This window comes from Strix uralensis, chromosome 21 (assembly GCF_047716275.1).
Source record: "Strix uralensis isolate ZFMK-TIS-50842 chromosome 21, bStrUra1, whole genome shotgun sequence".
Taxonomy (NCBI): domain Eukaryota; kingdom Metazoa; phylum Chordata; class Aves; order Strigiformes; family Strigidae; genus Strix; species Strix uralensis.
The window spans coordinates 6,187,072-6,308,149 of NC_133992.1; the positions used below are offsets into that span (position 1 = coordinate 6,187,072).

Sequence of the window (121,078 nt, forward strand, 5' to 3'; positions counted from 1 at the left end):
CAGGGGCAGAGGCCTGCCATCCCCTCAGCCCCACACACTCTGGTGCCAGCTCAGGGCTGCTCGGCCTGAGGAGGGGCTCTGGGACATCCTGGGGGAGCGGGAAGGCCCGAGGGACCACCCTCCCCGGCAGCCACACGGCTGGCCGGGCAGCCACGCTGGGCCGCGCTCCCGCCGCCCTCCCCGCGGAGGTGACACCGGGGCCGCCGCAGAGCCCCCAGTTTCCCGCCCACACCCTCAGCCAGGAGGGGCGGGCCTTGCTTAAACCGACAGCCTCCGTCTCCAATCTCCACGCTTTCTTCCCCGCCCCGTGCCGAAGAAACCAATCAAAGTCTCGCTGCGCTAAGCCCGCCCCCTTGCTACTTGCCCAATCGGGCGGCGCCGCTCTCGTGCTCCCCTCCCCCTCTCCGGGGAGGCGGGCGGGGGGTTACGTAGTGTCGGGTCGGTATTCCCGAAGCGCCGTGGTGGGGTTGCTCTGCCTTGTGGCTGCCTGCGGCGTTGGCGTAGCGGCCGCAGTTGGCGTAGCGCTAGCAGAGGCGGCTGTGGCGGGGAGCAGCGGTGGCTGTGGCGGCCGTGCGAGGAGAGGGCAGGAGGTGCGAGCAGGGCCGGGCAGGGACCGGGCCGAGACCGGGTCGCAGGTCGGTGCAGAGGGCCGGGAAGCGGGCTGAGACCTCCCGTAGGTCAACTCGTGATTGAGGGGCCGGGAGGGGGGCTGAGACCTGGCTGCAGCTCGGTGCACGGCCTGGGAGAGGGGCTGAGACTTGGCTGCAGCTCGGAGCGCGGTTCGTGGGGCCAGAGCCGGGCTGTGGCCCGGCCACGGTCCAGTGCGTGACCCTTGGGGCTGGGAGAGGGGCTGAGACCTGGCTGCAGTCCACTCCGTGGTTCACAGGGCCGGGAGGCAGGCTGAGACCTGGCCACTGCTCAGTGCATGGCTTAGAGAGCTGAGACCTGACCACAGCTCAGTGCATGGCCCAGGGCTGCGACCTCGCTGCAGCCTGGTGTGTGGTCCACGGGGCCCAGAGGTGGGCTGAGACCTGTCTGCATCTTGGTGCACAGTCCGGGGGGCCAGAAGGCAGGCTGAGACCTAGCGACAGCTCAGCGCAGGGGCAGAGGGGGCTGGTGGTGCGGAGCAGTCACCAATCTGCCCCCTCGCTCTGCTCCTGGCCACCGCAGGAGAGCTGTGCCTCTGCAGAGGTGCCCGGGCCCAGGCACAGCGGACAGAGCCGCCTGGATTTGCCCGCGTTGGTTTGCAGTCATTAATTCTGAGTATTGGTGAGGATTGTTTACTGCCCGGTGTTCATAACCTCGTCCCTTTTAGATGCTAATCAGCTCTTGCCTCCCTGGCTTAGTTGTTGCTTAAACGTATAATGAAATTACTGACTTCAGCCCCAAAACTGAATTGTGTGGGGCACGGCTCGGTGTGGGCCTGGTGCTGGGGGAAGGCAGAATACTCGGTGGGCCTCGCTATTGGACAGCCAGATGACCTGATTCGGTTGTTACGCTGTGTAATCTGGAGCAGACTGCTTTTTTTCTCTCCTCAGTGCTGCTTTCTCCATTTATAAGATACAGGTGCTAACACTTAGGGCTGGTCGGAAATACAGAAAAGAAACAGATTTTTGCATTTCTTGAGGCAGCTTTTGCTTACTCTTGTTAGACTACATGTTAGACTGATCTTGCTCTGTAAACTGCTTCTGAAGATGATGGCTGAAAATAGAGCAGATTTTTATTAGCTGCTTTGCAAAACAAATTACAAGGGGGATGACAACAGTGAAGGTTGCTCTAGGCAAAAAGGGGAAAGAGGATGTTGGGGCCAGGCTAATTGGGGCCATACCTCTTAAGACTGGTATGAGTCTGGGCTGAATATTACCCATCCAAACAGGTTTTAGAGGAGGAGGAGGAGCCCAAGACTGGCTGGGACTAATTTACTCATTTCCCTCCCAAAGGCTGACCCGAAGACCTGTATCAAGGAGTTGCACAAGAGGAGGAGATAGAAACTGGAAGCTCTCTGAATGTGCTGCCTGCAGACTTGAGGCTTCTTCAGAGACTCAAGATGACTTCCCACAAGAGATGCTTTCTGGAGGGGTTGTGCTGAAGGCGAAGCACTGCAGCCTCTAACTGGGACAGCTCCTGCTGGTCTGGAGCTGAGAACAACTTCTCTCCTTCCCTTTTCCCTTGGAGATGTTGCAGAGATTTGATCTGACATCTTCCTCCTCACCTGAAGTCTGCCGTGGCAATGATCCCACAGCCAGATCCGACCACCAAAGAGAAGAGAATTGTGCGTTTGAAGCTGGGCCGTCGTTGTAACTGAACTGGAATTTACTCCCTGCTTGCGCTTCTGGAACGAGTGCCGTTCCTCTGCTTGTCTGTGTGTGTTTTGAGCCGCTCCTCCCTGGTCTTGTTTGGAAGTCCTGGGCTTTCCACGCTGAATTTGCCCATGGCTTTCTTGATGAAGAAGAAGAAATTCAAGTTTCAGACAAGTTTCACTCTAGAAGAGCTGACTGCAGTCCCCTTTGTGAATGGGGTTCTATTCTGCAAAATCAGGCTGCTAGATGGAGGAGACTTTGCTAGCTTATCTACCAGGTAAGAAGCTGCTTGCGGACTTACTTCCTGGCTGTGCTTTTTTCCCTGGTTATTCTTCACTTGAGCAGTTTAGCATATGGCTACCACTTGCCTACCCCTTGATGGGATTTTAATAGTTCTGTTGTTGGGCCCCACATGCCACATCATTCTCTGGAGCGGAGGAAGAACATAGCTGGAGAGCTCTGAACCTGGGTGGTGGTGGCTGATCAGAGCTGGGTTGCGTTTTTCAGAGATGTGGGGAAGGAGCAGGAGATCACTCCCTTGCAAGGGGCTGGGGTTTGTGGATTAAATCCTCTTTTTTTTTTTTTTCCCCCCCCGCCTCTCCTTGCCCAAGTTCTCACACACTATTTCAGACCCTATGCTATATTGCTTTCATGCCTGAATTGAAACTCAACCCTGTAGAAAACTGTATATAAGCAAATCAACCCTTCCCAACTTTGCTCTCCCCTTTTGCTTCTGAATTACTGTTCTTGGTAAGAGTGGAAGTAGCTTGCTTTGCATTGCAAATTGCTGTGCAAGGGAAAACTGCTGCCTGGAGTCAAAGTTGTCAGTGTTAAAGACACAGTTTACCTCCTTGAACTGATGCCATTGTGTGTCCAAGTTTATAGCTGCAGTATTTTCTTTTTATGTGATCTGTCATATTGGGATCATTCTGCTGCACATCTTACAAGGTTGTTCTGCCATCGTGTATGGGCATTTCTCTGACTCCTTCAGGCGGGTCTGTCCCTACTCCTGCTACTAATTGCTACTAAAAACTTGCTTTGCTTTGTTTCCAACTATGCACATAGATTATCACCAGCAGTATGCAAACGTGAATTCCATAACAGCCCGGACTTGCTTTCTTTCTGCCTCAAGATGTGAAGGAAGCCTTCAGTGGCTTTCAAAACTTGTTTTTTTGCTTTCCTGAGTGACTGCTCAGTTTTAAAGGTACAGGATTAGTTTGTGCTAGCTGTTAACTGCTTTATCCCAGAGCTAAAGCCTGGTTTGGTCTGGTTTTCCTCTTTGTGGTGCTGTGCACTGAGCTTTCTCATTTCAGGAGAGATTTTATTGGGCAAGTGTAAAACATTTCTGTCTTGCAAATAGAAGTGGTGGGGCATTGCTCAAAGCTTGGCTTTTCTTCCAGAGGCATGGTACAACTTCATCTGAAGCCCATAGAAGGCGTGGCACACCTCCAAAAATGGACTTTGAATTAATTTCTCTTTTGAAGAAAATCTATCAAAAGAGCTTTTCCTTACAGTGTTCTCCCCTGAGGCTAGATCCTTGGGTTTGGTGGAAGCAGCTTATCTAAGGAATTCAAACAGTATGTGAACTTGGAAAGAAATTAACCCCTCTGCTTCCTGGAGTCATAATGAGTTGAACTGGAGGGCGTCTCAGGAAAAGCCTGTGCTGAGAAATGTCGTTCTCCCTCTCCTTGTCATCCCTGAAAGCAGCTTCTAGGAGCCGTCGCTGGGGTTTGCTGATGCTGCCAGCCGTTTGGGTTGCATTGGGTTATTTTCTGAGCTGGCTGGGGTTCAGCAGTTCGCTCAGCACGGTGCGCTGCAGATGTGTTCCAGCAGCGAAATCATCTGTAATTTAAACCAAACGCATACGTTACTCTCAACCGGCTTGATTGCTTATAAATGAGCAAAGGGGAAGTAGGCTGTTGGGTTTGCCGCCTTTCCCCTAACCTGTCTGTGCTCTAACTGAAAGCACATGGAAACCTGTTCCTGCTTGAAAAGTTATGGGTCTTGGTGGTATTGAGTCATTTGACCTTTTCCAAATATTTTCCCCTGTTGCAGTTAGAGAAACTTCAGGAGGGATGAATTTCCAGGAACATTAAGGGAGAAGAGTTACCATGTGGAGAAGCTCCCAGATCATGCCTTGGCTCTGCTTTGCACTCCTCTAGTCATTTCCATGACCTTTTTGACACTCTTTGGATCTGGGGAAGGATTAAAGGGAAGGAGATGCTGTGTCCATGTGTTAGAAGTGTGTTCATTATTTAGGATCTGTGATTGTTTCTCCGAAATCAACCACTTCCAAAAACGATCACGTTTGAGGTTGTAATGTCTGTCAGGTCATCTTATGGGAGCTGCTTATGTAAAAAAGTCTGGTGTTTGCTCTGCAATCGATTTGGGCTGCTTCTGCGGTCTGTGGCAACAGGAGGTACACAGCTATGATCAAGCAGACCAGTGGCTCTTTCTGCCAGTGAGTTTTCAGGGAACTGATCTGAACAAGGTGTCTCATGTCGTTCAGAGTCTGTAAACAGGGAGGAGAAGTAGGTATAGGAACTCATCATAGGACATGCTAAATCAGTTTCCTTTTTTCTCGATTAAGTGACCTATGATGTGGAAAGAAGAGTGTTGTCTGAGAATATAACAATCTCCAGAGAAGGATTTCTCAGGTTATTTATAATAGACTTACTTGGCAGCTTTTGCAGGTCTGTGGCTAGTGGTAGGGATATGATATATTCAATGAGTTGCTAGGTGGCACTGGGTTAATTTGACCTGTGAGCAGAGCAGAAGTGGGAGGCTGGACTGCCAGCTCTGGTCAGCCTGTCCTGGTCCCAAGTCCACTTCAGCCTGGGTGGCACGTACCTGCTGCAGCCTGGTGCTGTGGGGCTGGTGGGGCACACCCCAGGCCCGGACCCCCCTCCAGGGCTGTGAGCTGCCGGTACCTCCTCTGCCCAGGCTGGGACAAAGCAGCCGGGCTGGAGGGGAACCTGTCTGAAATGCATTAAGACTTAACACTCTTAGGAATTCAAGGCACTCTGGAAAAAGTCCAGGTCCTGTCAGCACATTCAGCTTTGGGGATCTGCCTCTCTTGGGTTTTCTGGTTCGTTTTTTTCCTTTTTTTCTTGCAGGCAGGTACCGTTTTTCCACGCTTGCTGTGCTCAGGCCTTGCATTAAACCATGGGTATTTTAGTGACTGAAGTTGCAGCTGTAAATACCGTTTTGCTTGTCCTTTCCTTTTTAAAGTCTCCTGACGCGCTGGCAGGGCTTCTGAAAATAAGACTCGCCCGTTTCAGTTTACAATGCTCTGCGTGAAAAGCCTCTATTGTCTGTGGGTTTATCGCCGTGCTATTGGATTACAGAAGCTGGTCTTCTGAACATGCATCTGAACCAGGTGTAGGCCAGGCAGGTGCTGTATTTCCCCCCAGAGAAGTACCGATATATTCCTTGAATAGTATTAATCCAGATACTTAAATAGCACAACCACCAGTGAATTCAGTTGCCTCCCAAGTATCTTTAAAAATAGCAGGCACAGAGCAGTAGGGATGTATTCATGGCAACCAGTTTTGTGAAGCAGATGGGCTGCTGCGTTTTGTACCAGTTTGAAGCTTTTTTGGGGGGGTGTGCATCTTTGTTCCTAGAGAGATGATACGATAAGCTCATCAGGAGGTTTTGGATCTGTGGATCGGCGCAGGCAGGAGCCTGGATGTCCAAAGGAGTGCCTAAAGCTACATGTACATCTTTGGGTATCATAGAAGAGGAAGACTTGATTAAATTTCCCCCCCTCTCTGCTTACAGTGTCAGTTAATGTTGAGTGACAGCCAGATGCTCTTTACCTCGGTGCTGATTGATTTCTGGCTGCGTGTTGGCAGCAAGAGTTGCTGGTGCATGATGTGAAGGAAGTGGAAAGCCAGGTGTTATCCACAGACTCCTGACACTTCATCCTACGTTGTTCTGTTAGTGTGCCAACAGTTTCACTCTGGTATTTCTGGATTTGAAGGAGAGGATTGTACTCTGAAAGCCCCTGGCTGACTCTACAGGAAAGACTGCATGAGTGGAGCAACCCTGAGGGCATTTCCCACCTTCCTCATTGTCTTCTGAAGGCACCTCAGACTCTATTTCCTTTGGGACTATGCTTTTCCAAGCACATGCAGCATTTCAGCTTGGTTTTCTGATCCTTGCCCTCCTGCGCCAGTTTGAACCAAAGAACACAGTTTGTCTCCTGCAGCCCAGCAGCTGTTTGCATGCAGGCTTGATCTGGGAAGAGCTGACCCTGTTAGGGTGGTCTGGCCTCAAAGTATTTTGGTGCTGTAAGCCTGAACCGAGAATGTTCTTAGCCTTGCAATTTTTAATTGAGTAAGAGTGAAAGGCCACTTCCTGCACTGCATGCTTTTTTTTTCTCTGTGTGTGCGTAAAGCTGCATCCAAAAAGCCAAAGGAAGTGCTGATATTTGGGGAGGCACCTCATACCGATAGCTCCCGGTGGACTGAGGTCGGCTTTTGTGTAAGCGTGGCTTTGTCATCCTTACGTAGGTACAGACCTGAAGCTACTTGCTTTCCTCAGCTGGTGGGATGCAAAACATCACTATGTCTTAGTGGTATATACCACTTTTTCATTTCTGTAGGCCATAAATAAAAGGGGAGAAGCATTGCCCTGCTAACACACAGCTGGTGATTCAGAAACCTTTGTGAAGGGAGGTGCAAGTCCTACTGCCTCTGAAATGCAGCCGTGTCTCAGTGATGAGAGTTGGAAATCAACTAATTCACTGTCTTCACATAAATAGTCACTGTGCCTGCTGTTATACAGGATCCTTCGGGTAACCAAGTTCACCATGTTTGGCTCGTTCATACTGGAAAATTGTTAACTGTTTGGTTAATCAGAGACTAAAGGACTGATTCAGCCCAGCTGAGATCTAAATCTTCACCACCGTCTGCATCAAAACAAAGGTTAGGTAACCAAATAGTTTCTCCTAGAGTCAGAAAACTAGCTGTAGTGAAAGGAGAGCATCGCTGGCTGAGTTCTGCCTCTTGATTTGAGTGGGATTGCCAGGCTGTAGTAGAGGAAGGAACTTGGTTGTGGCTCTAAACTGTTCTGCCGCTTCCATATTTTAGGACGACATGTGCTTGGCTCTGTCCTCGGCTAGAGCACGTGGTGGTGATAACATATATTAAAAGTGCTTTTGTTGCAAACATGTCTGAAAATGTAGACCTTCCCTATGTATAAATATATTCCTAATACACAGATCAAGAGAGAGACTTTTAATGCTCCAGAGCAGCTTCACATGCTAACATCCTTCTTTCCTGGCTGCAGCCTCAGGAGTGGGCTGTGGGGGTGTCAATGGAGGAGGCGTTTGAATATGGCCTCGAGAAATGATTTGCAATAAAACATAACCTAGTTCAAGATAATACTAAGGCACAGTAACTGCACTGCCTACATTCTGAAACAAATACAGAAAAACTAGACAGCAAAGATGAGGAAAAGGGGTTTCATTCCAGCAGCGTAGCTAAATGTAGGTGAAAGGCGTGAAAGCAGAAGCAGTGGATGAGGTTTAACCTCTGGCGATTGAGGGTGTTGGAAAAAGTGCAGAAGTGATACAGCACCGCAAGGTCCCTGGCACAAACGATCTTAGGCTGCACTTTGAGTTTGCAGAGCATTTCTATCACCTTGTCTGGGCTCTGGCTGCTACACCTGCGGGGTCCGACTGCAGAGGCTTTGGGGTCGGTTGATTTGCTTTGTGCTGGACTTGCCTCTTCCTGTCACCAGTCACCACCTTGGAGCCTGTCACAAGACAGGCAGAATTATGTGAAAACTTTCCTGCCACGGGGGCTGTATCCTCCTGAGTAAGGAACAGTCTCTGTTAATGCTGTGACTCCTGTTCTGCCTGCTGTTGCTCAGGCAGGGGCTGCTTTGTTGACCAGAAGCTGTAATCTAAAGCCCTGTAACTGATAGGCTGTGTGTTCAGCATCAGTAAATATGTTCGGATACAGCTGGCTTTCAAACTTCCCCCTCATCGCCAATACTGAACTGGCGTTTCTTTGACAGCTGACTCTTAGCAACAGCCTTATCTGTGTGATTTAAGCAGCCCTTGGCTCAAAAAACTGCTCACTGGAAATTAATGTTCTACTCTGAGACTGGGGCCCTGTGGCCCACTTGATTTGCAGGGTGGCAATACCATCAGGTCTGGCCAAGGACGAGGGAAGGTAGGAGGTATTTCTGAAACACAGGGGAAAACCTAAATGGCTTTCAGACTGCTTATTCTTTGTGCTCTTGAGCTGCCATCGGTGTTGACTCTACCTTTGTAGCTGTATTTCTGAGGAATTCAGGCATGCCTTTGGGAGCCTCTGGTCTCACTGCCAGTGGTTGGTATTTTAATAGGCCATAAGTTGCCAATGGCAAGTTGTTCTGGTACCAGTTTCTCGATAAATGAGGTAGGTACAGATTTATTTCTTATTATTATTTTATTGCAGGAAGCTACAACTGGTAGAGTTTCAGGAAAGAACCCAGCGTCTCCCTCAGATCAGAAACCTCCCTCACTTCAGGGCAAGTCTGTATGCTCGCGAGCCTGCCGGAGCAGGATGGGGAGCTCTTGCAGCATCCACCTGCGCTCGGCTCTGTACGGTCTCATCCGTGCAAGGACAGACGGATGTCACTCTGCACATGGCCTCCCTTTTTCAAACAGGATGTGTTCTGCATCCTCTGTGGGCTGCTGGCTCTGCACTGGGCTTACAGCCTGCTCTGAAATGGGTTGGGAATTATTTTGTAGCTGTGGATTATTCTGTAGTAAAACAGGAGCCTTTAGGAGTGCCCTGGATCAACATTTGGATCTGCTTGTTTCTTCTGTCATGGCCTGTGACCTCGTATCAGTGATCAGTGCTGTAAAGGTGATTATTTCAGGTGTTATTTCAGGTGGCTGGATGTGTCACCCCACCCCAGTACCAGCTTGCTTACCCTGCGGGATGAGAGGCTGCTTTTTTTTCTTGCAGTTTATTCATATTATGCCTTTGTGCACATGCTGGGAGACACGATGCACATCACTATCGTCACTCTGGACTCGGCATCACGATCTCTCTGGTACCATACAGTGAAACTCAGCATCTCATTTTAGTGCTTGGATTTGAAAGGCACTTCCCACTAGACAAACAGTTGTGCCTGTGTTCACTGGATGAACAGCCCTCTTGTTTGGTGTATTTTTAATCTGATGAGCAAGAAAGGGAATTGTTCTGCAGGATTCAAAATTGCTGATCTTCATGGATGTCATTTTCACGTGCTTCTCGTGGGTCTCCCGTGTAGCTCAATTGATAAGGCTGAGATGAGGAAATGGATGGGGTTATGGGGTTGAGGAAGAAAACAAAGAGGAAGCACATGGAGATGAGGGGATTGGGAGGAGGCAAGTGTGGAAGAGACAGGATGTTCTAGATAAGCAATAGCATATACAGTCTGTATAACGGATGCTTTCCCTGTGGATAGAAAGTAGCTGAGCTGGCAAGATGGCAGGATTATGCCCTTCCTTTGGCTGAATTTATCATACTTCATTGGTGAGATGAGACCTTGAAGGAGGTTCTGTGTTGTAGTAGTAGATGGGACTGAAGCTAAAAATACTTTTACTGCTGTATGCTACATTCTAAATAAGAAATGAACCCTGTCTGTTCAGCCTGAAAGCACCAAGGGTGGAAGGGAAAGCACATGGGAGGAAGGAAGAGAGTACATGGATTTACTGTCCTGGAAGGGCTAGAAAGCTGCAGCACTAATTAGCAGTGCAGCTTTAGAGACCTACAGAGACCATCACCTCTGCGTGTGGTTGGTAACGAGCCTGAAATGTGCTCTCTGAAATAAACTAAAGCTAGAAAACTTTCTTTTGGGATTGCAGTTTCCTAGAACTGCATGTTTGCTTCAATGAGGCAAGTCCCTTCTCTTGCCATTCAGTGTACCAAATATAGAAAACAAAATTTAAGGTTTGTTTAGTGCCTTTCAGAAATTACCAAACATTATGCTCCAGTCTGGCTTTGCAATGGAAAAGCAGATCAAAGAACCTGTAATGGGAAACCTCGTCAAAGGGATGTGGCTCAGGGTTTCAGTTTGGGGGAGTCGCATACTTCCATTTTGCTTCCAGAATAAAACTTTGTATGAAATGACTGCAGCAGGATGTTTCACTAATGGATATTGGGTTAATGATCAACTCCCTCAGCCAGCTGCCACAGGAGACTGGTCAGCACATGCCTACCTGTGCTCCTGCCTGCTGCTGGAGTTTCCATTTCTCCTGCAATGCAAGTTGTGAGTGTGAGGAGTACAAAATGGGGAGGCCAGAGTGAACCCTACCAAAGGTTTCTGATTGCCTTGTTCTCTGTCCAGTCAGTTCTGTTTCCAGTCCTTATGGGATAATATTGCTCATCAAAATAAAAATGCAAATGGTCAGGAGAGGGGGGAAAGAAAGGCTTGTCTGGAAAAACTCCGGCTTAGAATTATTTTTCCCTGGCCATGCATCAGATTCTTTCAGTCTTTATCCATGGTTGAAACAGCAAATGTGATGTTGGGTGGGGTGTCATGGTTTTCAGTGGATTTTTGTTCATGTGTGTATAGGTTGGGGAGAGAGTGGCCAGCTTGGCTGTGTTTTCATCGTGCTTTCTCTGTTTCTCTTGATAGTTCCTGTTCTTCCCATCATCACCTAGGCTGTGCCTGCGTGTCGCAGAATATGAGGGAGGAATCTAGGATATTTATAATTCAGCAATTTTTCCAAATCTTTTAATGTTCCATTGCCCTGGAACGGAGCAAGAGCATTCACACTTTGACGAAGACCTACTGTACCAGGTCAGCCCCAGCTAGTGCAGTGTCCTGTTTCCAGACTAAGCAATAAGGGCTGTTCAGAGGTAGTCTGCTTGCCTCTGTTATAGATTATTTATGCAGTAACCCCTCTGTAGGAAAGCTCTTCTCCTGGCTTCTGTCAGTGGCCTGTTACGGTTTATCTCATACTTCAGTAGCACCAGGCAATTGCATCTGCATAAATGTTGAATTCCTTTCAAGTGCAGTGCTGCTCATCTTATGCCTTCAGTAGCCTGCAGTGCTCCTTGCCGCAAGGGAAACTGTGTTGTGGAGGAGTGTATTTCCTATAACTGTTTCTTACATTTGCTGCCTTTCTGCTTTGTTGAATATTCTTTTTTCTGCTGTACAGGGAGTAGCTGATCATACTCTGGCCACTGTTCTCTTCAAGGTCCGTTTCTGACGTAGGTTTATAGCAATGGCTTTTTCTGCTTTCCATGCAAGTATGTCTGTTCGTTCAAAACAAATCTGCGTGTTGTGTATGCATCAGTTCTGGAGGGAAGACATCTCCAGGGTCATTTGCTCTCAGTAGGGGACAATCAAGGGAATGTGTCTAAATACAGCTGGTAGTGACAGCCACAGAGGAGGTAAAAACTCTCTGATCCTCAGAAACCCTCTCCTGGCAGCGGAGCAGTGGGAGCCTCTGCTAACATCTCCCAGGGGCTTAACCAGCACTGGCTGCTGTCGCAAAATGCAGAGCTCTCCCGTATTCTGCTTTTAACCAAGATGTAATTTATGAAATTACCTTTTGCTGATTAGGACAAGTTACATCATGAGATACTGGTCTTAGAGAATTGCATTTATCTGGAGCTGTGGCTCCAGAGGAGCCAAAGCAGCTCTAACTGCTCTGTCTCAGACCCCTTTCTCTCCTCTCCTCTCTTGCTGACTCTGGCGCTCTGGTATAACCCTGGCCCTGACATGCTCCGGAGTCGGGGCAGAAGGGAAGGGAGAGTTGGGACCGGCAGGGTCTGGAAATCCCAGCCCATCACCACCAGTATGGTGACGAGTCAGGGGGCTGCAGGCTTTACTCAGCAGCCTCTTCTAATTTGCAAACCTTTTCTGCTGAGTAGCCTTTTTGCTGATAAACCGTAACAGTGATAGATATTGACAGAGGGGATGGAGGTTCAGGGACAATGTGTTTGTACCTTGTCCTTAAAACCAGTGACCTGGTTTGTACAGCTGAATGGTGCCTTTATACAGGAACCATCATAAAGCACCTGTATTCATCGTGGAATGAAAAAGCTGCTATTAGCATATAAAGGGCTTTCTCCTGGACTATTGTATTGGTTTTGACTAAATACATACCGTATAGAAGTGACTCATAGGGGAACATGTCTGAGCATGGTAGGGTGTTACCTCTTGGGTAACTAAAACTACCTTTAGCACTGGGGTTGACTTCAGGCAGCTTATTTACTGAAGGGCTCTTCAGCGTACTCGAGCCAAATTGCAATGATGTTACATCACATGGTATTAATGAAATTATTCCAGAAATGAACTTGGCTTCATGTGCAGGTTAATTTGCACTATAAAGACTTCTCTGGTACAGCTATATTGGCAAACGCTCCAGGTTGAAACAGGGTTGATATTGGCAAAAAAATGGCACTTAACTATTCTGGCATCTGTATGTCTTCATGTGCCATAAATCTGCCTTAGAGGCAAAAAGATTTGTCTCTGTGTACATCACTTGTGTTAGGGAAGTTACTCCTAGTTGTGTTGATTCTCTTCAGGGTTTTCATTTTCCGGATTTACTATCCTAGCAAAGCCCTGGAGTGTTGAATTGACCCATGTCTTGATTTTTCTCATCTTGGGGGGCATGTGTGGATTTTTTTTTGTTTTGAAAGGTAGCTTTCTTTTTTCTTTATAAGAGCATTTTGTTTACAAACACAGCTTTCTTGCATCATGGAGTTGTAGCTGTGTCTTGTACCCTGTGTGGTAGGGGTATTATCAGAGTTCTCCTTGCTGGAGTTTACATTGCTGTCTTTCTTCTCTAGGAGTTTAAATTTAGTCAGCAAAAGGCAAATCTGGAATCTCTCAGAATGACAGCTAACACTTACAGGATGAAGAAAGTTTATAAATATATCAGCAACAGATAATCAGTGAATCTTCATTTTACATCTGTGATCTGCCAGAAGTGAAAAGGCTTTCTAAGCAACAGTGTGATACAGAAATGTGTATTGACTCTGAAATATGGTGGGTTAATCTACCTTAATCTTGTAAGCATCTGTACAGAACAAACCTTAGATTTTTCTGAAGCATTTGGGACCTTCTGAAGCTTTAGCTCCTCTATCTGTTAGAGCTCCAGGGGAAATCTGAATTGTGACTTGTCCGAAGGGCAAAAGGGCCCTGAGAGAGTCAGGATTTTATTTTCCTCTCAACTTTTGTGGTTTTTACTGTGCAGTTGACTTACTAATGAGCCTGAACACCCCCTCCCTCTGTGCCTTCCATCCCCCAGTAACATGGGGGGCTCTCAGTTTGTTTGCTCATCCCCTGTAACTCCAGCTGACTTGGCTGGAGGCGTAGGTAAGAGTTCAGGAGCCCTTCTTAGTTAAGTTACGCCCATGCCTGTTTTATGCATAGAGCACATTTGATTGTTCAGTGGTCATCGTTGTGGAAAATCAGATCTGAAAGGTATTTATGCCCAGAGTTAGGCAAGTTCTTCAGAGTGTGCTGGGTGTGAACTGCAAGGTAGCCCAGTCTTCTGCAGCACAGAGCAACCATGGGAGCAAGAGGCTGGAGAATGCAGCACCATTGTACAGCAACCTGAGTGTAGTAGCTGGTGGCTAACCTGGGCAGACTTAAGTGAAATCTGCACTCCAGACCTGTTTTTGTTTGTTCTGTAACTGAAATACTTGTGAATTTGCTTGTAAGAGCACTGGTGGTGGGCTTGGCAGCCTGGCACATGGTTTGTTCTTGGCTAATCGCGCTCCAACGTAGTCTATCAGAACAATAGAGGTAGGAGTTGGTGTGGTGACTCAGTGCATGATCAGAGTTCAAAAAAAGCAAATGCGTCTTTCAGTGTTCAATACGCACATTATTGCAGACTTGTGTTTTAGTAACTGAGTCATCTATCCAGTTAGTCCTTTCTTTACACTTAAGAGTTTGGTGGTTCTTTGCTTGTGATGTTTTTGCTCCTGGCACACATCCCTGGCCTCTGACCAAAAAGAGCTTGTGCTCTGTAGATGTGGCAAGAAGTCCTTGGATATGAGCTACTTCGGGTTGGTCTGTCTTCAGTACAGTGTGTAACAGTAGATGTATTGCACAGCATTTACTGTTACAGTCCCTTCTTGTCCTTGTTTTCTGATGTCTGGTTTTCTTCTCTGCTTCGAGATGACAGAATGTAAATTATAAATCCCTCAAAGCAGACTGGCTCTGCTGAGCATGTCCTGTCTGTAAAGTGCCATGTACATGTCCCTTGTTGCTTTGCAGCTGAGCCTCTTAGAATTATTTCCCCTTGCCTTCTCCCTGCTCCACCCTTACTTACCCTTCCAAAACTCATCTGACTTGTTCTATAGCTTAAGTTTTTAAAGGGTCATTATTCTGCGACTTTCTTTCTCCATTTAGCACAATTTTTATTTTGTTATGCAACTTCTGCTGTAGCACTCGGTCACTTTTTTGCTATTTTTAAATAAATTTCCATTGTTTCACATAGTATTTTTAACATAGTTCATGTTAGGAGGAGCTTAAAGGTTTTAAGATTTAGCTATAAGGAATGGTTGGAAATATTTTTTTTTTCTAAAATAAGCCCCAATGCTAAGTTTTAGAAACCTTGGATGTAGTGGAGAATGTGGCTACCCAGGGCAGTGATCTGGAGTGCATGAGATGGACTGCACTGGAAGACTCTTGTCTGTGGGACAGTCTGCATGAGGTGCAGGATTTCATGTCTGTCGCTTAGACAAGACACATGTCTGGATGCACAGGACCGGAGTCCAGACATAACTGAATTACTGCCTTTCAAAGAAGCTGTTAACACACAACTAGGAATGCTGATGCTGGAGGGTTTTCTACTGGTGATTGATTGCCACCCCCATTCTCCAGTAGGTATTATCACTCCCTGGCTTGTACTGGTGGACCTTTATCAAGATTGATCACTGCCTTGGAGGGCACTGTAATACGCAGTTCAAAAGCTGTGCTTCTACGGAAATAGGCTTCTTCTGGAAATAAGGTTAAAAACCATAAAAAGTCAATCACTTGCCTGCTAGATACCAGCTTATTCCTAAGGAGGACTTCTAAATCATTCTTTGTATCCTGTTTTTATTTCATGCTTGCCTTGTTGGGTTTGCTCCAGTTCTTTCCTCGCCTGCCTTTCACATACTTGGTGCTGTCGTCGTCCCCTGTCCCCCAGTGAAACGGTCTTGACTGTTCCTTACCTTGGTTTCTCAGCTGCAGCTGAAGTTTCTTCCATTAGCTTTTTTCTTTCCTCTACAGTTGCTGTTAATTCTTTTTCCTGTATTTGTCCCTTTTCCAGTCAAATAGGCATTATGCAGGCTGTGCTGTTAGCTGCGTAAGTGGAATCTAGTCTCCTGAGCTGACTTTTCCCTACTCTTCCTTCCCCGTTCACTCTTTCCCCACCTCTCCAAGTGCCAGCGATCAGCAGGAGTGGATGTATGTCCATGTCCTGGTGTGAGGCAGAACTGAGCAAGTATGGTGAAGCTCTCTACAAGTGTTGGAGCTCGCCTGTTCCCCCCAAAAAATGCTGGGTTGCATGAACACTTCATTCTAAAAGCATTGGTTTTCAAATTTGGCATTTAGAGAGCCCACACGTATCTTCCCCTCTGGTGTGAATGAAGAACTAAATCACTAGGTGTAAGCTGATGCCAAGAGGGAGGGGTGGGTAGGTGTCCTTCTCCACCATGGGCCATTGGAATGGGTTTGCTGGGAATTCAGAAGTTAATTTTGCGAGTAGTCGGTAGATGTGATGACCTTACTGCTGAACTCTTGTTTAAAACACTTTCAGTGAAACATCCAAGTAAGACTTGTTTGAAATGACAAAGGCTTGCTTAGTTCTCTTAGTGACACAGTCTGCATCATCTGTCTCCGAGCCATTTTTCCATCATAACTGCTAATGTCTACTACACAACAACCAACACTTGTCAGCTGGAGAATACAGGGTTGTTTGCAGTGGGGGAGATGTCCAGCTCTTTGGGTTGGCAGTTGTTCTGGTCAGTGATGTAAGCCCAGTTAAAACAGAGTAACTTTATTGTTGAGAGCTACTTGCAGCCCTTTCTGTTCCTTCTGCTCAGGGAAGGCAAAACCCCGCCGTGTAAATAACTTGCTGTAAAGCACTTGCATGCATCCAGGTTAAACTGACTTGGATTTCCATGCAAGTTCATGTATCCAGGTGTGTGTTTATTATCCTGTATGGTGTTCCCCAAGGAATATGGTGTGTCACCTTTCGTTCTTGGGACACATTTCCACTGAGTTTCCCAGCATCTGTTGCTGCATCGTGTTTGCTTCTGCTTTCTACCTGCATTTGGCCTGCATGAGCTTGACAAGATAAAAAGGATGGCAGCCCTAAGCTTTTACTAATGCGATACATTCCCATGCTGTTGTTTGCCAGTGGTGCATCTTGTTCACTGTTAGTTTCTCTCCTTTTCCTTGCCAGGCATCTGGATGGCAAAGCCTCGGAGCTGCAGTTTTCTTTAATAATACGTGTGCTGCAGTGAAGTGCCCTGTCCTAAGCCCATTATTTGGGGATACCTACAGGTTCTGGGTCATATATCTAAACCAGCTAATGGCTACATGAAGGCTCACTTTCTATTTTATATACATATGTTCACCCACCTTTGTATTTTCTATGCTTTATAGGCAGTGATTAGGCCCTCTGTAGCAGGACCTGCTGTGTCTGTAGGATGGTATAAATTTTGGTGTGCTGTGAGCACAGTGCTTGAGTATTGGTTACTGACCTGGGCATCTTAGAAAGTCAGTTTTGAAACAGGTTTTTCAGGAACTTTTTTGTTGCCTTTACCAAAGGTCTCTCCTACAGCTTTGCACTAGATAACCTAGTTAAAATAGTAACTATCTTCTCTGGAACATAATGAAGGATTGTTCCAGACTTTGCCAAGCTAAGGGAGTGTCAGTGATCCTGCTCTAATTCAGCCTTTGGAAGTGCTGGGGAATAGATGAGGCTGTCTTTAATGGTCAGTCTCTGCAGCTGAAAGCAGAGCTGTGTAAAGAAGTGCTATAGAAGATGCCTTTCAGTTGCAATCTGCTGAAATAACTTGATTTTTTTTTTTTTCTTTTCCTCCCTCTGACTGAGGGGATTGTACCTGCATCGCTGAGGTTGTGTTACCTTCCTCCCCAAAAGACCCACTGTTGCAGTGTGTCGGGGCCCCTTCAAGGGCTGCTTTTCAATCCATTGCACTTAAATGAATCTGAGCCAGGACTTGGCTCCTTGGCCTCTTTAAAATGGTGTTACCTTTCTTGTGCCTTACCAGATTGAGATGCTGCTTCAGTGATGTTGTGCTCCTGCGTGCAGCGGCGAACCAGTGAGGAGGATGGAGAGTACAGTCTGCTGCGAGCAGGCAGGAGGATTAGTTCTGCTTGAAGGGTCTGACACAGATCCACATCTCCGAGAGGGGGGACAGTGAGCATGTGGATTGGGCATCAGAAATAGGGAAGCTTGCCCTCCCCCTTTGTGTAGATGAGGAGGAGGAAATCTGAATAAGAAGCTCTTTGTGTGTGCTTATCTATATACTGTCTCATTTAGCCTGAGGTTTTCCCACATCTGCTACCGTGCATGAAACATCAGACTGAGACACACTGCTGTACTGAAATGTGTGGCGTTAGAAAGCTATTTTTTGTTGTCATTGCCCTCCCAATAAGCCTGTGGCCTTTTTATGATGTTTCGTACTTTTAATTGTCTTACATGTGACTACTGCCATAAAGTAAGAGTGAAACATCTGCTCTTCTAAATGTTTCAGTAAGGCAAAACTGTTTCAGCACGTTGTGTGTTTGAAGCATGATACCCAGTTGGGCATAACTCAGCTTTGAGTCCATAAATAGAAGTTTTAATCTCTGTTCTGGTGTTTCATTAGCTAGGTTTTCATGTGGGAGAGAGGCCCACAGTAGCCCGAGATAGCATTGGTCGTATACATGGCCTTTTTGTAGAAGTGTTTGCTTTAGCTAACTTGCATTCAGAGTGAGCTTTGTGGCTGTCTGTAACAGTGCTACTCTGTCCGTGGCACTAAACTCACAGTTGGTAAACATCTCTTCTCTAAAATCTGTTTGTTGCGTGTTCCTCTGCCTGTCTCCAGAGCTGCAGTAAGGCTCTGCGTGAGATCTGAACCCGAAGAGGCTTAGTGGCTTCACCAAACACGCTGCTGCTTCTGTAAAAGTAGGTAAACTAGTGGGCTGCTGCTGAGCATCGTTTCCCTTACTTGGATTCATACCACGCTATGGTGAAACATCTTCTAATTGCTCTTTTTCTGGTAAATCTTATCTCAAAGGGTAGGATGGTGGCTGGGGGATGCAGTAAACTGTCTCTTCTGGCTGGTCAAGGAGCTGGAGGTAGATGAACAGCTCCAGGGTTGAAAGACCCCCAAGAAGCTCTTTCTGGAACTCCACTTTTCACAAAAGCTGCTGCAGGGTTGCGTCAATTTATTCCGAGGAGGTATATTTAGGTCTGGAAGAGTAATTACACAGCTTTGAATAAATCTCGAGTCAGAAGAGGGCAAAGCTTAGCTTGGCAGGGATTCAACCTTCTGGGAGTCTTTCTACAAAATGGTACAGGCGGCTTTTTTTAAAATAAAACTTCTGAAGACCCATTGAATTGGCACCTCGTACCAGGCATTGGTCTGATCTATTTCTGGCTCTCCAAATACAGAGTAAAACTTAAAATTAGACACTTCTAGTTCTAAGCTGTTAGTTTCTGCTTTGCTTTTAGATGCCCTGTGATTAGGATGGAAGGAAACGCCTCTCTTGGTGCAGCCCTCACCATGCTTCTTGTGTGGTTTTGGTTTCTGTGTGATGGTTCCTAATTGTACATCAGAGAATATTCTAGAGCTAAATACAAAACTGCTCCTCATCTGAGTCCACTTTTTTTCCTATTTTAGTGTTCTCTAATTACCAGCCTAACGATAGCTTGGTGTGAGGTGGATAGACAAAGCCCATTGCTTCCCCACATGCCATCTTCTGGAAATGTGGAACTAATTTTTTAGTTTAGCTTGAAACAATAGTGCTGTTGCTTGTTTAAGGATACAGACCCAGCCCCCACCCTTAAAAGCCACTCTTTAAGGTAAAAAAGAAAGTTGAAAGTCATTGTTGAATGATTGTGAAACTTGTGACTGGAAAGCAGCTCTGAATTTTATCTTGTAACCTCCTTTCCGCCCTGTGCAGACTATTCTGAAGATATAAAAAGCCCAAGCTATGCGTGCACCTGCAGCTCGGGTTCGTGTTCGCAGTGCTGTGGGTAACATAACCCCCCCAAATCCTGTTCCTAATTCCTTGTGCCGTATGGTATCTACAGCAGTTTTGGAAAGCTTAATAAGAAGCAGAATGTCTGTTAGCTGTGAAGGAGCTCTTTATTACTAATCAGTAGTTTTTGCCACGTTTTGAAGTAATTAGCCTTCATTGGACTTAGCAGTATCTAACAGATGCTTAATCATAACTGCATTGTAATATGAGCAAGAACTCATGAGTAAGGAAACTCGCATGCTAGAGCAGTTCTTGCCCATCCTACTGACGAAGCAGCTGCGGGGAGCCAGGCGCGTGCAATGGGCATTCAGGAGCTGGAGCTTGGTCACTTAAATATTCGCTTGTGACAGGAGTTGGAGCTCTGAGGGGCATTTGTGAACGAGGTTTGCAGCAGTGTGCTGTTGTACCTGTCTCATCTGAAGATCATTCACTTGTAGCTGCCTTCCAGGATTCAGCTTGAAGCTCTGCTGTTGTTGGCAGAATTAGCTTTGCCTCGCTCTCTAGAAAATAGCGGTTCCTTTTTAAAGACAGCTAATGCTGCTAAAATATTTGATGTTTTGTGCATCCCATGTACCTTCCTTGCATTTCTGAAGCACATATGTTTACAAGCATTTTTCTGTACTGTTGGATTCTTTTTTTCATCTGTATCTGAGTGTTCCTTCCTTTAGGCCATTTGAGATACCCACTATCAAGTTTAAGACACCTCACATCTGAAATTTAACATGCCTAATTTAGCTGGCTTGGTGAATATTTTATTATATAGGCAAAGCCTTTTTAATCCCTCTGGAAGTGTTTCTTCTCCTGTCTGAAGGAGCTGGAGTGAGTTGAGTGGAGCAATGAGAACCAGATCTCATCTTGAATTAATCCCAGATTCAAAGGTACTTTCGGCACTTAGATGTCTCACTTTTCAATGACTTCAATAGCTAGCTTTAGTTCTGTCTGGAAGGAGTTTAAGTTCACTGCCTTGAAGGAATTGCTGCCTTCTGTTTTCCCACATTTTAAACAGAGATGATCAGCCCTTATGTGCATTACAGAGGATTACAGGTCTCAGTTACTTGTCAGCTTCTCCTTTTCTGTTCTCTGTGTTTGCCTTGGCCAGCACATTCAGGTCCCACAGAGTAGCTCAGAGGACTGCAGGGACCTCCTGGGTCAGGATCCAGTCCCTGGTATCTGTCCTGCTGGGCTCACCTCACGGTTGCAGAAGGGCTGCGATGGCTTTTGCCTCTTCTTTCCCAGGAGGAGAGTTGAGGCAATACCAAGACTGATCGTTCTCCCCTTTGCCACCAACCTCTTTGGCTCACGCTGTGCCCGGGTCAGAGGGTGGGAAGCCTCCCTTTCCCTGCTAAAGCAAACACTTTATTGGGTGCCCTTGCCCCTTTGTCCTGTGCTCAGAGGAGAGATAAGACCAAGATGCAAACTTGCTAGCTCATAGCTGTCAAAAGTGCCTTCCCGTCCCTCTGCCCTGCCCTCATTACTTTGGGAACTTAATTGGCTGAGGGCCAAGCTCTGAGCCATAAACAGATCAGGTCCTGCAGGGGATCAGTGGGGAACCAGAGCCCCGTGGAAGGACCCACACACCTCGTTTCCAGGCTCCTTTGAACTGGCCTCCTTTGAAGGGTGAACTCCAGCTTCCCCTGAGGGCTCTGCAGAAGCCAGAGCTGTCCCTGAAGCGATTCCTGTGCTGGGGAAGGCTGCTTCTCTTCCTGCTGCAGCTCAGGCTATGCTGGAGCCATGCACTTTTCCACTTACCCTGGAGATCAGGAGAGGCTGGTGAGAGACTGTGCAAGGAAAACCACCTCCTCCCTGGCTGGGACTGCTTTACTGTCTGAAACCCCCGCATGGTTTGAAGCACAGTATTTGCTTGGCATGGTCCTGTCTGTGTGCACCCAGGAGCACTTCCACGTGCATTTTTGTCCTCCTTCGAGCTGGCTGTCCTAACTGGCTTAGTGCCAGTATAAGAGGCAGGATGGCTGCCTGGGAAGGACAAGCCGTCCAGGACACACAGCACGTTTGCTGTACAGAGGCCGTCCAGAACAGGCACATCGTAGGAAGATAAGTTTGTTGAACCTTCAGCCCAATTCGAAGGTTGGCTCTGTCCAGGCCGGACAATGAACGAGCTAAACCAGCTAAGCAAGAAATGTCAGAGGGCTTGTGAGAGTTTTAAAGGCAAATTCTGTTGATGAGATGATTAGTCTTCCCTGTAACCTAGGTGGCTTTTTCCTGTATTGGCTGGTGAAAAGCTTAATGCTAACATAACACTTTTGTGTGGTGCAGTTTCAGGTGTTGCAGACCAGGCTGTGTTGTAGAGGATCTTTACAGGCCAGGCTGCCAGTTATTAAAAAAGATGCTTAATATTCAGGATTGGTTTGGCTTTGTACCTTTATTTGAAGACTTTTTTTTTTTTGCATTCTTAGAGAGGAAGTTCAGGAAAACTGTGTCCGCTGGAAAAAGAAGTTCACTTTTGTGTGCAAAATGAGTGCCAACCCAGCCACAGGACTCCTGGACCCCTGCATCTGCCGAGTATCTGTCCGTAAGGTGAGCATCTAGCTTCTACCACCAGTGTACTGGTGTTGGTTACTAGCTGCCTTTTTTTGGCAGCAGGAAGAATTGCATGGGCAGTGGTGGGAAGGAAGGATTGTTTGGACCAGGATGTAACTCAAACGGAGCCTCTCTCTCCAGCAAGGGTGCTTGATGGAGGGTGGGAGCAACCAGGGTGGTGGTAACCCTTGAGAGACAGAGGTCTGTGAAATCCTGAGAGCAAATTCCAGGACTGAGTAATGTCTTTCCCCCTGTTTCCCCAGCACATATAATAGCTGCTTTTCCTGTTTGTTTTGTCTCCTGTTATAGGAGCTGAAGGGCGGAAAAACATACTCAAAGGTAAGAGCACAGAAAAGGCAAATGTGGCAGAGTGATGGTGGTCATGTCTTCTGTTAGTGCTTTACACCCACTAGAAACCAGTGACTGCTCTGTGAAGCAATCTGGAGGGACGGTCATTAGTTCTTAGTTTAAGCCTGAGTTAAGTAATTTCCCGAAAAAATCAACTTGCTGGGACAGGATCCAGGCTGCACTGGATGTGGAATTGAGAAGGGGGTTGGGAAGATGATCTGCATGTCCTCAAACTTTGGGGAAGTTCTGAGTCAGATGGGAACTCTCTGGCTTCTGGCAACATCTCACTAATAAAGAAACACAGGCTCCAGTTCTGTTCTCCAGAGTGCAGCAGCCAGCTGTGGCTGGGGTAGGCACCTCACTGCCTCGCGAGCGCAGGGAAAAACCTACAGCAGAAATCTCTGCCTTCCAAAGCACAAGAGGCGTTGAGGCAGAAAACAAACTGATCAGCAGGGATGTTAGTTTTGGTTTGTTCCCCCCTGCTTTCTTGCCTGTGCTATGGGAGAGACAATGGGCCACCCCCTTCTCTTTGTGCTGGATCAAGAGACAATGTTGGCTTGGAAGTTGAGCTCGCGCAGAGCCTGAAACCATGTTTGTTTGAAAATGAGTCACTGCTGCTGGTTTCTAATAAACAGATGTTCAGGTCACACACAACCTTGTAAGAATTCTTTCTAATCAATATCCTTCCTGAGACCATGGAGACAACTGGCTTTGAAGGGTGAACTGCGCTCGCTCCTATGTACTGTTGTGCTACGTGATAGAGGAGGGCAACAGTCCACACCGTTCCTTTTTTGTTGCTAATTAGGACCTGGTCTCTAGGGCCATCAGTTTCTCTTTCACTAAATTCACACTCTGGGGAGGTTATTCCTCTGTTCTGCAGAGCTGCCTGTCCAGGAAGAGCAGCACAGCTGGAGGAAGAAACATGCCTCTGAGACAAAGTAAATGCATCAGCCTGTCCTCCCTCAGTGTCCATCCTCAAGCTTCCCACAGTATTTGGAAATGCAGAATTAAAGGAAGCCTGAAGGCATGTCTCTATGGTGGAGTTAACCTCGACTCTTATTCAGGCCGTGTTCTAACCTACTTCCCTCTTTTTCAGTCTCCAGTTGTGTTTAGTGACATTTTGAAAGAGACCTAGTTGCTCTAGCCCAGAATTGGAGGCCAAAGCTGAAGTACTTACCATCTCTAGGGCTGGTATCTTGCTTAGTCTTCTGTGAAGAAGACACATTCTCCTAGAATTCAACAAAAAATGACCCGAGCATTTTGGCAGCTCAGAAACAAGGGATGTCACAGCAGACAGGGTGAGTAAGCCTTGCAGTCTTTCCCTGTGGACCAGGCTTGTTCCAGTCAGGTCCTCGTGGCAGAACTGGCTGACTTGGCATTTCTAACATTTCTAGCAGAACTCTGCAGTGTATGTCCATGCAACTCTTCCCGTTCTAAACAACAAGTCCTATACTCATTCAGCTGAAAACCCCTCCAATCATGGCAGCAGATGTAGAGGAAGATGCAACTTGTGAATGCCCTTTTTACCTGATCCCCCTTCAGCAGGGACTGAGGGTGATGGAGCTGTTTGTGCTCGACACAGAGTTTCCACCGACTCGCGCACCTTTTGGTTTGACGTTAATGTCACTTCAGTGTCAGGGGTTAGAGAGCGGAAGCCAACAGGAAGGACTGATAAAGCGGAAACTCTTTCACCAAGCTGGAAGAAACACACCATCAGCTGGCTGGAAAACTGAGGAAACTATTCTGAAAGGTTACATCTGAAAACATCCTTTTGTTAAGGGATCCTTCCTCTATATACTGGGAGTCTGCTTCCTGAGAAGAGCTTCTGACCTCAGCACGCCATATGAGTTCTCCCACACTGTCCTCCAGTGCTGGTCTTCTCAGGGAAGTTAGTGCTGTGGTGGAGGAAGAGGGATTTGGGTCTGGGCCACTCTTGTGCCATGTTGGTTCTGTTGCTGTGGTCATGCTGTGTCTCTGTCCTCCAGTTTTGTCACAGTGATGGATTGCAGCTCCCTCTGTGACTTTCTCCTGTCCTGTTTATCTCTGAGAGATAAAAATTCACTGTTTTTTCCTTATCAGTGAATACTCACCAAGCAGCATAGCCCTTGGCTGGAAGAGACAAAGGACCATCTACAGCAAGGGCTGGAGAAACACTTGCATTAAGGAAATTCTTAAGAAGGAAGAAAAGAGGGAGGAAAGTTAGGTTGTTTTTTTCCTTCCTTTTTTTTCTGAAGAAAGGTTCCTGCTCTATCCCACGCTTTTTTTCTCCTTTGCCATCAGCTCTTGTTCCCCTTTGAGAATGGGATGGAGGAAGCAGCTATGCTAATCTTGCTGCTGTCTTCCCCTGAATCATATATCTTGCGCAGACTGTGGTTTAGACTTTTGATTTGGAACAGTGGGAGCCGGGGTTCGTACAGCAGTGACTGTGGCTTGTGCTGTGACTCCCTATCAGCTTCCACAGTTGACAGAGCATCACGTTTCCTTAGGATGGTGCTACTGTTTGGGGCTCCCTGTTCAGTTGTATCATCCAGCTGTCAACACCAGGGCAGGAGAAATGTACTGCAGCGCACAGAGTAACAGCTAGGTCTGAGCTGCTGCTTCTCCACCTTCTCTCCGTGTTCTTGTGGAAGCTGTATGTCGAAGTGACGCAAACTTTCCATGCTTGGATGGTTTGGCCAAATACGGGGTACAGCATCTCTTCCTGATCAGATTAGATGAGAGACAACTGATTTTTTTTTTTTAGGGCTAAAGCTCTGCATAAAAGAAGCTGTAACTTTTTCTTTGAAATACTGTATTAATACACCAGGAATTAGAGCAGAAAAACAAAAGTACTCTTCGTTGTGTTTGTCTTTACTCTAGAGGCATCGGTACCCCTTTGGATTTGCCTGTGAATTTCAACTTTCTGTCACCTTCCCTATTTGATTCTCCTTTGTTAGAGAAGGTTTGGAGAGCTCACAGCTAAATCTCTCCAAATATTTCTCTTCCCTTCTGCCTGTCAAACATACCACTTGCTAGTTAAATCTTAGCAGTGTTGAGGCAACTTTGCTCCAGGAGTTGCCCAGCAGCTGCATCTGTGGGGGTGAGGCACATGCACTGCTGCATGGCTCTGGACTTGCAGCTTACTGTGCTGAAAGTCTCAGCTTTGTTTTTCAGGATGGTGTCACTTTCCTCTGTAACAATATCCTTTCATCTCCTGGTTCACATGCTCCACTGCATTCTGGGATGGCCCAATACAAAGAGTGCCTTATTATGTTTGTGTATGTGTGATTCTGTTTTTTCCACATCGTTGACCTAGTGCCTTCCATGTCCTTGGTTATGCAACGGCTGCAGGCTGGTTAACACTGTCCTGGCCAGCACCACTACTGTATGTCCTTCCTCCACACAGGGCTGGCTTCCTGAAGGCCTCCGAGTGTCCACCTGGCTTGGGATTAGGACTGTGACCCTGCCCATCCTCAAGAGTAGGGGGTCTTCACAGCCACGATCATTTCTGCCCTTGCTCACAGATATGCTCTCTTCCTTTGGTCTGTGTCACACCACGTATCCCTTTATTGAGTAACTTTTTTTCTCTCCCCTTCCCCTCCATTGTTTTCTTGGCCACAGCTGGGCTTTGCTGATCTAAATCTGGCAGAATTTGCAGGCTCTGGATCCACTGTCCGTTGCTGCTTGCTGGAAGGATATGATACCAAGAACACCCGACAGGACAACTCCATCCTAAAGGTACAGCAGCTAGTATTGCCACAGTGGAAATCCTGCTGTTGAATTCGGAAAGATCACAGCCAGGGTGCAGTTCCAGGCCTGAGAGAAGGTCCTGTTATGTACAGAGTCGAGATTTACTTCTGTGCTGCTAATCTGACTTGGAAAGCTTCCCATCATCAGAGTTGCCCTTTGATATCTTGGCATTCATTTAGCCAAGCGATGACCCTTGATAGCATTCTTTGTCATCAAAGAAACCGTGAACAGGAGGAGGGGAAAAAAGTTCTAAGTGCACGGTCAGGGTGGCCGGGCTGGTGTCCTGCTGAACCACTGCAACTTGGAGTTACTGATGCCAGTGATTTGGGGCAGGGAGGGAAATGCCTTGCTAAATCCCCGAAGCTGATTTCCTTTGGAAAAGAACTAGGTCTTGCTAATCTTTACACCTAGCTCTTGGCCTCCTGGAAGTGAAGAGCTCACTGCAGCATGGCTAATGATGTGCCTTGTCCCCCTCTCCAGGTCACGATTGGAATGTCCCTGCTCTCGGGGGACCCCTGCTTCAAAACGTGAGTTTCTGGGTGCTCACCCCATTCTGGGCAAACCAAGACACCTGGTTTATCTGCAGTTCTCTGCTGGAGACTAAAATTGTTGGGGAGGGGTAAAAGATGCCCCTGATATTGAGAAGTACAGGGGAAAGCTTGAAACTGGTGGTCTGGACTGTTGAATCAGCCAGGATAAGCATAGTCAGCCTGTGCTGTTAATGGGTTTGTTCTCTGCTCTGGTTTTCCCAGCTTGGTTATTGGTTGGTCACAGTATTTTCTCTGCTAATGTCAGTTAGGTTTTGGAAACCAATGGATGTTAATGACAAACTTCATGTTTTGCACGAAGGACAGAATTTCTCATAGCTCTGGGGTTAGTTTCACTGACCTCCAAGAAGGGAAAGGTCAATGAAGAAAACAGTCATGGAAATGGACACACTTCAGCGCATATCATGCAGGATAAAGATCTTGAATTGAAACAGCAACAAAAATACTGCAAGGCTGAAACATTTTAATTCTCCTTTTCTTCTACAGGGACCCAGGTTCCCAATTTGTATTAATCAGCAGAGAAATGGCAGTCATGTACTTTTTTTTAATGCATTGTGATAGGAAAGAATAAGTACAGTTAAGCTATGAAGCAGTTTTGTTGCTTAAAGAATTGTTGGGGGATCAATTAACAAATATACAAATAAACAAACCTCTACCTTCATACTGCAGTATAGCGTTGCAAGACTCTGCAGTCCAAGCCAGCCTGCCGTAGTGTGCTGTAAGGTGTGACTGTATGCAGCAGGACTGCCAGGTGCTGACTGAAATATTTTGTGTTGACTACCAACAGTATGGGAGAAAAAAGCTTTACCTTGAGGCCATGTCTCGTAGCAGTGGTATTCTCGGCTAAAAGGTCTAATTTTAGGAGCTAGCTTGAAGTGTATACATTAGCTTGCATTCTTGTTATAAAATGCTGCATAATTTTTGGTAGGTTTATTTTGTGAATGGCTTTTCATAGCGCTGCAGCATTTTCTGAGACTAAAACCCTAAATGAAGTGTCATCTGATTCTGAAAATTTCTGCTTCAGAAGGAAGTGTAATAAAGAAGTTTTGGATATCTTAAGCCATAGCTTTGTAACAGTAGCAGATGTTTTAAATCTGGGGTACTAGGATGTCTGGCAATAATACGTCTGACAAAAATACCTGTTGCTCCTTCACTGTGGAAGCAAGTCCCATTGTTGGAGTGCATGAAAATGATAGAGAATTGGATATAAATACCCATTTCAATTAAGTAGGGTCAGTCTGAAAGTCAAACCTCCTAATTTTCTTAAAGGATTTTTGCAGTCATTCCCATTTTTTCGTTATATGTTGACGATGTGTAAATGTCTGAAAATGGAAACTTTGCATGTCCTTGATCAGTAGAGCTTTTGAGAAGTGGCGCTCATTAGAGGATTAGGCAGGAATTAAACTGTGCTGGGAAATCACTTCCAAGCACTGACTTTCTGCAGCACTCGGATGAACCTTCTCCTCCTGGGTGTTGTAGAGGGGGGCAGAGCAGGCTGAGCAGCCTGAGCTTGACAGACCATGAGCTGCTCCAACAGCTGCTGCAGGAACAGTTTGCTTGATTAAGGCTATAAAGGCCTTATTAACCTGCAAAGCAAAGTCCCCAAAGTACCCGGGTGCATGTAAATCACTGATAACATGATTAGGGAGGTTTTTTTCCTGGTGGAGGCATGCTGTGGGTTTCCTGAAATCTGTACAGCTGTTTGGCTGCCCATATAAAATATTCTCAGTGCTTTATTCTTTCTCCCAAAATACTGCCAAGGTACTCTCATGTAGCATCTTCCCTCAGAGCTCCAAGTGAGACAAATAAAAGTTTTTCTTTCTCACTCCTCACTTAAAAAGTATAATATGATCCATTAGTTCCAGTTCAGACTTCAGACTACAGGGAGGTTAGGGCTCCAACAGGAATATTCACTTTGCCACGCTGCACATGCTGTGGCTTCCACCCAAAAACAGTTCTGGAGGAAGGGAGGGGGCTCCAGGCACTCGCAGCTCTGCCCCGCAGTCAGCATTTACAAAGGGATGTTGGGAGCACGCAGAGTAACCAGAAAAATAATTTTGACAGCTGGAAAAACACTTTACTCTCACTGAAAAGGAGTTTAATCGTCAGTTAAAAAATGGAAAGGTTGTTTGATCGTTGTAAAAGTACTCTCATAGGGGGATGGGGCTGCTGGGATAAAAGGTTTCCTTTTGACCTGAGTCAAAAAGGTGTAACAAAAGGGTGCTGGAATTGAGAGCTGGATGACAGCAAACTGGTTCCTGTTTGTGAAGTTAACTGGCCACTGGACACACATTGGGGGAAAGGGCAGCGCTGGATGTTCTTCTGGAGGATAGTGCAGGCTCTGAGCCTGTTGTCCTGTATAACTGATTGAATGGTCCCTTTTTGCCTTAATTTACCTCTGAAACTTGGTTTTACTTGTAATGCAGTCCAGCTGCAGTATGAGGTAGGGAAGACTGAAGCCTTGCGTGTAGGAAAACAAAATCCAGTGTCACGCTGTGCCGTTAGTCACAGAGGGCTGCCAGCTTCCCCCCACCATGAAGGGTGGGGGCGGGCGGGGGAACCCTCTTGACAGAGCCGAGTGGGAATTGCTGGTGCAGTGGGGTGATTCCCGGCCCCTGCCTGGCAGTTTGTAACCTTCTTTGCTTCTGGTTACAGGCCTCCTTCCACCGCCAAATCCATCACCATACCGGGACAGGACTCTACCCTGCAGCTGACTTGTAAGGGCGAGGGAACCACAAGCAGCAGCAGCAGCAGTTCAGCCACGATTGGCTCCCTGCGTCAGACCAAGCCAAGAACTGCCATTCTCAGCTCGGGTATGAATGCCCATCCCAGAGCCATCAATGCTTGGCTCTGCCTGGACACTCTTTTGTTTTTCCCAGCAGTTGCAAGCACAGAAACTCTTCAATTTTTCATGTTCTCTCACACCCATCCTCACCCCTCTGCTCATTAAGAAAACTGAGAAAAACAAAACCATCTATTAAGTGCAGCTCAGGAGAGGAAGGATGAATCTTTGCCATATACATATTTCTGTTAGTTACTGGAGATAAAGCAATTTGTTCTTTTTGCTGGGGATTTAATAATTCATGCATTGCACTCATCTCTGCTTTCCATTGTGTTCAATGACACTTAACATTGTTCTCTACTCAGCTGTTCTGTTGCTCAGACTGATCTTCTAGAAAAGTTCCTCTGAAGGTTTTAGAGGTTGGTTTGAGGTCTAATGGCCTTGTTCCAGCTGCTGATGCAGGGTTCTTTGGCTTCTGTTTGAGCCCGTTTTCAAGGGCACTGCATTTTCCCATAGCTTTTTTTCCTTCCCAGCACATTCCAAATGTGCAGACAGATACACTGCACCAAAGTAGCACACTAGTCTCATCACCTCAGTGAATTATCACGCCGTGCAAGTGCTCTTCTTAAAAAGCTGGCTAACATGATACACTTGTACACTTTTGGATAAGCTTCCTGCAAAAGAGACAAGCAGGGGCGATGGCGAAGGAGCAGAGGTTGTGCTGAGGTTTCTGTGTCAGATTCAGATGTGATTGTAATGGCATGGGCTTTCTCACAAGTAATAGAAGGGGAAAGGTAGTAATGAGAGAAGCACGCAAGCAGAGGTTGTAATGCTTTACTGCCAGTGGCCATTTGATGCTTTCTTGGTCTTAGCTTAATGGTTTTAGCTGTGGATAGCTTCAGAAACTGCCTGTCCTAGATCCTTCGAGCCCCTGGAGATGCTTGTAAATTCAGGTGCTGGATGCTAGAATTAGTGATAAATTTGACAGAGAAGCTCTTTGTTGTCTTCCCTACTCCCCAGCTGCTTCTAAGCTCTGTGCTAACCTGTACAGCAGGGCTCTGCCAACAGACATGCCCTTTCCTTGATCTAGTGTCCCAAGATCAGCCTCCAGTCCAAGGTGATCAGCGGGCAGTGTGCTGGCTTGGTTACAGTGCAAGTGGAGTGACCTGTTGTCCCTTGGCAGGTGTCCCAGAAGAACCGGATCAGAACCTGTCCAGCCCGGAGGAAGTCTTCCACTCGGGGCACTCGCGGAACTCCAGCTACGCCAGCCAACAGTCCAAGATCTCCGGTAACCATCGATCGCATGGCTCTGCCAGCACTGGCCCCATCTATTTTCTTTCCTGCAACAAGCTCTTGTGAGAGTGATTTGCAACCATCTCTCTTGCCCTGCTCTGTAGTATCAGTCTCCTGTTTAGTCTCTGCAGATGAGCTCATAGATGCTTGTCTAAACCTCTGATATGGGAGCAGAAAGGCTGATCTGAAGCTGCCCTGCCTGTTAACTGTGGTGCCGGGAAAGGGAGAAGATCTGGTTTGTAATCGCTTTGTGTTTGCAGGTTACAGCACGGAGCACTCCCGTTCCTCTAGTATGTCTGACTTGACCCATCGCCGAAATACCTCCACCAGCAGCAGTGCGTCCGGAGGGCTGAGCATGACGGTGGAGTGTCCTGAGGGAGAGCGGGACCACAAACTAGAGAAGCCACCTCGCCCCCCCAGACCAGCCCTTCTGCTGGATAGACCCTCCCGGTGAGTAACTGGAACAAAGCCCCCTCTCCTAGAAGGCAAGACAGAATCTACTCCTTTGTCTTCATGCAGCAGTAGATTGAATTGTAGCCGCTGAGGAGGAGGCTGCTGCCAAGAGAAGCAGGACAGTATATGGAAGTCTGTGTCTTGAAAAGCTGAGTAAGTTTTCCCTTTATTTTCTCTCCCCAGGAGGAAAAAGGATTCAGTGGAGAGTCACCCAACCCGAGTGGATGACACCAGGATCGATGCTGATGATATAGTGGAGAAAATAATGCAGAGTCAGGACTTCACAGATGTCAGCAATACTGAAGGTGAGAGGAGGATTCTCAAAGGGGAGGTCTTGGCTGTTCCTTTAGCAAGTCTGCCAAGCTTTTACAGTCAGATATGATCTGCCGTGGACTCCCACCCCCTTTTGACAGCAATTTGATGTCAGTGCTTTCTAGGTGTTTCTATGGTAGATAAACAAACTGTGTGGATTTGAGAGCTGCACATCCATTAGCAAATAGCGCTTGCTGCTGCTCTACACGCTACAGCAGAGGTTGAATAGTAGCTCAAACATAGAGGTGAGGGGAAAAGTACTGATTCTTCAGTGCAGTGGAAATCAGTTACATCAGCTCTCTGTACAGGGTCAGCCCAAGGGTATTTATTAAAGTGGGAGAGCACAACTGGAGGGGAAAGAGCATGTCTCTGCAAAAAGATGGAAAGATGGGTCACAGTGTGCTGGTCATTAGGTCTGAGAGCTGAAGAAGGGGTTTTCTCCATTGCAGCCACGGCATCTGTTAAGAGAAAACTGATAATATCACTGCATTTGTTTTAATTTTCCAGTGTAGCCTAGAAATCAATCTTTTTCATCTAGTTGAGGTTTTTTGTCTAGCTTGTTATTCATGCTTCTGCAGTTTACTGTTACTCACCTTAAATCATTGCACATGGCAACACTCTTACCATATGGGGATTTACACCTCACTCAGCACGGCTTAAACTAGACTGAACGTAGCCACCTCTCACCAGCAGAACAGGCTGTTTCTCCTCCAGTGAGCCTACAAAAGCAGCATGAGGCCCCATGTATCATCTGTTCAGATGTGTTTAAGCTGACCAAGAACTTGCACCAATGGAATTGTCTTAAGCAGCTGAAGGAGTATCACTGAATTAATTTCTCTGCTGTGGTTGATTTGTACATGAAGCTCCCTTTCAGAGCAAGAAGAGGAGTTCCCAGGAGCTCTATTACTGTGGGAACACCAGAAAGCGTGCACATGCATTCACAGAAACACACTTTGTCCCTTGCTGACGGTTGTGTAATGTGTCTGGGAGGGGAGCACCTGGCAGCCGTTGGTAGCTCTGGATTTTGACGTCTTCCTTTTCCATCTGCAGACAGTAACCTGAGGTTGTTTGTGAGCAGAGACGGAACAACTACTTTGAGTGGTATTCAGCTGGGAAACAGGTAGGCTTCCTGAAAGGCTGGCAGACAGAGGTGCTCCAGAGAGATTAGTTAGCTCTTTGCACCCAGGAAACTTTCACTTTTTACTACAGGAGAGATTTTTAAACATAGTGTGCTACATGGTAGCTTTGTTCCCACATTAACACCCCTGGGATCCCTTTGGTGACAGGCTACAGCTGCACTGGTGTATGAATGCAGCTCTCAGCAGGAGCTCAGAGGGATAATGTGATCCTAGTTGTTAGATCCAAGAACAGAAGTAAAGAGTAAAAGGACAAAATGGTAGAGGTTGGTTCCCGTTTGCTCCTGTGCTCGACGGAAGGCGGGGAGCTTTGCCTCCTGCTGGCCTGCAGCAAAACTGCAGCAGCCTGGTTTATTGTCCGTTTTCCTGCCTTCTCCATCATCACCGAGGGCTTGTTCTCTCGTGAAAGACCTCTGAACAAATAAAACTTTTTCTTGCCACAATAGCTCTTAGTACAGTGTCTTGGCTAGTTGTCTTTGAGCCTTTATAGCACCTTTTGAGCTTAACAAAAAAGCAATAATGGTAATGCAAAGATGTGTCAAGTCAGTGACAAAATTGGGAGCATAGCAAAGACAGGAACACTGGCTCTTTGCGCAGGATACTCCCCCCTTTCCTCTGTCCCTTAGAAGGATTCATGTGTTACACCCAGCTCTTTCAAGTGCTCTAGTGTTCGCTTGCCACGTAGCTGTCTGTTTTGTGTTATGAGGGTTGACTTCTCGCCAGACTGACTCGTTATTTTCAGTATTTTGTGCGGGGTTAGAGGGCGATGTTTGTGAGCAGAGAACTCGGGATAAGAACTTGCTCTAAGTGACTGAGAAAAATAACCTGGCTTTCTCATCTTCTTCCCCTCTACCTCCCCAGGGTCTCATCTGGAGTTTACGAGCCAGTGGTGATTGAAACCCACTAAATGTGAAGAACAGGGTAGAGCTGCTGGAAACAGGTCCCCTACCCAGTCCGCTGCCACATGGATGCCAACCTTTACCTCTCTTCATGCAGCATTCCAGAAGGGATTTCTCCACGCCCCTCCCTGTACGTTTGCACTGCAGAACTACTCCGAGACCACTCCAGATCATGCACTTTCCCTGCGTTGCCATTGCCCTTCTCCGCTTCCCAGTTCTTCCAGTGCCTGCCTTCCCCCTGTTTCTGATCAGACGCGAGGTGTCTGTTGGGCTTATCCTTAGTCCTAGAGGATGTTGCTCATCTGCATCCCTCACTCCACCCATTCACTTGCAACAGGGGACTTCTCAGCTTCTGTCTCCCCAAAACATTGGGTTATACCACTGTGAACTCTTCAAACCACTGGGGGAGGGGGAAACCATTCTAACCAAACCAAGAGCTGCTTGTTGGTGACACGGTGAAATGGCCACTTGCAGGATGCTTTATTCCATTGACTCTGCAAGGGAACATCCCCTTCTAAGGCAACGGTTTTACTGAACAAGGTATGCTATGGTGTGCACTTCACCTTCCTACCCTCAAATCCCCAAACATCCTCTTCTCGTATGAAATATCTCCCAAAAGTGCATTTCAGAAAACTACCGCAATCCAGATGGGAGTTGATAAATGGTTAAATGCTAGTGCTTGTTATACCACTAACTGCATTATGCCCTTCCACTGCTGGGCATGGAAGGACAGTGTTCATCTATTAGCATTAGCAGGAGCACTTTAGAGGTTCCAGATTTTACCTGGAGGAGGCTTTTACTTGCTGTTCCAGGAGCGTAATCCCTGTTTGCTGGACTGATTCAGCAAATAGTCACTGTTGGAGCTTGGAATACAGAGCCTCTTTTTTTTTTTTTTTTTTTTTTTTTGGCTCAGGAAGGGAACTGCCCTTCTTGGACTGTGAAAAGAATCTGGTTATCTGATAGCCCTCCCCTGGGCCAGAGCAGGATGCAGTTGACTGCAGTGGTCTCTCCGTTGTGGTGGTGGTGAACAATTGCCTCACTTGGCCTGGGCCAGTAAGGGAATTGGTGTTGGTTGGCCTTTCTTGCCCTGTCAGCAGGGATCTGTGTCTGAGCTAGTTCCTTTTGGGGCTGGGGAGAAGCCACTGTCTCTGCCTTCGAAGGTAGAATGGGTGTTTGCTGCTGGATTAGCCACAGCAGCCGTTCTTACCTGCTCCGTGGTGAGTGAACCCTTCTGACAAGGCTTCAAACTGTTTCCTGGTTGATCTTTCAATTGCTCTTCTTTGGGTTTGGTTTCTGCAGTTGTTTGACACTTTAGCTGCCTCTCTTCCTTGCAGTGTGTGGCAGAGATGTCAGTCCCTTTCAGCTCCCACTTATAGATTCTCCTGGCAGCTGAACTGCAGACGAGGATCTATGCAGACTCCAGCCGTGGGCTGTCAGCAGGCTGTGCTTGCAGCCCTTCCTGTACAGAGACTCTCAGCCGATAAGCTATTTCTGTGTAGTGCCCTTTCCTCTTTCGCCGGTGTACTGCAGTAGCACTCAGCGCCCGTGCACTTGGAGCAATGGCACGCTCCCGGGCATGGCTGGGAACGTGCCCTCCTCTGACACACACGTGTGCGCACACACGCGGGCACACACTTGTCCCATTCAGCAAGGAAAGTCTTGTAACTGATCACGTTGTTGTTCAAATTCTTAGTTATGGTAAAGCCTTTTTTTCAAAGGAGAAAGAGGAAAAGAAAAAAAAAAAAAAGGATTAATTGTGGTCTCCATGGCCAGAATGCATGCAGATGAGCTACTGGAAAAGGGAATTTGGCAGAATGAGAAACAAGGAATGAAAGGGCCTTGATTTATATTTTTTTTTTTTGCCCTGCTAGCTAAGGATGACTGCATGGGGAGGGTGCTAGGCAGTGTGGCAAAGCTATACAGCTGCTTACACTGATTTGATGGTTTCTCTCTTCAAGTCAAGAGGTTTCTTTCTGTATTTGGACAGACCACATATAGGATATGGATTTTTTTCACCCTTTCCCTTCAAAGGGAATTAAACTTGGATTAGGGTAAGAAGGGGGTACCAACAACACCTTGGTTTAGTTTAATGTAGGGAAGAAGTATTGGGTCTTTTGAGTCTGTCTAGAACAAAAGCTCTTTCACACTTGCTGGTGTTTTTTAATGGTGATCTCTTCTTCATTCAGTCTGGGCAGGTTTGGCACTCGCTAGCAGGCTGGTAAGCATCCTGCCTTGTTCCTGGGATGCTGTGTGTCTGCAGGAAGGGGAGAACTGCTTGCTTTTCTCTCTCCCTGGGGCTCTGCCAGAAAGCCAGGCCTGGCCTGACCCTCTGTTCGGGTCAGGATGAGGGCAGAAGGAGGCTCAGACAGCGATGGGTCATCCTGCCCTGTCTGCAGCCGGCCATGTGGAGCTGAGGGTCAGGCTGCTCCCCAGGACAGGGCACCTGCTGCTCCCCAGGGGCCTGCGAAGCCCCTCAGGAAATTGGGTCCAACCAGGACTTGAAAGGAGCAAACATAAGCCAGGAAAGAGGCCAAACTTCTGCTGCTTTGCTTCTGTTCCCATGAAAAACAATGACAGTCACTGTCAGAGCAGTTGGGAACCCAGAGCTTTCTTCTGGGCTCCCATTGGCAAGAGTCGGCTGCTCCGAGGCGCTGGCAGCTTGGCATGTCACGAAATCCCCAGTGGGACAGAGGGAGGAATCTCTTCCCAGCAAAGCAAGAGGAGAAGCTTTTCAGAAAGCTGGTCTCATCTTCCCAGGCTGGCAGAGGCGTAACCTGCTCCATTGCATAGCTGTGGCCAACCTGGGCATGTCTTTGGCTTCTCCTCCAGCAGCTTGGCACATCACTGCTTGTGTTTTTGATAACTGTGTCTCATAGGGTATCTCTTCCTTGTCTCCACATTATTATGGACTCCACAGATCCTGGTCTCTATGTAGCTTTTTCGCTCTCCTACCCCTTGTTTTGAAAAAGAAAGCAGCCCTAGTCATTCAGCCTGGTGCAGCACAGCCAGGGCTGGAGCGCCCAGAGCAGACCCGGAGGGAGGAAGGAGCAGTCTGTTCCTATTTCTAGAGCCCACACAGAGCTCCCGCTGCGTGTCCGTCGTGAGCGATGCCCGGCGGTCCCTGGCCGGCGGTGGGCGTACGAGGCGGTGGCGATGGCAGTGGGGTCGCTCGTCCTGCAGACTCGCTGCCGTCTCTTGGGAAGCTGCGTCTCACGAGCACTTTTTTCCTTGTGGCATCGCTGCCGTCTGTTCCTTTTGGACTTTGAACGTTTAAGTGAATCAGTTTCCAGACCCAAACCGCTGGCTAGTTTCCTTTGGGTTTTCTTTTTTTGTCGTGAAGTTTATTGAATTTTTTTTTTTTTTTATAAACCCAGCAGGCTGGTGTTTTTTTGACTGCATTATTGTTTCATTGATATTTTATTCCGGGGGGGCTGAGGGGGGGACGTTCTTCCCCACATTGTTCCCCTTCTCAGGGGATTCAGAGGTGGCTTAAACAAGTAAAAGGACCTTATTGGCAAGACTCTGCATCCCCTTGGGTCTCTGATGCTGGCAAGCAGGGCTGCTCACGCCTGGCTGACCCTGGAGAGCAGAGCTGGCTCTCTGCTCCAGTCTCGTGGCCAGGAGAAACGTGTAGGCTCTGCTCTCCTAGTTTCTGGACCTTTAGTTGGTGGAAGCCCATTGCGAAGAGTTGGGAAATTCAATGTAACTTTTTTACTAACTTTTTCTTTTTTTAAAGCAGTATAAACTCAGTGAATGTCCAAAAGAATAGGCTTAGCTGTGACTTGGTGAAGGACGTGGGTTTCAATAGGAAATTGTGATTGGAAAAAGGGGGAGAAGGATGTTGCTCCTCCATCTTCTTTTGCATGGTTGGCACTTTAAATGGGGGCCTTCGTGCTGTCCTGACCCTCTGTGTGATGGGCAGCAGGCGTGTGATCTCTCCCCCCGCCCTCTCATTGCCACATCACTTTGCCCCCTGCAGAAAGTTAATAAGCCCTTTTAAATGTTTGCTTCAGTTTTTAGAGGGTTCCGAACCAGGCCGAAACCTGAAGAATACATATTTCATTCTCATCTTAATAGGAGGGGTTGACTTTTTATTTATTTTGTCGTTGCTGTTTCTTTTTAAACTGGTGGCTGTGCAGCTGGACTCTGCACGAGCTGTTGTGAACCTCTGGGATAACCTCACTCCAGGTACGCTAGAGCACCTAGGTTAAACACCCCTCCTGGAGAGGGGCCCCCCTGCTCCCCTCTTCGCTGCCTTACCCGGGAGCTGCAAATTCACCCTCCGCCCCTCCTGCGCCGTCCCCTGCCACCCCACCTAGTCTCTAGCTGAATGATTCTTGCTCTGGTGACCTGAGCCCTGTGGACAAGGCTGGTCCCCAGGGGCAAGTTCCTACAAACACTGCCTGGTCGCAGGTGTTTGTCCTTGAAAAGCCACTTCCTCGCGGTGGTGGTGTGGCGGGGGGGGTTGATGAGCGCAAAATTCCTCCCCCCCCGCCGTTCCCCTCCCGAGAGCTGCCTCGTCCATCAGCCCACCCACGCTGTCCGAGCCTGATGCCCTCCACAACTCCGCGTTGCATCGCCCCTGCCCTGTTGGGAGGGAGTGGACGTGGAAACCTGGGAAATAAAAAAGGAATTTGGATGAAGCTGTGAGCGAGAGGTGTGGCTGAGCCTCGTAACTTGCCTCAAACACAAGGAATAACGGTAGAGCCCATATTTTTGTGGGGGGAGGGAGGGGAAGGGGAGATCATGTTTTATTTTCTTGAAAGTTAATTGAGCTTGGTGATCTTCAGATGAGGCGCGCACTTGATTTATATCAGATTCTATAGAGAGATCGCTGATATTTTTGGAAAGGGAATGGGTCTATGCAAACTTCCAAAATTGCTTGAAAGATAGTTTAACATTTTTTTACTTTGAAATCTAAAGATAAATCTAACTTTTTTCTTAAAGCAGAAGTGCGTTTAGAAAGAGAAGCTACTTCCACTGCTCTATTTTGATGATGATTCTTGGAAAGTTTGGGCTGGAGGGAATGACTATTTTTCACCATTTTTATCTTGCTCCTCTAGTTTTTTGTTTCTTTTTCTAACGGAATGCTGTGCCGTCTTTGATTCAACAGATCGTGTTTGTATTTTCTGTATCTGGTTCCTAACGTAGAGAAATAACAAATATATGAGGAAATCAATATAATGTCAAATGTTGTTATGGTTTGGGGGAAAAATAAAGGTTTTTGGTACTTCACATTGATTCTTCTTGGTTTGTTTCTTGTTTTAAATGTGTTTAAATATCTGCTAAGGAAGCAGAAGGGCAAGATGGGGCCTGCTGGCATGCAGGACCCTGGAATAGGATTTGGCTTTGCCTTTTAGGATTTCCTTGGTGGCTGGGAGTGGAGATCCCTGCCAGCCCTTCCCTGCAGCGGGGAGAAGGGCTGGACAGGGGACCTGGCAGCACCACACAGGTCCAGTGGAAGCAACACCCATCCAGGGCCAAGGGGAACTGGCACGAGTCACTGGCAATGTCTTGTGTTCCCGAACACCGCGTCCTGGCCCAGGCTGTGCTTGAACAGCCCTGTCCTGCCCCGCTGCAGAGCAGGGCTGGGCACCCCTGCCCGGGGCGGCCTGGCCTGGAGGAAGGTGCCGTGGCCCCACGGGGCTTCAGGGAACACCTGCGGGCCCTCAGGGTTTGTGTCGGGGTAGCCCCCCCTCTTCCACCCCAGGCTGGCAATCCCATTAACCGAGATTTGAGCCGAACTCAGTGTCCAGATACTTGCTGCTGGTACGTGCAAAGGCCAGAGCAGACGAGGGACCCTGGGAGGAAGCGGCTTTGCCTTCCCCACCCTCCCAAAGCCTCGGCCACACACATGGATCAGCTACGCCTTGGAGTCCCATGCAGGGTCTTCCCCTTTCCCTTGGCTGCCTCCCCTTCCTCAGACGGTCCCTTGGCTGTTCAGTCTCTGCTTTTTCCTTTACTCCAGCTTCGGCGTGTGCATGTGTGGAGCACTGTCTGGGGCGCAGGATGTGAGTGTCTGGGGTGTTGGAGCTGGTTTTGAGCTGGTTGGTTTCAAGATGAGTCATTTCCATCAGAACTCCCAGACAGAGGGTGGCATATGAGATCAGAGCACCCTGCTGCTCAAGGAGACCGTCCTCTCGCGTCACCAGGCGCAGAAAGCAGAGCAGGGGGGATGCTTTAGCGAAGAGCTGGACCTTCCCTCCAGGACGAGCTTGCTTCCAGCTGTAAAAATGGATCTTAGGTGTTCCCATCCGTGCCCGGGCTTAGGCACCCAAGGGCTCTTTAACACAGATCTCTGAACAGCGCTGACGCAAAGTGGAATTTCAGGGAATTTCATTTATTTCACAAACCGCCTCGCCTCTCCCTTGGGCAGGACCCCAGCTGTGGAGACCCCGGCTCGCCCTGCCCCGGGGGGGGGCTAACGTGGGGCCTGGGGCCTGCAGCGGCCGCCCGGCCCCTTCTCTGCGCCCGCCGGCCGCTTTCCCGGCTCTGGGCCCGGCCCGGAGCGGCGGCCGAGGCAGCGCGGCCCGGGACTGCACCTCCCGTCATGATCCGGGCGAGCCCCGCCCGCCCTTCCCACAATGCCGCGGGCCTCAAGATGCCTCCGCTGATTGGCCGTGTCCGGCCGGGGGGAGGGCGAGGCTGGCTCACAGCGCGCTGATTGGTGGCCGCTCCCGGAAGGGCGGGGCTGGCGGGGAGCGGGGGAGCCCGGGGCTGGCGGTCGCCATGGTGAGTGGGGTCAGCTGCGCCCCCGCCCCGGGACGCCGTGAGGGGGAGGGGGGCGGCCCCGGCCCCGGCCCCGGCCCCGGCCCCGGCCCCGGCCCGGCGGCCCGTGGGCTCCTCCGGAGGCGGCGACTCGCGGCGTGTCCCTGCTTGGCCCGTTAACGTGGGGGGCTTGAGCCGAATCGCGGCCGGGACCCAGCGCGGGGCCTCCTGGCTGCCCGCCCCGGGGGGACGCTGGGCCCCGGCCGCCTCCTGGGGCCTTTCCGGGGCAGCGCCGGTGCCGGCGGGGGTCGCTACTTGGGAGGACTGGGCCAGAGCTGTGGGAGCGCGAACTGGCGCGGCCGGGCGGGAGCTCCGGGAGCGCCCCCAGCCGCAGGACCGGGCCGTTCTCTCCGCTGCCCTCGCGGTGCGTTATTTCTGTTGCAGAGCCTCTCCCCTTCCCTGCGTGTTTCAGACCCGCAGCGGCGCGTTCATGTAACCTGGGGCTGAACTAACAGCAGGTTCCCATTCCTGCGCAGACCCTGCAGCGAGCAGATCCCGCTCTGACTCTCTCCCTTTGCAGGCCACAGCAACAGACCAGGTGGTTGGATTCGGCCTGGTTGCCTTCAGCCTCGTCCTCTTTGTTTACTACACCCTCTGGATCATCATACTGGTACGGGTCTCCTCTGGCCATTATAATCCCAGTCACTTCACACCCAGGTGTTTGCCTGGGCTTTGTTAGGTGCTGATGTGTCTGTGTGCCTGAAGGACTCTGCCTTGCCAGATCCCTGGTTAAAAATTTAAAGGCAGAGCTTCCTCTGCTGGCACAGCCCTTGCCTGTGATACCAAGCTCTGACCGTGCCGCCTGCCCTGCTGCTCGAAGGCGTGCTGACACGGCCGGTGTAAGATCCGAGGCTTGCGAGAGCTGAAGCCTGACCCCTCTGGAGGTGTTGTCGTTGGTGTTCGTGTTTTCAGTCCTCCAGATTCCTGGTTCGGGTGGGGGATCATGGAGGAAAACATAAAAAGAGATGACTTGCCAAATCTGGGGCCTGGTAGGGAGGAGAAGAGTTAGGGAATGCAGATCTCTGGAGAAGGGATTGTGAGCCTGGTAGTTTGCCCATGTCTAGGGACGAATCAGGTGGGATCATGAGTCATTTTCTTCCTGGAAGGAAATGTCTCCTTGTGAGCTTTCCAGGTACGAGAGGCCTGGTGTAGCCCTGGGTTGATGTCTGAACTCCTGGCAGCTTCCCCTCTGACCTCTAAGAGTTTTGAATTCCCCTCTTGTGTATGCTTACTCTGCTGCCCGGTACAGGAGTGCAGAGGTGTGCTCGCTGCTGTGTAGGAATCCTTACACTGCTCTCTAGTGTCCAAAGCTTTCCACTAGCCTCCGCAGAGGGGATCCTGGCGGGATCGCCATTGAGCAGAGCCGTTTTCAGCTGCTCCCTTCTGCGGGGCAGAGAGTCGGGGGATTTGCTGTACACCGCACCAAGCAGGCCAGCAGCTGTGCCCACCCTGAGACCCCGGGGCTGTGGGACCCCTGTGCCGGCTTTGTGTAGCTGCCCCTCGTTATCTGCTGCCCACTGACACCTTCACTGCCCACCCACTGTCACGTCCCTGCAGCTGTGGGCTGAGCCACGTGCAGGTCTGGGCACCCTTTTTTTTTTTTAGCTGCTCCTCAGGCCTGATATTTCTGTCCTGCTTTTGAAACCATGAGGCTGCAGGTGTCAGGGACTTGCCCTGGTGTTGTCCCCACCTGCTGACACCCCGCTCTGTCTCCTGCAGCCCTTCATCGACAGCAACCATGGGATCCACCGGTACTTCTTGCCGAGGGAGTACGCCGTTATCATCCCTGTGGTCGCCGGGCTGCTGCTGGTCCTATTTATAGGTGAGTGTTGTTTCTGTGGTTCTAATTAGAAGCTTCTAAATTAGGAAGAGAGAACAGGGTTGCTAGGGGGTTAGCTAATGCGTGACGTCTGTGACACACTCTCTGTGGCTACTGCTGCACCTTCACCTGGCACAGGCTCTCGGGGCATGTGTTTGTGTGTAACTTTGGCTGTTTGAGGCTCTGGACAGCTTAATTGTTCCTTGATCGCTCTGCTGAGGTTCTGTTTCTCCCTACAATGTGCTTTAAAAGGGCCCATAATTGGAAGTTTTCTGGCTGAATCTCTTCTCTCTCTCATGGTAGGCGTTTTTATAATGGTCGTGATGTGGAAGAGCAGGAAGCCTGCCAAGAAATCCGACTGAAGGCCCAGCTGAGAGAGATGAGAAGGTGCCCACGCTGCGGCGGTGTGGCCAGGAAAAGACTTTACCTGCAGCACTGGGCGGACGCCTCCTCCGGAGCGCTCAGCGCCGAGCTGGCTGCGCTCTCCCACCTTCCTTCCTGCAGAGACGAAGCCTTCTGTAGTTTACAACTTAACTGACCAAAGGGAAGCAAAACTGACCTCCGGGGCTCATCAAGAGAGGGACCAGAGCCCCGGCTGCGAGAGACCTGCTCCCCAGCTGGGGCTGCCTGTGCCCGTGCTGGCTAGAGGAGCTGTCGGGGTCCAGCAGCTGTAACCACCCGAGTGCGAGTCGAGCCCTGACCCCTGCCCACTGCTCAGCCTCTGGGTATTCCTCCCCCTCTGCTCTTGTGACCAGTAGTTTGTTCCTTATACATTTTTTTAAATGTTTACATATGGTTTGTGGGCGCGTTTTTAATTGGATCCGAGTTTCGGAGGACAGAAGTGAGACTTTGGGCTGGGAAAAGGCAGGCTGGCGTTCTCCATTTGCCTGCTGGAAGGGCTAGTCAGGGTGCTGGTGGGCTCTTGTCTCTCTGAGGAGGGACCCCGGTGAGGCCGGGCGTGCAGAGGATGCAGGGACAGTGCCACTGCTGCCCTCTGTGTCCCCTCCTGCAGTCACCCGGCTGCGGGGGTGCCAAGGTGACAAGGAAGCCGTCGGCCCCCCACGTGCGGTTCCTGTGCCAGCTGCTGGCTGGGTTCCTGCCCCGGGCAAGCCTCTGGGTGCCATCTGGACTGGGGCTGAGCAAGCAGGCATGGTGGCACCCTGTCCTTCCCCCCGTGGGGTTTCCTCTCCTGGCAGCTCCCCCAGACCACAAGCAGGATCACCCTCAATAAAGGTTCCGCAAGGTCTCGGTCCCTGTCCTCTGCCTGCGCCGAGGGTGTGCTGCAGGCCTGGCGGGGTGTCTCTGCTGGCAGTGCCCCACAGCGTGCTGGGGAAGGTGCTGCCAAGGGCCCTGTCCTGCCTGTGGGGACAAACAGGGAAGTGTCAGGGAGAACCTGGCTGGGGCTGGGTGTACCCTTGTGGTGGCCCTGCCGTGTTTGGGGGCTGCTTTACCCCACCTGGGCTAGCTCCAGCAAAAGCCGGGCAAATTTGGGGCGCTCTGAGCCTTCCTGTGGGTACTGTGAACTTCCCCCACCAGACAGCAGCGTGTCCCCTCGTCTTCCGTGCTGACGGGGAGGTGATGCTTGGTGGCTCGGGGGGGGCCCCCGGGTGCTGCGGGTCTTGGGCTGAACGTGGCCACAGTTTGACCCGCTGCGTGGCTGGAGCCAGCGGGTGGCCCAGAGGCCGGGGTCTGGCTGGGGGGTGTTCCCAGCTCTTGTGGGGGCTGCAGGCTGTCTGTCCATGAGCCCTCCATCCCCACATTTTCCCCTGCCCGTGTCTTGCTCCTGCTGCTTCTCCCAGTGAGGAATCCCTCGCTCCCCTTCCCAGTCCCTCGCCTCTGGATGTGGCTCAGCCCAGCCCGGGAAAGTGGGTTTGAGACAAAAGGGGGAAAAATTTGGTCACGGCTCTGAGCAACTCCAGGTGTGTCCCCCAGGCACTGCTTCCTGTGCCCCTGCCAGTGTCCCTGTCACCTCCTCCCCTGGTCGAAGCCTGCGGGGGGGGACAGGATTGGGACCAGTTTCAATGTTACTTCTCATATTTCTTTGTGGGAGAAAATAAAGTCCAGTTCCCCTCCCTGGGCGGGCGGCAGCTCGCTCTGGAGACATTTCTCACTGGTGCTCTCTGCAGCGTGGCCGGGGCGTGAGGGGCTGCGGGTGAGGGGTGCCCCCCCCCGGGGCTGTCGGATGGGGACCGGGGTACCGAGAGGCCCGCTGGCCCCACTCCCGAGCCGTTTTGGAGCATTTTGGGCCCTGGGCTGTTCTCACCCGTGGCCGGTTGGGAGCCAGCGGTGCCCGGAGGTGAGAAAGGGGGTTTGGGACACGGGGGTTGGCTGCGGGGACACCGACAACCCCCCCGTCCCCAGGCTGGAGGGAAGCCAGGGAGGTGGGAAAAGGGGTGCTAGGGTCGCTCCGGGGCACACGGGTGGGTGCTGGGCTCGGTAACCGGGCCGGCTGGTCCCGGGACACAGGGGATGGGGACCAGGGCCGGTCCCGGAGCTCAACCAGGGGCGGGCGGTGCTGGGCTGCGGGGGCGGTCCCGGTCCCGGTCGCGCCCGGCTCCGCCCCGCCGCGGCCCCGGCAGCCCCAGCCTGGTGCCGCCCGGCCGGGATGCGGGAACCGGCGGCGGCCCTGGGGGCCGGGGAGCGGCGGTGCCGCGGGGGCTCCCGGCGCGGTGAGTGGGGCCGGTACCGGGTACCGGGGGACGCCGCTCTGCGGGGGGGGAGCTGCACGCGCGGGGCCCCGGGGCGGGACGGGGGCACGGGGGGGGCGGGGGTCCAGGGCATGGGGAGGTCCCAGAGTCGGGGGGGGTCCCGGCACGGGGCATGGGGGGTGGGGGATCCTGGGCACCGGGGTGCTGGGGACGGGGCGGGGTGTCCCCTGCGCCCCACTCACCGGTGCCACGGCTGAGCCCCCTCTGCGTGCAGGGTGCGACCCCCCCCCCCTCTGGGTGACCCCCAGACCCCGCCGGGCGACCCGCCAGCCCCCCAGGATGAAGACGCTGGTGAGTACCCGCTGGGACGGAGGGTGCGGGGCCCTGGGGGGGGCACGGGGACAGGGGGTGAAAGGCTGGGGGGACCCCTTCAGCATCGGGGGGGGCCACTGGCCCCGAAAGCGGTGCTGGGGGGAGGACAGAGCCTGGCAGCGCGGAGCCCCGGCCCCGTGAGCTGCCTGCAGGAAGTGAGGGAGGCGCAGGCACCCAGCGCTCCCCGCTGCGGCTCCTCGCTGTGCCCCGGCCGACGCGCCCAGACACCCCCCGAACACCCCCCGAACACCCTCCGAACACCCACCCGAACACCCTCCAAACACCCCAAGAACACCCTCCGAACACCCCCCGAACACCCTCCGAACACCCCCCGAACACCCCCCGAACACCCTCCGAACACCCCCCGAACACCCTCCGAACACTCACCCAAACACCCTCCTCCGAGGGGCTGCTCGTGCCGTACGGCACCGCGGGGCCGCTGGCATCCGACGTGGGGCTGGTGCATGTGGCCAGGCCTGGAGAGACCTTCCCGCTGTGCTTCCAGGTGCGGCTGTTCCTCACGCTGGTGTGCGTGGCGGCGGTGACCGCGCTCTACGTGCTGCTGTGCTCCCACGCCTGCCTGCGGCCCTGCTGCTGGGCCCCGGGGGAGCGGAGCCCCAGGGCACCCACCATCCTCAGCTTCCCAGGGTACAGCCGCGTCCCCGACGGGAAGGTGCGTGGGGATGGGGCAGCGCTGGGGCTGGTGGGGCGGCTCAACCTTCCGTGCCTCAGTTTCCCCTTCCTTAGGGAAGGGCGGAGGGGGCTGCGGTGCGTCCAGCTGCTGCGGGAGGGAAGGGGGAGCCGATGGCTGACGGTGCGTCTCCCCACAGCTGCTGGAGCGGGCGCTGTGCCGCCGCTGCGCCGTCGTCTCCAGCTCGGGGCAGATGCTGGGCTCACGCCTGGGACGGGCCATCGACGGGCTGGAGTGCGTCCTGCGCATGAACCATGCCCCCACTGTGGGCTACGAGGAGGATGTGGGGGCACGGAGCACCGTCCGGGTGGTGTCACACACCAGCGTCCCGCTGCTGCTGAGGAACCAGCCCTACTTCTTCCAGCAGTCCCAGGAGACTCTCTACATCATCTGGGGGCCAACGAAGAAGATGAACCGGGAGAAGGTGGGCTCGACCTACCAGGCACTGCTGAAAGTGATGGAGATGTACCCCCGCCTGCAGATCTACACCCTGACCGAGGAGAAGATGACGTATTGCGATGACGTCTTCCAGAACGAGACGGGGAAGAACAGGTACCCCCAGCTCCCGAGGAGCCCCTGTGGGGTCCCCCCGCTGTAGCACCCACCCCCCTTTGTCAGGCACCCATAGCCCGGCTGGGACGGCAGCACCGTGCCACCCGCTCCAGCGCAGCCGCGGTGCTTTGCAGGATAAAATCTGGCTCCTTCCTGAGCACGGGCTGGTTCACCATGATCCTGGCCATGGAGCTGTGCGAGCAGATCTGCGTCTTCGGCATGGTCAGCGACAGCTACTGCAGGTGTGTGGGGGGCGGCGGGGGTGGGCATGGGGTGGTTCAGTGTCCCCCCATGTCCTGTGCTCACCCGGTCCCCTCCTGCCAGGGAGAAGAACCACTCGAGCGTGCCCTACCACTACTTCGAGAAGGGCCAGCTGGACGAGTGCAGGATGTACCTGATGCACGAGCGAGCCCGCCGCGCCGGGCACCGCTTCATCACCGAGAAAGCCATCTTCTCCCGCTGGGCCAAGAAGAGGAACATCATCTTCTCCCACCCATCCTGGGCAGGCGGGTAGGGTGCCAGCCGTGGGACGAGGCGGTGGGGACCCTGACAGCGGGGTGGCTCTCATCCTGCAATGACGTGGCTCCGCTCTGACAGTGCCACGGTTGAAAGCCTTTTGCCAAGCGCCGGAGCGGGGAGTCTCCATCTCCACAGCAGCAGGGCTGGTTCCCCAAGCCAGTGGGTGGGCTGGGACCCCCCATGTCAGTGCACTGGGAGCATGAGCTAGACCCACAGAGCCCCATCAGCTCCAAGCGCCTGCCCAGATGGACCCAGGGGCGACCACAAAGGTTTTCCACCCGCTCTACTGGGATGAATATTTAATGCAGGATTAAACATTCACGTTGCTGGGCTCCAGCATGACACGGGGCGGGAGAGCTCGGCCCCGCCAGGGCCACGAGCCAGTGCCTCTCCCAGGGATGAAGCTTCAGCGCAGTCCCTGAGACCCAGCACTGGATGTGGGCCACAGGGAGCTGGGGCTGGGCCCCCCATCCTGCTGCTCCCACACAGGTCCCTGTGGCTCCAGCTGCCCCTGGGGCCCCCAGCCAGGAAGCCCAGGGGCCACGTGTGCCCCAGGGACTCTGAGTTGCCTTGTCACAAGTGCCCTTGGATTCAGACCAAAGCAAACATGGCCATTAAAAGCATTTTTAACTCAGTGGTGCCCCATGCTGTGCCCCTTGCGGCTGCGGGACGTGGGGACGTGGGATGGCAGCTGGTCGCAGGGCTGCTGGCATCCCGCTCCCCTGCCAGGCTATAAATAAGACGGGGAGGTGACGAGGGGGTAGAGCTGAGCCTGGAGGAGGGTGCCAAAAGCTGAGATTATTTGAGAACCAGCAGCTGCGTCTCCACACAACAGGCACTGGCCCAGCGTGGATTTTGTGCTGGGTCCGGGATGATCCTTAGCCCCACAGGGCTCAGGGCTGCCGGCTGCCAGCTCCCGGGTCCCTGGAGAGATGGGGCACGCTACGGGCACGTGTGCAGCCCTGAGCCCTGCTGCAGGGAGCTGCCATCACAGATGCCATGTGTTTGGGTGGGTCTGGGGGTCCAGGGGCGAATAGGAGGGGCAGAGGGAGCCACGTTCGCTCCCGTTTCAGCTGACTGGGGTCAAGTGAGGAGTGAGTCAGGACGGCTTCCCGCGGGCGAGTGCAGACAGAAGAGCCCGTGGAGCTCTTTGTTGGGTGCTCCAGCTGCCACGACCCCGTGCAGCAAAGGGCATCACTAGCCAAAAATCCTTCTGGACAGGCATCAGCCACCGCAGCGAGGATGCAGGTCCCGGGCAGCGGTGGAGTCCCCTGCTCGCCCCACGAAATCCCCCAGAGAGGGGCCCTGGGTGGCCCGGCCAGGGCGGGGGAGGCCGCGGCATCCCAACAATGCGCCAGGCAGCGGGTCAGGCACCACGTGCTGCTCCTCGCGGGCAGCGCTGCCGGTACACACACCCCACACCCCACCCCACCCCTCCCCCTCCTCCTCCTCCGCTGCCCGCACCGGTGCCCTCGGGGGTGGGACGGGACGGGTCACCTGCCCCATCGGGGCCCGGCCTTGGGAGGGCGGCACTAGGACCCCCGCGGCGCTCCCCGGGCCCGGGCGGGCGGCGCTAGGACCCCCGCGGTGCTCCCCGGCCCCGGACGGGCGGCGCTAGGACCCCCGCGGTGCTCCCCGGCCCCGGGCGGCGCGCGGCTCCCGGGGCTCCGTGCGCGCGCGGCGGCGGCGGCCCCGGTGCGGGCGGCGGCAGCACCGCAGCGCAGTGCGGGGCGGAGCGGGGTGGGGCGGGGCGGGCGGCGGATCCGGCGCGTCCCCTCCAGGCCCGGTGAGGCGGTGCGGGGAGCGGAACGGTGCCCCGCGGCTCCGGTGCACGGTGGCTATGGCGGAGGGGAGGGGGGGAGCGCGGGGAGGGGGCCGGTTCCCCCCCGCCTGGACGCCGCCGGGCTCCGGCCCGGCCGGTTCTGGCAATAGCGGGGCTGCCCCGGGGAGGGCTGGCGCTTCGGGGGGTGCGGGGCTGCACCCCGGGAGCGGGGGGGGGGCTGGACCGCGGGAGCTGCGTGCCAGGGTGAGGGAGGATCTGGGAGCGGAGGAGGTTTTGCTTTCCGGGGGGGCCGGGGGAGGGTTTTCACTTTCCGGGGTGCAGGAGGGTTTGCATCCGGGGCTGGGGGTGCCGGGAGGGGGGGGCGGGTTTGGATGAGCCCTTCCCCGGCAGAGCAGCGATGTGACCCCCCCCGCCCCGGGCTCCGCCATGGCCGTGCTCGCCGGAGGGGCCTGGCAGCCCCCCACAGCCCGCGGGGCGCACAGGGCGGAGGAGGAGATGAGGGACCCCCCCGCGCCGCTCGCCGCCCGCTGCAGATGAGAGCCCCCACCCAGGTAAGGCCCGCGGGGTCCCCACGACGGGGTCACCCACGGCCTCAGCGCTGGGGAAGGAGCGAGGCGGGGGGCAGCCGCAGGGGCGGGGGTCCCGGCTCTGCTCCTCGGGGGGTCCCGGTGCTGCTCCCCAGGCTGTGCACGGGGGGGCCCCTTGGCACCAACACGCCAGGCCATCGCCTGGGCTCCCTGGGCAGGTTGGCACCTTCCCGGGCATCGACGCTGGCCCTGAGACCCCTTGGAGGTCCCGGGTCCCCCCAAGGGTTGAACCCAGGCTGCTGCATAATTTTCCATCCCTGTTCCCCCGAGGGCAATTAGGCTTGAATTTTTTTTTAATTTCTAATTGCTCCGAGTACTCCAGGCGCAGCCATGACTCACAAATGAGAGGACTTTAAATTGGGTCAGTCCATTTCTGCGAGCCTGGGCGAGTGGGGGTTAGAGCAGGTACCCCAGGGGTGAACACACCGGGTGCACCCCACGGCCTCGGGCCCGGGGGCTGGAGAGGTCCCTGCCAGCTCCAGCTGGATTTGAGCCCATGTATGAGCTGAGTTGGGCAGGTCTCAGTTCCTCTCCCCCTAGTCCAGCCAGTTGTTTTAATGGGATTTCACCACACGAGCAGCAGGTTTACCCTCCCTGACCCTGCGGGTTTGAGCGGCTTTGGCCCCGCCGGTGGGGGATAATCCCTTCCCGGAGCCCAGCCCGCCGCAGGGATCTCCCCGGCACGAGCTGTGGCTGAGTTCGGCTCCTTCACACCGCAGAACCTGCCCAGCCTCTGCCCACGGCGCTTCCCGGTGCCGGGGCTTTGTCCTCCCCGTGAAAGAGGGACCCAGGGGTCTGGTTGGGCGCCCGTCCCGTGGGACTCTGCTCCGGTACAGCCGAGCCGGGCTGCCTGGTGGCTCATCCTCTGTCCCCGGCAGCCTGGGGACGGGAGCCCGAGCGCGGTGGTGAGGGGCCAGTGCCGGGGGTGACCACGGGCCTTGCAGGTGCTCGCGGGACGCCGGCGATCGCTGCGCGCTGAGGCCGGCACAGAGACATGAGTGGCAGCACGGTGAGTTGCCGGGGTGTCACCCCGCGGACAGCAGACATCTTCCCGGGGACACCGGGCATCCCGCTGGAGATGCCGCCGGGAGCGGGGCCGGATGCTGACGCCCGCGGGGTGGGGGCAGCGGCTGACGCTCTCCCCCCGCCCGCAGAGCCAGCGCGCCGCCGCCCTGGGGGTCCTCTTTGCCCTGATCATGTTGCTGATCATCTACAGCTCCGGCAGCGGGAGCGAGGTCTTCCCCTACAGCCGCCTGCGGGGCAGAGCCCGCCGGCCCCCCGACCTCAAGAAGTGGGGGGTGAAAAGCGGGTACCTGCCCGTCTGTGGGAACAAGGTACGAGCTAAGTGGTGGGGTCCAGCCTCAGAGGTGGGCACAGGATCCAGCCCTCCGCCGACGTCCAGCCAAATTGTGGGGGTGCCGTGTCCCCTGTCCCAGCTCCATCCTTCCCTGCTGGGTCATGGTGACACCAAAAGTCACCTGCTCACGGCGCTTGTGGTCCCCAGACCCTGACTGCCCGCTGCCACCAGTGCGTCATCGTCACCAGCTCCAGCCACCTCCTGGGCACCCGCCTGGGCACGGCCATCGACGGGGCCGAGTGCACCATCCGCATGAACGACGCGCCCACCACCGGCTATGAGGTCGACGTGGGCAATAAGACCAGCTTCCGCGTGGTGGCCCACTCCAGCCTCTACCGTGTCCTCAAGCGGCCCCAGGAGTTCGTCAACAAGACCCCGGAGACCATCTTCATCTTCTGGGGGCCGCCCGCCAAGATGCAGAAGAGCCTCCTGAAAATCATCCAGCGTGTCAGCGCCTCCTTCCCCAACATGACGGCCTACGTCGTCTCCCCCGGCCGCATGAAGCAGTTCGATGACCTGTTTCGGGGGGAGACGGGGAAGGACAGGTACCCCAGAGCCACCTCCTGCACCGTGCCCCCCTTTTTTCCAGGTCCCTTCGGGCTTGCTCCATGGGGGTGGGCTGCAGCACCAGGCTGGGGGTTTCCGGGGCAGGTTGGGGACCCTAGGGGGGGGGTCCATCATCCAGGTCACCTCCCCCCCACTGCGTTTCTCCTCCCCAGGGAGAAGTCGCGCTCATGGCTCAGCACCGGCTGGTTCACCATGGTGATCGCGGTGGAGCTGTGCGACGCCGTCCACGTCTACGGCATGGTGCCACCCAACTACTGCGGGTAAGGAGACACTCCCCCCGCCCCAAGCCCCCCCTGGCCTTACCATGGGGCTCACCCCACGCTTCCCCCCCCATCTGCAGCCGCCGGCCCCCACCCCGCCGCCTGCCCTACCACTACTACGAGCCAAAGGGCCCCGACGAGTGCACGACCTACATCCACAACGAGCGGAGCCGCAAGGGCAACCACCACCGCTTCATCACCGAGAAGCGGGTCTTCGCCAGCTGGGCCAGCCTCTACAACATCACCTTCTCCCACCCCACCTGGCCCTAGGGGCTGCCCCCCCCTCCCTCCCCAGCCAGGCAGACCCCTGGAGCTGCGACAGATGGGGGTTCCCCTGCAGCCCCCCGGGGAGCAGTGGGACCCAGGCGTCGGGGTGCCACTGGCTGCCTCCCACAGGACCACTGCCGTTGTCCACGGTGGCACCTGGGATGTGTTGGGTTTTGAGCTGGGTTTTGGGGGGGCCAGGTGGTAAGTGCAGTGTTTGGGGTGTGCCCCCCCCACCATCCATGGACGGGAGGCGTGGGGGTGAGATCCTGCCCGATCCTGGTCCAGGACTGCACCGGGGAGGTGCCAGGTCCCCTTGGCTCAGTTTGGGGTTGCATCATTTTTGGGGCCACTGCAGAGACTGTTTCCCCCAACCCCCTGAGTTGGGCGACCCCCCCTCTTGGGGCTCACCCCACCTCTGCCATCCCCAGCACCCCGATGCTGGTCCGCAGGCATCCTTCCCTCAGCAGAACCCCACAGTTTTCGGTGAGACCCCACGGGGGTGACACTGCCACCCTTGGTGCCCCAGCACCCCAAAAACACCCAGCCCCTCCCAGCACTGCTGCGCCCCACACCCACACTGCCAAAACCTTTTCTAACTGAGTGATGGGATTTTTGAAGCTTTTTGGGTATTTTGGTCTTTTCCTCCTTGCTTCTGGTCCCAGGGTTTGTATTTGGGTTTCCCGGCCGAAGGGGCGAGCGGGGGCTGCTCGTTAGTGATAACAAAGGGGCCGGCAGCAGCCTCCGGCTTGGTCCTCATCATTTATTAACTGCTTATAAAATATTTAGAAGTGGGCACGTAGCGGGGGGGCCGGTAGTGCCCCTCGGCAGCCGGGGTGGGGGGATTTTATTATTTATTTCTCAGCAGCGGAGTAGTGGGTTTGGGGAAAATAGCTAAATACAGTGTGTCTGGATGCTGAGCCCTGGCAGGGGGCTCTGTGCCTCAGTTTCCCTCAGTGCCCCCGTTGCTGCTGGGGCTTTGGGGGGCTCTGCACCAGGGGAAGCTGCGGGACACCCACATTTTGTAATGGTTTGTACAGGAATAAATATTGCTGCAGTCTGTTGCCTTGGGCCCTGGCTCCGCACTGGGTTTTTGGGGCTGGGCCATCGCAGGGGGTCTCGGCTGCCGCTCGGGACCCCCAGCCCGCAGCCGTGCTGGCCCCGGGCGCTCGGGAGGCTGCGGGAAGGGGCCCGGTGTGTCCAGCAGCCGGCTGAGCTCAGCCCTGAGCCATCCCCAGCGCCTGCCCTGGGGCGGGGGGCAGCTGAGACCTCCCCAACTCGTGTCACCGCCGGCCAGCTGCCCGTTTGCGGGGCCTTGGGACAGGGTCTCGGCAGCCGCAGGGGAGGAGGAGGAGGAGGAGGAAGGCAAGGTGAGGCCACTGCACCCCCCGCGGCTTTTCCCCCTCCCCGGGGTTGGCAGAGTGGGGGTGGCAGCCAGGGAGGACCCCGGGATGGAGACAGCTGTCCCCCCCGAGGGGCTGCGGAGGAGGCACAGGGTGAGGCGCAGGGAGCCCCGGGGATGGCTCGGGGACCCCAATCCCCGCGGGGTCCCCTCGCTGATGGGGAAACTGAGGCCCGAGGGGGGGGCGGTGCAGCGCAGCCCCCGGCGGGGGGCTGGGATGGGGGGTCCGCACCCCTCGGCCATGCAGGGGTTAACCGCATCCCTTCCCCCAGCCCCCTCCGGCGCAGGAAGGGCCGATGTTACGGGGGGCGGTGCTCGCCCCCCCCCCCCCCCCCATTGCGCTGCCCGTCCCCTGCCCGTCCCCTGCCCGCTGGCGGCAGGGCCCCGCTCCCGGCATGCACCGCGGCGCAGCGCTCTATATATAGCGGTACCAGCGCGGGCAGGACCGCAGGCAGCTGCCCCCTGCCCGGCCCGGCCCAGAGGTCAGTGTGACCCCCACAGCCCCCCACCCCGCCCCGGGGGAGGCCCGGGGCTCCGGCCTTCGGGGGTGGGGGGGGGGGCCGTGACGTGTGTCACTGCGGCACCGGGGTGGGGGGGGGGGGGGCCATGGGATGGGGGGGCCTGTGCCCACCGATGCTGCCCGGGGGGGGCTGGCAGCACCGGCTGGGAACGGGGGGCGGCGGGGGGGGGGGCATCGCATGGGGTGCTGGGGGCATTGTGTGGGTGCTGGGGGCATTGCATGGGGCGCTGGGGGCATTGTGTGGGTTCTGGGGGGCACTGCATGGGGTGCTGGGGGCATTGCATGGGGTGCTGGGGGCATTGTGTGGGTGCTGGGGGCATTGCATGAGGTGCTGGGAGTCATTGCATGGGGTGCTGGGAGGCATTGTGTGGGTTCTGGGGGGCATTGCATGGGGTGCTGGGGGCATTGTGTGGGTGCTGGGGGCATCGGTGCTGAGGCACTTGCATGGGTGCTAGAACCATTGCAGGGGATACTGGAGGGCTTGCAGCAGGGGTGCTGGAGCCTTTGAGTGGGTGCTGGGGGGCTTGCAGGGGTGCTGGAGCCGTTGCATGGGTGCTGAGGCCTTTGCTGGGGGCTTGCAGGGGGTGCTGGAGGGATTGCGGGGTGCTGGAGAGATTGTGGGGTGCTGGAGCAGCCCGGGCCCAGGCCTGGGGTCCCGGGGGGGCAGCTGGATGCTGACGGGATGGGGTGGGGGCCGGGTGGGTTGGAGCTGAGAGTGGGGTGAGATTGGTGGGAGCACCCCAGGGTGCTCTGGGTTGTCCCGGGCCACACTGCACCTCCCACCCAGCCCCCTCCCCAGCCCCGACCCACTGGGCTCCCCACACAGCACCCCCTCCCCATCTCCTCGGACCAGGCTCCTCCACATCCCCCTCGCGCTGCACCCACGGGCCCAGCGCTGTGCTGGATCAGGCCCTGAGCCCGCACCAAGGGCCAGAGCTGCCCCCAGCCCGCCATGGCCCACCCGAGGTCGGTGCCAGTGGTCCTGGAGCTCAGTACCCCCCACAATTAGAGACCCCACAGGCTCTGCACCCTCCCAGCCCCACACAGACCCCATGGGGGCCATCCCAGGCTTCGGCCCCCCAGCGCAGGTGGGACGTGACCCGGTGCCGGTTTCAGCCCGGCCATTCTTAGCCTCTGCCCTTTCCCAGCTGTAACACGACCTCGTCAGCAGCCACGGGCTTGTTTGGCCCCGAGATGTCCCATCCCCAGCACCCCGTCCGGCCAGTTTGGGCTGACGTGGTGTAACCAAGCAGGTTGGGTGCCGTGGGGCTGGGTGCGGGCAGGCAGGGTGGCCAAACCCTGCCCTGAGATGATGGGAGTGCAGTTGGGGTGCTGCAAGGGCCCCCCCTTAGGGCACCCCCCAAAAAATCAGCCTGGGGGGAGCTGGAGGGATGCTGCCTCCATCACTGGGTGTCCTGGTGACTCCGGTAAACCCAAGCCGGTTTCCGGCTGCCAGGCGGCACCTGGGGCACGGGGATGTGGTCAGGGCAAGGGAGGAAGCTGGTAACGTCACCACGCGTCACCCGGCATGGGGAAGCCCTTGCCGCAGCCGGATGGGGCGGGTGGCTGCCGGGAGCCAGGTAGGTGATGGCCGTGGGAGCAGAAGCCCTGAGCTCCCTATTTTAGGGCCAAGCTGGAGCCCTCAAGGCCCAACCCTCAGCTTGGCCATGGCACTGGGCACCCGCATGGCAGGGGAGGGAGAACTGTTGTCAGCCTGGACCCCAGCCCTGGGGACCCGTGTGTCCCAGCTGTGCTGAGTTACTCATCCTGCTCTTTTCTCGCAGCCTGAAGTGCTCCTGTGCCTGGACCGCGGCAGCATGTCGGCAGGTGAGTGCTCCATCCCCCTTGCACGCGTCCCCCTTACATCCATTCCCTCAATCCTCCCTGCATCCATCCCCCTTGTCCCCCTTGTATCTGTCCCCCCTGCATCTGTCCCCTCCGTCCTCTCTGCATCTGCCCTCCTTGCACGCATCCCCCCCATCCCCCTTACATCCATCCCCTCAGTCCCCTGTGCATCCCTGACCTCCATCCCCTTCCATCCCTTCCCTCTGACCGCCCCCCACATCCCTGCAGCCCACCACGTGCCCCACGTCCCCTCAGTCCCCACCAGCCATTTGGCTCCGTCCCCAGTCCTGGGGATCGCTGAGTGCTGGAGGAGTTGAAATTTCACCCGGCTGTAATCAGGAGATGGGAGAGCGGCCTCAGAGCAGCTCGGCTTTATTTTTAGCTCTGCCTCCCCCCATGGTGTCGTACCCCAGCATCGCCCCGCACCGTGGCTGGGCCAGATCCTGCAGGTGACACAGGACCCTGCGCCTGGGTGCTGAGCAGGGGACAGGGCAATTGGTGCCACCGGCACATCAGCCACCAGGCCCAGGGACCGATGCTGGGGTTCAGGGACTGCCGGGGGTCACGCCAGGCGCTCGAGGTGGCCCTGCCAAGCCAAGCCTGCCACAAGCCCCCGTTAGCCTGCCGGGGTGACAAGCTGGCCACAGGGATGGATGTGGCCAGTCCCTGCCTGCGGTGGAGCCGTGGACAGTGACCGTCTCCGGGACACCAGGCGGCAGTGGGATTCCAGCCCCACGGCCGAGGCGCTGTGGGGTGTTTGTGCTCAGCAATGTCCAGCCCGGCCGTCCCGACCTGCCCAGGTGACGAGGACAAGGGGGACACGCGGCTGCTTCCCTCTCCACCTTCTACGCCCCCAGGAGTCTGGGATCGGTCCCCTCCACCCCTGGGGATGCCTGCCCTGGATCTGGCACCCTCCAGGAGCACCTCACTCCCCAATGGGCTTTCTGGCTTTTGATAATTATTTTTTTTTCCTTCCTTTCCTCCAGAAAAACTCAAGCACCACAAAATCATATTCGTGGTGGGTAAGTCTGTGTCTGGGTCCTGTCGCTGGTCGGGTCAAGGCCACAGCCCAGCCCTTACCCCTGCACCTCTGGGGTGGGGGCTGCGGGGAGCAGCCAGTGCCCAGGGCTGAGGAGCTGGGGCTGGGCGCTGAGGGACCTTGGCTGTCCCCAGGCACTGTGGGGTGACCATGGCTCCAGCCCAGCTCCTTGAGGTGGGGTGTGCTGGGACCAGGAGGGCACCTCTGGCCGGGCATGGGGTGACAGTGTCTGGGGTGATGTGACACCTGGGGGGTGATGTCCTGGGTGCCAGGGGGATGGTGATGCCCTGGGTGCCATCAGGCAGCAATATCCTGGGTAACGATGGGGTCATGATACCCTGGGTGCTATTGGGACAGTGACATCAGGGTGCTGACGGGGTGGTGGTGGTGTCTTGGTTGGCAGTGGGACAGTGATGTCCTGGGTGCCATCGGGGTGGTGATGCCCTGGGGTGGTGGTGCCCACGTGCCAACTGCCAGCAGCCCATGACACCCCCAAGCACTTGGCATCCCCCAGCCCACCCCAGGAGCTGCTCTGCCCATCCCTCTCGTGTTGGGCTTCAGGACACCGACCCCCGTCTCACCAGGCTCCAGGGTCTCCTGTGCGTCTGTGCTGCTGCTTCCGTGCACCCCTCCAGCTCCTTACCCGTGGTTTGGGGCACATGTGGCCCTCGCATGACTTGCAGGTGGCCCAGGCTCGGGGAAAGGGACACAATGTGAGAAAATTGTGCAGAAGTATGGCTACACCCACCTCTCCACGGGGGACCTGCTGCGGGCGGAGGTCAGCTCGGGCTCGGAGCGGGGCAAGAAGCTGCAGGCCATCATGGAGAAGGGCGAGCTGGTGCCCCTGGTGAGTTCATGCAGGCAGGGGTGCAGGCAGGGGTGGCTGGGGGGATGCCAGATACCACGGTAATGGTCAGCACGTGGCCTGGGGACACCTTGTCCCTGCCACCCCAGGGGGCTTTTTTTGTCCTGGTTTGAGTGAGTGGGGATTTGGGGGTGCAGCAGGGTTTGGGGGTGCTGGGTGGGGGGCATATGGTCCCATGTCAGTCCTGGCAGCTCTGTCCTCCCCTCCCCAGGACACGGTGCTGGACATGCTGCGGGACGCCATGGTGGCCAAAGCGGACGTGTCCAAGGGCTTCCTCATCGATGGCTACCCCCGCGAGGTGAAGCAGGGAGAGGAGTTTGAGAAGAAGGTGAGCGCTGGCGCCGTGCCGTGCTGTGCTGTGCCATGCTGTGCCGTGCTTCCCACCCTCCAGGCAGAGGCGTTCCACCCGGCAGCAGCCCGGCCTCCCCATCCCAGTGAAGATCCCGTCCCAGCAGGGTCTAAACTGGGCACCATCGCAGCCAGCAAGTCCCCCTGCCTCGGGGACAGCCTGTGCCCAGGGTGCAGTGGGAGGGTGTCATCTCTCCAGGGTGCCCTCAGGCTGACAGAGGGTGACCACGGTGCCAGTGCGATGGCAGAGAGCCAGGGCTTGGCTGCGGTGTCCCTCGGAACACGGAACTCTGACACAGAACGGTGTCTGGTGGTCCCCAGCCCCACACAGAGGGAGACACAGGATGGGGACATCTGTGACCCCCACGCTTACCACCACCCCATCTCTCCAAACCAAACCAGCCCTGTGCTGGCTCGGCGTGGTGACAACCGTGTCCCCTCTGCCCGCAGATCGCTCCCCCTACACTGCTGCTCTACGTGGACGCGGGGAAGGAGACGATGGTGAAACGCCTGCTGAAGCGAGGCGAGACCAGCGGGCGGGTGGACGACAACGAGGAGACCATCAAGAAGCGTTTGGAGACCTACTACAAGGCCACCGAGCCCGTCATCGCCTTCTACAAGAGCAGAGGCATCGTCCGCCAGGTAAGCGGGGATGTGGCTGATGCCAGCACCCTCCAGCCCCACGGCTCGGGCTGCGTGTGGTCCCAGGGGAGGGGAAGTGATGGATGGGGATGATGAGGGAAGGGGAAGAAACTTGATCCTGGCTCGTTTGGGATGGGCTTGACCCCTGTGGTTCTCAACACGGAGACCCCCTCCAAGGATGGCCCCACACCCCTTTGCCCTAAATCGGCCCCGATCTCTCCACCCACGGCCAAAATCCATCCCTGGAAGAGCTCCGGTCGCGCTGTCCCCTGGTTTGAGCCCCCCCAGCTAACCCCTCTGCACCCAGCTCAACGCCGAGGGCTCCGTGGAGGAGGTTTTCCAGCAGGTCTGCTCCCACCTCGACAGCCTGTAGCCGAACCCCCGGCCCCGCTCCCTCGGCGTGCTCCGGCAGAGACAGCGGAAGCGGCTTTATCCTGTTTTCGTGGACGGAGCCGCGTGGAGGAAATTTCAAGGACATTGTGTTTGGCTCTTTCCCGTCTCTCCCCAGTAAAGTTCACTTTAATGAGCCCAGACTTTATCTTTTTCTTCTGTTGCAGGAAATGAGTTTTTCTTTCCAGAGATTTTTTTTTCCTCCCCCCCCTATGCCCCCCCAGCCCCTTGAGCTGATTAGGGGCAGGAAGCTGGTGTTTATGCCCCCGGGGCAGCGGGATGCTGCTGCTCGGAGGAAGGGAGGGAGCATCCCAGTCACTCGCCCCAGGTTCCCAGTCCAGGTCCTGCCGGGAGCCTGTGGCCCCATCCCACAGCCGCTCCCGTTGACCCTAATCCCGTCCCCCTCGCTGAACTGCCCTGTGCTCTGGGTGTGGGGGGCAGCATCTGAGCCGTATCCTGCACACGCGTCCCTTCCCCCTGCCCCGGCTCTCCCGACAGCTGCCAGGGGCTGGGGGTGCCTGGATTCAGGCCCAGCCAGGCCGGGATGGGGATTTACAGCAGCTTCATGCCTTGGCATTTCCTTGGTTTTTGGCTGTCAGGGTTTTTTAGGGTATGGGGTGGCTGCAGTGTGGTGTTTCAGGGTGGCACAACACCCCAGAGCAGGATGCTCCCTGCCCTGCTGTGCCTGGGCATCCGCTGCCATCGGTGCCACCTCTCAGCCCTGTCCCTGGGGGGCTGCGGGACACCCAGGGGCCACCCAGCTGAGCCCAGCCACCAGGCTGGGTGCCCTCGTGGGTGGGGGACAGGGCAGGGGTCTTCATGGGGGGTGAGTTGCAGCACCCGAGCAGACAAGCTGGGGGCAGGGGGCAGGGATCTGGGGGCTCCCCAGCACCCGCAGAGCTGCCCAGGCATGATGCCACAGCAGAGGGGCTGTGGCTGGGCTTGGGGCCGGGCTTTACCCAGCCACGGTGAGGGCAGGAGGCAGCAGAGCCGTGACCCCAGCAGGGCGCCCCACCACTCATTTTGGGGCTGCTGGGAGCTGGGCACAGAGCCAGGCGCCTGCAGGGGGCCGGAGGGGGGAGGCAGCAGTGCTGAGGGCAGCCGAGGCCACGGGGCCGGAGCAAAGGAAGGAAGCGAGTGGGGAAAAAACAAAAATACCCAAGAAGAAAACCCAAACCTGCCAGACTCCGACGTCAGCCCCGTGCCTGGGGCTGAAGGAGCCCCCAGCAGAGCCCAGGGCGCTGCGGGGAGGCAGCCGGGCGGCCGGGCAGGAAGGATGCGGCCATCCGTCTGGGGCTGGGGCCCTGCCAGCACAGCCGAGCCACGGCTGGGGCCGGCGGGCGCTTGCCTCGTGCCGGTGGGTGCGAGGGGACAGGGGGTCTGGGACACTACAGCCTAAAGCTGAGGAGCGGGATGAATCATCTCCCTTGGGTCTCCATCCCTCTTCGGGTGTGCACTGAGCGTGCCTCAGTTTCCCCAAATGCTGAGCAGGGCGCTGGGGCTGTGAGGGGGGACCCTGTGGTGTCCAGGAGGCCTGGGCACATTGCCCTCCTGCCCAGCATAGACCCGGGCTGCTTGATGACAGGTTTTTAGTTACTTTTTCTCTGGCTGGAAAGATGCTGTGCTGGGGCAGAACGGGGTGCACAGGGCTGCACGTGCGGCCACCCCGCAGCTACAGCCACTGTCCCCTCTGTCACCCTGCAGCCACCGCCTATCGCCGAGGGCCTCTTGCTCATCACCCTGCAGTGTCACCGTGGGGAGAGAGGGGTGCGGGAGGGTCAGGGGTGCTTGTGCCTGGTCCTGGTCCCCACCCCTGTCCGCACCCCCGGGTGAGCACCCATCCCCGCGGTCCCCAGGAGATGGCAGTGCTCTGTCATGGGAGATGCCTGCTGCTCACCCCAGGGTCACCGACATCTCCGGGGACATCCTAGCTGGGGGGGACAGGCCTCGCTGGCTTCCCAGGCTGTCCCTCTGCCCGTGGCTGTGGCTCGGGATGGCGACCACCCCCGGGGGCCTGCGCCCACCCCCGGCACAGGGCTCCCAGCCCCACCACCAGCTGTGTGAGGGCTCTTGCCTTGGGCAGCAGCTGCTGGCAGAAGTCGGAGAAATGGGGCAGGGGTGCAGAAGTGGCTCCCCAGGTGTCCCCAGCCACCCTGTGGCTCCCACCTCTGCGGTGCTTCGCTGTCACCCCTTCGCCCAGGCAGCCCTGTCCGGGGGGAGCTCCCACCCCCAAACCCACCTGCCAGGCAGGGATGTCCAGGCAGTCCCTGGGTGGGGCCTGGCCAAGGGTACAGGCAAGGCAGGCAGCAGTGCCTGCCCCATGGCCCCAGAGTGCGCATCCAGGGCCATGGGGCAGTCACTGGCCTGCGACACAGTGACCCTGCTGGGGTTAGGGGCAATGTGGACTTAATGTCGGGGTGCTGTGGGGCAGCCCCTCTCCCCATCACCTGGGGACCCCCGGTCCCCATCACCTGAGGCAGCCCCCATCCCCACTGCCATGGGGCAGCCCCGGTCCAGGGCCATGGGGCCGTCACTGGTCTGTGACACAGTGACCCTGCTGGGGTGCTGGCTGGGGGCAGCGTGGGCTCGGTGTCAGGGTGCTGTGGGGCAGCCCCTCTCCCCATCACCTGGTGCAGGCCCCATCCCCACCGCCATGGGGCAGTGCCCATCCCCATCACTTGGGGACGCCCCTCCTCGCTGCACGGGTCAGGCAGTGCTGCAGCAATGTGTGTGGGTATATTTGGGGGGGGCGCACCCCACCCAAACCCCTGTGCCAGCCCAGCAGAGGTTCCCTGGGGACACCCCCCCACCCCGGGTACCAGTGCCCCGTCTCCGGAGGTGACACCCCGCACCGCGCTGTGGGGAAACTGAGGCAAGACGCGTCCCGGGGAGGGGGGGGGGACACGGACCCCCTTCCCTCCAGCCCCCCCGTAGCGGGCTGCTGCCGCCGCCCCCCCGCCGCCGGCACGGCCCCAGCGCCGCCAGCGGCATTTCCTCCCGGCGCGGAGCCGCGCCGCCCGCGGACCCTCCTCCTCCTCCTCCTCCTCCTCCTCCGAAGGGAGTCGGTTTCCTGCCGCCGCCGCCTCCCGGCACTCGGCGCTGGGTCCCGGGGAGCGGCCGCAGGCGGACATGGGCCCCCGAGCCGCCCCGCTCCTCCCGCTGCTGCTGGCCCTGCTCGGCCGCCCGGGTGAGTGGGACTGGGGGGGACACACACCCCCCGGGGGGACCCTTAGACGGGACCCCCGGGACGGCAGCGGCGGCGGGACCCGCTGGTGGCTCCGTCCCGGAGTGGCCCGGGCTTTGGGGGGGGGGGTGTGGGGTACCTGGGGGGTGCGTGGCCAAAGGGGTCATGGCTGTGCCGCTGCGGGCAGTGTCACCCCGGGGGGGGAAGGTTTTGGGGGGCAGCCCCGGGGGTGGGGAGGGACAAACCGCCCCCAGCGCCAGGGGGGGGACACACAGCACAGCCCTGCTGCTCTCTGGGATCCCCGAAATCCAGGCTGCGTCACGGGGTCGGGAGCTGTCGAAGGGGCCGTTGCTGTCCCCCGGCCGAGGCAACGGCACATGGGGGGTCTGGGGTGGTTTTGGTGGCGTCCCGGCACCGCGGGGTGTGGGAGGGTCGACTGGGTGTGGGGGGGTCGACTGGGAGCTGGGGGCGAGGAATGGGAAAAATCCCGTCAAGCCCTCCGTGGACCGTGGGGACGGAGCTGGGTGCTCGTCCGCCTCCGGAGCAGGCGGGCAGGGAAGCACTGAAGCCACCCCGAGGTCCCTGAGAAGTCACAAGGAGAATTTCAAGGGGGGGCCATGCCCGGGAACACCCGTGCTGGGTGAGGGTGGGGAGCTGGGGGACCCGGGGACGTGACCCGCTGACAGAGCAAGGGAACGGGAAGGCAGCAGCAGCCCGGGGAGGCCGGGGCCGGCGGCTCTGCGTGTCCTGGCTGGGTCGGTCCCTCCCGGCCACCGCAGGGGCCAGCGGCAGTGGGTGCTGCTGGGGTGTCCCCGCTGCCAGGCTACTGTCACCCCCTGGTCACTGCCCGGCCCCCGAGCCAGGCGCTCCCTGTCCGGTGAGGCTGTGCCGTGTGGGCCGTGTCCCCCGGCGCTCTGCCGGACGGTCCCATCCTACGGAGATGTACAGCAAGTTCTGTGTCCTCCGTAGCTGGACCGTACATCCCCGTCCGATGGCTGTGCCGTGCCGTCCCCATCCCACGTGTATGTGCCATAGTGGCTGTGTCCCGTGTAGCTGTGCCATATACTCCCCATCCTATAGCTGCGCCATATGGTCCTGCATCCTATGGAGTTGTGCCATAGCAGCCCTGTCCTCCCTGGCTGTGATATATAGTCCCTATACCATGTAGCTGTGCCATCCCCGTCCTACACAGCTGTGCAATGTCATCTCTGTCCTACGTAGCTGTGCCATACAGACCGGGTCCTTTGTCCTGTATAGTCCCCATCCTATATGGCTGTGCCACACACCCCTGCACTAACACAGCTGTGCTCTGTGGGCTGAGTCCTATGTAGCTATGCCATATGGTCCCCATCCTGAGTAGCTGGGCCATATGGTCCCTGTGCTATTTAGCTGTGCTATATAGTCCCTACCCTGCGTAGTTGTGCTATACAGTCCCCATCCTACATAGCCATCGCATACTGTCCCTGTCCTGTGCAGCTGTGTAGTGCAGTCCTTGTCCTAAGTGTGCTATAGGGTCCCCAGCCTATGTAGCTGTTCCATACAGTCCCTGTCCTATGTGACTGAGCTACGCAGTCCCCATCATATGTGACTGTGCCCATATGGTCCCCGTCCCTGCCATACAGTCCACATCCCATTCACCTGTGCCATACCATCCCAAACCTACACAGCTGTGCTGTATGGGCCCCATCCTGTGTGACTCTGCCATGTCGTCCCTGTCCTATGTAGCTGTGCCATATGGTCCCCATCCTGAGCGGCTGTGCCATATGGTCCCTGTCCTGCATCGCTGTGCTACACGTGCCACGTCCTGTCCGGCTGCCGCCTCTACCCCGCAAGGACCCGCAGGGCTGGGGGTGCCCACAGCAGGCGCAGTGCTGGGGGCCCTCACGGACACAGCAGGCTTCCAGAGGTGGGGGACTTTGTGCCCCATCCCGCGGGGCAGGGACCTGCGCTGCTCCCCACGGGGTGAGCACAGTGGTGGGTCGTCCCTGCCCGTCCCTGGGGAGAGGCTGCTCAGTGCCCGACTGGTTTAGAGAGGGGCAGGAATGACATGGCCTGCCTCAGCCCCAAAGCCTGGCCCCATCCATCCCAACATCTGAGCCCCAGTGCCACCTCCACAGGGTCCAACAGCCAGGGGTGGCTCAGAGGGTGACAACCCCCCCCTCAGGTTTGCAGCGCGGGGCTCCATCCCCATTCCTGACCCGGGCTGAGACCGGCCAGCTCATTACACAAGTGCCGAGGCGGCACAGCCGGATGCTGGGATGCCAGAGTGGCGCTGCCCGTCCCATGGGGCATCCTGCGCCGCCGGAGCCACCCTGGCCCCGCACCCCCCAGCCCGGCACCCCTGGGCGTTGCTCTCTGCCCAGGGCCTTTGATCTGCTCCCAAAAACCCAGGAATTGTCCCCCCGGCCCCCAACCTGCGGGGGACCCATGGTGGAACCATCCCCACTCCCTGGTCTCGGCCACATCGGAGCGAGAGAGAGGGCAGGCGGCTGGAAAAACATAAAGTGGTTTTTCTTTCTTTCTTCCTTTTAATTTTTTTTCCTTTTCCTGGAGTACAAAAATAACAGTGCCCTTATCTGATCGCCCCGGGCGGCCCAGCTGAACCCCCTTATCTGATCCTGACATAATGCTGGAGCCCGCTGCCTTCCCCAGGGACTGATGGTGCCCAACTGGCACCGCTGCCCCGCATCCCCTCTGCTGGCATCCCTGCCCTGTGCCGGTGGCGAGCCCGGCCACGGGCCCCTGGCCCTGCCTGACCTCCCCGCGGGATGCTGCCGGAGGTGTGATGAGCTGCCCGTCCTCTGCCCAGCAATGCCAGGGGCCGCGCGGCCGTGCCCGGTTCCGTCGCGACAAGAGTGGAGGGGAAGAGGGACGCAGCCTGCGGCACCCAGATAAGCAGCTGTTTATCTTCCTCCCGATGCTGCCGGCCGCGCGGCCGCCGCGCTGGGGGGAGGAAGCGCCGGACAATACATGGACCCGTGGCAGCGTCACTGGGGGGGGGTCCATGCCATGACCCTCCCGCAGCGGCCACACCACCCCGATGGTGAGACGTGGGCTGGGGATGCCGTGATGGCCCTTTGCCGGCTGCCACATCCCAAAGTCTCAATGACCCAGGGCATCATGCCCTTGGGCCCTGGTCCCTACGGGGGTGGCTGACTGGGGTCCCGTCACCTCCCAGTGCGGTGGCTGGAGCCACCAGGGATGTGAAATGATGGGATGGAAAGAGACGGAGCTCAGTGGCTACCTCCAAACCCAACGCAGTGCCCCAGGCACCGTCTCCCAGTGGGAAGCCCCCAGCTACAGCCACGGGCCTCCATCCTGCCCAGCCCCTGGCAAAGGGGCACCCATGGGTGCAAGCGGGTCCCCAGGACATCCCCCCCAGCACAGGGGCCAGCTCAAGGACAGCGTGGCCACAGCAGGGCTGCCCAGGGTGGGGGAAATGGCCAAGGCAAACGGGGATTTACAGGATCAGGCCTTCAAGCGGCTGTTTGCGCTCAGGATTTCCCTTGGCAGCCGCCCACCGGCCCCGCTCGCTCGCGCGCCGCGCAGGGGGTTCGAGATGGGACGAAGCTCACGCCTCGGATGAGCTTTATGGCCATTTCCATACCTGAGCTTCCCGCTTTCCTGCAACACGGGGGATGTGGGGAGGCTTCCGCCAGCGCCTGAGCGTTCAGGGCAGCTGGGCGTGAGTTTTGGCACGCAGCAGTGCCGAGCAGGGACAGTGGATTTTTCCAGCCCAGATCTGAGGGTCATTAACGTTGTTGCAGCGGGAGCTGACCGCGGCAGGCGAGCCCCGAGCAAACATGTAGCAGATGGTCCCGCGGGCGCTGTGCCGGCAGTGGGGCCATGGTGACGCCGTGCTGGGGGCGCAGGGGCAGCGCTGGAGCTGGCGTGGCAATGCAGCCCCCTCCCGCATCGTGTCCCCCCCCCCTCCCTGTGTTATGTCACCCCACATCCTCACGGCGGGGACTGACGGTCTCTTGTTTTCCGCCCAGACCCCGGGAGAGCCGAGGGCTGCGACCTGCAGCCGGTGACGGCGGAGCCGCCCATCGCCCTGTCCTACGCCACCAGCACGGTGCAGCGGGGCTGTGTCAGCAGCAGCTCCCTGGGCAGCGGCCATGAAGTCCATGTCCTCAGCATCGAGTGGTCCAAGGTGAGCGAGCGGGGTCCCAGCGTGTCACCTTCGCACTGTCACCTCAGCGTTGTCACCCCAGCACTGTTCCTGCTGGGCTGTTAAAAACATTTCCTCTAAGGCACAGCGAGAGGACCCAGATTAACCTCTTCCATGGCGCCTCTGCAGCCGCAGTGTCTCTGGCCCCGACGGGAGTTTAAAGTCCTTAGAGGCAACTTTTCTAACAGCCCACGCTGTGGCTGTCCCTGCGCTGGATGTCCCAGGAATCCCCATTTCTCTGGGGAGGTGGCCTGGTCCCAGCTCAGGAGCAGGGCAAAGCCACAGGCACCCGATGGGGACCACACCAGGGAGGGAGGGCTAGAAAGAGGGATGGAGAGATGGAAGGAGGGGTGGAGAGATGGAAGGAGGAAAAGGGGGAGGGATGGAGGGACAGAAGGAGGGATGGAAGGAAGGATGAAGGGAGGAAAAGGGGGAGGGATAGAGGGAGACACATCACTTGAAGGCAGCCAAGTGAGTGGAAGCCTGGCCACCAGTGTTGGCACAGCCTGCTGAGGGGCAATAACCACATTGTGGGTGCCCCGGGGCATCTCTTGGGCCAGGGCGGGCGCAGAGCAGCGGCAGGGCTGGGGCTGCACCCTCGTCTGGAGCTGGTACTGGGTGGCACTGTTGAGTGGGTTTGCAGCAGCACATGGGTTTGTGTGGCTGCTCTGCAGCATGGCCCGCTTCCCCTCGCGCTAGCTGGGCCCCAGCAAACCCAGCACCCGATTTTGGCTCAGCCCTGAGCCGCCCGGCGCCACACTCCCCCCCCGCACTGCCTCCCAGCCCTCCCAGTTCTGCTTTTCAGGGGGAGGTGGGAGCCAGGCCAAGAGCTGCTCGGGGAGGGTGGGTTTTACAAGGGCCCCTCTGCCCCAGCCCGGTGTGACTTGGCCCTGGCATCCTGGTGTGTGAATAAGCATCGGGACCGGGGGTGCCCCGGGGTTGTCACCGGTGGCGGCGGGGGACACACACTGATGTCACGGCAGCGGCACCGAGCCCTGCGGCGCGCGGAGGGAGCAGGGCAGGGACATGGCTCCACTTATAGAAGAATTACTGGAAGCTGCTTTCTATAAGCAGATCCCCACGATGCAGGAAAAAAAAAAAAAAAAAACCCAAGAAAAAGAAAAAAATAACCTGAAAGGCAGCGGCGAGGCTCCCGCCGCTTGCACAGCCGAACAATGGAGCGCCACAAAACACGCGGCAGGAAAAACAGCCGCCAGCTCCTCCCCGACGCCCGGGGCCACCCGGGGTCCCCGGCCACCCACGCTTGCCATGGGGCCGTGGCCAGGCCGGGATGCCCACGGCCCCGTCCCGCCGGCCCCGTGCCCGGCAGTGGCGGCTGCCTCCACCCGCCCGGTCCCTGGCTGGTTTTCCCTGCCCGCTGCCTGGCTCAGCACTTTGTGAGCGGTGATTCAGGCGGCAATTGCCAAACTTAGCGCCTGATGTTTCGGCTTCCCCATCCGGATTTCCGGCTGGAGGCTGCCAGGCAGTGCTGGCCATGGGGAGCGGTGCGTGCCACCACTGTGCCCCCAGCATCCCTGCACACCGGTACGGCCGGTCCCAGTCCTGGAGCTGGGATGGGGCTGGGAAACCCACGGGGGCATGTCCAGTGCCTGGGGTGGGGATACTCCGGTTTTCAGTGGGGGACACCCTGGTACCTACCGTGGGGATGCTCCGGTGCCCAGGGTGGGGAGGGGATGCCCTGGCCCCAGTGTGGGGACACCCCAGTCCCAAGTGTGAGGATGCTCTGGTTGCTGGTGTAAGGATGCCCCAGTCCCCAGTGTGGGGACATGCCAGTCTCTGGTGTGGGGACGCCCCAGTCCACAGTGGGGTGACACCCTGGTGCCCAGTGCAGAGATTACCCAGTCCCTAATGCAAGGATGCCCTGGTCCCCAAGGGGGAGTGCCTAGACCCTGGTATGGGGGTGCCCTGGACCCCACTGTGGGGATGCCACTGTCCCTGAGGTGGGGATGCTCTGGTCCCTTGCTTGGGGGAGCCAGGGTGTGTTTGCCCCCCTTGGTGTGGCTACACATCCATGTGGCATCTCTGCACCCCCAACCTTCCCCTTAAACCCAGCCACAGCCGCCTCCTGCGTGGCTCATGCTCAGGGCCAGCCCGAGGGCTCTCCCTGCTGCCTCTGGCTCCGGGAGCAGGTGGGGTGGCCGGGGGACAACCAGGGAGGTGACAGCAACTGGGGCTTGATGGTCGCAGTGGTGACACTCCCCCCCTTTCCCCCCCGCCAGGCCTCTGCCTTCCCGCTGAAGGTGTTCGTCACGCCGCGAGACGGTGACTGCTCCCGGCCAGTGGTGCTTGTCCTCCTGTGCACCCACTGTGCAGCCAACATCACCTCTCTGTGCCCGGACCTGCTCGTCCGCACTGTGAGTGCCACTGCCCCATGCCAGCAGTGACCCCGGGGGGGGCAGCAGGGCTGGGGCCATCTCCAGACACATTTAGAGGGGAGTCCCTGGAGGAGACCGGTCCACCCCATCCCTGGAGATGATGCTTGAGGTGCCCCGGGGAGGCGGGGACGCGCCTGGCCGCTGCTGGTGGCGCTGAGCATGGGGCTGGCTGGGCAGGGAATGACGCACAGGGCTGGAAAAAGCTCCTGTTTCCTCCAGCCGGTGGGAGGAAGGTCAGAGATGGGGTTTGGCTCCAGTGAGCTGAGCTGGGGCAGGGCGCTTTGTTAGCAAAATAAACCTCCTGCTTTGTTTGTGGCTAATAATAAAGTGGGCCGAGCTCTCCGCGTGCCACCAGCTGCCCACGCCACTCCTTCTGTGGCCCCAAAAACCCCCATTCATCTGAGGTGACCCCCAGCCACGATGGGGCCAGGGCTCCAGGGATGCCCACCTGGCTTAGCTTTACACCCGCATCCTCCCCACGCCAGCGAGGGATGCGCCTTGTCCCCCCCACCCCACCTCAGGCTGCTGCTTGCCCTGCAGGATGCCTATCTTGTCCTGGGGACCGCGACATCACGGGGCCCCGAGCCACTCGTGGCCACTGGCGAGGGGCAGCTGCTGGCCTGGGCTCGGGAAACCTACGGGGGCATCACGTCCTACAGCAAGGTGCGGGACCCCCGCTGGGTCCAGCTCCGCCTGGGAGAAGGTGCGTAGGCTGGGTGCTGGTGCAGGTGGGCAGCGATGCTCTTCCTGCTCCCAAAGGGTGACAACCCACTGGGGTGAAGCACGATCCCAGGGGAGATGCTATGGGGATCGATGTCTCTGTCCCCACACACCTCCCCACCTACTGAGCCTGGTTTGGCTCTGGTGACACCCGCCCCCTCCCACCTCTGCAGATGCCGGCAGCCCACCAGATTGCATCCCCCGGGAGCGCTTCGACGCCGTGCTGCACCTCGAGACAGAGGTCTTCTTCCACGGGGTGAAGAGCTGCTCGCATGGGGATGCCCAGAGCACCAAAACCGCCCACATCGTCCACCTGCAGCCCGAGCCCAGGTACCGTGCAGTGCTGGGGGGGGGGTGGGACAGGCAGTGGGACATGCGTGGAGATGCTCGGGAAGGGGTTGGGGTCTCTCACAGGTAGAGCCCCCCCCCCCCCCCATCCCAAGGAGGATATGGGACCCACCGGTGTGGGATGCTGATGCTGGGTGGGGCATCTTGTGGTTTTGCAGCTCCCCCATCACAGAGGTGAACCTGTCCCTGACCTGTCCCGAGAGAGCCATGAACAACCAGATCCTCATCCTGCAGAGCCGGGCCAACATCACCTGGTCCCTCTCCGTCAACAACTGCCACATCCAGTTCCTGGTAGGGCTGGACATGACATGTGTGTCCCCCACCACCACCCCCGCCAAGGGGGCTGCCAGATGCCCAAGAGATGCTAGTGGCACGGGGAGGGTGGCAGAAGGGCACCTGGGGCCATTGGGCATAGGGAGGTGGCAGCCCCCTCACTACAAGCCCTCCTAACTGGGACAAACCCAGAAGCCGTCCCTGCCTTGAGCATCCCCAGCTGTCCCCGTCCCCGCTCAGCCCCCCTCCCGCTGTCCCCATCCCCACCACAGGTCTCTTGGAACTACAAGTTAGTGTCCATCTCCCCAATAACGATCCCTGGGGAGCTGCTGCCTGACACAGAGCAGGGCCTCGTCGCCAAAGCCTTCGAGAAGAACTACAGCGTCATCGCCTCCTACTCCGCCATCCCCACCAGCACCCGCATCAGCTTGGAGATCCAAGAGCACGGTGAGGCTGCCGGCACCCCAGGGTTGGGTGGGATGGGGGGGGGGGGGTGTCCCGCCATCTCCACTCAGCCCCCGCCATCTCCCCATCCCGCAGAGGTGGTCAGGAGGGCACCTGCGACGTCCACCCCCCCGGCCCCCACCGTCAACTCACTGGCCCACATGCTGCTGCTCATGCTCGAGCCCTGGAAGTGCACGGATGAAACCATGGAGATCGTCATCGCCAGGTCCCACCTGGAGGTGAGAGGTGGGGGGGTGTCTCCATGCCTGCCAGCATCACCCGAGGGGGGGGGGTCGTATCCTGCTCTGAGTGCTCGGGGTGGGTGGCATGGGGCTGTCCCCAGCCAGTGGGTGACTGCTGGGTGCTTTTCTCCCAGCCCATCAAGGACGTGGTGAACATCACCCTGCGGGACATCAGCTGCCAGGCAGAGAAAAACGCCACTCACTTCATGCTGAAAACCCCCCTCAGCCACTGCGGCACCTCGCTGGAGGGCAGGGGCCACGCCAACAACGAGGTGAAAGGGAGGGCTGGCTGGGGCACTGCCCCCAGCCCTGCTGATGCCCCAGGGGGGCTTCGGTGGTGCCCAGTGGGGCTTCTCCACTGGCACCTCTTTGCTTTTGCATGGCTGGAAACATCCTGCTGTAGCCCAGGGCTGAGCCCTGCCGCTGCGCCTGGGTGCTGGCAGAGATGGGGGGTGGGACCCCCCCATCCCATCCCATCCCATCCCATCCCATCCCATCCCATCCCATCCCATCCCATCCCATCCCAGTGGGAACAGTAGACCCTGGCAGTGGGGACCACTTGGCTGATCCACCCTTCCCCACCTTCTCACAGCTCATCCTCAGCCTGGCCACCGGTGCAGTGCTCCGGAGCGTGCGGGTAAGAGCTGGGTTTTCCAGCGAGCCTGGGGATGGGACCATGGGAGAAGGGTGCCACTGCCGGCTGGGTGCTGGGCACTGGGGGGGGTGGCCTCAGCACTGTCCCTCCTTGCAGGTGGCCTTTCAGTGCAAGATCCCGCGGGAGCTCTTCCTGCGCCTCTTCCCCACCGCCGCCTTCGAGGCGCCGCAGACGGAGCTGGAGGTCAACAAGGAGACTTTCGTGCAGGTACTGCCACCGCCTCGGTGCCTGGGCTGGGGGGGTCCAGCTGTCCCCAGGCTGGTGACCCTGACAGTGTCTCCCCCCACGGCAGGTGTCCATGCGCTGGGAGGACCACCCGGCCGACCTGCAGCTGAAGGAGTGTTGGCTGGTGGTGCCGGGGCGGGAGCCGGTGTTGCTGGTGCAGGGCGGGGAGGCGCGTGGGGCAGGGGTGGCCATGCTGGAGGGCCCCCCCAGCAGCCATGGGAGGAAGATCTGGCGCTTCCGCTTCACCTACACCATCCCCGAGGGCGGGCGCGTCCCCTTCTCTGCCAACCTCAAGTGCAAGGCCGGCTTGCAGGTCAGTGTGAGTAACCCCCCCCTGCCATGCCGTGATGCCACCATGCTGGTCCCCACCATCGGTGGTTTGTCCCACACTGCCGGGTGATGGAGCCCAGCTGGGAGCTGCATCCCCGGTCGCCAAAAATCCTGGGGGCTCCCTGCCCTGTCCCCTGGCCATGGTGCAGGTCTCCCCCCGTCTCACCCCAACCTCCACCTCCGCAGAACAACACCATCTTTGAGAAGGTCCTGGAGGTGATGGTGAAGGACGGCTGGCGGCTGCCCAACAGTGAGTTTGGGGCAGGAGGGGGGCCGGGATGGGAATGGGGGTGGGAAGGGCCCCCCCCCTCCAGCATGGCGGTGCTGATGGCCTTGTCCTCCCACAGACCGTGGGCTAGGGCTGGCCGCTGTCCTGGGCATCACGTTCGGCGCCTTCCTCATCGGGGCACTCCTCACCGCCGGGCTCTGGTACATCTACTCGCACACCCGTGAGTATCCACCATCCCTGGGGACACCCGTGGTGGGATGGGGGGGCCCACACACATGTTCCTTGCAGCCCATGTCACCCCCCCCAGCCCAAAGCCTCCTGGCTGAGGTCCCTGGCTGAGCCAGGGGGCTCTGGGTGTTGCTGTCATCTGTACAGTCCTCCTGGCAATGCCGCAGGGGAATAACCCCACTTGGTGTGGCCACAGCTCCCCAGGGGCCCCCCCTTCTGCCCTGGGGTCCCCCCTGCCTGCTCCTGGTGCCACCGTGGTCCCCCGTGCCCATCTCCATCCTGGGTGCTCAGGGGCTGGCTGGGGAGCGAATCTGGGAGGGTTTGTGCATGGGGGCTGGAAGGTCCTGTGGGGACGAGCCACGGCCACCGCTGGCCACCCTAAGTCTGGTTTCCCCTTGGTGTTTCTCCCCCCGGCCCCGCGGCGGGCGGTGTGAGCCAGGTCCCATCTCCAAACTGCAGCCAGTTTCCAGCACGGCGCCAGCCTCGGAGAGCAGCAGCACCAACCACAGCATCGGCAGCACCCAGAGCACCCCCTGCTCCACCAGCAGCATGGCCTGACCCCCCCGGGTCCCCCCGAGCCCGTCCAGCCCCTGGCCACCGGACTTGGGGACCCACCTCAGCCCCATTAAGCTGTTTTTTTGCCCCAGATCTCAGGCCGAGCCCGGAGGGGGCCTCCGTTACTCATTCAGTGAATGCTTTGGCCCCCCAAGGGCAGCCCACGCTGGGTGGGGGGCACCCTGCAACCCCCCCGGGGTCCCCCACTTCTGGGTGCACCGGGGAGGCAGAACACAACTATTGCCAAAGCCCCCACCAAGACTCCCCATCAAATGGGGGGGCTGGGGGGGGGCAAAAGTGGGTGCCCCCAGGACATGCCCCAGCACTTGGGGTGACCCCCGCGCCCCTCCCGCATCCCCCCAGGAAGGCAGCGGGCACCACTAGGAGCAGCAAGAGGTTTATTGGGGTGGGGGGGTGGGGGGGGGTGCAGGGCTGCTGCCCCACCATGGGGTGATGGGCAGAAACCACACACGCACCCCCCCAGCTCCCTGTCCAAGCTACAAACTCTTATTAATAATAATAAAAATCTCCCCTACATTAAATTAGTCACACCCTGATGCCGAGCCTCGCTGCGGCTTGAGGCTCCCACCTACCACCCTCCCAAAACTGCCCACCCCCCCTGGGTGCCGGAACCCCGGCACAGCCTGGGGGCCCCCCCCAGTCGGACTCACCAAGGTGGGCTGGGGGCCAGGAGCATCCCCCCCCTCCATGGCCAGTGTCCCTGGGGCGGCACAGGCGAAAGGCACTGGGGTGAAAAAGGCCGAACCGGGACGGGGTTGGTGGTCCCACGTCCTCACCCCGGCCGCCTCCGAGCACCATCGGGGGCAGAACCGGCGCTTCAAGTAAAAAGAGGAACTGCAAAGCCCTGTCCCCCCTCCCTGTTACTGGGAGAGCGCAGGGTCGAGCAGCCGTAGGACCCCCCCCACCAAATGCAGGCTGCCGGTGACCAGGACGCGGACGGCGGCCGCCTCCCGCAGCAGCACGGCCCCGCTGCTGGCGGCGGGGTGGGGGTGAGCCCCCGTGGCGGCCGGCGCTGCCAGCCGGGGGTCCCGGCCCTGCGCCACCCACCGCAGCGCCTGGGCCAGGCAAGGGAAGACGAGGGCTGGCGAATTGAGGGGTCGCGGGGCCGGGGGGACAAGGAGCAGGGTCCCTCGGGCAGGGGCTGGCTGCAGCAGCCCCCCTGCCCGCAGAGGGGCCGGGAGCCAGGGGTCCTGTCCCCCCTTCTCCTCCAGCAGCCGGGTCCACGTCTGCTGGTTCTCCAGGCAGCGGGTCAGGGCGTTCTCCAGCGTCACGTTGAAGTTTTGCTGGTCTGGGAGGGATGGGGATGGGGGTCAGGGATTAGGGGGGGCCGGGGAGGGGTGGGGGATTGGGGGGGCCGGGGGAGACCCCGGCTCCCCGGCACTCACCTGCGTTGCTGGCAACTGGCACCTGCGTGAAGTTGGGGCAGAAGACAGCGTAGTCGAAGTGGCAGGGCTGTGGGGAGAGGGGGGGGTCAGCACTGTGGGAGCCCCCAGGACCCACCCATGGGATTTCCACTGGGACCAGCTCCACACCAGCAGGGTTATGGGGGTTTGTTCTGGGGAGGGGGCAGTCCCAGTCTCCCCCTGCGCCTGAGCCTTGGGGGTTGGCACCGAGGTGGGATACAACCAGGGACAGCAGGGTGGACGGACAGACAGCACAGGGCATCAGCTCCACCTCATGGCTCCTTGCACCCACAGCAAAGCAGGGAACCCGGGCGCAGTGACCCCCCGCCCTTGTCCCCCCAAAACCTCACCAGCAGCAGCTTGAGCAGCGCCGCCATGTCCCGGTCCCCCGTGGCGTTGAAGAGCAGCACACGCACCTCGGAACCGCTGCGGGGAGAAAGGGCAGGTGGCCCGTGCCCCATGGGGACCCCCAGCACCACCCCAGTGCGTGTGTCCCCCCCTCACGTCCCCTCCTTACTCGTGGGGCTTGTCCTGGTTGAGGGCGGCCTGGCGGAACCAGCGGACACAGGCCTGGATGCTGCTGGTGGTGTGGGCCCCGTCCAGGTACCACGTCACGGGGCCGCGGGGCAGCACCTGGGTCCGGCCCAGCCACTCCGTGTCCCGCAGGCCTGGACGGGGGGAGCACAGGACATGGCTGGGACACCCACACCCGCCCCCCCCAGCACTGGGACCCCCGTGGGGATCAAATACGGGGTGGGCAGCCAGGCTGTGCCCTGCAGCACAGGCAGCAGTGGCCAGGGGCCCAGCGTGACCCCCCCTCCTTGAGCTCTACAACATGGCGGGGGGGCCCGGCACGGCCATACTGCACCTTGGATCATGGCGTCCGTGGGTCGAAAGGTGGGCGCCAGCGGCACCGGCCTCCCCGCCAGCTCGGCGCCTGGTGACACCTCCTTCAGCTCCCCGAGAGCTGGGGAGGACGGGTGCCCTGCTGAGACCCTGGGGGCCATGACGGGGTCCGACCCCCCCATCCCCGTCCCCCCGCCTTACCCCGGCAGCCGCGGCGCTGCAGCCAGGCCCGCGCCAGCTGCAAGGCCAGGGCAGCGTTGGAGCGCTGGTGGGCACCCGCCAGCCCCAGCTCCAGCGCCCGGTGCCCCCCCTCGAAGGCGTCCAGCTCCGGGCAGAGGTAGAGGGGACACTGTGGGGAGAGGAGGGTGAGCGCCCCGCCATGGGGTACCCCCCATCCACCCCACCACCACCACCCAACTCACCTCCCGCTCCTGGGCTCGGTCCCTCAGCACCTCCAGCGGCCGCTCTGGCTGCGCCACGGTGAACGCCGGCACGCCGGGCTGCAAAGGGAGGGGTGCTCAGGGCCATGGGGGACCACACCCCAAAACCGCGAGAGAGGGGAGGAGGGGGGCTCCCTACCTTAAAAATGCCCCCCTTCTGCCAGGCAATCTTCTCCATGGTGTCCCCCAGGATGCTGACGTGGTCGATGCCCAGGGAGGAGACCCCACACACCACCGGTGCCCTGGGGACACAGCGTGGTAGTGTCCCCGCTGTCCCCCCACTGTGAGGACACCAGGCCCTGGCAGCCCCAGTGGATGAGCTCAACCCCACCGGCTCCTACCTGATGATGTTAGTGCAGTCATAGGCACCGCCAATGCCAACCTCCACCACCGCCAGGTCCACCTGGGGACACAGGGACACCGGAGTCGTCACAGGGCCACCAGCAGCACGTGTCCCCAGGGATTCGGGGATGCAGGTGGGGCCCACTGCCCCTCCAAACCTGTGCCCGAACACACACCCCACTTGTGGGGGGACCATCCACCTGGCACAGCATCCCCTGGACACAGCTGGGACAGCCTGACCAATGCAAGTTCTGCCCCAAGGAGGGGCTGGACCTCGTGTCCCCCGCTCCCCGAGGTCCCCACCAACCTGACGTCCCCATCACAAGCTGGAGGCCACCATCACTTACCTTCTCCTGCAGGAAGACGTGGAAGGCCATGATGGTGAGGAAGCGGAAGTACGCGGGCATGCTGGCGTGCACCGGGTCCTGCTGGGCAGAGCGGGCGTAAGGGGACAGCACGGGGCATTTCCAACCAACGCTGGGGCACACAGCCCCGGGGGGGGTCCCCGAGGGAGGAAGCACCCCCCCCAAGCCCTGCTGCCCCCACCTTGGTCTCCTCCAGGCGGTTGTAGACAAGCCAGAAGTACTTGCTGAAGAGCTCCTTGCTGATAGGCTGCCCGTTGATGCGGATCCGCTCCCGCACCTGCACCAGGTGAGGGGAGCTGGGGGGGGGGCAGAGTGGGAGGGGGCACAGTCAGGCACAGCACCACCAACGCCCCCAACCCTCCCGACCCCCCCACCCACCTGTAAAAGCCCGTCTTCAGCCCGTAGCTGCGGAGGATGCACTCGGTGAAGGCGCACGCCGAGCCCTGGGGAGATGGCAGCGTTAAACCCCCCTGCGCCGGGGCAGGGGCATACAGAGCCACAGACACCAGTGGGCCCCCCCCCTGGGCCCCCCCAAGCCCCCCCCCCAGCACTGCCCGCCCGCCTCACCTTGCCCTTCGTCCCTGTGACGTGGATGATGTTCAGTCGATCCAGGTCCTCGACCTGCCGGAGGTCAACCACCCCGTGAGACCCCCGCAGCGGCCAGTGCCGAGCGTGGCGGCACCGCTGCTGGGATGGAGGGGGGACACAGGGATGGGGACCCCGGGATGGGGACCCCGGGATGGGGACCCCCCCCTGCCTCACCTTCAGCCCGCTCCTCTCCAAAAATCCCCGCATGGCTTCCAGCTGGGCCTGGGGGTCGCCGCGCTCCCGCTTCACCTGCTCCAGGTAGCTGGCGTTGGTCTGCAGGGTGTTGAGGGTGCGGATGGCGTCCTGCAGAGACCCCCGGGGTGGTCAGGATGGCACCATCCCCACGGCCTCGGGGCTGCGCCCACCGCCACGGCCCCGGGGGACCAACCCGCCCCGTGCCCGCCGCACCCGGACCCACCCCGTCGGGCTCGGTCCCCTCGGCGGTGCCCGCGGCCACCCACGCCGGCAGCATCTCCGCCATGGCCCCGCGGGGACGTGCCAGCGCCTGTCGCAGGGACACCCTGTCACAGGGACACCGCGGGGACGGGCTACTTATGGCCGAGGGGAGCCCGCCCCTCCCTGGGTGCCCCTTGGCCCCACGAGGGGAGGGCGCGGGGGCGGCCCAGCACCCAGCACCCAGCGCCGCCCGGGCGGTGCGTCAGTGCCGGCGTGCCCGTCCCGCTCGTGGTTAATTACAGGCGCAAACGAAGCAACCGGAGCTACACCTGCACGGCCACCGCCGCTGCCAGAGGTCACCGGTGCCACCGAGCCCCCCCCCCAGACCCGCGCCAGGGGGGGCGCAGGCCTGGCCCCGGCACCGCGGTGTGCCGCAGCGGGGGGCTGGCACGGGACAAGCCCGCGTGTCCCCAGTGTGGGGACACCCCGCCCAGCAGCCGGACCCCGTCCCTGCAGACGGCGGCGCGGGCACCGGCGGCGCTTCCAGCTCCGGTGAGCGCGGGGACACGTCCCGTCTCCCGGGGGGGCTCCGCACCGTCCCTCAGCCTGGGGACCGCCGTCGTCCTCACGCCGCCAGGCAGCCACGTGGGCCCGGGATGCCCCAGCCCCCACCCGGGATGCGCCGTGGCTGTCGGTCCGGCTCCCGCTGCAGGCCGGGGTCCCGCCGGTGCTGCCCCGGGGCTGGCGGGGCGACGGCCGGGCACCGGCTGTGGGCAGCGGAGAGAAGGGCGCGATGGGGAGCAGCGGCTGGCGCGGCCCGGGGCTGCGGGAGAGGGGCGGCCCCGCAGCGGGGCGGGGAGGGGAGGGGGGTTCGGCCGCCCCGCACGGTACCGGAGCCACCTCCACCCCCCCCCAACCCCAATCCCGGAGCCCGCGGGCCTGCGGCTCGGGAAGGCACCGCCGGCCGCCGCTCCCCGCCAAGGTCCGGCTCGGTGGGATGCCCCGGGCCCCGGCGCGCAGCCCGGCGGGGTACAGGCTCCCGGTGCCCCCGCCGCACGGCCCAGCCCCCCCCGCCCCGCCCCGCCCCGCCCCGCCGCAGCGCTCGGTGCAAGGTCCCGCTCCGCCGCGGCGCCGCCCCCCGCCGGTACCTGATAGTCCATGGCGGGGGCGCGCGCCGGCCGCGTGCTGAACCGGCGCCCGGCGGCCCGCAGCGCCCCGCGCAGCGCGCGCAGCCCCCGCGCCACCATCCCGCCGCCCCGCGCCGCGCCGCGCGCTGCCGCCGGGAGCCCGCGCCGCCGGCTGGGCGGGACCGACCCGCCCCCTCCCCGCCACCCGCCACGCGCCGCCATCTTTGAAAAGGGCAGTGCGCCGCCACGTCGCAGGGGGGCGCCATCTTTGCGAGGGGCAGCGAGGGAGAGGGCGGCCGGCGGGGACCCTTCCTCCCCCCGAGACGGGGTGAGGGGGAGACCCCCCGCCTCTGGCCGCCCCTTCGGGCGAGGTGCCGGCGCTGGGCGTAGCACCGAGCCCCCCCCCGGCCAGAGGTTCCTCCAGCTGAGCCAGGACACAGCTCTGCGGCCCGGGCCTCCCAGAGCCCAACACCGGGCCCCCCCCCGCCCCTCTCCGGGGCCCAGCCAGGCAGCATCCCCCTCAGCCGGTGCCAGCGGAGCTGCCCCCCCCGGCCCCTCTGCTGATCCTGCCGCCTTAATCCACCGCAGCACTAATTGCTCCGACTGTCCGCCCCATTACAGGCGCAGGGGCAGAGCCGGGCACCCCCCGGGAGGGGAGCAGCGGCACGGGAGTCACCATGTCCCAGCCGCAAGCTGGGCGTCTGTCCCCGGGATGACAGAAGTGCTGTGTTACAGCACTCCAGGTGCTTTCTCCGTTTAGGCAAAAAAGTGACACAAGGCTAAAACCAGCCGTCGGGGAAAGGACCGTGTTTATTCACAACCGGCAGAAGTCATCTGGCTTATTGCTTACAACCAGCTTCATTTTTACCCAAGAAGCCACGTCCCCCCAGCCAGGCACTGCTTCAGAGCCCCGCACCAAGAGAGTTTTACCTTGTACACGTCCTTCATCATCCTCACTTTTTGTCCTGAGAACAGCCCCTGCTCACCACCGCTTCCTCCCCTGAGACCTTATGCTACCGACGTGGCTTTTGCCATTAGCCTAGTTAACGGACAACCTATCAAACGCCAAAGGTTATCACCCGCTGCGTCTCGTACACGTTATTTGTTTGAAAGTCTCGGGCTCCATGGGGCTCCCCGAGGACGGCCAGCCGCAGCTGCCAGCCACGGAAGACAAAGTGTTCGGCGAGCAGCTCCACTGCAGCGGGCTGTGAAGGAGCACTCGCCCCGTACGAGTCGCTCCCAAGCTCCGGCAGAAGGCGTGCGCCCGCCGTCACGGCACATCGGGCTGGTGGCTGCACCCAGGGAAGGCAGCGGGCTTGCTCTAGACTCACACCAAGAGGTCCAGGACAGAACAGAGGGCACGCGAGTGTTTGAAGAGCCACCCTGCTCCCAGCACAGCGCTCCCAGCACAGCCACGCCGTCGTGCAGGCCCTGTGGACAGCAGGACGGCAGGTCTCGGGCTGAGCCCAGCACTCACAGCTCCCTTCCCCGTCCAAACTCCTGCCGTGGCCAGCGCTACAGGGAAGGCCTGCAGCAGGCTGGGCGTGCCCGACAAGACTCCTAATTGCAGTTTGTAAGGAAGAAAGTATGGACGCTGCACACTGTTACCAGATTCCCACTGTAAATCCTGGCTGTCCAGAGCCATCAGCTCTGCCGGCCACCCCTCTGGTTTGCCCAGTAAGCCCCTTTCTAGGCTAGAGCCCAAGCTCTACTAAGAGGTAGTCAGGCTGTGTAGAGTGACTCTGCCTTCCCCAGGACATCGCCGCGTTACTCAGAAGCATCCGCCTTGTCCTACATCAATGGTTTGGAGTTCAAAGGGTATGTCGTGCAGGAGCTACGACCAGCTGAGAGCTGAGCCATCTCCCAGCAGGGCCCAGTTTGGTCCAGGGCAGCTACTCCCAGTCCTGCCAGTCACAGCACCGTTTGCCAAGAGTCCCAGCACTGACAGAGCCGCTTTCTCCATCACCAGGTCCATAACAATTGATCCACAAGACTAACGTAACCAGCACAGACTGTTGCAGGGGGGACACAGGCTCAGTGCCAGAGCAGCAGGGAAACAACCCCGGGCTCGCAGGCATCACCTCCCCAGTCCCACAGCTCCGTGGTGGCTGAGCTGCTGCACAAGGAGAGGAGACAGCAGAGCTTGGTTAAAGCCAGCAGGCACTTCGCCTTGAAGAAAAGTCCCTTCCCAGACAGAAAGACCCCGCCAGAACATCCCCCGCTTAATGCAACCTGCAGAGTAGCCCAGCCGGGACCCTGCTGGGGAAGCCCCCGCTCAAAACACCCTGTCGAATTCAGTCTGGTTGGTGGCAGCCGGGTTCCTGCCCTGGTTTGCCGGCTGCTGGGGCATGTGCCCACCCCTTCTGCGCGGTGGGGCCAGGTACTCAAACATGGACTGGTTGTGGGTGGACAGCATGTTTTTGAGGTCCGAAGGCATGGGGTCTGACCAGAAGAAGTCGTGGTTCAGCGCGTCGTCGCTGTCGATTCGCTGGGCAGGGTCCAGCACCAGCAACTTGTCGATGAGGTCGAGTGCGTAGGGGTCTTTGACGTAGGCTTTCAGGCGATCCTTCACCTTGCGCTTCTGGCCCTTGGGGAGATCCAGCTTCTGGTACAGCTCGTATTTATCTACGTTCGGCCAAACCTGGGAAGGGGCAGGAAAGTTGGGAAGAAATAGTTACAGAGAGGACAAGCCATTTTTGCTGCTAACACCCTCAGGCAAGCCAGGGCGAGGTCTGCCAAGAGAACAATACTATTTTATAACCTCCAAGCCAGCAGACCTTGTTCCCACAGTATGAGGGAGGTACTAAAGGGTGCACTAAAGCCTGGAGACACGCGGACAAGTCAGAACAGAGTCCTCCTGCTGTGGAACAGCACGCAGGATGCTTCAGGATTTCTGGTTCTTCCACAAAAGAGCTACCAGAGAGCACGGCTCATGCCAGCAATAACATCCAGAAAGGTAAAGCGACAAAACTTATTGCTAAATAACAACCTGGATGTATGTAGTACCTATTATCCTTAGAAAGCAAAGCCTGCTGCAATCACCAGCACTTATGTCAACCCTGATGTGGGAGAGACCACAGCAGGTATTTACATGCAAAAGAAAGCACCTTCAATGTATGCATATAAAGTATGTAACTGAGGCATCAGGCCTCCCGAGGTGCCTGCACAACACCCTGCAGCAGATTACAGCCCTGGCCAAGAGATCCCTCGGCTCCATCCCCCACGAGAGGGCAGGACAAGCTGCCGTTAAAATGAGGAGCTGAGAAAGGGCTGAGTGCTCACCGCAGGGCTGAGCTGATGCCACGAATCACAAGCCCAAATTAAAGAGGCTTTTCAAGGTGACCAGTGCAAAGCACCCGAGACAAATCTCTCAACACAAAACATAAAAAACCCCACCCTTCTTTAAGCAGAAATTCAGAAGGTGTTTATCTGAGAGACAACCCCCAAACACAGGATAGAACAGATTCCTACACATAACATTCTGTTCTTTCACACTCGCAACAGCCAGCATGCTCTCTGTGCTCAAAAACAACGACACGACTCGCCCTTCCCAAAGGAGATCTGGAAGGCCAAGTTCACCCTCTTAGTTTAGGAGGTTGGAACACAAGTAACGCCAGAGCAGCAAGGAAAGCGCAGCATCCCCCTGTGCGCTCGGCTCCCAGGAGGCAAAGAGCATTTATTTGCAGGAGGTTCCCCAGCCTCCCTGCCAGCAGCGGGCACACTCCAGTGCTGGGAGCACGCAGCACCTGTGACCAGGGCAGGGAAGAGGCCCAGGAGCACCCGGTCCCGCTCCCTGCCCACACCACCGCTTCGCACCTCTCCTGCTGCCCTCCACAGCTTGCCCATGCTCCCGCCCTCACCTCCGGTGTGATGGATCCGCAGAGCTGGCTGATGAGGGTGAGCTGGTGCTGCTCTGTGTTCCCCTGCATGATGGGGCTGCGGGTCCACATCTCTGCCATGATGCAGCCTCCGCCCCAGAGGTCAATGGGGGGACCGTAGTCCCGCTCCCCTAAACGGAGATGCCGTGTTAGTCACCCGGGGGAACGAGAAAGGCAGAGAAGCCAGCAGAGCCCATCACCTCGTACCTAGGAGCAGCTCTGGCGGCCGATACCACAGAGTCACCACCCGGTTGGTGTAGCGGTTCGGCTGGCTGTTCTTAGCCAGGCTGAAAGCTCGAGCTAGCCCGAAGTCCGCAAGCTTCAGGACTCCGTCCCGTGTGATCAAGACATTCGCAGCTTTCATGTCTCGATGCAAGATCTGTACAAGGACAAACATCAACAGGCTAAGCCATTAAAGTACTCTCCTTGGGCACCTGGTGCCAGCAGGGCACTCAGACTCCGGAGGTGGAGGACAAGGAAGGGCTTCCCCCCAGCCTGTGCTAAGACACCTGCTCCTCACAAGGCCACAGGCAGCAGGATGACCTGAGGGCTCAGCACAGATCTGGCCCATTACCTTGTTCCTGTGGATGTAGTAAAGTCCATTCAGTAGCATCTGCATAACTTTCTTGATCTCTGAGAGCGTGAACTTGACGTGAGCATTGCTGAGAAGGCCAGCCAGGTCATGCTCGCAGAAGTCAAACACAAGGTAGATGCTGCCCTTGCAGCGGTTGTACGGAGAGGCTACGGGAGAGGCAAGGAGGGACTGTCAGCGAGGGACCCGAAAACCCGTCACAGCTCCTCCTGACTCCAGCCACCCTGCTGCTCGTACAACGCTCACTAGACAAAACCTCAGGGCACAAGAACCAGAGACAGCCCACAGGCTTCAAGATCTTCATAAAGAGGCACTAAGACAGCACAACCAGCAAGGGAAGAACACGGGATGAGGATCGGAGTAGTGAATGTCAAGGAAATGGCATGAAAATCTTTGAAAGGTTCATTTTGTGTTATTCTGTGCGCATAACGGCCGTGGGGTTTCCTCCCTGCAAGCTGTGGCTGGTAGGTGCACGTACCACTAGCTGCCAGCCAAGCACAATCACTGATTGCATCAGCAATAGAGGAGGTACCCACAAAGACAGCCCCAGGAAAAATGCAGAAACAGAAAATCTGTCTAATATAACATTAGAAAGTGAGGTTTTCTACAACCTCAAACAGCATCTATGAAAATGGACTGATCTGGATCAAAGCGATTTAAAGCTCCAACTCCCATAGCAATTTAAAGTCAATAACAGGAAACCTCAAATGAAGCAATCGATTTCAATCTTGTTCCTAGAGCACACATGCAAAACATTATTAAAAAGGCTGATTTTCATCATCTGTAATCAGCAAAACCTGCTGATCAGCAACTCCAACCAGAAAATGAGGGCTGAGCTCAGCCCCCATAGAAACACACCCCTCTCCTCTGCCAGCCAGGAGGGTGCCTGCTAGACCAGGTTTGCAGTTCCTTACACGGCCTCTGCTGTGCCTCTCCCACGTAAAAAGAGAAAAGCTTAAAGTTTGAGAACAGCAAATGCAACATTTCCACTCTACTGGAAACTGAGGTCAAGGTAGATTTGGATGAAAACTGGAATTCAAACAAAACACAAACAATCAACATGTCTAAAAAATATTTACCTTAGGTATGCCAGACACGCAATCATCACAACTTGTTTAATCACACAATGAATTAAAAATTAACTTGTTGTCAGTGTTTCTATTTGTACCTGTTCAGACCGGTTCTAGGCCAGAGACTTCTACCAGTTCAGTGACTGGACTTGATATTTTTAAAAATATCATCACCAGTCACCTGCCACTTTCATTTTTATTTAACTGAAATGACTGACTAGAGAATGGCAGGCTTTAACATCCGCTGTCACATTCAAAAGTATTTTTCCAGTACAAATCCATATAAGAGAACGATATATAAAAACTAGCAGATGTTTTAAAGCAGTTTCACTGGAAACAGAGCCCAGCCAGGTGCACTGAGCGTATCAGTCAGGCAGCAGCAGCACGCTGCGCGAGGTGCAAGTGAGGAGGCAGAAGAGCAGCTCAGAACCGCCCCATGCAGAGACCCAGCCCTCATGTCGGGAGCAGTTACTGTCACCCACAGAAAGAGACACAGAGCAAGTCTCCAACTGAGCTTGGAGCTGCCACGAACCATAATACACCAGCCGAGAGGGACGGCTCCAGCTCCTGACAGGGAAAGGGCTGTGCACGGCCACGACATCAGCTCCAGGCTGGGAAACCTCTGCTTCAGTATCTCTCCAGTGCTGGTTTATTTAAAACCTCTCAGACAGGAGTTTTCCCACACAGGCAGCATTTACCATCACAGCACAGCCATATCCTAGCAGGACTGACAACAGCTTTTTCCAGCCAAGCGGCAGCAACATCCTAACTCATTTAGAAACTGTTTTCCAAGATGAGCGTACAGTCACCCCGCACCACGGGCCCGTGCTCAGCTAGAGGACCCCACTCCCAGCACAAAACACCAGCCTGCTCAGCGGCAAGGGACAGCTGAAAAAAGCTGACAGCCAGCGCAAGGTAGACCCCCGCAAGCTACCTTTGGTCCTGCAGATTTCTATGAGGTTCACCACGTTCTCATGTTTGAGCAGCTGGAGGATTTTAATCTCTCGCAAGGCTGTGATGGGGAACTGGAAAGGAGAAAGAGAGGACAGGGATCAGGGGCGCAGGAGACCAGGCCACCCCTGCCTAGAGAACAGGAGAGATATGACCACAGTAGCTTGGCAGGGAACCTGCTTGAGCAGCACTGCAACAAGTCACTGAAGGGCAATCAGAACTTTAAAATAGAACACCAACACCAGGATTGCAAAATTTTTTCATCATCAGAGCACCACTGGTGAGGGAGACTCTTGCCACGAGACAGAGGTGTTTGCGTGGTGCTGAAATGGGCACGCAGACACCTCTCCCTCCTCTCCTCACCGGGCACGTTCGTAACAGGACATGGTACAGCCCGGCTCAAGCTGCAGAGTGGACTCCTCAGCTGCTGCCCGTGCTGTTTAAGCTGTTAATTCTCTCTCTAGCTTGCCCCATCTCTGCACACCCCTGGGCATGTGCTTTTTCTTCCACAAACAGCAGCCAGTGTGGAGCCCTGTGCCAGCGGTGACGGGGTTTCGCACAGGAGGAGGAATGTGTGGGCCCAGTCACCACACAGCTACCGCACCACACTGCTGCCACGTGCTTTTGCAGCCAAGAAGGTGATACACCTTGGCAGGGCAACCACAAGACCCAACATTATCACAGTATCAGTAGGAGAGGAAAAAGGCCACGGGGCTGGGATTCTGTTCACACCCTTACAGGTTCAAGATCTGGCACATTATAGCAGTAAATATTCTTGAAGAACAGAGTGAAAACACATCTCTGCCGTCCAAAAGATTAACTTTCACCTACGAACCCCACAATCCAGGCCTTCCCAAACGCAGCCCAGCCACACTTACCCCCTCCTTCTCATTTTCCATCAACACTTTCTTTAGCGCTACCTTCTTGCCTGTCTGACGATGTTTGGCTTTGAAAACTTCCCTGTAAAAACAGAAAGAAATCTATGAGCAGCACAAGGAAGAAGGGAAGGAGCCAGATGCTCCTGACCAGGGACAAGACCAAGCAAGACACACTAGAGCACCACACAGACAGCTCTGTGCCGTGCCACCATCCGACCCAGCCACATCCCTGTTGCACCAAAGGCCCTCAGAACTGGCTGAGCCAACCCAGAGTCCAGACGTCCCACAGCTCCACAAGGATTTTGGGCAGTGTTGCACCTTTTAGGTAAAACTACAGGTCGCCGCCTCGCCTGTCTCCAGGCTACACTCTTCTTTGCCAGAACCTGGGACAAAGCGCGGCCTCGGGGAGGGGGGAAATAAGAGGGCTCAGGGGCCAGGCTGGTTCCCTGGGGCCAGAGGGGTGACTGGGGAAAGGACACCCAAGCAAGGGGCCCTCAGGCCTGGGGCGGGCGGGCCGCGGGGCTGAGAGGGCCGGGCGCGGGCAGCAGGCCCGAGGGCGGGGTAGGGCGGGGTAGGCCGAGGAAGGCTGGGGAGGGCCGGGGCCGGGCGCGGACCGGGCCGGGGCCGACGGGACGCTCACCCGAAGGTTCCCTGCCCGATCTTGGCGAGCTTCTCGTACTTGGAGACCTCGTCACAGAAGGGACACTCCACCATGTCGTACTGCTTGGCCATCGCGGCCGCCGCCGTTGCCACAGCACCGCGCCACGCCCCTTCCGTCGCGGTTGCCCCTCCCCTTCCGCGTATTTCCCCGCCCCTTCCGTCACGCGCCGCGGCCCTGACGCCGCCCCGCGAGGCCTCCTGGGACTTGTAGTCCGGCGGCGGCGGCCATGTTGTCACCGCCTGTCACTCTCCTGGGGTGCTCGGCTGGGCTGTTCTTGCCGCTGCCGCCGCCACCACCCCTCCGCTGCCGCGGCCGGCCCCTCGCCCCGCCGTGAGCCCCCCCAGAGTGCGCCCATGCCCGTGTCCATGCACCGGCATCCTCAAGGAAGCAGCCCTGTGCCCCCCCCCGCTGTCACCCACATCCCTCCACACGGCCCAGGGCACCGAGCAACCTCTGGTGCTGGTGGCCCTAAAGCATGTCACCATGTCCCCCATCAGGCATTCAACAGCATTTCTGTTCCCTGGCTTTGTGCTGCACCTACACCCAGGTGCTGTGGCACAGGGACCCCATGGCCAGGGCAGGAGGACACCACAGCGTGGCCCCGGGGGGACCCCAAGTTCCTGTCCTGCCGACAGACATGTGCCCGTCGGGGGACACCACCCCCCAGCAATGCTCGTGTTTGGGTGCAGAACAAGTAGCTTGGTTTGGGGGTGTTTGAAACTGCTCCCCAAGGCAGGGAGCACAGGGAGCCAAGGCCAGAGCAGTAGCAGAGATGGCTGCTGGCATCCTGGCCACGGGAACCACCAGGTGCCCCCTGGGAATGGGGGACAACAAGGACCCCGGATCCCTGCCAGGCCCAGGCCACCTTGTCCTGCAAAGAGACAGTCCTATGGGGCACCCCAAGGTGGCAGTGATGCCATCGTGCTGTCACTCCATGGGGCCCGATGAGGGCAGGGACTGAGCCCCAAAAGTGCACGGTGGACATCTCTTTGCAGGGCCAGCACCCTCGTCCGTAGGGCTGGCACCCTTGTCCAGGGCTGACACCTTCCTCTGGGGCTGGCACCCAGGGTTTTTTGGGTGTCTGTATCTTCAGGGCATCACCAAACCAGGGCCCCAGAGGTGGCCCCTAAGCAGCCAGATGGGTGTGAGCAGACACAGGGACTGTGGGGACAGCGGGAGGACAGACAGGGGACAGGAGCAGGGCCAGGAGCAGATGAAGCACTGGGGAGGAAACGCCGAGCAAGCGACGAGTGACTGCAGTGGGCGGGGGGGGCAGGAAGGGAGGAGCGGGCAGGGAAGGGCTTCACAGTTATAAACTTGTCCCTCTCGGTCCCCGCGACCTCCAACCAGCACGGACATGGCTGAGGGCCAGAAACGAGGGAGCTCCAAGAAGTTCAGTAAGTGGCCATGGGACGGGGTGGGCAGGCGATGGGGTGCTCACCTGGAGAGCCCGGCAGGGAGGGGCAATGCATGACAGAGTGTGTGAGTGTGAGTGTGAGTGTGAGTGTGAGCGTGTTCTCACACGCTCCCCAGGTCACCCCCACCCAGGGACGCTGGGAGCCGAGACAGGCTCTGCTCTCATTAAGAAGCTCGTTATGGTGAGGGGCTTTGGGGGTTTCCATCCCCAGGGCTGGGGGAGAGCCCAGGTGCTGTTGGCTCGGGAGCTGGGTGCTGGCACAGGGACTACTCTGCTGCAGCCCAGCCCTGCACTGGGTGCTGCGATGCACCCGGGGAATGCTCAAGGGAGTCTGGGGGTCTTCACTCCCCAAATCACATCCTTCAGGGTGCACAGCTGTCAGTGCAAGCTGCTGCTGGGGGTGGCCAGGCCCCCCACCCCAGGGTGCTCCCGCAGCACAGGGACGGGGGTGACACAGAGGAGCCATGGTGGGAGCCAGGGAGCAGATTCCCACCGGCTTCTCTCAGAGGAAGCGCTTGGTACCCACCGGGAGCGAGCTCTGCTCTTTCTCACAGACCTTGGGTTTCCCCCAGAGCCCCGGGAGGCAGCTGCACTGGCCTTCACCCCACTTCCCAGCGCTGGGCTGTGCGGGAACCGACCCTTGCTGCTGCTCTCTGCATTCCTGCCGTGATGGTGGTGCCGGAGGGAGGCCGGTCCCTCTGCTCTCCCGGGACCCCTCCGCTGGCAAAACCCACAGCCCCGTCCCAGCTGGGCTTTTTCTTTGTGGTAGAGAGTGCCGAGATGGGGAAAGTCCCCAGTTGTTGCCTTTCCCACCTGGCCGGCAGTGGAGGATGCTCAGACCCCGAGGGGATGTATAACCCAAAGCAGTTTTGCCTTTAACCACATCCAGGTCATGAGGTTTCTGCCATGCAGTGGGCTTTTGGGCTGCTGCAGCCCCTTGCATGGTCCTTTGCCCCATCTGGCTGCTGGAATGCCCTGTAGAGCCCATGGATGGTGGCAGGAGGTGGGGGTCCAAGAGCTGAGCCGCCCCCAGACACCCAGTTCCTCACCCAGCACCGCAGCAGCGTGCTGCTTCCTGCCTCGGCAACCTCACGGTGCCTGGAGGGGAAAGAGGTTTTGCAGAGCCCCCGGGCAGCATAAACATTGCAAAACCCCCAGAGGCACCCAGAGCACCAGGGCTCCGGCAGTGAAACGCTGCCCTGCAGAGCTGCGGCCACAGGCTGCTTCGCCCATGTGCCGCCCTCCTCGTGCCAGCACCAACACCGGCCCGGGGTTGCACCACAGCAGCACATAGAACCGAGCCGGGGCCGAGGTGTGAAATGCAAAGCCGTCTGCAGGGGTTATAAATACTTCTCTAGCAAATGCTTTGCGCTCAGCGCTTGCAGGTGGCAGCTGGGAGCTGCAGGGAGGCTGCGAGGGGCTGAGCGCTTGGCCGAGGAAGTGGGGACGTTACCTCCTGCCCGCAGTCGGTGCTGCCACGCGAGCGCAGCTGGGCCCTGCACCGATGGTTCCTGCTTCACCGCGCTGGCGAGGGACATGCACGCGTGGGCACATCACACGTGGCCGGGACCCCCATCCCGCGGGAAGGTGCGGTGTGGGACATGCTTTCTTCCTGGAGAGGGCAGGGGGTATGGCCCATGAAGCTGCCCCAAGGCTGCGGGGATGGGCACAGCCACCAACCCTGCCCAGAGGCCTCTGGGGGAAGAAGGGAGGCAGAGGGCGGGAGGAAGAGATTTGAAATCATTTCTGGCATTGCCTGCTCACCAGGGCTGGGTGTTTCTTCCTCCAACTCTACAACTGCAGTGGGGAAATGCAGCCTCTAGATTTGCCAGGGCACAGGGGACGTTTGCTCCCTGAGGGACCAGGACAGACCTCCCGGGGTCCCAACAGAGACACCCCAAGCAGCATCACATACACTCCAGGCCACAGGGATTGTCATGCCAGGCTGGGACTGGAGACGCAGGGGGCTGACACCAGGCTGCACTGCAGGACAGTGCCCTGTGCCCACCCCAACCCAGGTCTGGGACTCTCCATCACCACACCGTGTTGGCAGTAATCTCACACCCATCTCTCCTCTCTCCTTGCCAGAGTTTTTCAAGTTCAAAGGTTTCGGGAGCCTGAGCAACATCCCCCGGTCCTTCACCCTGCGGCGTGTGTCCATGGCCCCCAGCTTTCCCGAGAGCCTGAGGCCAGGTGTCCCTCCTCCCCACGGCTTCCTGGAGGAGCCCTTCGACGGCACCCAGGATGATCTCAACACGATGTCCAAGAGCCCCGGCCCCTACGCCCGGTCATCGGACATGTACAGCCACATGGGCACCATGCCCAGGCTGAACCTGGGCAAGGCAGGGAAGAACCTGGGCAAAGCCAAGAGTAGCCAGAGCTGCCAGGAGAAAGGGACCCCCAGTGACAAAAGCCCACGGACAGCCCCGCTCCCCAACCTTCAGTCCCCCGAGATGTCCGGCACCCCTGAGCCAGGCACAGACTCACTCTCAGCCGCTGGACAAGCAGAGCAGGAGAAGGAAGAGGCTCAGCCTATGGACACCCCAGGCGCAGCAATGGCCAGCACGGACCAGGAGCCTGTGGGGAATGTCTCCTGCCCCGGGGCAGAGGCACTGAGCTCCAGCATGGCCCCGAACCCCAGACAAACCCTGAGCCCTGACACAGCAGCAGGAGCGGACACCACCAATGGAGATCTGCCAGAAAAGGGGCAAGATCATCCTGGCAAGACCTTCCCAGACAGGTACGGCCCCGTTGGGTTTGCTCTGCCTTTGGCTGGGAGCCCCTTTCTGCCCCCGCAGGGCAAGAGGAGAGGGCTGGGACACAGCAGGGGCCCTGCGGTGCCCCCACATCACCCACAGTGCCAGCGGGATGCACCTGGCCGGTGGGACGGCACAGCCGGAGTGCTCCGCACCATGGCCAGGTCAGCGGCTCCATGGGAGTGAGGTTTCCTGTGGGATTTCTGCTCCCTCCCGTTTCCGGATGGGGTGGAAACATCTCGCAGCCCCGCTCAGCCACAGCAGCCCTTTGTCCTGCCGGCAGCTCTGTTCCAGCGCTGGGACATGCTGTGGAGAACTCAGACCTGCACGGTCCTGGGCCCCTTCACTTCTTTTCCTCTCTTCTTTTCCACCCCCCGATCCTTGTCCCCCTCCCCAAGCATCACTGCCTCTCTCAAGGCACAGGGGCAATCCCCAAAACCAGCTGCCCTGTCCCCATTTCCATCACCTGCCAGTAAACCCCCCACTCTGGGCACAAACCCCTTACTCCAAGCACAAAACCCACCCTATGGGGGAATTTAGGGGCTCAGCCTGCTCAGATGAAGGTTGAATTTGCGGGGGGAGGTTTTAACCTCAGGATCAACAAAAGGGATTTTTAACCCCCGGCCCATCATCTGGGCCTCTGGGCATGAGGGGTCAAATGTGTCCCCAGCCCAGCAGTGTGCATGGGACTGGGGGCAAGGGTGGAGGCTCCAACTACAAACTTCTCCCCAAAATAAGGTCCCATCTTTCCACCCCTTCCCTGGCCCAACTCTCCTCTCTCCACACTTGAGTGGCCCCTGACGCCCCTGTTCCCCCCCATGCCGCCCCGGGGGCAGGGGTCTTCTTGCCCCAGAGCTGAGCATTTGGGAGGTCTGCGTGGCCTCAGGAGTGGGGTGAGGAGGAGGAATTCGTGCCGGCAGTGGGAGCCGGGCTGTGCCGGCCACACATTCCTGCCGGCCGCGAAGGGAGGGCCGGAGGAGGGCTGGGACGGGAAGGAGGAGGGTCCGCCACCGCCTTGCGCGCCCCAAAGTCCCAACGCTCAGTGCAAGGCGGGAGAGCGTCTGGGAGAGCTTCTCCCCATCCCGGAGCAGAGGCACTCGCTGAATCGTGCAGGGCCGATGACAGCGGTGGGCAGGAGGTTTCCCACCCTGGGACAGGGCAGGTAAGGGGTCGTGGTCTCCCAGCCACCCCTCACACCCCGGCACGGCGGAGGGGACAGGGAGGGAGAGGCTGGGAAGGGGCTTTGCTTGGGGCGGGCACAAAGCCTCGACGCAGATGCTGCTGGAGCTGCTGCTCAGCTGCCGAGGCCCCCGGCCCATGGCAGCGTTTGCTCATGGAAAGAGCGAGCGCATCGGCGGTGGCTGCTGAAACCGCAGTCAGACCCGGCGCCAGGGCAGAGTGGCTCAGGGGCTGCGGCCGGCTCGGGGGGCCAGAGGCTTGGGGGCTCAGGGGGTCAGAGGCTCGGGGGCTCAGGGGGCTGGCAGCACAGCCACGTCCTCCGGTGAGCACAGAGCCCCAGCAGTGACAGAGGGTCCCCACGGAGGGTGCGCGGGGCTCGCCCAGACCCTCTGCCCCCCAGAAATGATTTAGGTCCCAGGCCAGCACGGCTGGGAGCCAAGCAGCATGGGAATGTGTGGGGGTCATCCGGGTGTCTTGGCTCTGGGGAGTGGGGACTTGGTTCTCAAAAACCGAGGGCTAAATGCTCTTTTGCAACATCTGGGGCTGCCCTGATGATGGGCGTAGCCACACTGTTGGCCAGGGAAACTGAGGCACGTGACCAGAGCAGGACTTGGCTTCAGGGGCATTTCTGCCCCTCCACGCTTCACTTGGAGCCCCTGCCACAGCCCCTGGCTCAGGGAGCAGCCGTCTGCCAGAGCTGATCCCAAGGCCTGGCCCTGCTGTGGGGCGGGCAGGCGGAAGCGGGACCGGGATAGTGCCGTGGCCCAGCCCTTCCTCCGGCACAGGCACATCCCTGGGGATGGGGACAGTCTGTTCCCGCCAGGCCATGACAGGAGCCGGGGCTGGCTGCCCAGCACAGGGCACGCCCGTGCAGAGGGACTGAAAGCAGCACAGGGGGGGACGAGCATGGCCCCGGGGCACGTTTTGGCTTGTCCCCCTGCCCCGGAGCATCCCTGGTGAGGACAGACCCGGAGGCAGGACAGGCTGAGGATGCCCACGCCTGGGAGGGCTTTCCCAGGGATGGTCCCTGCAGGATCAGGCTCTCGAGGGGGGAATTGTGCTGCCGTGGGAAGGGAGCAGCACCCAGCCCGTGGAGCTGCTCGGAGCGAGGCGGTGGCCGTGACTCCCTCAGGGACACAGTGACTCCAGCAGGGACACAGTGACTAACGGGAGATGACCTGCAAGCAGGTCACAGAGCGGACGTGACTCGACTTCCCTCCATACACCACCATGCGTGAGGCACGGGAAATGCCGCTTCCCGCGGGGCACAGGCAGGGCACAGGCAGGGCGCTGCCCGCAGCTGTCGGCAGACCCCTCTGTTAGCACTGCCAGCCAAAACCTCAAAGGAGACAGCTCTGCAGAGGGGGAAACTGAGGCACAAGGTGCCCAAACTTGGTTCCCCTGGGGCACAGCCTACACTGGTGTCCAAATATGAGCAGACCCTGGGCTCCAAACTGGGGCTGGACTCACACGATCACCCTGGACCGTTCCCAGCAGCCAGCCCAGAGCTTGGCACATTTGCAAGTCACTGCGATGCCTTTGCAAGCCCAAAAGGAGCAGCCACCCCACTGAAACCCCACTCCCTGGTGCCACCACGGTAGCACTGGGTCCCTGCGGCTCAGCCACGGCCGCGCTCCAAAGGCAGTCCTGGAATTTCTCCCAGGCGTTCGACTGCCCCCAAAAATGCCGTTTCCTCCAGGAATGTGCAGAACCAGGGGGGCTGCGGTGCCCAGCCCCCCCGCCGGCCCCAGCTGCTGCCCTTCCCCGGCACGGAGGCCTCCCCTGCCCGGGCCCTCGCAGCGTCTCCCAGCTGCTCCCATGCTCCCGATTTCCTGCCTGGAGGCCCCCCGTCCTCCTGCCGGTTTTTCTCACGGCTCTCGCAGCACCAGGCAGCTCTCTGCGGCCGTGTGAAAGGCAAACAGGCTGGAGAGGCAGCGCTGGGGCGGGCAGGCAGCCCGCAGCTGCCCGGCGGAGTCTATGTCCATCCTCTCTCCCAAATACTCCTCTATTTTTTTCACCCCAAAAAAGTGTGGGCTTGATTTCCAGCCCTTTTTCCTCTTCCAAGCTGGAAGTTTCAGGAGTGTCGGCTTGGAGAAGAGGAGTGGAGGTTGCCCGCGGCAGGGCTGGACACCCCGAGGGGCTCATGCGGACCCCAGCAGGACCCGCTGTAACACCACCGGGAATGTCCAGTGAGACAACGACTGGCAGCAGCCGCCTCTGCCATTCCCGCTTCCCTTTGGGCAACTGATTTCTGAGCCACCCAGCACCATCCCCAGCCTGGAGGGAGCCCACAGAGGAAGAATTTGGCTCCCCGGGAATGCTACCGGTGCAGCTCCCAGGAAGGGTTTGTGTGCAAGGAGCCCCAGCAGCTCCCAGTATGGCTGTGGCTGTAGGCGCTAGGTGGAGCGAGGCAGCTGCTGGCAGGAAAGGGACATCCCAGGTCTGTGACGCCCTCGGATTTGGTTATTTCTTAGTTGCAGCTGCCTGTCCTTGTGCTGGCAGCCTGCCATCCCAGGGGCCTTGCTGCCACCCCGTGCTTGGGCAAGTGACCCCAGCAAGCAGTGGGATGACCATGCTGAAGTTTGGCACTGGGGAGGTGACAGGTACTGGTGAAAGAAGTCTGGACTTTTGTATTTTATTCTGAAAGGTGAGACCTCAGGGTAGCGCATCCCAGCTCAGGCAGTTACAGCCTCTCTTGCTTTGAGCTCTCTGTTGTTGCCCTTGGACTCATCCATGCAGACACACACCTCGACCTACAAGAGCACAAAAAGCAGTAGCAGCATTGCTACATGCTCAGGAAAGAGTAGGGGCCATCTGTGTCCCCCATGAAATGATAGCAAAGAAGCTGCCGGATCAGCTGCATCTCAGGGTTGTTGGGTTGGTTGTCAGTAGGGCTAAGAGTGAACATGTCACCAAGGAGAATCGGAGTTTTTATTGCCAGGATGCTGGGAGGGCAAATATTGCAGTCTCACCCAGGACATCACCCCTGGCTTCAGCAAAAGTTTGATTTCCACGGAGTTGAACGAGGCCGTAGAGAAACAGTCAGAAATGCTTGTCTGGGTGGTGTGTCCCAACAGCTGCCTACTGGGAACACAGCTCTGCTGGGGAACAGGGCACAGGGTCCCCCACCTCGGCATGCACCCCCCAGCACCATGACCCGTGGGGACCTCAGACTGGCCGCTGGGTGTCCCTGGCTTGGCTCCCACGGTCCCAAGCCGATTTGGGGAGAGATCCTCTAAAAGGGCCTCATTCTTCCCTGATCGCATTAGGGAGGCTAAGCCCTGCACCAAGAGCGGGCACAGAGTGGGCAGGAACGGTGCTGGGGGCCTAGGAACCTCTCCCAAACCTGTGGCCATGCTCTCGGCCCCATGGCAAGGCAAGGGGCACAGACCCCTTCTCCCCCCAGCTGTGCCACCATCACCTTTGACCTGACTGTCACAGCTTACTGCCCTTTACTTACGTACTTTTATTTTTCCCCTTCTTCTAGCCACCACGATGGCCTGGAGTCCAGCAGCGAATACGTGAAGGTAAGACACTGAGCACAATCGCAGCCTGCCCCGGCCGGGTGCCAACGGTGAGGGGGGGATGGTGGGGCCAGGGCTGGCTGGGTCCTCAGGGTGCTCAGTTCTGCACCTCCCTTCCCACCACATCCTCCAGGCTCTCTCTTCGGCCCTGGAAGATATTCCCTTCCAGAAATGATGAGGCTGGGGGAGGCAGAGGAGACACAAACCCTATGTGGTCCCTCCGATGCTGCTCCCACAGGAGCTGCCCCCGTTTCGTGCTCCCCGTCACATGCGAACACCGCAGATGCAGGGTCAGCCTCCTCCCTCCTCCTCCTCCACGTAAAGAAACGGAAGGGTTTGAGCCACTTTCGTGGCTGTCACATGAAAGTCGGTGTAAATCTCTCCAAATCTCTTGCTTATCCTCCAGCAAACTATTAACATTCCTGAGGACTCTTCATGTCTGGCCAGAAATTCATTAGCGAGGCGCCTGGCTCCGGAGGAGACCGGGCCCTTTTGCAGGAGGCTGCTGGCACGATGGGAGCCGGGCAGGCACAGTGGAACAGTGGCAGGGATGCTGTGTGGTTTGAGGATGGAGCACTGAAAACCTGCCCCAGTGGTTGCTGCCATGTGACGGCCTTTGGGAGTTTGTTTGAGAAGGAGCCTCCTGAGGCCAGCTGCCTGATGGTGATGTAATGCCACTGGGTTGTTGAGAAGTGACTTGAGGTGCCTGACTTGGGTGGTGTAACGAGTACAGAGCCTCGAGCCTTCAGCTTTTGGACTTGGGGCTCTCGATGGTGGCTGTAGCCAGACATGGAAGTGTGGGAAGCTCCCATGGTGGCATCAAGGGGCAGGCTCAGGAGAGAGCTGGCTGGACCCTGAGCTCATCTGCTCCTTCTAACGGGGGTCACCTCACTCCAGGTCCAGCCTTGGGGCTAACGAGGACCCCACATGCCAGCTCTGGCAACCAGCAGCCTCTGGGCAGTGGGGTCGGATGCGGCTTTTTGACCTGTATCAGAGCGATCCCCCGGGTGGGATGTCCCCCCTCTCCTCTTCCTTTAGCCGTGTGGGACTGGCAGAGCAGGAGCTCACAGAGCTGGAAGTGGGATGTGTGCTGGAACAACGAGGCTCCGATGGGAGTGTTGAGGCTCCGATGGGATTCACAGGGTAGAGTCCAGGTGTGGGGCACCTCGGGATGCGCAGGAAAGCTCCTGCTCACACAGAGCAAGAGCAAAGAAGTCATGAAGGGTGGATGAAGCTGGGTGGTTTGGGGTGTTTTCCCTTACGCTGTCAGCGTGTGCACCCAGAGACAGGAGCATTTTATGACTCGTGAGTTAATAGACTGAAACAACACAGGTGTGGAGCAATGGGTATGGCTTTGGGATCGAGTGGGTTTTGGTGAGCCAGGAGAATTCCCTACTCTCCAGGCAGATCCCAGACCTGAGCTATCTGGCCTTTATTTCTCACCCATCCCTGTGGTATCCAGACACGGCCCATGGGCTGTGATTTATACGCCACTTCCCTTTGGTCACGGAAGCAACTGATGGCTGCAGTGACAGCAGCTATTTTAGTCAAATAAGTAATTATCTGCAGTGTGAGTGACCGGGATGATGGGGGCACTCCGGCTGATTGCAGGCACCGTGCCTGGCTGGGAGCCCGTGTGTCTGCGGAGTGTTCAGCACCCAGCAGCATTCAGCCCCAGGGCCTGTGGGATTTGGGGTGGGAGGGTGGCTGCTGTGCCTGGGATCCCTTGGGAGCAAGGGGGGATGGGGCTGGGACCCGCCACCGGAATAGGTCCTCGCTTTGAGGCTGGGAGGGAAACAAACAGAGGGGGAACACTGCTGCAGGGGCGAGCGGAGGAAAGACAGGAAGAAAACTGCCAGTGAAGGAGAGAGTCAGGAGGAGGGAGAGGCCGTGCTGCAAAGCCCTTGTGGGGAAAGGGTCACGGGCAGGTCTGTGTCCAGACGTGCACCCAGGAACTGCCAAATATCATCCCTTGAGCTTCAACCACAAACTGGCCAGGGCCAGCTCTCCCATCACCAACACTGCGGTGATTAGAGGTGCAACCAGAAGCTGGGGTGGGTCGAAAAGCCAGGATCAATAAGCACTTGGTAATTAATGTGCTTTAATAATAGCCTAAGGGTTGGTGTTTCCAAGCTGCCTGGGAGATCTGCACACCCAGCTCTATTTGCTAACATCCCCGCCGGCCGAGCTTTGGCCCTCGCGCAGGTGAAGGGGCTGCCAAGCGGCGTTACCCTTCAGGAGAGCTGCAGCTGGTAAAGCTGTCCTGCGTCCCCGCAGGAGCTCAGTTGGAGGTTTTCAGCTTCTCCCTGCGGAGGGGCAGCACCGGCACAGCCGGGGGGCATCGCCCTGCAGTGCCGCATGAGGGTCCTGCTCGCTCCCTCAGCGAGAGCCTTGGAGGGAAACCACGGAGCCCGTCGCGGGGGAGAAGCCTTGGCAGGAGGATGATTCACCGTCGGATCCTTTCGGAGCAGCATCTCATTGCATGCTGCCATCTGGTCTGTCCCTCGGCCCCACGCAAGAGGAGAGGAGGAGGGCCCATGCTCCCTGCCCGTCCCGGCAGGGCTGCAGGCACCCATGGGATTCGTGAGCACCCGCCGCCCCGCGTTCCCTGCCCGTCTTCCTCCTGCACCTCAGCCCTGTCCTGCTAAAACCCGCGCTGCTCTCCTGTCTCCTCTCTCCCCTGCAAAACCAGGGGCAGAGCACAGGCCCGGCGAGCGCCTCCGAGCTCTCTTTGTTCTGCGCGAAGGAGCTGCTCAGGGGACCTGTATCTCATCAGCCCTGGCTGCTGCCTCCCTGCCTGGGGATGCGAGGGGCTCGTTTGAATTAATTAGCAGGGAGGCTTGCAGGGGTCTGCAGTTGGTGGCAGCAGCAATACCTCTCCCAGCTCACAGCATCCCCTTGGGCAGGGGTGCACCGGGAGGCGTGGGGGTCTTTGGGCCAGGACACGCTTTGCGGATGGGAGCGTAAAGCCCCTCGTTACCAAAGCGTGGCCAAATCCAGGCCGTGCCGGCGCGGGACAGACCTGGAGGGAGACCAGCTGGGTGCAGGCAAGAAGGCGCAGAGCTCGCTACCGGGTGCTGCGGGAGCCCCTGCCCGTCCCTGTGCACGGGGCAGGGCGCCGGCGGTGGGTTCAGGCAGGAATTTTGTTGGGTTTTTCTTTTTTTCCGAGAGTCGGGGCTGGAGCAATGCTTTGAGTCATCAGTGCTGCCTCGCACATCCCATACGTGAAACTGTGGCCTTAATTAAACCGAAGCGGAGCCTTAATTAAACACAACTCGGAGACGGCCTACGTGGGAAGCAGGCAGCCGGCTCCCCGCCACATGAGGCAGGCACCGGTGTCTCCCCCCAGAAAGGCGTCACCAGGGCGGGGGTGAAGGAAGACAGAGTGGGCGAGAGGGGACGAGGCTGTCCCTGACCCGTGTGCGTCACTGGGGAGAGCAGACGGATTTGGGATGGGAGATGAGGGGTGCTGGGTCCCCTCAGGGGTGCCTGATCCCCTCAGAGGAGCCATTTTCTCTCAGGGCACAGGCAGCCGGGGTGCTGGTTCCCTTCAGGGGTGCTGGTTCCCCTCTGAGGAACCAGGTCCCCTCAAGCCGCAGGCAGCCGGGGTGCTGGTTCCCCTCAGGAATTCCTGATCCCCTCAGGGGTGCTGGGTCCCCTCAGGAATGCCTGATCCCCTCAGGGGTGCTGGGTCCACTCGGGGGTGCTGGGTCACTTCAGGGGTGCCTGATCCCCTCAGGGGTGCCTGATCCCCTCAGGGGTGCTGGGTCCCCTCAGGGGTGCTGGGTCCCCTCAGAGGAGCTGGCTCTCCTCAGGGGTGTCGGTTCCCCTCAGGCCGCAGGCAGCCGGGGTGCCGGTTCCCCTCGGCGGTGCCTGATCCCTTCAGGGGAGCCGGTTCCCCTCAGGCCGCAGGCACCGGGGCGCCGGTTCCCCTGGGCGGTGCCGGTTCCCCTCAGAGGAGCCGGTTCCTCACAGGGTGCCGGTTCCCTTCGCGCCGCGGGAGCGCCGGGGGTGCCGGTTCCCCCGGGGTCGGCGGTGCCGAGGCGGGCGCGGGCGGCCCCGCGGGGCGGGCCGGGGCGGAGCTGCCGCGCCGGCGCCGCCCCTCGCTGCCGACAAGGGATGAGGTAATCGGGGAAGCGGCTGAAATTGAAGCCCGGCGGCGGCGGCGGCGGCGGCAGCGGCGGTGCAGCCCGGGCCGGGCCGGGCCGGGCCGGGGCAGCCCCGGCCGGGTGCGCCGCGCCATGACGGAGCGGTGCAGCCTGTGGAGCGCCTTGTCGGCGGCCGCCTGTTGCTTCTACCGCGGCTCCTTCATGCAGGTCCAGGTGAGCGGGGGGCGGCGGCGGGGGGGACTCCGCAGAGATCCCCGCGGGGGCCGCCGGGCAGCGGCTCCGTCCGCCCGCACGCGTGGGGAAGGCGGCGGGGGGTACAGCGGGGAGGGGGGGCACGGGCCGACCCCCGGCCCCGCAGCCCCGGGCTGCAGGGAGGGGGCGGCCTCCCCGGGGTCCCAGCGCGGAGCCCCGCTGTCCCCAGCGCTGCCCTGCTCAGCACGGAGCTGGCAGGGCTGGGTGCGGGCAGCGGGCCTGCCTGCGTTTGTCAAGGAGGTAGCGAGCGTGAGATGAGGCAAAGCACCGGGTCGTGGGGCAGAGCTCAGCCCCCTCTGCAGCCAGGGCCGCAGAGCCGAAGCCACCCGATCCCCCCAGACCAGCACTTTTGACAGGCAGCACAAGTCTCTGAAAGGAGCCCTCACCTGCAGCAGACCTCACGAAGGGGGGGCATTTAGCATCCCCCAAAAGATGTGCTGGGAGGGAGCATCGCTGAGCGGAGGAGAGGCTGAGCCCAGAGGAACACACAGCTTCTTGGCCTGGGTCTCCACGTATGTGCTGCACTGCACAGGTCCGACTGGTGGGAGGAAGCTGGGATCCATCTGTCACCTGTCCTGTGATGCTTCCAGCACCGCCGCTGTCTGGGCACGAGTCTAGGTGTCCTATTTTTGGACTCTGGCATTTGCACAGGAGGGGCATGGCGCTAGGAATTGGTTCCCTCATTTACTGAGTTAGAGAGCAAAGGTGTTGAGGATTGCAAGAGCCAAGCAGCTCGGCTCTGAAGCAAGAGCTGTAGCATACTGCAAGTTAGAAGGGAGCCGGCAGCCAAGAGAGCTGGCAGTCTTATTCAGTACTCCTGCGGAGTGAGGTAGGTGCCGAGCTTTAGAGATTATGCTGGGTAAGACGGAGCCCAGAAGCAGCATTTCAAGTCTTGTCATGATTGCGGCTGATCTCAGTGCGAAGCCAGAGATTTTGATTGCTAGTGGGGGTGAAGAGGGAGAAGCAGAAGAGCTTCTCCTAGTTGTCCAAAGGCCACTGAGCAGCACAAGGGGGACGTGCCCTAGCACAGCAGCCCTTGGGCTGCACATCGCAGGGGTGATGGGGTGCTTTCAGCGAGCTGCTGCCAGAACAAGGGAGAGACAGGTGGGTGTCTGGCTCTCGCACTGGGATGCAAGAGGGGATGGAGGGCGCTCCATCCCGACCCCAGAAAGAGTTAAAAGTGAAGCCCTAAGTGCTCACCTGCCTCCGCCAGATCTTTCACCATCTATTTGTGTCCAAGTGTGCCCAGCAAACACACACTGAAGTCCCCATGAATGACTGGAGCGCTTCCAGCTGACAGCCGCATCCCTGCTCACCGCCAATGGCAGTGCACCCAGCCTGGAAAGCACTGACATCATTTCTGGCCAATAGCAGCTCTGAAAAGGGATGCAGTAGCAGCCGCTGCCGCCGTCTTGGAGTGAGATAAGTAATATATAGATGGATGGAAATGTGTGTATACACACACCCCATCACTGCACCGGAGACCCGCTCCCCCAGGGCAGTGGTAGCAGTGCTCTCCAGCACCCCACTGCACAACCTGGGGCACTTGTCCCACCTTAGAGCACCCAGATGTTCCTGGCCATCAACCCCAGCTGCACCCCACCCCTGCCAGCCAGACATAATTGCTCCAGAGCTGCCACAAAGGAGCACAGACAAGGGGAGAGGAGACCCTGTGGGTAGCCAAGACCTAGTCCTAAGAAGGGCTTTGAATACCAGAAAAAAAGATCTTGAGTCAAGGTCTGCTTTCAGTGGGGACTCATGGAGATGTGGCATACCCAAGGGATGCCTTCAGTCACCCACGGGGTGGACAGATGGGCTGGTGCCTTCTCAGAGGCCATTTAGATGCCCAGAGTCATTGCAAGACAGGACAGAGGAACAGATTATTTCTTTTCCCTGTGGATATCCAGATTAGTAGGATGGACTGGCTCGCAGCAGGGCAAGCAGACTAAGAGCAAGCCCATAACAACTTGAGGGTTGTTTGTGGTGGGATTTTCTCACTGTGGTCATGCAGGATGGACTAACCATTCTTGGGTGGTACCTGGCAGCTGGACTGGTGAGCACAGCAGTCCTGCACTGGGCAGGCACACAGACTGGTTCTTGGGTTTGCTGTGATACTGGCTGTCTCTCAGCAAAGATGCTCTGAAATACTTCACTGAGGTAGCCAGGTACACCATTGCCAGATACGGAGGAAGCGGAGAAGACCCCTCACACAATTCTGAGGCTTTCCCCATACACCTGCTCCCAATGGCTTGTTACTCTGCTTCCTCCCAGTTCTACTTCCCAGGCCCCACAGCTGCTCCAGCAGCCAGAGCAGGGATGGAAAACTCCGGAAGGGGCTGGGATTTCCCTAGCGAGGGTCCCAGCACAGGGCGGGCAGTGCGAGAGCAGGAGGGAGAGCAGATGCGCTCGGTGCCCCGAGGTTAGTCAGATGTTATTGGCAGAGGAGCGGGGTGGGGTGAGAGTACACCTTGCTCTCCAAGCTGACTTCATCCTCAGCTGCGACTCCTCCAGATCTAGGAGGGGAGAGCAGGAAGACAGACTGCAAATCACTCCTGTTTCGTAAGATTACCTCTGCAAGGAGGGAAAGCCAAACGCCAGCCTTTGAAGCTCTCCTTACGCCAGGCAGAACAACAGCCACCGTTTTATACATGTACCACAGCTGTCAGCACCCTCCATCCACTCAGCTCTTGCCCTTCCACTGCCCGCTCCAGTCCTTGCCCCTCGGCTGGGACTGGAGGTGCTTCCTCCCCCAAGAAAGCAGAGGGGAGTGTCAGGGAAGTGCCTGGGAATTGCCTCCTTAGGGGGGGCTGCCCCCATTGCACCAGAGGATTCCCCAGCCCCAGGACTGTGAAAGAGCCCATCAGGGTGCTGAACGCGAAGTGACGGAGGAGCTCTCCTTTCTTCAGCCAAGCCAGCTTGGCTGCTGGTTGGAATTCCTCAAGCAGAGCTTGGCATCGTCTCTGGCAGCTTCTGAGCTGGTTTGTCTGGTGCGGCTGGTTCGGAGAACCACTCTAATCCCCACTTCTTCCCGCTCAGCTGGAGGAGGCCTTGGGGCTCTCTCCATGCAGGAGACCAGCCCCATGCACTCGAGCTAGGTGCGAGTAGAAGTCAAGGCTTTTCCCCACACCAGCCTACTAGTATGCAAGACCTCATGTCGGGCCGTACATCTTTTGATGTCCTCTTGGCGCAGCCGGGAGTGCCAAGCGGTGCCCTTTTCAGCGCGGCACTCAGACATCCGCTTACACGCTCCTGACAGCGCTCGGCTGGCCTGCACCGCCTTGCCACGCCGTGCCTTGCCAGCACCCGCGCCTCGGCGCCCGGCCAGCTGGCAGCCTGCGAGCCGGCCTCCTCCGACACACGCTACCGAGCGGAGCAGAGGAAAGTCGATCGCTGCTGAAGGGCTCGGGGGCTGGAGGAAGCGCATCCCTCCACAGCACGTGGGTCTTTTGCACCAGGGGCTTGCAGCGAGCCCAGCTCCCACATGGAGAAGGGAGCAGCCAGGTGATTTTGGCAGCAATTAGCATGTGTTGGAAGAGCGTGAGAGACTCATAACGAGGACCAATCCCCAGAGTCACATCACACCAAGGAAAAGGGCTCTGCATGATCAGTCTCCTGCTGCCTCCCCGTCTAAAACCGGTGGCTTTTTTGGTGACCGTGCAAATCAGATGGGATCTCCCTGCCCAGCCGAGGAGCCGAAGGGACAGTGCCCTCCCCCCCGGCTGGAGAAGGTGGCTTGCAGCACCCTCTGCTCATGACTAGTCTCCCTCCCCCGTCTGCAAGATGTAAAACCTCCCTCGCCTCTCCCAAACCTCCTGTTCTCTCCTGCTAGCTTAGCACCTGGCCCCTGGCATGAATGCCAGCCGGCTGCTGCCCAAATCCAGGCTTGGAGACGCTGGGCGCTGCTCAGCTGGGTTTGTGTTTGTTATTCTGCGCATTTGCATGGGGAGGATTTGGGGGAAAACCCAGATGTACAATGCTGAGCAGAACAGGCGCTAATCCCCGCTCCAGGGGTGGTGGGGGGAGCACCAGCTCCAAACCGCTCCCGGCTCAGCTCCGACGGCTTTAGCCTGCACAGGCAGGAGAGGCTCCTGGGGGATCCCTCTGCGCCCCAGAGTTTAGGGTGAACCACGCCACAGGGAAGGTGCCACAACCAAGGGTCCCCCACCGCTGCTCTGCCGAGCCAGGTCTGCTCGGTGGCAGCGGATGGGTTGTCATGGAAACGGCATCTGCTCGGCCTTGGCCCCCCGGGAGGCAGCCGGACCCTGGCAGCATCCGCTGGCTACCATTTATTTTTAATAGGGTTCAGCGGCACTGGGTGGCTTTGTCTCCACGAGGGCCCCAGAGTGACAGTGAGCGCTCAGCTCCCCACAACCCTCGGTCAGGAGGGGACAACCCACATGTCTCCTGGTTCAGGTCCCCACAGCTCCAGCAAGCGGGACTCTCATGAAGAGGGTAAACACGGTGGGATGAGCAAGTCTGAGTTCAGTCTGTAGTGTTTTCACAGGCTGTTCCCACTGTCCCAGCACATTTTTACTCAAAAGGAGCTGGGAAGGAAGGAATAGGGGCAGGCCCAGGCTGGTGAGGGCAAGCCCTGGAGAGCACGGTCCATCGCACAGGCCCTTCGCAGCCTCCTTCCCCCTCCCCAGGCTGGAGCAGGGTCCCCGGGGCAGCATCGCTGCCTGGCTTGGCTGGTGAATGCAGCTGCCACGGGAGATGGAGCATCTCCCCCGGGAAAGGGGGAGACCTGGGGTCAGGCTCCTGCTGGGGGACTGGGTGGGTTGCCAGGAGCACCCCGAGAGCAGTGGGTACAAGGCAGGAGAGCGGCACGGTGATCTACACTTTCCCCTGCTCACAGCTGCTAGAGGAGCAGAGGGAATCAATATGGGACGCAGAGGATGAGGTGCTGGGCAAAGGGGTCAGCTCCGAGGCAGGTCCCCGGTGCGTTGGCATGGGCCTACAGCCCCCAGCACTCTGGGGAACCAGCTGCCACGCAAGGCCAGCCCTGAGTGCCAGCCTGCTCCTCCGGCAGCGCCAGAGCGGTGTCAGCAGGGTTTCAAGCCCGTGCCTGTCCTCCGAGACACCAGCAGCATCCTGCCCTAACAAGCACCAAGGAGCTGGGCCAGCCTACGGTGCCTCCTCGCGCTGGCACTGCCACCGGCAGTGGAGCCAGGCCACTGGGCCACCCTCATGGTGGAACAGGACACCCCAGTAGCCCCGTCCAAGCTCCCCAGTCCGTGGCAGTGGCACACATGTCCCCCTCACAGGACAGCACACATCTGGGGTGCAGGGGGAACCCAGGAGTCCTGGCTCCCAGGCCCTGCTCCTCCACGTAGCGCTGCCCATCTCAAAGCCACCGCGCCGACTGGGGACACTGGCCTCATGCGCGGAGCACGCAGGAACCCCGAGCCTACACCCGCCTCCCCAAACAAGCACCAGCTTCACCGTGCCAGCAGCCTCGGCTGCCCTCTGGGAACGCGGACCAAGCGGCAGCGGGAGACATGACACCATCCCTTATCTCCAGGGGGAAGGGAGAGGGCAAATTGCCTCCTCCAGGCTCAGGTGCACCAGTGTGGTAAAAGCTAATTTCGATGCAGAAGGTTCCCTTTACTTTTGTCATTACTATTCATGACACCATCAGGCTAAACACAGCGGGTTAACCCTTTGGAGGAGGGACCACAGTGGGTGTTTCAAGGAGGAGGAATAATGCAGGTTTCCTCCTGGAAGAGTGTTTCCCGTGGTGGCTCAGCCCTGGAGATGTTTGAGAGGGAGCTGAGGCAGGTTTTCCCCTGCCCAACCACACTCAGCTCTGAGCTGGGACATGCCAGAGACAATGTGGTCAGGCATGATGGGGACGTGCCACCAGGAGACCCTCCAAGTGCTCCTGGTGGCAGGACCTGGCCATCAAGGGGCACATTACCCCTCCCACATCCTTTGCCACAAGCAGCAATCCTCACACCCAGCTCTGAGTTACCTGTCCCCTGGGGACAGGTCTGCTCCATGCCATGAAAGGTCCCGCGGTCCTCACATGGGGACCCTGCCAGCCCATCCCAGGGCCAGTCCTTCCCTCCCCAGGGCCTGCACTGCTGCACTGGCTGACACTTTCTCCTCCCCTGTACAGTTTTCCAAGGAGAAATACATCCTCGACTCATCACCGGAGAAGCTTCACAAGGAGCTGGAAGAGGAGCTGAAGCTGAGCAGCACCGACCTGCGCAGCCACGCTTGGTACCACGGCCGCATCCCCCGGGAGGTGAGGAGGGGAAGGTGGGTGGCTCCGGGCACCCTTTGCTTGGGCTGCTCAGGGAGAGCACCCCAAGGCCACACAGAGCCACCAGCCTGTCCTCGTGGGAAAGCCTCTGGCAAGGGCTTCGTTAGCTCTGAGCTGCCTGGTTTTGCCATGGGAAATGCCCTTCTGTGGCTCAGAGCCAGGGGCAAAGGGAACGAGCCAATGCCCCAAATAACACCCCAGTGGAGCATCCGCCTGTGCCCCTGGTCCATCCAGCGTGGCTGTGCCTGAGTGGCTGCCCTGTCCCCTGCCAGGTGTCAGAGAGCCTCGTGCAGAGGAACGGCGACTTCCTCATCCGCGACTCGCTCACCAGCCTGGGCGACTACGTGCTGACGTGCCGCTGGCGCAATGAGCCCCTCCATTTCAAGATCAACAAGGTGACGGTCAAGTCCAGCGAGGGCCATACCCGTGTCCAGTACCTCTTCGAGCAGGAGAGCTTTGACAATGTGCCCGCCCTTGTCCGCTTCTACGTGGGCAACCGCAAGGCCATCTCCGAGCAGAGCGGAGCCATCGTCTACTGCCCCATCAACCGCACCTTCCCCCTGCGCTACCTGGAAGCCAGCTACGGGCTGGCCAATGGCAAGCATGGGGGATCCCACAGCCCCGCCACCCAGAAAGGGGGGCACATCAAGAGGAGGAGCATCACCATGACAGACGGCCTGACAGCAGACAAGATCACCAGGGCTGAGGGGTGCCCAACCAGGTGAGCACGCAGTCTCATTCCGGCTCAGCTGGGCAGAGGACCAGCCCCTGAGAAAGAGGCAGGGCCACACTTGGTCCCCGCTCCCTGGGCACAGGGCAGGGGTTTGGGGATGGAAACCATCCCCGCTCAGGTGCAGAGAGGGACCAGCAAAGGTATGGGGTTTTCTCCCAGGCCAGTTGCCAGCCACACTGAGCCACCACAGCAGACACCCAGTGAGCAGACACGACTTTAGCATCACAGGCCAGAAGCCAGAGAGTGTTTTACAATTACCCGGTCCAGGATTACCAGCGTGTCAGGGCTTGTCAGAGCCAGAGAGCCGAGCTTTCCCAGGCAGATGTAAGGGGAGAGTCAGTCCTGGCCACCAAGAGGGCATTTGTTGATTTGTTTTTGAAGGGCCCTTTTAGTTGTGGAGCCCTTTCCATTCAGCTGGAGCATTTATTACCAGGCAGAACTGAAAGCCTGATGAGCAGGAGACTGATGGAGCTGTGCTGATGGGGGTCTCCACAGCCCCCAGATCACAGCCTCCACATGTTAACCTTAGAGCAGTTGGGCTTTTCTGGAGGTGGAGAGGGGATTTCCTCTGCAGAGCTTGCTTTTGGCAGCCCCAGGCTGCCCAGAGCCTGGCAGAGAAGGCTGAGCCACACATACATCCTCACACACAACAGCCAAGGGGGGACCCACCTACTCCTGTCTCCCCAGTGGGACGCAGCCTGTCAAACCAAGCCGCTTTCTCGCCGCCCTGACCTTCTCAGCCCAAGGACAGGGTAAGAACGTGCCAGCAGAAAACAAGCAACCAACTGTTACAACAGGGAAAAGGAAAACACTCAGGCTTCCAGGAAAGCATATGTGTTTCCAGAAGAAGAGCCCAGATCCATCAGTTTTTCCTCACCACTCACCTTTTTCCCAAACCCCTCATCACTGCCACTGCTCTCCCATGCTCCTCCCACTGCAGAGGCACGGTGGTCAAGACCAAACACATCACAGCAGCCCAGCCCTCACCCATGGCAGGGAGGGCAGTGAATTACCTGCCATGCCTCCTTGCAAGCCTCCCTGTGCTCAGACCTCGCCCCAGACACAGCATCTTTTGCAACACCATTGCCACATGGTGTTTGCATCAGGCCACAACTTCTGCCCCACCAAGACCTCCTTGCTTGCCATGCGGCTCCCTGAGCACCCATGCTGCAGCTCACCAGCCCAGGCACCTCACTGCCTCCACCAGATGCCTGCTGGGCTCCAGGTCCAGCTTCCAGGCACTTTCCACCTCTCTTAAGGTGGAACCAACCCAACCATCCCAACACAGCTCTTGGGTGAAAGCAGAGTAATGCACCCACCATCAGATACCACCTTGCAGCACAACCCTAGAAAACTACCCCCTACAACTGCTTTGCCAGAGCCACTTCCCCACAGCACCCTGGAGCCATCTCCATCATCTCCCCTGCCCCATATGACCAAGCTCCCCAGAGATGGGGCTGTCTCTGCTTTATATAGGTCCTGACCCTACAGAAGTGCTCCCAGCTGCCTGAGGGACTCCCTGCTCACTGCTCCAGCTGAGCTTGTTATGGTTTCAGTTCATTATGGGTAGTTGTGGAAGGGGGTGATGATTGGAGGGGAGGTGATGGGGCAGCAAACACTCATCCCAACCCCTGTGCCCTTGCCAGGGCCCTGTTTGCAGGGACTAATGTGCCCCATCTGCCCCCTCCCCAGCGTGTCCCTACCCCACCACAGAGACATCATTCGCAACTGTGCCGTCAGCGTGGACCAGATCCAAGACCTGCACTCCCCGATGTCCCCCATCTCCGAGAACCCAGCGTCACCCGCCTACAGCACGGGTAGGCATCGTCCCTCCATCCCACCGGGGACAGTGGGGAGGTGGGTCAGGCACGGGTGTGATGCAGGGACCTGGAGAGGGGGATGGAGCTGGCTGTAATCACTCCATGCTAGCAAAACCTTGTCCAGCTCTTTGCATGGCAAAGAAAACTGTCCTGATGGAGGGCTTGAGCTGAGGATGGGCTCTCAGCCAGTCCTCAGCTGCAGCGTCATGCAGCTGAACTGGGACTGACTGTGTTTGGGCAGCAGGGCTTTCCCTGAGCTCCGCGTCCGCGGGCTGCTGCATCCATGGTCCCTATGTGTGTGCATATCTCCGGGCTCTGCTAACAGGGTCTCCTCTGCTCCCTACAGTTACACGGCTAAAGCCACAGGCCTGCCAAGCGGCCGGGATTGCCCCGGCCTCTCCAGTCATAAGAAGGTCCAGCGAGCCCCAGCTGTGCCCAGGGAACAACAGCAAACCTCTGCCAGACCCTGCCCACAGCACCCACTCGACTCCCTGCCACGGGTACGCCCGCGCCTCCCCCTCTCCCTCCGTGAACAGCTACAGCGACCCGGACACGGGGCACTACTGCCAGCTCCACCCCACCTCGCCCATCAGCAGAGACCGGCCAGCTCATGACATCAAGCAGCTGCCAACAAAGAGCTACGTGGAGAGGCTAAAGGTGGAGGAAGGACAGAGAGGGACTGTGGAGAACAGCTCCGGGGAAGCAGAGGCGGGGCAGAGGCTGAAAGGAGAGCTGGACTTCAGGGGCTTTGTGCCCCCCACCATGGAGACAACCTCCTCCTTCAACCCCGCGGCCTTCCAGTCCCTGCTCATCCCCCTGGAGAACAAACCCCTGGAGATGGCCGTGCTCAAGAAGGTCAAAGAGCTGCTGGCAGAGGTGGATGTGAAGACGCTGGCCAAACACATCACCAAAGTGGACTGCCTGGTACGGCCGGGGCCAGGCGGGAGGGATGGGCACGACTGCCCTCCGATCGCTCCGGGTTGGCAGGGGATTGGAGCACCCCCGAGCATCGGGGCACTCCCGAGCATTGGAGCATCCCTGTCGGGCTCTGCTGGGGCAGGCAGAGGCTGGGCTGGGGCAATTAACAAAATTCCTCAATTAACAGAAGTCTAATCAGCTCTCACCTTTCTTGACAGGTCGCTCGGATATTGGGTGTGACGGTGGAGATGCAACGGCTCATGGGAGTGAGCTCGGGCATGGAGCTGCTCACCCTGCCCCACGGCCACCAGCTCCGCCTTGACCTGCTGGAACGGTACAGCAACGCCACGGCCGGGCCGAGCCCACCGGGCTCCCCCGCACGGCACAGCCCGGCTCCCCTGGGGTGTCCCCAGCTCGGCATCGCGAGAGGGGGGGTCCACTGCCCCTCCGGGGGGGTGTGGAGGAGCCCTGGCTGAGCCCCGGGAGCACCCCCAGCCCCCCCGTGCTGACCCCGCTCCACATCTCGCCCCACGGCAGGTTTCACACCATGTCCATCATGATCGCCGTGGACATCCTGGGCTGCACGGGCAGCACGGAGGAGCGGGCGGCCCTGCTCCACAAAACCATCCAGCTGGCTGCCGAGCTGAAGAGCACCATGGGGAACATGTTCAGTTTTGCAGCGGTGATGAACGCCCTGGAAATGACACAGGTACAGGGATGCTCCCTTCGTCCTCGTGGCCTGGGCTCAGCCCCCTCACCCAAAACACATCCCTCTCCCTGTGTCCTGTGGGTTCTGACACCCCTTGGGGTGGGAGAAGGGGGAAAATGCCCAGGGTAGGAGGCGTGGGGCAACATCCGCTGGGGTGTAAGCAGGGAAAGGGAAGAGCTGTCCCCTCCGCAGAGCAGACAGCCCAGTCCCGCCGGGATCCGATTGTTTTTCGGTGGTTGGGCTTTTTGTTTTGTGCTGGGCTGTGTTCCTGGGAGGAAATGAATCTGCCCTCCGGTACAATACAAATCAGTCTCAAGGCTGTGGCAGCAGCGTCTCCAGGCCACACTGCTCCCTTTGGAAGATGAAAGGAGATTAAAATTCAATTTTAAATCGAGCCCAGCTGGGAAGTCTTGCTTCCTGCCTGCACAAAGGAGGTGGAACGGCTGCCCCCTCCCTGCGTCTCATCTTCCAGGCCGCTGCGACGTGGGGAAGCTGCTTTCCTGGGGCACGGGGAGGGGGGAGAAATCCTGAACCCAGCCTCGGTGCCAGGGATGTGCCGTCTCTGGCCGTGAGTGCTGGTGGAGGAGGCTGTTTTGGGGAGCAGCAGGCACTGCTGTGTGTAAAACTGGGGACCATGGCTCGGGGCCAGGCTGTGCCCCCCTGAGAGCACCCTGGGAGCCCAGAGCTCGGTGCCCGGGCGCTGCACTGCCCCCAGCACCCTCCATCTGCCCCATCTACTTTCAGATCGCCCGGCTGGAACAGACCTGGATGGTGCTGCGGCAGCGGCACACGGAGGGCGCGATTCTCTATGAGAAGAAGCTCAAGCCGTTTCTGAAGAGCCTGAATGAAGGGAAAGGTAACGGGAGCAACTCCCCTTCTCTCTTGCCTGCCTGCTCCTTCCCGCTTTCTCTGGGCACGGCCTTGCTGGAGGGGGACACGTTTAAGAGCTCTGACCCTCTCCCAGCTGGTGCCAGACGCTTCCCCTCTGGCTGCTGAACCACCCCAGCACCCAAGGAAGCATTTCATAACTAAATAAAACCAGCAGCTGGGCACAAGCACAACTCAGCTGAGCCAAATCCTCGCGCTCACATGGCAGTGCGTGCCAAGCCGAGGGGACAGGGCGGCCAGTCGGGGAAGATGAAAAGCCATTTTTCTCCAACGCCCAGTGCTTTGGGCTCTGCAAACCTGCTCCCCATCGCAGCCCCGGGAAATGCAGACACAGCCCGAGCAGGGACAGCAGCGTTCCCCTCCCAAGCACAACCAGAAAGCCCAGCTGGGAGAAGCTGGTGTTGAACAAGACGATGGCCCCGGGCACAGCGATCACAGAGCCACAGCCACTGCTGTGCTACAGCTGAGCCTTAAAGCCTCTCCCGGGAGCGTGGTGGCAGCCTGGCTTCACGGGGCTGTGTGGCCACCTGAGCGCTCCACGGGGCTAGGGCAGATGGGGAGGGGGCTGCAGGGGCACAGGGCCGCGCAGGGTCCTCAGGGTGCCTCTCTCCGCAGAAGGGCCGCCGCTGACCAACACCACCTTTCCCCACATCATGCCCCTGGTGACTCTCCTGGAGCGGGATGAGGCTCTCACAGACAGCCCCGAGCCCTGGGAGACCACCGACAACAGCGTGGAGGTGGTCATGGCCCACCTGGAGGCAGCGCGGATGGTGGCCCACCATGGCGGGCTCTACCACACCAATGCTGAGGTGAAGCTGCAGGGTAAGCGATGGGGACAGCAGAGCCCCTTTCCCTCTGCCGAATTCCCAGTGTTCAGCTCCAGCCCAGCACCAGACGGAGCATCCCACGGGCGCAGGGTCCCCATCCCATCCCAGCGAACTGACTCTCCCTCTCTGCAGGTTTCCAGGGCAGAGCGGAGCTGCTGGAGGTCTTCAGCACCGAGTTCCAGCTGCGGCTGCTCTGGGGCAGCCGTGGGGCCGAGAGCAGCCAGGCTGAGCGCTACGAGAAGTTTGACAAGGTCCTCACCGCCCTGTCCCACAAGCTGGAGCCAGCAGTGCGCTTCAGCGAGCTGTGACCCCCCCGGGCACTGGGAGACCCCCCCAGCTCCCAGCCAGTCCGCCCAGTGGCTGTGGGGCAAGGGATGAGGCCAGTCACCCAGCACCAGGAGGAGGAGAGATGGCCCAGAAAGGTGCTGGGGCACGGATCAGCAATTTTGAGACAAAGAGGAGGAAAAGCAGCCACCTCCCATCTACCACCCGCCTTCTTGGGACACAGCAGGGTCCGCACCACTGCCCCAAGGGACGGGGACAGGGTTGGGGCAGGCCAGCACCCCGGTGTCCACCATCCAGCCCCGCTGAGGTCCACGACTACATGGTGTCCCTCACCTCACCCTTCGGTTTTGTTTCTTTTCCATCTCTGTCTTGCCCACAGCTGCTGGATCCTGCTTGTAAATATGTCTTCACGATCGCTTCTCGATGTACAGACTTGTGAAGGACAGTTCTTGTTGTAAATAATTAGGCTCATTCGTTTCGTCTTGTAAATACGTGTACATATCTCATGGGTTCAGTTCTTACACACAATAAACTTTTATGCTGTTCCTCAAGGGGATCCCCTCGCCCGTGGGTGTCATTTAAACAAGGCCCTGGGCCTCCGGGGAGAGCAGAGCCCCAGGGAAGGGCTGGTGAGGGGCACCCAGCCCTGCCTGGCCCCCAGACCCCCGCGGTGGCCCAGTGACAGCCCTTCGCTGGGGTTGCCCTGACCCCGCTCTGCAAGGGGGGACCGGGGTCTCCAGAGTGCCAGCCCCGCCCGCGGGAGGCGGGAGGCGGGACAGCATGGGCCAGGCCCCGCCCCCCACTCACAGCCATGCCCACTTTCCTGTGGCCCCGCCCCCGGACTCATAGCCACGCCCATTTCCCCGTGGTCCCGCCCCCGCGCGGGGCACGCCGGGAGCTGTAGTGCGGGCGGTGCCGGAGCGGCCGCCATGGCCTCCGGAGCGGCGGCGGCGGCGGCCCCGGCGCTGGCCCTGGCCCTGGCGCTGCTGGCGGCCGCCGCCCGCCCCGCCGCCGCCTGGGACCTGTGGGCGCTGCGCTGCGGCTTCTTGGAGGACTGCGAGTGCGGCTTCGGGCCCGACCTGCGCGGTCAGCGGGGGCGGCGGGCCGCGGAGGGGAGAGAGGCCGCCGCTGAGGCGCGGGGGGGCCCTGAGGCGCGGCGGTCCGGGGATCCTCTGAGGACGGGCACTCCGAGGGGGCCAGGGGGTCCCGGCAGCCAGGGGGGGTCTCCAGGAGCCCCTTCCCCGGGGGCCGTCCCTGGAGCGGGGCGCGGAGGGGGCTCTCGGCCTCCCCCCTCCCCGCCGAGGGGCACGACTGGGCGGCGGGGCCGCTCCGCAGCCTGGGCGGACTGACAGGGAGGGCCGAGGAAGCAGCTCTCGGAGACGGGCCAGCCGCAGTGCGGGAGACGAGAGCTACTTCAACCTGCGTGTTCTGAGCCGTGATTTGACTTTGCTTCAGGTCTGGAGTGTGACTTGGCCCTGAATCTGGTGGGGCAGCCCCTGGTGAGGCAGCAAGTGATGAAGGGGGTGAGGGAGTTCCTGGAGAACCGGAATCCGGTGAAACCCCTCGTGATGTCCTTCCATGGCTCGACTGGAACAGGCAAAACTTACGTAAGCTCCATGATCGTCCGCTACCTCTTCCAGGGTGGACTCCAGAGCCCCTACGTTCACCAGTTCTCTCCGATAGTGCACTTCCCCCACGCTGAGCGGATAGAGCAGTACAAGGTAAGGGACACCTCTCAGCACGGTACTACTTGATTGGGGGTTTCTTTGGTTATGTCCGTCTTGATCCTCAGTACAAATGCATTCAGGCTGTTTCCTGAAGTGCAGTAGGAATAAAAGCTCTTTGTTTTACCCTCTCAAACACGGCTGAGTGAGTGGCTCCACACACTGGCTGAAAGCTCCACTAGTAACTCTGATATACTCTGGCACTCAGTTATCACTTTCGTCTTCCCCACAGCAGTCCTTGCTGTGATCATGTTCTCATTCCTTAAATATTTACACAGTCCTTTGAACGCACAAACAAAAGTGCTTTGCTTAGATGAAAGGCACTAAAATTCTCCCATTGCTTTCCAAACAGCTTGATGGCTGCGTATCGCTAGACTTGTAATCCTCTCCTCACAGAGCAAGCAGCTCCTGAACAGCAGCTCTAGACTCTTAACTGTGCCAGTCTGTCTCTTAAAGCTGAGCAAGGGAAGGAATCAAAATATGAAGGTTAGCTGCTTTCTGGGTGTTTGAAGAAGTTATTTGTTGTATTGTGTCCTTAGAAGAAATACTCCAAGGAAGGTAAAACCCATACTGGGTGAAGTGTTTCAATTAGGATTTATACATGCCCCCAGGCGACACGAGTGGTTTTGTGTGGGCTGGTATCTACACTGAAGTAACTTCAGCCGTGGTAAAGAGCCAGAGATTTTCTGGGTCAACGCAGGCACATGTTTGTGCACCAGGACAGGAGCTGGCAAAAAGCACGCAGTAGCTGGGAACTGCGTAGATACACCGTGAAAGAGAAGAACGTGGGGAAGTGCAGGAGTCTGAATCTCCAGCTTTAGTGTGCTGCCTCCTTCTCGAGATCTGTAATAAAAGATCTACAGTGGGCTAATAAAGCTGGTAACAGCCACTGTGTGAACCCCAGGATAGAGGAGGCCTCCCCAGTGCTGGCTGTCCCTGCTCCAAGTAGGTGATGCTGTGCAGGGACAAGCTGCTTTCAGCACCTTCAACTCTGCTTGAGCTCAGGTCTCAGCCTTTGCTCTGGGGTAGCTTGAGCCACCCTCAGTATCTCGCTGCCTTACAGCTTGGTGGGTGTTCTTCCTAGGAAAGCCTGAAGCGCTGGATCCAAGGGAACTTGACAAAGTGTGGACGGTCGGCCTTTCTCTTTGACGAGATGGACAAGATGCACCCGGGCCTGATCGACGTGATCATACCGTTCCTGGGACCCTCATGGGTTGTGTTCGGGACCAACTACCGCAAAGCGATCTTCATCTTCATAAGGTAAGAGAGGCCGCTCCGTGGCACCTCGGGGCCGCCCAGCACACCGCTTCTCGTTTGGGCAGAGGTCATACCTACTTCAGAGCACACACTTGTTTTGCTTCTCCTTCTCCAAGCCTTGAGCCTCTACAAATACCAAGAGACACTATTTCATTGTGAATACAGGCCCGGAGAGTCTGAAAAAGCTCTCTGGTTCCTGTTGTTTGGTTGTCTTTACAGGAGTCATTTTAGGCCAGGCAGCTGGGAGATCCTGGCTTGCACTCGTGCAGGCCGGAGGGTGTCAGGTGCCACCTCTGTCCCGCAGCACCATTTTCCCAGATATACGCTGAATAGGCATCTCATTCTTGCACAGCAACGCAGGGGGGGAGCAGATCAACGAAATGACGCTGGATCTCTGGCGTGCCCGCAAGGACCGGGAGGAGATCAGCCTGCAGGACCTGGAGCCAGCCATCTCCAAAGCCGTGTTTGAAAACCCTCAGAGTGAGTCCGTGGAGCGGAGCCTTTCCTGCAGGGCCAGAGCCTGGCAGAGGGAGCCAGGCCCGTCCCAGGCAGCCACCAACACTGCCTGCCACCTCCCAGGCAGCCAAAAAGGGACGAGGGGGTTTTGAGGGAAGGGAACTGCCATCCCCTCAAGTTTTCTTGACGAAGGGAAGGAATAGCCCGGCCTTCCAAGCCAGCAGACCTGTTGCCACGTTTAGCAAAGTTCTTTGGCGACAAAGTGTATTCACAGCTGGGGGATGGCAGACAGCACAGCACGCTCACTGGAAAGGCACCGAGACGTACCGCTCCCCACCGCCTGCCTGGTCCTCCTTGCTTTGCCCTTGTCACAGGGAGCAGAGCTCACATTCTGACTAGTCAAGATAAATTCCCCCCCATTCCTGGAGAACAAGTCTACTGGGGGGGAAGGAGGAGACAACTGATGGGTTCAACTCTCTCCTTATACAAAACTGGAGCAGATCTGTCTTCAGCTGAGTATTTTAGTTTCACACAAAGCAGCTGTTTGAATTCCGGGGACTGCAGAGGCTCTCTGAAGGTAAAACATGTCTCTTCCTTTTCTTTTGCAGGTGGATTCTGGAAATCTGGGATCATTAACGAACATCTCATTGATTTTGTTGTGCCCTTCCTCCCACTGAAGCGCCACCACGTAAAGCAGTGTGTTATCAGCGAACTTGTCCAGCAAGGCCTTGAAGTCCGTCCGGGTGTTGTCCAGGAGGTGGCTGACAGCATCCCCTACTTCCCAGAAGAAGAGAAAATATTCTCATCAACAGGCTGCAAAACAGTGACCTCTCGGATTAGTTTTTTCTTCTAGTCCCTGGCGAGGGTCTTGCTCAGATCTATAGGGAATGTGTGCGGAGCTGTAAAGCGGCAGAGCCCGGGGCTGGCGGGATGAGCATTGGGAGCTGCGCGTTCCCTCTCAGCAGCCCCTGCGCTCTCCTGCTGAGCTCGTCTCTCCAGCCCTGAGGAGGCCGCTGCAGGATACAGCTGCGGGACCGAGTACAAGTGATGCGATTTAAAGCACTTTACTGATTTCCCCTTGGCCAGGTGAGGGTGGATACAACTGGCTTGGCCCCCACCCGAGACATGTGTGACGACAAGGGGGAGATGCTAAGAGGGCCTGCAGCCGCAGGCAGGTTCCTCAGCCTGTCAGCAGCACCCACCTGCAGCTCTCCCCTCTCCTGGCAGCTATTGATAATCCAACACATCAAGATTCTGAGCCCACAGAAGAATATTTCTTTCCTACAGCATTTTAAGTTTTTTAAAACGTCTTTAAGAATGGCTGTGCCTCAATTCCTTGGTACAGCATGACAGTGCTGGTGCTGACTCCTGCAGCGCTGGCCTGTGAACACCTTCAACGTTGCAGCAAAGTTTTCTTTTCAAGGAAGTCTTAGAGCCAGTTTGTTTCCGGCTTCCTTTCACTGTGAATAGGTGCTGGTAGGGACCAGCTTCACCATCAACAAGTGTCAGGGGGTAATGTGGGAGATGGCATCACCTGATCTGCCAAGAACCACGTTCTTCCAACCACCCCCTTGTCCATCTTTCCCCTAAGGACCAAAGGATTTCCCTGCAGCAAACCAGGAAAACAACAGCAGCAAAGGCTTCTTGCTTATTTTAGCAGCTATGAAAAATTTCAGTCCTACCTCCAGGGGAGCCCATGGTTCCAGTAAAGGTTTTGAAAATTCCTTTTATTCCATGATGATTTCTACAGCAGGCTGAGAGTTGGTGCTATGAGCTGTTGAGCCTCTCGTACATCCTTCTGCTGGTCAGACCTTGCAGGCTTTGGCTGGGCCAGCGTCCATTCCACTTCTGGGGCGTGTCACTTATGGACAGGGGACCTGGGGACAACTTAGAGAGGATTAGTGCTCACACTGCCAAGCATGGGGTGCACAGCACCACTGGCGTTTCCCCAGGTTTTAATCTCGATGCAGTCAGTGATGAGGGAACAGGTCAGAGGAATGAGAATCATTCACTCTCTAGGAACAGACTGTCCGAGGGATGGGTGCAGGGATGCTGCCCAGAGCTCCGGATGCTCTGATCGGGCCCTGTGCTGAAATGAGCTGCCAACGCTTGGGATCATTCCAGCTCCAGGACCAGAGCTTGGGGCCAGCGATTTGAGACACCACCCAAATGCTGCCCGGGAGCTGGCCCAGAGACAGACCCCAAAATAATGCCTTTTCCAAAAATGTTATGCATTTCTAATTTTAAAATAAATCTTTTATGAAATAAATGGTTGGAGAAGAATCTTTTACTTGGATTCCTGACTGCAGCTAGTGCGGAAGGACTTGGAAAATTTGCAGTTGCATGGGAACAGCTGCCTGATGCAATGGGACTGGGGATTTAGCAGCACGGAGCTGATGCTCTCCGATTAGCTAACTGGAAACAAGGCAGCAGCTAGAAACAAGCCAGCAGCCTTTCCCTGGGGAGGAGGCGAAGCGGCAGTAGTGGGGCCGGGCGTCCTCCACAGAGGGGCCAGCATAGGTCCAGGAAGGCCACTGGGTCTCTCTGCTCCAGCAGCACTTCCCCCCCACTGCAGAGCACATCTCTGGGTCCCACGGCCACCTTGGCAGGGCTAGTGCCAGCGCAGCAGGAGGTAGGAGCCGGGTCACCTCCTGCCCGGGGAGAGCGAAGGCTGCCTGGCAGCCCCACGTGTGGGGAGCTGGGGCTGAGGCGAGGGGCTGCGCGGGCGCAGTGGTGGAGCAGCCGTTTCTGCAGCAGCTACTGCTGCCGCTCCGCGTGCTGGCTGGGCGTGAGATCCACGCCTGCAGCCCCTGCCGCCGCGCCCCGGGCTTGCTCACCCGAGTCACTGTCCCTCCGACAGCTCCTACTCCCGTGTTCCCTCAGGAACCACTTCCTTCCGATCATCCTCTAGTGCCATCAGCAGCCAGGGGACAAGTGCCAGGGCAAAGGCAAAGCTATGGGCCTGCAGCAACCCCTGACGTGATCCTTTATCTGGGAGGGCTGAGGAGGAGTGAGACACCTGATTGGAACAAGCTTCCCAGGCCAAGCATAGACATCCAGCAACCCAGCGTCACCTTTTAGGAGCAGAAAGGGGCAAAAACAGCCTTTGCCAGCAGGAGTATTTCAGCAGTGAGCAGTGAGCTCTGAAACCCTCGCAAATTAAACCCTCGCACTTGGGATTTGAGCAACCCCCCTTCAGGATGGGCAGCACTAGTGGGCCAACACCCAAGACAAACTACCCCCCAGCACGTACCTATTGCTACAGTTACACCAGGTGACATCAGCCAAAATGGTGAGTTCTGGGGAGGCTGTGAAGTGTTTTCTCTGAGGTTTCTTGACACGACATGCAGGCTCCTCTCAGGAGTGTATAGACAAGCTTTCTTGGAAAGAGGTAGCATAGGAGAGAAAGGATCTGCAGTGGTGACAAGGTGAGACCTGGATCTCCTCCATGGAAAAACTCTTTCCCGCAGTGAGCTCTGAGCTCTGAGCCACGGGGTTTCCACCACTGCAGCCAAACACCCGCCTTGGGCCACCAGCAAAAGTCCCACCGGGACCTGCCCCAGCAGGGAGCTTGGGCTTCACCTCAAACAACACCCAGGTCACTGCCCCCAGTGGTGCCATGCTGGGCGATGGCTGTGGGGAGACACATTCCCCTTATCGCAGCCAGACACAGGACGGCTGCTGCCCTGAATTAGGGGCAAGAAACAGGAAAATGGAGGAAAGAGACCTGCCTGGTGTCTCTGACACAAGGTTGGTGTAAGAGCCAGGCTATAACCCTCGCTGCTTAGCTTGGACCCACGCCCTGGCAGGACCCCTGACCCCAGTCCCCGATCCTTGATCAGCTGCTGGTCCCCGATGCAGAACAGAAATAGCGGCTTGCCTCAAACCCCATGAGAGGTAGGCACAGAGACTGCAGTCAAGGCAACGGGCTGAGAACATCACCCACGGCCCAAGGAGGGCATCAGGAAGCAGTGCAGGGCCATATCTCGCCATCCGTGGGGTCGAGCCACAGACTTAGGGCGGCATCCTCCCCTGTGCTGTCCACCCTCCTCAGGCACAGGCAGGCCCTGGCCCGGCACAAATAGTACAGCAGTTTCTGGGGATCGTGCTCAATGGCCGCAGAGAAGCAAGTTTCTGCCTGCTGGTACTGCCTGTGCGGGGACAGGAGTGAGCACACTCGGCAGCCTGGCTCGCCACCGGCCCTGGGACAGACCACGCCAGCCCACCGGCTCACCTCGCCACCAAGCCCGGCCATCCCTGCTCCTGCAGTGCCACTGCAACCCCTCTCCGCACAACACGGTCACCTAGGCTCAGCTCCAGCGCCTGCTGGTAATCCGCTAGCACGTAGGCCAGCTCTCCCAGGCGAAGGAAGCAGTCTGCAGCGAGGCAGCATTGGCATCTTAGTTAAATGAGAGCGGCTGGGGGCTGGCTGCCACCCCTGGGCTTTGTCTGGAGCTCTCCGTGCCAGTGGGAAACATGCACGGCGCGTGTCCAGCGCACCCCAGCCGCAAAGATTTCACCATCATTAGCCAAAAGCTCTGAGCTCCGCTGGGCGGGAGACGCAGCCCGGTCTGGAAGAGAGCAGCCATTCCCAGCCGTGCATCCAGGACAGGCCACATGGGGAGGGAGCTGAACCACCAGTGGTAAATTGGCTCCTGGTACCTCTCCCTGCTGCTGAAATGGTCCAGGCAGGCACCGCTGTGAACGGGGGTGAGGACTAAGGAAGAACCCAGGGGCCCTACTGTCCTTTTCAGTCACCGCTCCCTAACGCAGGACCCCAGCGCAGGGCCTTCCCCTGCACACACTCAATGCCTGAGTGCAGACACCGCTGTCTGACACCCCAGCCCTCACCCTGGGGACCCTGCTGCAATCCCCAGCCCGGCTGCTTGCCTCCTCTGTTGACACAGAGCCCCTTCTCCCTCCTCTCATCCCGCAGAGCCTTGCCAAGGAGCATCACAGCCTCATCGAATCGGCCCAGGGTGTAGCAGTGAACAGTGCAGTTGTAGGTGAGCGCCAGCTGCCACTGGGCCTCTGAGCCCCCTGAGGCACCCAACTCCCTCACCCTAGCTCGCAGACTGCACTGAAGTCCTTGAGCTGTCAGAGGGTCACCCTGTGACACAGGGACAGAGGCAGGAGAGCTCAGAGGCCAATAGGGCCGACTGGCCATGGTGACATTCTCACTACCTGAGTGTGAAGAATTCAGCAGTCAAGGGGTCACTCTCAATGGCGAAGCTGATCTTGAGCAGGGCCCTGCACAGGACCTTGGCCACCACCTCGGCCTTGGCTTCCTGGCCTCCTTGTATCAGCCTCTGCCTCAGGGCCTGGGCGGCTCCATCCCGTCGGATGTCCTGGTGGCACAGGGCCAGCTGCCTGGGGAGGCCGGGTACCCTCAGAGCCTGGCTCTTCCCAGCGCATCCCCAGCCTCCAGGACGGGCAGCAGGGCCCCTCGGGAACTGGAGTGGCCATACCTGCCCAAAGTGTTTGTAGAAAGATGCACAGAGCATGTACAGATCAGGGGTCTTCACATCCTCCTCCAGGTCTCTGTTGAGCTTCCAGAGGCACACTGGGAACTTGTCAAGAGCCACAAGACACACGATGCTGCAAGGGGAGACAG

The 121,078-nt window shown here is 58.1% G+C and overlaps 10 protein-coding genes across 23 annotated transcripts; 8 read left to right on the forward strand and 2 right to left on the reverse strand.

The window, feature by feature from the left end:
- Positions 1-420: 420 nt before the first annotated feature.
- Positions 421-38,790, forward strand: EEIG1 (estrogen-induced osteoclastogenesis regulator 1). Of its 3 annotated transcripts, none has more exons than XM_074890847.1 (12): positions 421-635; positions 1,941-2,577; positions 21,926-22,046; positions 22,359-22,388; positions 25,998-26,114; positions 26,607-26,653; positions 29,330-29,487; positions 30,640-30,744; positions 31,010-31,199; positions 31,386-31,507; positions 32,565-32,634; positions 33,512-38,790. In XM_074890847.1, the coding sequence occupies exons 2-12, from the start codon at positions 2,432-2,434 to the stop codon at positions 33,555-33,557; spliced, it is 1,152 nt and encodes a 383-aa protein (XP_074746948.1). In that variant the 5' UTR covers positions 421-635; positions 1,941-2,431; the 3' UTR covers positions 33,558-38,790. The 3 variants fall into 3 exon arrangements, with proteins under 3 accessions (XP_074746948.1, XP_074746949.1, XP_074746950.1); XM_074890848.1 differs by having other exon boundaries at positions 421-590; XM_074890849.1 differs by lacking the exons at positions 421-635; positions 1,941-2,577 and adding an exon at positions 20,282-20,389.
- Positions 38,791-40,229: 1,439 nt separating this feature from the next.
- DPM2 (dolichyl-phosphate mannosyltransferase subunit 2, regulatory) lies at positions 40,230-42,925 on the forward strand. Its single transcript, XM_074890851.1, has 4 exons — positions 40,230-40,281; positions 40,838-40,927; positions 42,037-42,139; positions 42,440-42,925. The coding sequence occupies exons 1-4, from the start codon at positions 40,279-40,281 to the stop codon at positions 42,496-42,498; spliced, it is 255 nt and encodes an 84-aa protein (XP_074746952.1). The 5' UTR covers positions 40,230-40,278; the 3' UTR covers positions 42,499-42,925.
- A 1,767-nt stretch (positions 42,926-44,692) lies between these two features.
- Positions 44,693-47,552, forward strand: ST6GALNAC4 (ST6 N-acetylgalactosaminide alpha-2,6-sialyltransferase 4). Of its 2 annotated transcripts, none has more exons than XM_074890997.1 (7): positions 44,693-44,805; positions 45,059-45,135; positions 45,662-45,829; positions 45,987-46,399; positions 46,534-46,641; positions 46,724-46,909; positions 46,997-47,552. In XM_074890997.1, exons 1-7 carry the CDS (start codon positions 44,742-44,744, stop codon positions 47,124-47,126), a joined length of 1,146 nt encoding a protein of 381 aa, XP_074747098.1. In that variant the 5' UTR covers positions 44,693-44,741; the 3' UTR covers positions 47,127-47,552. The 2 variants fall into 2 exon arrangements, with proteins under 2 accessions (XP_074747098.1, XP_074747099.1); XM_074890998.1 differs by having other exon boundaries at positions 44,756-44,805; positions 45,093-45,135.
- A 995-nt stretch (positions 47,553-48,547) lies between these two features.
- On the forward strand, positions 48,548-52,013 carry ST6GALNAC6 (ST6 N-acetylgalactosaminide alpha-2,6-sialyltransferase 6). Of its 5 annotated transcripts, none has more exons than XM_074891298.1 (7): positions 48,548-48,704; positions 49,092-49,252; positions 50,167-50,297; positions 50,443-50,622; positions 50,793-51,190; positions 51,365-51,472; positions 51,553-52,013. In XM_074891298.1, the coding sequence occupies exons 3-7, from the start codon at positions 50,283-50,285 to the stop codon at positions 51,740-51,742; spliced, it is 891 nt and encodes a 296-aa protein (XP_074747399.1). In that variant the 5' UTR covers positions 48,548-48,704; positions 49,092-49,252; positions 50,167-50,282; the 3' UTR covers positions 51,743-52,013. The 5 variants fall into 5 exon arrangements, with proteins under 5 accessions (XP_074747399.1, XP_074747394.1, XP_074747396.1 ...); XM_074891293.1 differs by having other exon boundaries at positions 50,233-50,297; XM_074891295.1 differs by having other exon boundaries at positions 48,566-48,704; positions 49,097-49,252; positions 50,233-50,297.
- Positions 52,014-53,550: 1,537 nt separating this feature from the next.
- AK1 (adenylate kinase 1) lies at positions 53,551-58,924 on the forward strand. Its single transcript, XM_074891424.1, has 7 exons — positions 53,551-53,620; positions 55,443-55,485; positions 56,490-56,525; positions 57,226-57,389; positions 57,619-57,735; positions 58,206-58,397; positions 58,705-58,924. The coding sequence occupies exons 2-7, from the start codon at positions 55,476-55,478 to the stop codon at positions 58,768-58,770; spliced, it is 585 nt and encodes a 194-aa protein (XP_074747525.1). The 5' UTR covers positions 53,551-53,620; positions 55,443-55,475; the 3' UTR covers positions 58,771-58,924.
- A 2,930-nt stretch (positions 58,925-61,854) lies between these two features.
- ENG (endoglin) lies at positions 61,855-73,327 on the forward strand. Its single transcript, XM_074890977.1, has 15 exons — positions 61,855-61,974; positions 65,967-66,124; positions 68,383-68,517; positions 69,079-69,241; positions 69,432-69,588; positions 69,765-69,897; positions 70,152-70,326; positions 70,420-70,562; positions 70,700-70,837; positions 71,158-71,202; positions 71,317-71,427; positions 71,513-71,758; positions 71,962-72,025; positions 72,123-72,224; positions 72,672-73,327. Exons 1-15 carry the CDS (start codon positions 61,917-61,919, stop codon positions 72,788-72,790), a joined length of 1,947 nt encoding a protein of 648 aa, XP_074747078.1. The 5' UTR covers positions 61,855-61,916; the 3' UTR covers positions 72,791-73,327.
- Positions 73,169-78,442, reverse strand: FPGS (folylpolyglutamate synthase). 2 transcript variants are annotated; one of them, XM_074890978.1, is made up of 15 exons: positions 78,337-78,442; positions 76,967-77,095; positions 76,772-76,825; positions 76,583-76,647; positions 76,386-76,500; positions 76,187-76,264; positions 75,839-75,900; positions 75,637-75,739; positions 75,480-75,557; positions 75,259-75,406; positions 75,080-75,178; positions 74,729-74,879; positions 74,562-74,637; positions 74,194-74,260; positions 73,169-74,096 (listed from the first exon to the last, which is right to left on the reverse strand). In XM_074890978.1, the coding sequence occupies exons 1-15, from the start codon at positions 78,433-78,435 to the stop codon at positions 73,669-73,671; spliced, it is 1,752 nt and encodes a 583-aa protein (XP_074747079.1). In that variant the 5' UTR covers positions 78,436-78,442; the 3' UTR covers positions 73,169-73,668. The 2 variants fall into 2 exon arrangements, with proteins under 2 accessions (XP_074747079.1, XP_074747080.1); XM_074890979.1 differs by lacking the exon at positions 78,337-78,442 and adding an exon at positions 77,211-77,326.
- A 665-nt stretch (positions 78,443-79,107) lies between these two features.
- CDK9 (cyclin dependent kinase 9) lies at positions 79,108-86,453 on the reverse strand. The gene is made up of 7 exons (XM_074890980.1): positions 86,325-86,453; positions 85,685-85,766; positions 84,790-84,880; positions 82,768-82,934; positions 82,401-82,572; positions 82,176-82,324; positions 79,108-80,956 (listed from the first exon to the last, which is right to left on the reverse strand). Exons 1-7 carry the CDS (start codon positions 86,414-86,416, stop codon positions 80,591-80,593), a joined length of 1,119 nt encoding a protein of 372 aa, XP_074747081.1. The 5' UTR covers positions 86,417-86,453; the 3' UTR covers positions 79,108-80,590.
- Positions 86,454-87,638: 1,185 nt separating this feature from the next.
- On the forward strand, positions 87,639-112,583 carry SH2D3C (SH2 domain containing 3C). Of its 4 annotated transcripts, none has more exons than XM_074891671.1 (12): positions 87,639-87,742; positions 89,851-90,502; positions 95,185-95,224; positions 105,701-105,829; positions 106,120-106,568; positions 108,273-108,397; positions 108,747-109,324; positions 109,537-109,652; positions 109,856-110,027; positions 110,772-110,883; positions 111,531-111,737; positions 111,875-112,583. In XM_074891671.1, the coding sequence occupies exons 1-12, from the start codon at positions 87,703-87,705 to the stop codon at positions 112,048-112,050; spliced, it is 2,796 nt and encodes a 931-aa protein (XP_074747772.1). In that variant the 5' UTR covers positions 87,639-87,702; the 3' UTR covers positions 112,051-112,583. The 4 variants fall into 4 exon arrangements, with proteins under 4 accessions (XP_074747772.1, XP_074747773.1, XP_074747774.1 ...); XM_074891672.1 differs by having other exon boundaries at positions 108,294-108,397; XM_074891673.1 differs by lacking the exons at positions 87,639-87,742; positions 89,851-90,502 and adding an exon at positions 91,578-91,680.
- Positions 112,584-112,916: 333 nt separating this feature from the next.
- Positions 112,917-117,733, forward strand: TOR2A (torsin family 2 member A). Of its 3 annotated transcripts, XM_074891677.1 has the most exons (6): positions 112,928-113,113; positions 113,483-113,538; positions 113,668-113,748; positions 114,836-115,011; positions 115,361-115,488; positions 116,073-117,733. In XM_074891677.1, the coding sequence occupies exons 1-6, from the start codon at positions 112,957-112,959 to the stop codon at positions 116,315-116,317; spliced, it is 843 nt and encodes a 280-aa protein (XP_074747778.1). In that variant the 5' UTR covers positions 112,928-112,956; the 3' UTR covers positions 116,318-117,733. The 3 variants fall into 3 exon arrangements, with proteins under 3 accessions (XP_074747777.1, XP_074747778.1, XP_074747779.1); XM_074891676.1 differs by having other exon boundaries at positions 112,917-113,113; positions 113,483-113,748; XM_074891678.1 differs by lacking the exons at positions 112,928-113,113; positions 113,483-113,538; positions 113,668-113,748 and adding an exon at positions 114,118-114,237.
- The last annotated feature ends 3,345 nt before the right edge of the window (positions 117,734-121,078 follow it).

Coding starts and splice junctions, on each gene's coding strand:
- EEIG1 (XM_074890847.1), top strand. CDS start 2,432: ATGGCTTTCTTGATGAAGAAGAAGAAATTCAAGTTTCAGACAAGTTTC. Junction 22,047..22,358: donor GCCGAGTATCTGTCCGTAAG/GTGAGCATCTAG, acceptor CTCCTGTTATAG/GAGCTGAAGGGCGGAAAAAC. Junction 31,200..31,385: donor CTGCTGGATAGACCCTCCCG/GTGAGTAACTGG, acceptor TTCTCTCCCCAG/GAGGAAAAAGGATTCAGTGG.
- DPM2 (XM_074890851.1), top strand. Junction 40,928..42,036: donor CCCTCTGGATCATCATACTG/GTACGGGTCTCC, acceptor TGTCTCCTGCAG/CCCTTCATCGACAGCAACCA. Junction 42,140..42,439: donor GCTGCTGGTCCTATTTATAG/GTGAGTGTTGTT, acceptor CTCTCATGGTAG/GCGTTTTTATAATGGTCGTG.
- ST6GALNAC4 (XM_074890997.1), top strand. CDS start 44,742: ATGCGGGAACCGGCGGCGGCCCTGGGGGCCGGGGAGCGGCGGTGCCGC. Junction 44,806..45,058: donor CCGCGGGGGCTCCCGGCGCG/GTGAGTGGGGCC, acceptor CTCTGCGTGCAG/GGTGCGACCCCCCCCCCCTC. Junction 46,642..46,723: donor GTCAGCGACAGCTACTGCAG/GTGTGTGGGGGG, acceptor CCCTCCTGCCAG/GGAGAAGAACCACTCGAGCG.
- ST6GALNAC6 (XM_074891298.1), top strand. Junction 50,623..50,792: donor TGCCCGTCTGTGGGAACAAG/GTACGAGCTAAG, acceptor TGTGGTCCCCAG/ACCCTGACTGCCCGCTGCCA. Junction 51,473..51,552: donor GTGCCACCCAACTACTGCGG/GTAAGGAGACAC, acceptor CCCCATCTGCAG/CCGCCGGCCCCCACCCCGCC.
- AK1 (XM_074891424.1), top strand. Junction 57,390..57,618: donor AGGGCGAGCTGGTGCCCCTG/GTGAGTTCATGC, acceptor TCCCCTCCCCAG/GACACGGTGCTGGACATGCT. Junction 57,736..58,205: donor GAGAGGAGTTTGAGAAGAAG/GTGAGCGCTGGC, acceptor CTCTGCCCGCAG/ATCGCTCCCCCTACACTGCT.
- ENG (XM_074890977.1), top strand. CDS start 61,917: ATGGGCCCCCGAGCCGCCCCGCTCCTCCCGCTGCTGCTGGCCCTGCTC. Junction 71,428..71,512: donor ACAAGGAGACTTTCGTGCAG/GTACTGCCACCG, acceptor CCCCCACGGCAG/GTGTCCATGCGCTGGGAGGA. Junction 72,026..72,122: donor CGGCTGGCGGCTGCCCAACA/GTGAGTTTGGGG, acceptor GTCCTCCCACAG/ACCGTGGGCTAGGGCTGGCC.
- FPGS (XM_074890978.1), bottom strand. CDS start 78,435: ATGGTGGCGCGGGGGCTGCGCGCGCTGCGCGGGGCGCTGCGGGCCGCC. Junction 77,096..78,336: donor CCCCCGCCATGGACTATCAG/GTACCGGCGGGG, acceptor GGGTCTCTGCAG/GACGCCATCCGCACCCTCAA. Junction 75,740..75,838: donor GACTGCACTAACATCATCAG/GTAGGAGCCGGT, acceptor CTGTGTCCCCAG/GGCACCGGTGGTGTGTGGGG.
- CDK9 (XM_074890980.1), bottom strand. CDS start 86,416: ATGGCCAAGCAGTACGACATGGTGGAGTGTCCCTTCTGTGACGAGGTC. Junction 84,881..85,684: donor TGGAAAATGAGAAGGAGGGG/GTAAGTGTGGCT, acceptor TCTCCTTTCCAG/TTCCCCATCACAGCCTTGCG. Junction 82,935..84,789: donor AGAAATCTGCAGGACCAAAG/GTAGCTTGCGGG, acceptor CCTCTCCCGTAG/CCTCTCCGTACAACCGCTGC.
- SH2D3C (XM_074891671.1), top strand. CDS start 87,703: ATGGCTGAGGGCCAGAAACGAGGGAGCTCCAAGAAGTTCA. Junction 108,398..108,746: donor GTCACCCGCCTACAGCACGG/GTAGGCATCGTC, acceptor TGCTCCCTACAG/TTACACGGCTAAAGCCACAG. Junction 109,325..109,536: donor TCACCAAAGTGGACTGCCTG/GTACGGCCGGGG, acceptor CTTTCTTGACAG/GTCGCTCGGATATTGGGTGT.
- TOR2A (XM_074891676.1), top strand. CDS start 112,957: ATGGCCTCCGGAGCGGCGGCGGCGGCGGCCCCGGCGCTGGCCCTGGCC. Junction 113,114..113,482: donor CTTCGGGCCCGACCTGCGCG/GTCAGCGGGGGC, acceptor ACTTTGCTTCAG/GTCTGGAGTGTGACTTGGCC. Junction 115,489..116,072: donor CGTGTTTGAAAACCCTCAGA/GTGAGTCCGTGG, acceptor TTTCTTTTGCAG/GTGGATTCTGGAAATCTGGG.